The 144179-nt window shown below is 37.6% G+C and overlaps 8 protein-coding genes, 2 long non-coding RNA genes, 2 other non-coding genes and 3 pseudogenes across 18 annotated transcripts in view; 10 read left to right on the forward strand and 5 right to left on the reverse strand.

The window, feature by feature from the left end:
- Positions 1-11548: 11548 nt before the first annotated feature.
- LOC147491757 (uncharacterized) lies at positions 11549-29494 on the reverse strand. Of its 4 annotated transcripts, XM_086566068.1 has the most exons (14): positions 29377-29494; positions 29218-29298; positions 28959-29011; positions 28682-28794; positions 28495-28565; positions 28205-28316; positions 27325-27404; positions 21031-21134; positions 19738-19899; positions 19338-19631; positions 19149-19253; positions 18977-19051; positions 18651-18896; positions 11549-12052 (listed from the first exon to the last, which is right to left on the reverse strand). In XM_086566068.1, exons 9-13 carry the CDS (start codon positions 19798-19800, stop codon positions 18651-18653), a joined length of 783 nt encoding a protein of 260 aa, XP_086422194.1. In that variant the 5' UTR covers positions 19801-19899; positions 21031-21134; positions 27325-27404; positions 28205-28316; positions 28495-28565; positions 28682-28794; positions 28959-29011; positions 29218-29298; positions 29377-29494; the 3' UTR covers positions 11549-12052. The 4 variants fall into 4 exon arrangements, with proteins under 4 accessions (XP_086422194.1, XP_086422195.1, XP_086422196.1 ...); XM_086566069.1 differs by having other exon boundaries at positions 28205-28565; XM_086566070.1 differs by lacking the exons at positions 28959-29011; positions 29218-29298; positions 29377-29494 and having other exon boundaries at positions 28682-28909.
- Positions 29495-29789: 295 nt separating this feature from the next.
- LOC147491758 (uncharacterized) lies at positions 29790-31843 on the reverse strand. Its single transcript, XR_015200434.1, has 3 exons — positions 31725-31843; positions 31064-31212; positions 29790-30297 (listed from the first exon to the last, which is right to left on the reverse strand). It is a non-coding gene; the product is annotated as an uncharacterized LOC147491758 (long non-coding RNA).
- An 11300-nt stretch (positions 31844-43143) lies between these two features.
- LOC147491759 (uncharacterized) lies at positions 43144-51185 on the forward strand. Its single transcript, XM_086567323.1, has 6 exons — positions 43144-43252; positions 43409-43518; positions 43714-43959; positions 44832-45125; positions 50157-50728; positions 50951-51185. Exons 1-6 carry the CDS (start codon positions 43144-43146, stop codon positions 51183-51185), a joined length of 1566 nt encoding a protein of 521 aa, XP_086423449.1.
- A 17224-nt stretch (positions 51186-68409) lies between these two features.
- LOC147491760 (uncharacterized) lies at positions 68410-76146 on the forward strand. Of its 2 annotated transcripts, none has more exons than XR_015198860.1 (2): positions 68410-68689; positions 75750-76146. It is a non-coding gene; the product is annotated as an uncharacterized LOC147491760 (long non-coding RNA). The 2 variants fall into 2 exon arrangements; XR_015198861.1 differs by having other exon boundaries at positions 75946-76146.
- Positions 76147-77268: 1122 nt separating this feature from the next.
- LOC147491761 (F-box protein SKIP23-like) lies at positions 77269-80944 on the forward strand. The gene is made up of 2 exons (XM_086565669.1): positions 77269-78631; positions 80060-80944. Exon 1 carries the CDS (start codon positions 77447-77449, stop codon positions 78614-78616), a length of 1170 nt encoding a protein of 389 aa, XP_086421795.1. The 5' UTR covers positions 77269-77446; the 3' UTR covers positions 78617-78631; positions 80060-80944.
- PSAK (photosystem I subunit K) lies at positions 80124-82379 on the forward strand. The gene is made up of 3 exons (XM_086565670.1): positions 80124-81438; positions 81880-81960; positions 82057-82379. Exons 1-3 carry the CDS (start codon positions 81340-81342, stop codon positions 82282-82284), a joined length of 408 nt encoding a protein of 135 aa, XP_086421796.1. The 5' UTR covers positions 80124-81339; the 3' UTR covers positions 82285-82379.
- A 281-nt stretch (positions 82380-82660) lies between these two features.
- LOC147491763 (secreted RxLR effector protein 161-like) lies at positions 82661-83227 on the reverse strand. Its single transcript, XM_086567325.1, has one exon. It carries the CDS (start codon positions 83225-83227, stop codon positions 82661-82663), a length of 567 nt encoding a protein of 188 aa, XP_086423451.1.
- A 3906-nt stretch (positions 83228-87133) lies between these two features.
- Positions 87134-87963, reverse strand: LOC147491764 (uncharacterized; annotated as a pseudogene).
- A 1880-nt stretch (positions 87964-89843) lies between these two features.
- DPMS1 (Nucleotide-diphospho-sugar transferases superfamily protein) lies at positions 89844-95561 on the forward strand. Of its 2 annotated transcripts, XM_086565029.1 has the most exons (8): positions 89844-90000; positions 90113-90212; positions 90301-90334; positions 90436-90512; positions 90966-90991; positions 94572-94736; positions 94826-94940; positions 95357-95561. In XM_086565029.1, exons 1-8 carry the CDS (start codon positions 89891-89893, stop codon positions 95459-95461), a joined length of 732 nt encoding a protein of 243 aa, XP_086421155.1. In that variant the 5' UTR covers positions 89844-89890; the 3' UTR covers positions 95462-95561. The 2 variants fall into 2 exon arrangements, with proteins under 2 accessions (XP_086421155.1, XP_086421156.1); XM_086565030.1 differs by lacking the exon at positions 90966-90991 and having other exon boundaries at positions 90436-90524; positions 94558-94736.
- Positions 95562-96763: 1202 nt separating this feature from the next.
- LOC147491766 (acetylserotonin O-methyltransferase-like) lies at positions 96764-98188 on the forward strand (annotated as a pseudogene). The gene is made up of 2 exons (XR_015198058.1): positions 96764-97567; positions 97716-98188. The product of XR_015198058.1 is annotated as an acetylserotonin O-methyltransferase-like (transcript).
- A 327-nt stretch (positions 98189-98515) lies between these two features.
- LOC147491767 (U4 spliceosomal RNA) lies at positions 98516-98669 on the forward strand. The gene has a single exon (XR_015200585.1). It is a non-coding gene; the product is annotated as a U4 spliceosomal RNA (small nuclear RNA).
- A 3466-nt stretch (positions 98670-102135) lies between these two features.
- LOC147491768 (acetylserotonin O-methyltransferase-like) lies at positions 102136-106115 on the forward strand (annotated as a pseudogene).
- A 584-nt stretch (positions 106116-106699) lies between these two features.
- LOC147491769 (uncharacterized) lies at positions 106700-107275 on the reverse strand. The gene has a single exon (XM_086567326.1). It carries the CDS (start codon positions 107273-107275, stop codon positions 106700-106702), a length of 576 nt encoding a protein of 191 aa, XP_086423452.1.
- Positions 107276-138524: 31249 nt separating this feature from the next.
- Positions 138525-138678, forward strand: LOC147491770 (U4 spliceosomal RNA). The gene has a single exon (XR_015200586.1). It is a non-coding gene; the product is annotated as a U4 spliceosomal RNA (small nuclear RNA).
- Positions 138679-140618: 1940 nt separating this feature from the next.
- The window catches only part of LOC147491771 (uncharacterized), a 6616-nt gene continuing 3055 nt past the window's right edge, over positions 140619-144179 (forward strand). Inside the window, exons 1-7 of the mRNA XM_086567327.1 lie at positions 140619-140848; positions 140970-141048; positions 141150-141318; positions 141939-142222; positions 142393-142427; positions 142706-142760; positions 142854-142874. Of these exons, the coding sequence (XP_086423453.1) occupies positions 140658-140848; positions 140970-141048; positions 141150-141318; positions 141939-142222; positions 142393-142427; positions 142706-142760; positions 142854-142874 (834 nt within the window). The 5' untranslated portion in view covers positions 140619-140657. The remainder of the gene's footprint in view (positions 140849-140969; positions 141049-141149; positions 141319-141938; positions 142223-142392; positions 142428-142705; positions 142761-142853; positions 142875-144179) is intronic.

The raw sequence follows: 144179 nt of genomic DNA on the forward strand, positions 1-144179 counted from the left end.
AAGATAAATGGTGTAGACAATCGTCAAATGTAGATCCAAAAACAGAGAAGTCATCCATAAAGATTTCTATGAATTTTTCTACCATGTCGCTAAAAATACTCATCATACAATCACCGAAGGTAGCGGGTGCGCGTTATAAGCCAAAAGGCATACGCCTATAAGCAAATGTTCCAAAGGGACATGTAAATGTAGTCTTCTCTTGATCGTCAGGATGAATAGGGATTTGGTTATATCCCGAGTATCCATCTAAGAAATAGTAAAATGCTTGGCCGGCTAATCTTTCTAGCATTTGGTCTATGAAAGGTAAAGGAAAGTGATCCTTTCTAGTAACACTATTTAGCTTTCTATAGTCAATGCATACTCTCCATCCGGTTTGCACTCTAGTAGGCACTAACTCATTGTGATCTTTGGCTACAACCGTTATACCTGATTTCTTCAGTACTACTTGTACTGGACTAACCCACTTACTATCTAATATTGGGTATATAATGTCAGCATCTAGAAGTTTGATTATTTCTGCAAGTACCACTTCTTTCATGTTAGGATTTAGACGTCGTTGTGGTTGGCGAGAAGTTTTGGCATTTTCTTCTAGGTGAATTCTATGTTGGACAACTGAAGGACTTATCCCTTTTATGTCACCTATGGACCATCCTATAGCTTCTTTGTTTTCTCTTAGAGTTTCTAATAGTTTAGTTTCTTGTTTACTAGTTAAGTCTGAAGCTATCACAACGGGTAATTCCTTTGCCTCATCTAGGAACACATATTTTAAGTTTGCAGGTAAAGGTTTTAACTCACGCCTAGGTGGTTCAATTATATCCTGTGTCTTTTCTTTAAATTTATTAGATGCACCTGGAATGTTCTCATCTAGCAACGCATTAACCTGACATCTAACACTATCCTTTTCATAATCAGTAACTAATTGTGATAGGCACATTAACAGTGGATCTTCTGGATAGGTTTGTTCAAATGTTTCGGATGCTAATTCCTCAATCATACACATATCATCTACCCCTTCGGTATCATCAGGATGTTTCATAAGCTTAAAAACGTTTACTTCCACTTTTAGATTCCCAAATGTTATTGTCATGCTCCCATTCCTACAATTTATTAAAGCTTCTGCTGTAGAATGGTCTACCCAAGATGATAGGAATTTGGTTTCCATTTGTAGGTAAAGTGTCAAGAACTATAAAATCAACGGGGTAATAAAAATCAGAGACCTTGATAATCACATCCTCGATTACCCCTCGTGGAATCTTAACAGATCTATCAACTAACTGTAGTCTAACATTTGTTGGTTTCAAGTCTTTTAACCCTAGTCGTTTATAAACTGAGTAAGGTAACAAATTCACACTAGCACCTAAATCCAATAATGCTTGATCAGTGTAGTTCTCTCCTATTCTACACATAACTGTAGGACTACCGGGGTCCTTATGTTTTACTATGGCTTGGTTCTGTAGAAAGGATGAACAACCTTGTGCAAGGAAAACTTCTTTTGGGATATTTGTTTTCTTTTTTACTAGGTCTTTTATGAATTTGGCATAGGAAGGCATTTGTTTAATTGCGCTTAGAAAAGGAATATTGATATGTAGATTTTTAAAATATTCATGATCTCATTATATCGTGCTTCCTTTTTGTTATCTTTCAACCTATAGGGAATGGTGCGGGTGGAATTTTTTCAGTTACCGCTCTTTGGTTTTCTCGGTTTCAACCGGCTTTTCCTTATCTTTTGTTATAACAACTTCATCGAAATCGGGTATGTCAACTTTGTTATCTACTTTCTTTCCGGACCTAAGGGTAGATATCGAAGTTAACTCCCTCCTCGTGGATCTTGGATGAAGGAGTAGTTTCAACTTGATAAACATTTCTACCTTTTGGATTTTGTTCAGGTTGGCTTGGTAAGGTTCCTTTGGTCCGCATGCGCTAGACTAGCTAGTATCCGATTGAATTGTTGGCTCATCCGTTGAGTCATAACATCAAATTTTTGGTCAATCCTTTTGAATTCATTCTCGGTCTTGGTAGCTAAAGCTTTCATGGTTTCATCTATGGTATTGGGTTGGGTTTGGTAATTAGCCATAGGATCTATGGCTAATTCTCTATTCATGTTTGTTTGTTGTTGTTCTTTGTTGTGGTTGTGGATAATACCGGGGGGCCTCTATTATTCATGTATTGTTGCCTATTGTTCCCTTGATTACCTTGAAAACCATATTGGTTTTGTTGTGGAGGCATATTCTGTCTCCATGAATTGTTTGAGTTATTCCTAAGATCTGGGTTATAGTTGTTGTTGTTGTTAAAATTATTTTGATAACCCGGTCTTTTGAATGTATTAAAAGCACAAATCATCATCAAGCATTACCTTGAGCAACAAACATAGAGCAAACCGAAGTGTCATGATCTCAGTAAGGCAATTTTCACAAAATTGATTGACACTCATTGCTTGTTGAGGTTGATTATTCTTTGAAGGGTTTAAAGTGAATGAATCAAATTTCTTGTTTAAGCTTTCGATTCCTGTGGTTAAACTAGCAATGGCACATTCAAGTTTCTCATTAAGTTCATTTTTAACCTCATACATACCTGGTTTACTAAAACTTATCCCCCCATCTACCCGTGCCATGTCCTCATGATCACTACTACTGGCCCAATCCTTAGAACTCTCGAAAAGTTTTGCAAAAAGTGTAGGCTTCATCGAGTAAGACTAGTAAATCTTCCTCCATTCATTGATTCAATTAACGGACGGTTCATAGGTGAAAGACCTTTATAAAGTAATGTACTATATTAAGTATGTCAAAACCATGATGTGGGCAACGGACAAGTAAATCATTAAATCTATCCCATGTTGTATGAAACTCTTCATTAGGTTTTCCTTTGAAGGTTGAAATAGCCAATTGCATGGCTTCAGTTTTACGTAAAGGGTAATATTGTTTCATAAACTTTTGTGATAGTTGCTCCCAAGTAATTATAGAATTAGAGGGTAGGGATCTATACCAACGTAGTGCGGCATCTTCAAAAGTCAAGGGGAACAACCTTAATCTAGTCTCTTCAGGGGAAAGATGAGGTGCTTTAAAAGTACTTAATATGCTCAAGAACTTACTCAGATGATTATACGGTTCTTCATTTGTTTTTCCATAATATCTTGGCAACATATTAAGAATGGTGGGCTTAATCTCATAATTATTGTTATTGTCGGGCATCACTATGCAGTTTGGTGGTTGAACTGCGATAGGTTGAAACAAGGTGCTAAGATTTCTTTGATCAGCCATGGTGGCTAATGATACTCTCTCTGGTGTATCCTCTAAGTTTACTAGTGGTGTGTGTGTTTCAGAATCAGAATTAGATCCTGAGTTTGATGGTGTGGTCTCCTCCAAAACCAGAATTGGAAGATTGTTACAAGAATTAGTTCTTCTGATTAAGCGTTTACGAGGTGAATCACGAAACCAAGTTTTCATGCACTAGATAATAAAGCTATATAAATAATCTAATATGCACTTAATTAACTAAATTATATTATCAAACTATATGATGCTAACTATTAATGCTAATTATGAAACTGCTAACAGGGGATTCACGGTAGAAGAGAAGCACTTACTGTTACAGCAAGCAAAACAAGTCCAAAAATTTTGATATTTTTATAGAAGCTACCTGATACATCCAGAAAGTATCCTGTAAAATTTTAGAGCAATCGGAGCTTGGTAAGTCCCTCTTCTTTACTGTTCAATCCTGCAGAGTCCAGTGAGAAGTTTTCTGCACACATTGTAAACAATCGATTGAATAAATAAGTAAAAGAGCACTAAAAATCACAAAATTTTTACTGGAGTCTCCTGACGTGTCAGGGATGATCCTGTAAAAATTTTGGATTATTTAGAATTTTATAGATCCTTCTTCTCGACTGCTCTTCCAGAGACCTTGGTCCTGAAAAGCTGCAGAAACACACTGAAAACAAGCAACTAGTTAAGTGGTCAAAACAGGTCAAACAATACTCAAATTTTTACTGGAAGCTCCTGACTAATCGAGGTTCCTCCTGTAAAAAATTTAGAACTTTTGATAATGTGCAATTAGCTCTGCTTGACTATTTTTACAGATGCTTGCGTCCTGAAAACTGAAAACGGGGTACTGCAAAGATGATGTTAGTTACCCAAGTAAGACAAGTACTAAAAATTCGAAAAAAAAATTCCAATAAATTACCGATACTGTACATATCAACTCTGTAAAATTTTAGAATTTTTTTGAAATTTATAAATACGTTTTCTGTACTGTTCTTTTCTGTTTAAACAAACACTAAACTTTATGGAAATACTTTTTACTATGCAAATCTAATTGAATTATGCTAAATTAATCTAATTATGCTAAATATGCAATTTATACTATATGAATTCCTAAATTAAAGTAATCTAAATTAAATATTCTATCACCTAATCAATTTAGAGCGGGCAGCGGCGCCATTGAAAAAGCACGCAACACGTAATTATTTATATGTCGTTGTTTGTGTTACGTATCTTTTGCAAATCTTACTTAGCCTAATATATATTGATTAGTATAGTGGCTAGTAAGGTATCAATCCTACTCTAAGTAATTAGTTGATAGTAATAGAAATTTCTAATCTAAATTACTCTAATGGATGCAAGTAAAAGATGTGGCTAAGTAATAATTAATATATAGTTGATTTGATTTGAGATTTAAGCTATGCATAAAATAAACTAAATTAAATATATGAATATGAATCAAGCGAGAGAATATCTTGGGAGAGATGAATCCACCAAAATCATAGAATTAGTCTAACAGATCTACCTATCATGCTTAATATAAATCACCAATAGAAACTCACCATACCTACAAACCTTATGCTCATAACCATGATGATAATATGTGGCTTTCAATGTGCTTTCTATCTTTCCATCAAATACTTCTTCAATCTCCAATGATATCTTCTATCTAACCAAATTGTGCTTTAAGTGGCATTCAATATACAACTCTAGGTGCCATGGAAAATCCACATGTGGCATTAACCATACAACTAATTGAGGTGCCATAAAGAATCCAATCATCACACTAGAACACTAAAAACTAGAAGAAAAGAATCTAGGGTTTGTGGTATTTGGCTCTACACAATCTTGAATTACCCTAAGACCTCCTAACCTCCACAGGCTTAGATCAATGGATCGAATAAGAAGAAACTCAATGAGGGGTTTAAACTAAAACATGATAGAAGAAGAACTAAACTAAAACATACAAAAGGCTTCATCTCCCTCCCCCAAGAGAAGGGAGATTAGCCCCTCATACTATGCTATGAACACAATATGAAAAGGAATAATCTTTATAGCTATTAATGGTGAAAAGGTCTGAACTTTCTTCTCTTTAATTCTAGATCTAAGATGCAAAAACTAAATTTCCTAGATGATTGTAAACTGAGGTTTTTGTGCCTTATATATTGGCTTACATGCTCGTCTGGATAGAGATCCAAATCCTATGTTTATTTGGTGTCAAACTCTCTGTAATCTTTCTAGAAGCAATCCTGGAAAAGTTAAATTCGGTTGGACCAAAGTTGGACGTGGCCTACTTTGCCCTGCAGGCTATTTCCCAAGCTGCAGCTTCTGACAGCTTTCAGTTTCCTAATTCTTGTGAAACTCTGACTTCTTTTCCATGTTGATCTCATCTTCCTATGAAGTCGAAATTAAGGCTTTGAGATCATATTGAAGACTCTTCTAACTCAATTATTATCCTCTTTTAGAGTCCCATTAGGCTTGGCACTTATGGAGACAAATATGACATATTTGCCCTAGGCCTTTAGCTGTAATTCCCAGTGACTCCTTTTTGACTTGTTTGACTTCTTTTCCCTCCATATTTCATATTTAGGTTCTTTGACCTGCAAAAACTCAAATTGCATCATATTAGAATATCTAAATATAAAATGGAGACTAACATACACATAATTGGGATTATAAATCATTACTTTTGAGCACTTATCAACTAGTTGCATCGCTGAATTCTTACATTGGTTATTGGTCCCCATTCTGAAAATGTTATTAGCACCCAACGCCACATGCAGAACTTTGGCAGGCGTCAGGCTTCAACTTGATTAACATAATGCAATGGAATGTTAGTTCTTTGAGAGTCAAATTAAGTGTAATGGGTCTCTCATTCAATGAATTAAGAATTTCGAAAAAGTTTTTCGTTCTTGAGTTGTCGGTTAGTCGATATACGATCAGTAGATGATGACCCTTCAAGCAATGCAATTTTTGTGTTCTTGGAACTGAAAAATTGAAAGTTAAATTTCTATTAAGTTGAGTAATGTAAAGTATATGAATGTGTGAGAACTTTACTTGTTCATTAGATGTTTAAGTTCAGAAATTTCCAAGTTGTAATAAATTTTTGTCGCCCTTGTCGAATTTAGATAGTATACACCTGAAATATTTTAAAAATTAGTTCATTCCAAGTGAAGGAATAATATAGTAATATACAGTGATAATTATATTCATAATAATGAAGTTACCATTATAGACATCAACAGTCAACGATGTTACAACGACCACGGGCTAATCCACAGTAAAGTTAATAATATCTTTGGCAACCAAGTCCACTTCATTTTCCCATAATGTAATCCTCATTTTTTCCCACTGGGTGATAATGTTTTGTGAGTATATAGATACAGGTAAGAAGTTTTTTATATTCATTAAAAACCAAAATTATTGAAAGTTGACCTCTCAGTCCTCAAGTGAATATTTCTCAGTTGCTTCATTCATTTGCTAAATGTTATGGCTGACATTCCTTCAAGCACGCCATATACATCTGATAGAGATTATATATAGTTTTATATATATTCTCAACGTACCTGTTAGATTTGTGATTTGTTTGTAATGACTGCTGATGTTATCAAATTCAGCAAAAGCAAACTTGTACGGCGGAATTTCTAATTGAGTTTCACTTAGCAATCTAACAAATGTGTCCCATTTAAAAAGTATAACAAACTCATTTTCATCAGGTCGATAATTCGAGACTGTTTATACAATGAAATTTTCAGCAGCATACACGTAGCCTTCTCGAATAACTTTTGAGAATTTTTCTGTTTGCTTCTTTGGAACAATTGCATGCATTTGATTTCCCTGAAACCAAAATATACGAAGTAGTTAGTAATTGTTTGCAATAAAAATAATGGAAAATGAATTTGTGCAATTCAAATGAAATTGGCTAACTTTATCGTCTATCAAAACCATGTCAAATCTGTTAGTTTTTCCTTGCACTTCTTTTCCGATGCTCCATTTTCTAGAGACGTGGAACTTAATTTTGCATTGCTGATCGTGGTCATTTATGTCAGACAAAGGAAGATATCCCGGCGTTGTCATTTCAAAGGAAGCCTATAAAATTTTAAAGTCAAAGGAATATAGACCATGGAAGGACTGCTATTTCATTTAAAAAAACTACAGGACTATGAAAATAAAAAAAGATGATGAAACAATGCAGTAATGAGTCTAAGTGAGCTTCTATATTGCTCTAACATAGTCATAAGATTGGGCTAGTAGGTTCTATGTTATCGTATTTGATGGCGTTAATCATATAAGCTTGTGACTGAGATAGTAGTAAGTATTGATGACACGATGGAGTAAAAAAAAATGATGTACACTGTCATCAGTACATAATTACAAAGGTCCTTGCATTGCTAAATTACGCCAAAAACCGAGTTCATGGGCATAACACGCGGTGAAAACACAGTTGGTTGCACCAAGACCCACGTAAACCAATTTTGCAAAAAAAGAAAGTAGGGTAGCTAGGATAGCCAGCGATAGTGCATGACAAAGAATAGGACATAAGATTATTGATCAACTTCTTAATATTTGCCTCGAACTCTTGGAGATGCGCATTGGTTGAGAGGGCCATCAATGTGAAGAGTGATCATGGTTTTGTAGTCCATTCCCCCTAAATTAAGAGCAAGACCTAACAAAACTTAAGATACAACCTATACTTTTTGAAGAAGCATATGGTGTATTACTAAGTTTTCAAACTATCAAACCGTCAATAAACTGTACACAGGAACTGAACATTTGAAAGTAATTCGCTGATAAAAAATTACAGTTCACATGAGACATGAGAGTGCTTGAGTACACTAACTTATTGTACAGGAAATTGAAGCTCATTGATGTGTTTACTCTGTAGATATACAAAAGCCTCACAAAAATTATCATATGTTAAGCCTTCTTCACGAGCGAGTTAAGTGTTGGAGTTCAAACACGTGTAACATGTTGCTTATACACTTACTATTCCCCCAGGTTTGAGAATGTCAATTGGTGGGAAAGTAACCTCTTCTCATCACTCTCGTCGGCCTCTAGACCATCATCCTCTTCTTCATAATCAATCTCAGTGACGCTTTCCTTTCCATTGAGCTTAAGTGATTTTGAAAATCGTACTTGGGAATACTCACCTCCGATAGGAGGATTGTCAAACTTGATCTGCTACATTTCTGATTCTATTAACGGTTATATTCGTGCTCTCGCTCTGTCTCTTGGATAAGTGCAGTAGAGGAAGGAGTAGATGAAGCAACATATAGTCATTGGAATTGTTATTGATGTGTACAGAGCTTTGGCAAGTGATGCAGCATTCTCCCTATCTATTTCAATCTCAACAAGTTGGCTAGACTCTCGAGGAACAGGTTTATATCCATTACTGACAATTCCCTTTCTCAAACACAACAGGGTGAAGGACTTCCTTAGAGCAAGGAAAAGCAACATAACAAAACAATCGAGTTCTTTAGACATTCTATTGTTCAAGGAGGAAATAGTAAAGGCAAAGCTTGAAATATGGTCCATAATGTTGTCAAAGATAGTCCACAGACCAGAAGCCAAGTAAAAGGAAGCACATAATTCATTCAGATATATAACAATTGTAGCACTTACCTTCTCTAGTGGATAAGCTGTTTTACGACACATAGCACATTTCTTGTATATAGGATAATAGAATATGTATTCAGCGTTGTTGTTTGATAAGCACGTAAATGCTATATATTTACGCTCAATTTTATATTAGTTAGTCCAGTTATTTTATTTGTTTGATTTAATTAGTGTGTTTCTAGTGACTTTGCAGGAATTGGAGTTAACGTGGAAATATTAATGCATAACTACTATTGTTTTGTCAGCAGTACATTCCAGGGAGTAGGCGTTAATTGAGTTAGTACAATGGTTCTAGTTGGACTGGCATGGAACGTATATGGTGCGAGATCAGTCGAGGGCTTAATCTATGGGAACTGGCGGATATGGGGCCTTGAATATATTGGCTCAAGGATATTGAGTAGCACGTGAACAGTACAAGCTTGTGAGCTATGTGCCAACATCTAAAAGTCTAAACTCACATGACTAAAGGAGGTGATGAAGACCGGACCATGTGCACCCATGTACAACTAATTAGACCAACCCATAACTAAACATCAAAGCCCACACTTCCAAGCCCATACAAACATATAACCCACCAAGCCATATTCTAACTATGTTGCACCTTGGACCACCGAATCAAACAGTTTCCTTCTCCAAATTCAATTCGCACGAACAGAAGAAACCAGAAACCGATCCCTCTAATTTCGGTGATCCAAATCAGCACCCGAACCAATCAAAAATCCCAACCGACCGAGCCGCGCCTTCTAATCACCCATGGGCTTAAACAATTATTTCTAATTCCCCTTTTTGTAGAAAAACAGTATCCAATTCATAAGGAGAGACGTGAGCAGGTCGATCTTTTGGTTTCCAATTCGGTTTCGAAGTTCACGCAACTCGACCGAATTAGATACTTCTAAACGAAATCAAACACTGCCCTAACCTATCCATTATATATAGAAGAGAGAAACAGTAGAGGGGGGCTCCAGAATACGGAAAACAGAACACCAAATCTTTGGAGAGCAGCAGACGAAGTGGAGAAGAAGATATCAAAGCGGGATTACGGTTTTGTCGATGATTTATTCTTCTTATATTTTCGTATTGCAAATTATCATGTCTAGTTAAATTCCAAGCTAGGGCTTAGATGAAGCCCTAGACTTGCGTAGGTTTTCTAAGTTTAATTGGGTTATTGTTCTCTGACTTAAGTTTTACAGTAAATAATTAATTGAATTCTCTGATTTTTGTAGAAATTATATCATTGATTATATCCTGCATGTTTAATCCATGTCTAGACTAGTCAATTGTTGGATTAAGTTTCTATTGATATCGAAGCATCGGTTCTAAAGTTTATTTAAACCTGTGAGAAGTTGTACTGTAAAAAGACAATTTTTGCTAGGGGTTTATATCTGTTTGCTGAAATTCAATTAATACGATTTGTTAGAATTGTTTAAGAATTACACGCTCACATCTTCAAGCAAGCAAGGGTTGCCTTTCCCTCATGCTACTCGTATTAAAAAGAGAACTTTACAATTAATTAAACTAAGATAATCTACAACGGTCTAAGGTGGATTCGAATGCCTTAGTGTTTTCTTCGTTAATAGTTAATCAATTTAATTTATTGCTTTCATAGTAATTAGTTAATTTTAGTTGATAGTAATTCAAACTTCCATAAAAGAATATTTGTCGAATTAGGATAAATAATCAGTTAGTACTCAGTTGTTCTAAGTAGCAGTCCCTGTGGGATCGACCCGTTTGCCGCAACTATTTTCAACGATAGCTGTGCGCTTGCGGTTTAATTAGGGTTAGATTAGTCTATTAATTTAGACCGACTAATTTCCTATCATTGTTCTTTTGCAAAGACATCAGCCATGGTATGCGTTGACACCTAGATTCACACTGTGTAAGAGGCGGTTTGATCGCATTTGTGGCGTGATGGATATCAAGGATTTGCAAGTAAGGCAAAAACAAATGCAATCACCAAGAAACAGAGATGATATGACCAACTCTAAAAGCTCGGCTGGAAGGTCATTCCAACTCTCTTTTATAATTTCAGTTTTGTAGTTCCCCACCTTCGGGACTTCTTTCTTGACCTACAAAATATGTTGTCCGGGATTAGAACAATATCTTTTACATTAATCAGGCCATATAATCCAACTAAGAAAACATGGCATGTAGTTTAATGAAAAATAGACTATTATACATTGGTGCTGAACATTTTAGGTAGACCCCTTATAGGCTTATATTAGATCAGTATGCAATAAGAGTTAATGTCTCACTTGGTACACTATGTTAAAACAACTAATTTAGGATGGCTTATATCTGTCGAGATTGGTAAATCTCGACGGCTACTGACTGTCTCATAAGCCGTTGTTAAAAATGTCGTGGTATTGATTCTCGATGGTTAGTGGACGTCCATTATTTGAAATACAACGACAACTAGTAGCCGTCGAGAAATGAGTTTTGTTGACGGCTACTGGCCGTGGTTTAGGGTTTAAAACAACACCTTCGCACTGTCTAGAGCTGCATCCTACTCGATCAAAACACAAAACTATTCAGTTTCAATTCCTTATTGCAGACGGCTAATGACAGTAGAGTATTTGAAAATCTAATTTATCAAATCCACCTGCTGCTTTAATATGATTGCCTACCCAAATAATTTAAATTCAAACTGCACTATAATTAAGAAGCCATAATCAAACTTAAGTACCAAAACATCTTTATATTTATCATTCCATCCAAAATGTTTACATTGCAATACCATATACTATAAAACTTGAAGTCTGACAAAATACCAAAATATTTGAGCTCGATCTTGTTGCTCAAGTATTCAATAGCTAGCTAGAAACACTATCCAAAGACCAAAAACAACTATGTACTTGGATTTACAAGGCACACCAAAAGAAGATAAGTTTTTGTCGATTTAAAAGCTTCATGGATCAATGAAAAACCACGTAATGTTTTGGCCAAGTAATCACGTCACCAAGCACGATATCTCCAAGTCTTCCATCTCCTTCATACAACGGTGCAAAATCATCAAGTATCTCATCGATTTGGACATTATACGAACTTGGAGGTGTCGTTAAATAGGTGCAGACTTCTCCAAGTGCAACCACAGTCTTTGTTATGAAACTCTTCAAGTGACAAGTTGTAGATTGAGGTCGAATATTGCGGGAATCATCACGAACTGGTGATTGTTGTACTTCCTAAGAAAAAAACAATGAAATTAATGTAGCGTTAGAGACTTTAAATAGCTTACTGAACACAAGAACCAAAAGCACCCAAATTCTTAGAACAAATAAAATTGAACACATGTAGTAATAGGACCCGAACAAAAAAAAAATCAACATAGCAAATAGGACCTGGATAGAAAACCTAAAAGAACTGTCACACCCCGAATTTCGACAGAATTCGAAAAAACAATATTTGTTCCCGACTCTTCGATCTTCGAGGTGTGACGCACTCTCAACTCCCAAAAACCCATAAACAGTTTAAATATGCGGATAATTAAAAACCAATAAAAATTTTAACTTAAACAAAAGTCCTCTTCATTACAAAAATTTACAAATGAAAATGCAAATAACCTTATCTCAACTGAAAATCTATATCTCCTCAAAGGAAAACAATGCCTATCTTGAAATGCGACGCTAACGCAAACCACAAGCAGCAACCAATCTTCTTCAACACTAAACCTATCAAGACTTATCAACTATGTTCATTTAATGAACACACCCGATAAGCAAACATGCAAATCGGTCAAGATTATAAAAATGCTTTGGTGTGAGTAGCTCTAAAATACAACATATACTTATACCAAATATATACACAATCCATAACAATGCGCTTAGTTCCTCCACCGGAAGCCTTTAACTTTCCACGACTAATACAACATCCTTAAGTTCAACAACTAAGGCAGGTAGTTCCTCCAATGAGGCGCTTTAACTTCCCACTAACCACACAACAAACTATACTCATAATAAATAAGGCATGTAGTTCCTCCATCGAGGCGCCTTAGGTTCTAACTAAACAAATAACCAACCATGCATATTATATCCGTACCGCATTTCATGATCAATTACAGAGTGGGTCGTCTCTGCCCAAGTAATTAGTTTGACCCACACTTCTGCAAAACCATATACAATCATCTATCTAAAGATACATCATTAACCAGCATATTACCATAATTATATTATTTAAGGCTTTCTTGGTATGTCCCTAAAATTCACGTCGTATCTATGTCTTACCTAGTTTTCCTGGCTACCACAATCGCTTCCCAACGCCGAACATGTACATCCACATGCCTCCCTTTACATAATGAACCACTCCGTGCATAACTACCCTGAGCGGGATGCCGCACACCAGGTAACCCTCACACGAAAGTCATTATGTAAGTACTGCCACTATTCGGCATAAAATATCGCGCGTCTCGTTCTAATTTTGTGAACGGAATAACCCAGCCACTATACGGCTACGCTAGAAGGGCCATTCAGATTCACTGAAACGCCAAAAGGGCCAATCACATTACTTACGCCCGAAGGGCCATTCAGATTCACTGAAACGCCAGAAGGGCCAATCATATCACATACGCCCACACAGGGCAAATCACATGAGTTGTGGTAGTCAGGTTCTAAGATTTTCGTTACGTAATTTATTCAGGTGTCATACATTCATGACTCATAATAATTCCACTAGATCACGTGCAGGTCAAATACCTTATTGCACTAAGCCACAATATTTAGAAATATCTCAATTATATCTCATAACCACTTTCATTCTTTCACGTGCCAATATATTATTGCACTACGCCACACTCCCGTGGGAAATATCCACAATTACTCTACTAGCATCTCACAGATAAAATAATGGAGCGTTTATACATTTATTTCTCCAAAACTATTGCATTTAATATATATATCCCAACATATCATATAATGTCATAATTGCTTCAAACGTATCGCATAACATTTTTATAGCGTTTTCGGAATATTATATCTCCTAAAGTTTCTATCTCGTCACGTGTCAAAATATACACAATATCAACGTCAAATCTTTCCTAGATAATGACAGCCAAATTTATACAAGCTTCGACAATATTTTATTACTACATTTGTCCATATTCTTAAATATGTGAAAAACTGGAAAAAACAACATTCCACAGTCAACGGTCAACGGTCAAAGTCAAAGTCAACACATCATTGTCAAAGTCAACACATCATGGTCAAAGTCAAACTGTCATTTCCATGTTCAACAGGTTCAGGTTCATAGCCATGGTCCATGGCTAAGGTCAAGGTGCATGGCTCATGGGCTCATGACTAAGGTAATGGTTCGGACCCAACTAGCCAAGCCCAAACCTTAGAACCCAGCCCCAAAAGTTAAAATGTTGAAAGACCCAATTTGGATCTCTATTTTTAAGTCCTCTGGACTGGCCCCAAACAATCAAGCTAAACTGGCCCAACAACTTAAAACAAAACCGGGCCCAATCAAAACAAATGAAACTGGCCCATATAACTTAATCTAAAACTGGCCCAAAACTTTAATTGGGTCGGCCCAAAGAAATAAAAGAATATTGGCTCACAGACTAAACCCAACAGAGAAACTAGCCCAACACTAATAAATAGAATCGGCCCAAACCCAACTAACTTAACTCCGGCCCAACTAACAAACCTAAAGGCTTTGGCCTAAGGCCAAAAGCCCAAATCGGTCATCTTCTCCATCAGTTCTCTCCTCCACCACCAGCCACCAAATCGCGCCGGCCACCAACTCTCCTCTTCATCATATCGGTTTTAATCCCCATAAAAACCCAAACAACATTAATGAAAACAAAAAAACCCAAATCATTCAATCCCTATACTTCTTCAAAACTAGATCTATAAATTTTCGCCGCCATTAAAGTTTCTTCAAGCTTCAATCATACCTCTTTCCAGCACCCATTCAACCATCAATAACCCCAATCTTCAATCAATACAAAAAACACAACAATCACAGTTCCCATACTTTTACTGGCGATTCTCTGGCCGCCATTAACAAGTATTGGGAGCTTCCAACAGCCCATCCGCCAACCCCCAAACACTGGTCTACAGCCCATCATCAGTCAACAACTTATAACAAAACCACCCAACAGTTACATAAAATTGTATCGACGGTTTCTTGGTGCCGCCATTAATGTTTCTTCAGAGCTTGAATAGCTCATCCAAACCACAATAACCAACATCAAACCTATAACCCCCGACATCAATCAACAAATTCCAAGCCACATTCCAAGCCACAGTAAAGAAAAATGAGTTCAAACAGAGAAACAAAGAAAAATGACGATTTCTATAGATTGGGCTTTAACTGCCCTTAACCGGCCATAAAGCGTCGACAGCTAATTCCGAGTTTCGGATGTAACAATTTATCAATACAACAAGAGGAAAAATTAATGACAATAAGCGTACATAAAAAAAATACGTTTAATGGAAGCAAAACTCTGACAGCAGTAAAGCTTCGTCCCGTAGATTTGGTGAAATAGATAAAAAGTAGTTACTCACCTTAATAAAAATCTCCATGAATCCTTATCGTCCGATTCGTTGCGCTCCCACGCTTGAGCAAACGAGTTTCTATCTCTACCTCCATTTTTATTATTTTTTTATTCTCCAAGAACCCTATTCTCTAGAACAATGTGATTATATACTTGGGTTTGAAACCCAAGCCCAACACAGACTCAGGCCCAGAAACCAGGCCCACATATCCCAAATCCAATCCAGCAAATTTTAAATTAATTAATAATTACGTATTTTAAATACGGGCGTTACAAAAACACTAAATATGAATACTTGAATGTAGCTATGATAGTTACCATGAATTGTTTGAATGTATCCAGTGAATTAACTAGGCCAAAAAGAACTGTTGAAAAGAGTATAAGACAGCGTGTTCACAAAGTCCACAAACCAAAAAAAATGCCTTAATCTTCACTTAGAAATTATCCTGGCCATACTGAACGAAATATATGGCAATGTCTACAAGAAAGTACATGATCAACAAAGCATATTCAGTGACAATCCATAGTTGCCAGACAAGATAACAGGTGCTGGTAAAGACAAGGCAATCTAAGAATATTGTGTTTGGAAATATCTGACTTCCAATAAATTCATTCTAAGTCCCTACATTCCATGCACTTCTGTCCATATGTTATGTTGAGTGGTTAACAGACAAATGACACCAGTAGAGAAATAAAACTCAACCTGCAATTCCTTTAATTTCATATCGGGTAAAAATTTAAGAAACTGTCTTACTGATGGTATCTTGTCTCGTGTTAAATGGCGTCGACTCCATTTGGTTTCGAGGGTTTTCCTGCATGTATAAATCAACCCAACAATCAACTCTACCCACCAAGTCTTATGTTAAAAATTAACATTGTTATTGGGCACTATGTTTCGGAGTGCAAGCACCTGAAAATCGCATTGGACAAGGAGAAAACCAAAGTTCTACAAACAACAAAATTTAAGCGTTGCATCAATAAATTCTCCCCGGTTGGATATTGTTATTTATAGGAAGCAGAAATGAAAATAATATAGAAAGACTTAAAGGTTTGGATAAAGATAATGAATTGCATACAACACCTCTCTTCTTAGTCCGGAGTCTATCAGCTCCAACACACGAAAGCATGTTAATCCACAATAAAACAGGGAAAATGTGCACTTTAACTCTCAAATGAAAACATCTTTCCCAGCAAACTTAGTCATATACAATACCGTGACTTGGGGGTACATGGTACAAACAAAGTAAAGTTTGGTGCATGCAGAAAAGCAGTTCTTCATGTCAGAGCAGAAAGAAATCTCTATGCATTAAGAGATGGTATTGATTGAGTTCAAACAGCCAAGTTTCGGTGCGTTAAAGCTCAGTTTATTTTCTTAAGTTAGTCCTAAATCATAATAAACTATGTTCATCAGTCGTCCAGTAACAAGAACAAGTCCCTAGAACATTGTTCACCTCATTTTCTAACCCATGTTGTCCATTTTATAGTTCTATAGAAGAAAAGTTCACAAGATTTAACGATATTAATCTCCGAATTTCATTAAGAATATACCTGAAATTTTGACACTAATTGTATGACATTTGATAATATCACTAGTATCTCAATTTCCAAACCTCTAAAATGTCAGTCGCAATCCAAATTTTCAACTATAATAATCCCATGGAGGCCATACAGAACTACGCTGTAAGTTTCCTTCGAAAATGACCCTTCAAAACAAGATTAGAATCGTTGTCTCTGTAGTTGGAAATTTACCCATCTCGCCATAAAATGCTCGACTCCAGATCCACAAATTGGTTTGCTCCAAAAGCATAGAAGGGCATTTATTGTTGTAATGGCAAATGGAAATCCATTGTTTATAAATTGTTGTCTGTTAACCCAACCAATCATGATCTCTGACACCATATTCCAAAGTATGTTGCAGTCTGTTAGAAAAATGCCTCGTATAGCACCGAGTAAAGAGATCCACCACGGCACCACCCAACAAGGACCGACCCAACTAAACCAGAATTCTCATAAAATACGACCAAACTTGCCAAGAAAAGGGACAATACAACTATACAAGAGTAAATGATTAACTGACTCTAGAACTGTAGCACAGGGAAAAAAAATTGTAGTGCAGAAAAGACACTGATCCTAAGGTTTGACCTATGGATGATATTCAAGTTTTGCTCTTATTTTATTTTGCAATCTTCTTTTAGCTTCAATCCAACTTCTCTAGTAATTATTGAATCATCCGATTATTAAAAAATTATGGGGAACAAAAGGGTAAAGTTTTGATATCTACTTCCGGAAAACGCTGAGACAATGATATAACTTAAAAGAGTGTCTTACTTGTATCTTGACATCCACTTGTCCACACTATCTATTACTCCTGTGCCAGTTGTTTTGGCTACTGAGGCCTTTGTCAATGACTTGCTGTTTAGGTGGATATGCGCTTTTAGGGTGGCTCAAATGTGCAGTGCCGGACTAGTGAGGAATCTCGAAAGTCGTCTCATGCTAAGCAAAACAACTCTGAGAATTTCTGGTCCTCTATTAATCTCAATTTAGAATCAACTGAACTACCCTCGCCAAGTGTAAGTAAGAGTTTATTAAATTTCTGTACTGATTAACCCTGCTTAAAAGTCAAACGGGGAATTGATCTAAAATTCAAGTTTGTGATCATAAAATTCAATAAATAGCAGCACACACCTTGTTCCTTTTTAGGTTATTTTTCAAGTTATCATTGTTACCAAAAACAGCTTTAATACGTACTAGAAAAATGTACACGTATGTGCAAACTTAAATGAAATACTGGTTTTAGTTGTTGTCATTAGATCCAGAAACTAAAATAGAAAATAAGCAATTTGTTTCTTAGTTGGTATTTTTAATTAACAAAATGACTCATTTATTGTGCTCTTGTGCTAAAATATGTAATAACTTAATGACCAGTCAATTGAGATGTACCCCATTCTAAATTATGGAAGTCAGATGGCATTCGAGGTAAACCAAAGCCAGCAAGTTGTATAATGGAAGTCAGATGGCGTCCTCCTGATATTGGGTTTGTTAAGGCCAAAACAGATAAAGTGCCTAAGTAAAAATATCATGGCTCTTGGCATCCAAGAAGCTTGGCATTGACACCAGACACAATCCTGTTCTCTGCCTTCCATCTAACGTAATCAATGCGAGAGAACTTGGTGAAACCCCATCCATTTCCTCCTAACTTAATAAGGGTTTGGGAAGACAAGACAAGACAAGACATATGCTCTGTTCATATTCTTAGTCTAGACATAATTAAATTAACAAATTATTACCTAAGATGCATTTCCAAGCCCTGAAGATTGTCGCTTAAGGTCTACAACTTCATCCTCAAGTATCTTGCGAGCCTTGTCTGCTTCATCAAGTCTTGCCATGACCGTCTCATAACCTGACTCACTGCTTTCACGCGCTCTCTTCTCTCTTTGAGCAATCTCCTTATAAGGAGCTGAAGCATGGTAAACAGTCTTTGTGACACCACCACCTAGACCGCGAACACGTCCCCTTCTATCACGACCAATAACCTATTAAGCAAACAAATGTTTCGGTAGAACTTTGAACAAAACCTATTTGAAAAACCAAAACAAGATGAGAAGCATCACACCATTGCAACGGGGTCATTATCTAGATCCCTTTCCACTATGTCAGGCTCTACGCTAACAAGTCTGTTAATTTCCTCCTACAAAAGAAATCAAAGTCACCATTTCTTAAGTACATAATAGCTAGTCATACAAACATAAGCAATAGCTATACAAATATGTCTTGTTGTATCTTACAAGAGATTGCCTCGTTTCAGTGTTGATGAAACTCCCATCTCTCCTCGTATGGGTGGCCACATATCCCTGTGTCCTCGAAACCTCACCAGTAGGGCTATCCTTTTTCTGTAACATATTAAACAAGTACGTAGATAAAGACTAATAGTTTAGTGCATACGATAAATTTTTAAGCACTAAATAGATGTTTACCAACTGCTCAATAACTGGAGCTGCTCCCATTCTACCAGTTGTATGTGGGTTCTTCATGTTTTCCCTTGCCAACTTGCCATTGCATCGCTTGATTTTATCCTCTTCAATTGAGCACATGTCGACAAATGCCTCCCATTCTTCCTTTTTCACCTCTTTAGGACCATTTCTTTTTCGCTCTGCATCTATTAAATACATGTCATAAACCTTACGAAGTTCATACTTTTTTTGTTTCCAAGCTGTATTAAGCTTACGAAGAGTGCATTCTTTTCGGATGAGTGGAAGATCAATTTCTTCCTGTAAATTGGACATGTCAAAGTCATTAGTAAACAAGTTTGGATGCAAAACAAACTAAATTCAAATGTCTACTGAAATAAAATTAGGTGGAGTGATTTGCACTTACCAAGACATCCTTCCACAATTCATCCTTCATTAATAATGGAACTTCTGCCCAGTCCTTGTACATAGGTGGGCAGTGTGTCCTAGCCACCTGCCCGACTATTGTGGCATACTTTGCTCAATATTGTCCAGTAGCTTGTCCATCAGCAGTGAATGAATCTTGGACCTAAGTGAATGAATATACATAAACATATTACAACGCCAATAAGTAAAAGAAGGTAAGAATCTTGGACCTAAGTGAACACTGGGTGATAAGATGATTTAATCTGTTGTTATTGTTATACTTACCAAAGGTGTCCGCCTGTCCAGTTAGTCCAGTTCCAAAAAAAATATTAGACGAAGTATTTTTGGCATGTCAAGGATAATTCTATACTTGCTGCCCCAGAATTATCCAGATGGGTTACGAACAGGAGGATGGTTACAGTCAAAATATGAACTCTGGCCATGTCTGCCCAGTCCCCTTCTCCTTCTAAGATCATCATTAAGGACACATAGTTGCACAGAAATTCCCATATTGCGGGCGTGATCTTATCCACCACCAGTTTCATTAGCGGTGAAAAGTTGCAGACTATTATTCAATTGTGTATTTTAATTCATGCTCCAAAATTTTGTCATAATACCATCTTTCGTAATCAAGTTATTTCAAATGAGTCATTTAATGACACATCAAGTTACAAGTTCAGACCCCAAGTTATTTGCACACCCGCTTATGTTCACTTCCCTAGACCTATTGATCATTCTACTTATATTGTGTGCTAAGATAACTGGGTGGCAGAAATTTCATGCTTCAATGTTTCGCTACTAAAATCTGTCTAAATGACGTTCTCTACTTATGCTTAAGATCTGATATTATCCAGTGCACTAAATGAGACAAAGTATTCCTTAGTTCATCCTCGTTAGCTTACAGATAAGAGAAGGATAATAAAAATATCAACTTCTTTTCCTCATCAGTTTTCCCATATAAGAAATAAATACAGGTGTACCTATATTTATCACCGAATTCCTATTTAATACTGCAACTAACCACATACAAGTTAGAATAACAACCAACCAAGTTATTCAGTGTTAACACAATAACAAGAACCAAAATCTTCGGTGTAGTTCCCATATAAAACCACAGCGACATGACTCAACAACGGTAAATGAAGATCACAATCCCATGAAGCTAATGATATTTAATGTCAAGAGCAGCAAATAGGTGAGGTTTAAAGGTCACTAAGCGACTAAGAGCATAGAATACGAAAGGTTTACAATGCCAATTAAGTAACCAATAATCAAATCAAACTTATTACTTTACCTTTTGGTTTCGTCCTCGTCTCACTTGCTTCAGAGCCACTTGCTTCATATTCATTTGCCTCAAATCCACTTGCTTCAGATGCTTCTGACATGACTTCTTTTTACCTAAATATAGAGTTTAACAAAATGGCTCAAATCTAAGGTGACATAATTAAACATCTGCATCATACATTTAAGGTGACGGAATTAAACTCATCATACAATGCACGGAATTAAACTCATCATATATTGCACCATTCAAAGAAAAAAAAATTAGAAAAAAAAAAAAAAAAAAAAAAAAAAAAAAAACACTCTGTAACTCACCTGTACCATGCTGAGAATTTGAAATATGAAGAGAAACAAAAGATACTTAATTCAAAAAAGAGATTATTTCTTGATCCTAAATAGACCCCTTGTCTAGCATTTAAAGAAGAAGATAAAAAAAAAAACAGTTGAAAAATGACCAAGTCAATAATATATTGATAAGTTTCCTAACACGGAGGATTACACTTTTAACTTGATGTTTTAAGATTAAAATTAGTCTTCGGCAACTTCTAGAACGTCTTTAAGTAAAGTTGTTGACGAAGAATCATTAGCTCTTGTTCTAGCCTCAAAGACCAGTGGGCCTTCGTAAGCATCTATCTCTTGACTTAACCTCTTTGGAGCATCCAAGACAACATGCCAATTATCTCTACTCAAATCCCTGCAATAAAAACTTGTTTAGCTTCAAAAGCGAGAATAAAGAGCTCATCAACTTCACTTGTATTCCTCATGAACTTCCCAAGATTTACAAATACCAAGTTTGTATCCGGATCAACTATGCAACCATTTGTTTTATCCTCAATTCGCACCCAATCACAATAGAACACAATTGTTTTGAATTTTACATAATCAAGTTCAAGAATTCTTTTGACAACTCCATAGTAAGTGACTTCATCATCAACAAGATTCTTATCCTTGGCACTTGCCCTAAAACTAGTCACAGCCCTCATTGAGACCCCACTATTCTGTGTTGTTGTCGTTGATTCAGAATCTGATGTATAAAAAGCATACCCGTTCGCTGTGTATCTATTATATGACATCGCTGTAAAAGATGGACCATCAACAATCTTCTTGAAAACAAATTCTTCTTCGTTTTGTAGTTGTAGTCTTAACCAAGGAATGTAATCCAACTCTTTTGCTTGACTGCCCCTACAATTTTTACCCCTTGATTTATGACTTTGGAGGTATACTTGGTACTTCCTATGAAAATAATAAAAATTTAGGATAATTGACATGTAGAACTCAAGTATTGACTACCAAAACAGTGGTAAATGCATGACTTACTCTTCCCACTCAACATTTTTTGGAGAATGCGTCAAAACCCACTTGCGAACTTGTTGATACTCTACATTTGGAAGAACGTATTGCTTTCCCTTTTTATCCATAGGGTGTCCACTTTCGATAGCCTCATTCATGATCACCCTTCTCCCATTCTTATGGCTTCCCAAGTTGCCATCATGAATGTACTCCATGCAGTACATCATCGCCTCTTCCACAAGGTATTACTCTTGAATGCAACCCTCTACAAAAGTCTGATTGGTCACATACCTTTTATAAGTCTTCATCATCTTGTGCATGTGCCATTAATTAATACAAAATGACATACTAATCACAGAAAAAGAATATTGTGAACTTTACTCACCTCTCAAACGGATACATCCACCTATATCTAACAGGTCCGCAAATTTGTGCCTCTTCCGCTAAGTGCACAATAAGGTGTATCATTGAAACAAAAAATGAAGGCGGGAAGTATTTTTCAAAGACACACAAAGTTTCCACGATGCGTATTCTCATGGTTGAAAGCTTTGCACGACAAATAACTTTGGAGCATAGGACGTTAAAGAATAAAGACAATTGGCGAATAGCTTCACGCAATGGCTTGTGTTTTTTGAATAGATGCATCAATAACACAGGCAATAAATGTTGTAAAAGGATGTGATAGTTATGCGATTTTAAGTTCTTGAGTTAAAAGTCCTCCAAGTCCACATTATGTTTCCAATTTCTACTATATCCAACAGGAACCTTCAATTGGTGCAAAGTTCTACAAATCAAAATTTTCTCTTGCCGAGAAAGAGAAAAAGCACCTATTGGATAAGACCACTTGTCATTCTTCATTACCGGCCACAAGTGTTTCTTTATCTTCCTAGCCTTAAGGTCTAAACGGGCTTCGAGTCCATCCTTACTCTTAACTGTACCCATGATTGTTGCAAACAGAATTTCCGCAATATTTTTTTCCACGTGCATCACATCTAGATTGTGGCAAATAGGCAGATGCTGTAGGAACTAAATATATAAGTGAATATATGGATATGTATACATAAAGTTACATGATATACTACTACACAAATGTTAAAAATACCTCCCAATACGGCAATGTAAAGAAGATAGAATCATTTGAAAATGCTGAATTTTCTAGTTCTTTAGTTCTTTTTCTCTTCTTCTTCTTTCCTTCGGGTGTATCCGGTACCTTACCAAACTTGTTCTGAATTTGACTTATTTTAATTTTTACTTGAGAACCCTTTAAACGAATAGGGCGCTTACCATGTTCTACTTTGCCATTAAATTGTGCCTTCTGGACTCTAAAGGATGATTCGGGTCTATTAGGAACTTTCGATGACCCATATAAGCAAACTTTTTTCCATTCTTCATCCAAGTAGAATTTGTATCTTCACTACAAATAGGACATGCATACCTTCCCGCCGTTTTACGTCCAGAAAGATGGTGAAACGCAGGAAAATCGTGTATCGCCCACAAGCAAATTGCCTTCATAGTAAATGTCTCTTTAGCATGGGAGTCATATGATTCAACTCCAGCACCCCATAACTGTTGTAGCTCTTTGATTAAAGGCTGCAAGAAGACGTCGATATTATCCCCTGGGCTACTTGAACCAGGAATTAGAAGTGTCAACATAGTAAACTCTTTCCGCATACACAATGATGGAGGCAGATTGTATGGAGTAACCATAACAGGCCAGCAACTATAAGTGCTGCTTTTGTTCCCAAATGGATTAAATCCATCTGTTGCAATCCCCAATCTAACATTACGTGGCTCCGCAACAAACTCAAGCCATTTAAAATTAATTGAATTCCACATGGAAGAATCAACAGGATGACGCATATAGCGTTGGTCAGAAACTGCATTTGCATGCCATTTCATATTCTTTGCAATCCATGGTATGCTATACATCTTTTGCAATCTCTCGGTCAAAGGAAAATACCTTAGCTTCTTCCATGGTTTAATATTAGCCTTCAGTTTTAACGGGTTCACTGGTTGCCATCTGTTTTTACCACAAGTGGGACAACTAATCAAATCTTTATATTTGTCACCCCAATATATAATACAGTCATTTGGGCATGCATCAATAATTTCGCACTTCATGCGAAGAGGTTTGATCAAGTTCTTAGCAGCATAGGTCTTCTCAGGTAGTGTATTCTCTTCTGGTAGAGTTTTTTTAAGGAATTGCAGCAACTCTGTGAAGCTACTATTAGACCACTTGTGTCTAGCCTTCATGCTCAACAACTTAATCGTTGTCGATAATTTCAAATCTTCACCCTGACATGATGGATATATTGGTTTTAAAGCATCCTCCATCAACTTGTCATATTGAACATCCTGCGGTATAGCATTGGGTGAATCTCCATCATCATCTCTATCATCAACTTTGTTAAGACATGCATCTAAGTCAACAGGATGACTTCATCCAAATGTGTCATTGACCATCTTTTCCATCATTGGCAACATATTTTCAAGACCCCTAGTAGAAGAACTAGTAGGAGCTTCAACATAGTTACTACTTCTGGAAGATGGCTCTCTATGATGTATCCATGATGTATATGTCTCGTCTATACCATCATAGATAAGATGCTCAGCAATACCAGTCAAGTTCCTTTCCTAATTTCTCTTGTGTGAACTGGATGAATGATTTAACACCTTGAAGGTATTCAGTATACGAAGTCGGTGCTTTCATCCAGTTCTTGTTTGGAATCATTGAAGACATTTTCTTGATAAATACATCAACATATATAATATTAGTATGATTTCAGAAAGAGTATTCAACTTGAAACCTAGGAAAGGCCGGTATATATCATAGAAAGTGGTACTCAAATTCTTTTCTGCCTCCTAACACACTTAGCACTCGAACAACCCACCTACCAAGTCTAAATGGTTTGCTCAAGATTGGAACAATTACAGTAACAATGCAAACAATATATATATATATATATATATATATATATATATATATATATAGGACACTTGGTGATTTCATGTTAATAGCAACTTCTTTATTCTCTATGGCCAAGACCAATTAATGCCAAAAAGTCATATCATATACAAACAAGAAACTAGGTTACTTGAAAATATAAAGTTTGAAATAAACTAATCCAACTCAAACTAAAACCTGTAGATATATATTCTAAATTAGGCTAGTTGAGTCATGCAAAAACCGGTTCTTAGATAGAGAATTCTTGTTACTATTTTGAGCAAAGCATAAAGAAACTGAAATGCACATGGCTAGTGCAAGGCCCAACATTAGTATCGTTACACTATGCATATAACGCTTATGGTGTCGACACACCAATTTTCCAAGTTCCAAATATATGTGAGTTTTATTATAGTAATAAGACAGCCCCAATGCAACCACTAATGCCATGACATAAAGAGCCTTATCGAAAAAAATTATAAAAATTAATGATATAAAGAGGGCATCAGAAAACTCTTATATAACATAAACACTCGTGAAGGGAGAAACCATCACCATGCCACGCACTCAAAAACAACAGGACCAAGTAATAAACACAAAATCATTGTTATACATTATGAAATATCAAAATCCAGCTTGACAATGAACCATTAATTATCTCATCTCAATGGAGACAATATAAACAAATGAATACAGCAACAACCTAGACCAAATAATATATTCCAAGTTACATCTACTTCTATCATCACTTAATAACATTTTCTTCAAGTACCACATAAAAAAATAGCAACCTTTACCAAATCATCATCATCTATTATAAGTAAAGTATAAATAAAGTTAAACCGTTTACACCTTGCCTTGGCAAAGCAGTGAGAAAGATTCACCATTTCCTTGAAGAAAAATTCCAACGGGAGAAGAACCTATCAAATCAAAACATCTCCCAAACTTGTTAAACTGAAAAATAAGTTCTATAACAGTATCTAAACCACCAATTTGGATAGTTTGGGATTGGTCTTGCTAGCTATTGATTTGCTTGGACTGCATTTGACCAGTTTGTAAGATCATGGTTATATACCTATCCTTTTTAACCCCATTAGGCAAGTCTGCCCGACTGCTTGTATAGTGGATCTTAAATGAGCATTTCATGCATATTGGATATATGCCTATATCGTCGGTCTATTTTTTAGGGAAAATATGTGGTACAGAGTTCTCATTCAAGTCAGGATCTCAGGCAGACCAGCCAAAATAACATTAGAAGCTAAAACCGCCGGATCTGTGATGGTTATCGAGATGTGCATGCAATGAAACAAGGCATATGTTTCTCTAGAACCATCATAGATCTGACCGCGTCTATACATATTTTGTTACACCTACATTTTTTAATAATCCCATTCTTTAACTATGAAGCAAATTACCTAGAAAAAATTGTTTCATGGGTTAAGGTGCATTATTGTTCAAGTTTAGACAATTAGACTTGAGTTCTATATATATATATATATATATATATATATATATATATATATATATATATATATATATTCTATATTTCAACTAAGTATCAGCTTCTTTAGTTCTTTACCGGGGAAAAAAAAAAAGGTATCAGCTTTAGTTCGAAGGATATAATACAGTGTAATCAGGCCATTGAACAACATACGAATACTTTGCACAAAATGGAAACTCAACAAGTGAAGAACAAACTAGTAAAACCCGTAAGAAAATCACCTCGATTTAACTAAGAGTGTATTAAATTTCGTATACCCCTTCAACCCTAAACCTTTAATTCCTAGGTTTAGACAATTAGACTTGAGTTCTATGCATATATATATATATATATATATATATATATATATATATATATATATATATATATATATATATATATATATATATTCTATATTTCAACTAAGTATCAGCTTCTTTAGTTCTTTACCGGGAAAAAAAAAATAGGTATCAGCTTTAGTTCGGAGGATATAATACAGTGTAATCAGGCCATTGAACAACATACGAATACTTTGCACAAAATGGAAACTCAACAAGTGAAGAACAAACTAGTAAAACCCATAAGAAAATCACCTCGATTTAACTGAGAGTGTATTAAATTTTGTATACCCCTTCAACCCTAAACCTTTAATTCCTGGATTAAGCGACCCAATCTACAAAACGAATTTTCAGTATCAATTTCAGTGAACAGAAATAAATAAAAACCTAAGAGAGAGAAAGTACGTACCTTTGCAGAAACAAATAAGTGAGAAAAAAATAGTGTGATGAGATAATAGTATTTGGGTAAGCTATGAAATTTGAGGGGGAAACATAAAATTCGTCAATTTTTTTGGTGGGAAATGGTTTCTCAATTTTTTGGGTGGGAATAGTTTCAAGGTGCTCAAAGTAGAAGTCTCGACAATGTGTTAAAAGGAGGAAGTAGACAGACAAAGACCGACAAATATAAACCGATTGGTAACAGCTGTCTAATACAAGAAATTAGTCGTGGTTTATATTTAGACAGTTAGAAGCCATCCTATTGTGGGGCGTCATGCATGTCATAAATTCTCTCTTTTGACGTAGTGGTATTGCTTTAAAAAATGGTGGAGCTTTCCGCAATCCCAAAGACACAGCATATATTGATTGTACTTTCTTTGCTAGAAAATGGGGAGTATCCCATGGATTTCAAGTATATGATTGTGGCCATCTCCAAATCAAGCCTTAATTCAGTCTACAAATCAAAGGAGAAAAGGTAAATAAATAGCCTTTAATTTTGTGTCAAGCCGTGAATTCCAAGTTTGTAATTATGGGCGTCACATGCCTAAATTTCAAACTACAAATCAAAGGAAAAGTGTACATGACAAAGAACAACACCACAGACGACAGATATAATAGTGTGTAAAAGAAAATATAAAAGTAACTTATATTAGAAAGTAAGGAAAGATATTGAGTGATAGACTGATAGACAAATTACCTGTGGTTCGCAATTGGGCACCACCCAAAATGGTCCTTCCCAATAACCGAATTTTCTTCCACATGGTAAAGTAATTGTTATAGTTCCATCATCCATGTCAAATTTGAACAACCTTGTATAACCACTAAAAGTGAGAAAACAATCTAGCAGCCTTGGTAGGTGACCTTGTTTGAAACCCACACAACATATCAGCGCCGAAAATCTAAATGCAATGTGTGAATAAACCGAAGGACAGCTGATAAAAAATTCAAAGGAAATTCGATTGACGTGATCAAGAAGGTACACGTAACTGGAAGTTCCAATTGAAATTCGCAGAATCCTTAAAGAGCTGGGCAAAGTGAGGCTTGCAGTACAGAAATCCCTACATTAAGGAATAGTTGCTCAGGTGAAAAAAAGGAACCAAATTTTTAAGAGTTGGCTTCTTAGTATATCTCATAGTATGATGTAATAACTAACAATGGATGATAGATATCTTACCCCCTTAATTAACAGGATCTGTCTAGCAGCAGTAGGTTCAACTAAGCATAATACAGTTTGTTTGAGTGTTGTTTTTCCACTGCCTGTTCTGCCAACAATACCAGATTTCATGCCTACATGAAAAGCGCATGTGAGAACTTGCACGATAAGTGGGGCATATCACGGGGCATAGCGAACCTACAAAGATTTCCCACCATAGAACTTTATCAACATTCATCATATATTTTGCGTGTTAAGTTTTATTTTGAACTTCATAGTATGAGTTATTTTGAGTTACCCTTGATGAAACCCATCTGGCAAGGTATGATCTCCAAATCAATATTTGGCATTCTGCAGAAAAATCAGATCAGGGCCAATTTTTAAATAACTAGAGCATGTAAACACAAATAGCTTGAGAATAATAAAAGTTTATCTGTGCATGCAAGGTTAGATAAATGTATATATCTAATTTTAAATTTACCACAGGAACACCGCCTTTGGTGTTGCCTCTGCGACAAACATATAGAAGGTTGAATTAGCAAAATAAGTTGCATTACCTCTAGCACCCAGACCACCCCTCCAGTCAGTTGAGTGGGGAGATGTCACATCCATTCCTCGAGGTTGGAGCATGAAACTACCTACAAAATTTTGATGATTATCAATTTTCCTAACAGATATTCTTCCGGATGAATCTAATGCAGGTCGGAAGTTGAGACCTATCATTGATGGCCTTCCCACTACTTGTGGAGGCGACTTGTTAAGAGAAGCTTCAAGTTTTTCATCAGCACTTATGTTCTTTGTGGTGTCAAAAGAAAAGGACGCAGCAATGATCTGCACACAAATTCAATTTTGATGTTTAAAGAAAATAAGAAGACACGACTTTCTATACTTTCTTTTTATTTTTGCCAAAAATATTTTCTTCCCCTTTCAAAATGGAAGTGATGGCATGATGACAACCAAAAACACCTTTTAAAAAACACACTACCTGTACGGGCCAGCTGCAGTCAATGGCCCACCTACTCCACCTCCAACAACCTAGCCATCTATGCTAGAGAGACACACACTGAGGCACTGAACCCACCGGTTCTTGAGGATGCTCCTCCTACTTACTATGAAGGAAAGACCTAGACAACGAAAAGATTTCAAAGCATCCCTGAATCAAGAATATCCCTAATTACTGAACCCTTACTGATGATGTAATAACACACAATGAAATTTATTTAAAAAACAAAACAAAAAATATGACGCAGCAACGATCTCAGTTGCTTCATTCTTTGGATACCTATTAGATTTGTGATTTGTTTGTAACGACTGCTGATGTTGCCAAATTCAGCAAAAGCAAACTTGTACGGCTGAATTTCTGATTGAGTTTCACTTAGCAGTCTAACAAACGTATCCCATTTAAAAAGTATAACAAACGCATGTTGAACAGGCCGATAATCCGACACTGTCACACTTACACCTGGATCTAATCCATTAACATAAATCTACAATAAAAGAAAAATTTTAGTCACCAGATTACATAAGTAATCAATGGGCAAAACAGACGGGTATGAGTGTATGACTCACTGTTGTGATGATAGAGTTGCCATTGCACTGGATTGTTTGGGCAAAGCCTCCAGGTGATGCATATTCATCTACGATTATCGCGAAAAAGCTAATTTAAGAAACTTAAAAAAATTGTTTAATAAAGTGACAAAGTAAAAAAATAATGTTTATTTGCTTCCATTTACAAATGCATACAACTATTATGTAATTAATACATTCTAGTGGTTACCTACGTCATCAACCATCAAGGCATCACATGATTAATCAATAATCAGTAGATTGGAAGTAAGGAATGAAAGATTATCAAAACTTGTAATGCATCTCAATACAGTGTTCCAAGGTGTTTGAAGCCTGCATACAGGGTTCATTAAGAGCAGAGCTTCCAACCTATCTCTAGATATATTTTTCACAAAGTTTTACATTTTTCAACCTCCTATCCAACTCCTTCCTCCCCAAGTAACATATTTGCTTGTCACTGTTAGTGGCAGATCCTATAAAGGGGTCATCTAATTTATTTGGAATAAGCAGAAAAGGCAAGGATCCTCTAAAGTGAGAACCCTCTAAAATAGACGTAAACCAAAGTTCAACCGATGCAATGAAGATTAAAAATGAGATTTAAAAATGATAGAGTTGTCTATCCATCATTAATTGCTAATCAAAATTGCATAGTCAGAGAAGTATCAAAGTAGTCAGTACTCAGAGAAGTATCAAATGAGATTTGTTTATCATCAATTGATTCAGTTGTCACAGCTAGTAGGTGTAGTGCACCCCTTATATAATTAAACAGATGACAACAACCAAGAAAAATAGAAAATAAGACAAATAAGTGTGGGTAGTTTCAGGTTAGACCAATACCTTTCACATGTTCATTGACAATATGGATTGATGGATTTGCCTTTAATTTGTTGAGCATATGAGGCATTCTTTGTCGGTGTCTGCTTTCGCGTTAGTAACATTGATTTGAGCATTGTGTTGTTCCTTTGCATCCTTTGAACCATGACGAACTAAAGTAGAACAAAGATAAAATGAAAGGCAATTATATTTTATCTCAATTATGAACGACATACTAAGAAATTCACACACACACACACACACATATATATGTATATATTTCCCCGCATATATTGAAGGTGAGAAGGTCACATACAAAAACAGGTGAATAAGGTCGCATACAATCAATCTCATACAAAAGAAATATAGATGGGCTAAATGTCATACCAACAATGATTCCATTTAACCAAATTCAAAGCGAATAAATTTTCCATGACCTAACTAAAGCGTTTGAAAAGGAAAGAACGTAGTAATTTTTTAAAATAAAGAATGTAGTAAATTAGTAATGTCTTTTCATTCATTTTTTTTTCCTTTGAAGTCTTAAATTGGAATAAAAAGTTAACTGGAAAATTAATTAAAATGTGAAAAAAAAAATGGAGTGAAAAAGAAGACAACAATTCTGAACGAAAATAAAGTTTTACAAAAACAAACAATATTTAGATTCCCCAAATATTCTGAAGCATACCTGGCGGTGTTTATGTAATGAAGCACTCCTTCTACCAGCAGCAACTTGTGTTTGACAAAGTGAGACTAACCAATCCAAATAAAACGTAAATGTGAGGATGAAATTTATCTTGCATTTTCTCAAAAAATTAAAAGTGAACGGGACAAAAAGAAAAGGTAAGTAAACCTATTTCTAAGAAGATAAGTTTTTCTGCAATTGCCTACGAATTAAACGAATCAAAGAATAAACCCCCAAGGAGAATTTATTCGCCATGGAATTTAGATCGAAACTTGGAATGAGAGAGAAAAAGAGAGCATCATTTTTATTCGTGAAATTGGTACAGTTAGTTATTAGGGAAACTATCCAATCGGTGCGTTTTTCTATTAGGAACGGGTTTCCTATACCTTATTTTGGTGCTGCTAGCCATGGATTGTTTGTGAAGGCGGCTCTTGAAGCATTTTATAGAAGCAGTGGTCTACCATCCCATCCCAGTATCAAGGAATGTCATTCAAATTTGGATAGATATCAATGACAAACTCATTTTCTATAATTTCCAATCCCACACTGAAAACTTTAATCAATACTATTAACAGTTTCCCATTTTCAATCATTTGTAACTGCCCAAGTAACACAGAAGAGAATTTATTGGTTGGCAAGTATTATTAAGTTATGTTTGCTTCCTGCAGTTGTATCTTGGCATGGACCATACATGCCCGGCCAGATACAACCTCATCGTCTGAGTAAACTCAGTACTTGACTCAAGAAAAAACATTCAATGGCGCATGATATGTGCACTTGGGAATCCAAGCCTCTTGAATAAGATCATTAAAGCAAGCTATCTTAAGATCCACATCATATTGAACACCTTCAAGATCTTAATGTGACTCTTAGGATATTGTTTAATAATAACACCAATTAGAGTTCCTCACCCTCGATTCAGCACCAAATATGGTCCCAAAGTTGTTTGAACTGCTACGAAGAGGAAAATATCAGTTTGAAATCTTGAGAGAATGACCATAATTAAATTTAGCAATCAAATTTATTTACTATCAATGATATCTATGCACTGACCTTATCAACCTTCTCATATTTTTTTGGGAAAGTATCGAAACGGTTGGTTAGGGAAAAAAAATAACTGAAAACTTGGTATAAGAAAATAGGGCAACATATTAGAAGACCATACCTTTCCGTTTGAGGCGGGAAGTTGGGTAAAAAAGTCCTGAATGATAAAGGCACTATTCTGTGAATGGAACAAAAAAAAAAAAGAAAAGGAAAAAGTAAGAAATAGAACAATACGAAAATTGCAGACAAATTTGAAGAAATAAACAAAATCCCTACCTATGCGCTTTAGAGTAGGTTTCAATTCATCAATTCAATCAGTAGAGGAATGACGAATTTGTTTTTTTAGTGGAAAGAAGATTTTGGTGGAATGACGGAGTTAAATTCGGAGGGAGCGAACTTAATGGGCTTTTAATTGGGAATATCAGGAATGGAGAAGATGAACTAACGGTGTCTCTGTTTTCTTGTGATTATGTTCCGGATGTCCCAGATGCAGTGCCTGTTCATAGGGATTCAATTTCGGAGTTCGAGTGTTGATGTGTAGCGAAATCGGAATAGACTCAAATCCGGGATTCTCGGGGTGGGATGGCAATATTTCTGATCGATAGGTGGGATAAGAATAGGATGGATAGATTCGCCCCTTTTCACTTCCATTCTCTTGGGGCTGGGTTCCTATAAGGGTTTAATTTTAAATGTCTCATGGGCGAGAGTTTCAGAATGGAGAAGAAGAGGAACGGGTTTTAATTGGGATATATCTGCCAAACGGTGTCTGTTTTGCAAAGATTATATTTTAGAGTCTGAATGAGAAGAGTTGGGATGATGATGAAAAAGAGTTTAGAGAGTTTATGTGTCGTTTTGTTTTTGTTGTGATTTATGGTGCGATGGAAAGGTGCGTATGTTTGGGTTTTTTTCCCATTGTAAGTTAAGTGATGGAAAGGAGAAATGTATATACGATTTTACCCTTTCCGTGAAGAGCAAAAATAAAGTAGTTGTCTAACATTTCGGTACCCTTTGGATTAAAAATTTTGGTGTAAAACCAGGAATACGGAAACTAATTGAAAAATCGCTTATCCGTATGCTGAGATTGAAAACACCATCATGTCACTGATTTCACACAAGACCAAATATCAGTATCCAAACAAGGAAAATCTCAACCAACCTACCACAGTACCACCCTTCTCGTCATCTTTCATCTACATTCCAGCACACGAGTCCGCATGCCATGAAGTATACCATTAGCAGACCGTATGCCTTTATCAGTTTATTGTCTACCATGTAGGACCTTTTAATTTGTAACCCGAAAGTGAAATATAGTGAAAAAAGGGCTCTTATATACAACACCTTCAGGGTTAAAATAAAATAGTCCCAAAAATAAAATGTGAACCGCTCTAAAAGACCAAAAATTGTGAAGATGGTCCCCAAAAGCCAACACTCATGGTGTTTACAGTGTACTTTTATGATGAGGCCAACGCAAATTAAAAAGGTCCCACTAATTTGGTTGTGTTCCCTGTATTTGATCATATAGTCCACTCCAGGCCTGTAATCGATCACAAACTAAAAGCAACATGGAATTCACTAGTTTACACTTTAAGGTTGCATTGTCAACTCCATCTGAGTCCAACATAGAAAGGAACATAGGATTCAATACTTATCCAAACAATTTTGTCAACTCAAAAGGAACATAGGTGTTTGGTGATATTGAAGGAAAATGAACTAGGTTACACTTAAACTGAAGAGGTCGAGGGTGAAATATAAGTATTCTTGCATCTATTATGCACTAAACAAGACGCTTCCCAAATATGTGTAACTGACGTTAGGCAACCTTTTTTTTTCTTCTGATGAGAAAAAGACATTAGGCAACCAGCAACCTTCTTGTGAGTATTTATGTTTTATTGATGATGATTTGGTATAACATTGTATGCTCCAGAGACCAGAGTTAGATCTATAAATACATGCTCAAATTTATGCTAACAAGGGTGGTAGCACAACAAATAATTACCAAGAAAAAATGTTTGGTGGTGTACTTGTGGTCATGTGGAAACACGAGGGTTATATAAGGATGTCCAAAATAAAGCACTTATGAACCCTCAAAGATAAAAATAAAAATTAGGAAATAGATTGAATGTTCCTCAAAAATTCTCTTTGGCCGGGAAAAAGCTTTTTTTTTTTCTTTTCTTTTTTAGCTGTGAAATAAAAGAAAAAAAGCACGGTAGGATTTCGGCAATGCCGACCTAGGCTTCGAGTTAGGCCAAACCTTAGTACCCCTTCTAGTTCTAACTTCTAACAGCTAATTCAAAAGAATTCTTGATAGAAACTTTACTGATGGAGGCCTAAATAAGCACGTGGCTTCTTATTTTCAATTAGTTTTCTTGTTGATAAACCAAAATAATTCAGGGCGAAATGATAAATAATTAGTCCCTTTCTCGCAATCTTTGCAGAAACCCTAACCAGATACAAGCACTGAATTACATCAAATGAACTCCTAACATTATTGCAGTTTATAACAACTAACCAGGGTTTCCATATAATGCCTTCTAGGCTCTAGCTGTCTTAGCCAAAAAGGATGAATACAAAGCATGAAAAAGAAAATAAATTAACCCAGTTAGCAATGTTGCTAAGATCAAAACCATGTTTTCATAATTCCTTTGCATGACTATCAAACGAACACAAAAGAGACAGATCTAACATACCACATTTTACCTCTTACAACAGCATATAAGAAATGAGGCCGGACATAAGACACATAACTCTTTAGATCTTCGTCACATCACATGGATTTCACAAAGAGAAACTAACACAGCTAAGTTGGCAGTATGCCCACCTCCATATTGAAACAAGGTTTATTTAACAAGTGAGTTGAGTAGGAGGTGGACAGAATGCCAAAAAACTCTGTAAGAAACCCTTTGAGAAACTCAAGTGAATCTGCTTCTTTCTTGATCTCCTTTTGTTAAAGGACCACATAGAGAGATCGATGTTCAACTGAGTGAACTTTATATAAAAAGAGCAAGAAGAGACAGTTGGAGTTTCCATATAAGGAGAAGGGATGTAATGGGTACAGTAAATATGAGAGAGTGTGCACGCATGCAAGTGAGGATACAAGTAGAAAGAGGATAAAGGGAAACAGTAAGACAGTCTGTGTTGACTGTAAACGACAGATAATAAGAAATTAAGAGAAATAGATTGAATGTTCCTCTAATCCTCTCTTCCCTTAACACTAATGAGAAACAAGATCCTGTCATGCATTCAATGAGCAAATGTTCTGTATCAGATGGTCCCCTAAGCACTATTTGAATTTTTTTGACTCCCTTTATGGATTCCTCCAAACTAAATCACCTTATTTATACCATTATTCCATAACAAAATCCAGTGATATTAGACCGATATCACGTTATCTGCTGGTGCTTAGGTTATTAGCAGTTAGCACCTTAGATTTTGCCAATTTATCATGGCAGGGAAATGACCCTAACATTGATAATTTATTGAAGAACAAAAAATTCTGACCTCGCGACTATATGCACATTACAAGCAACAAAAATGCTAATCAGCAGACTCGAATGCCCATTATGAACACTTTTAATACGTATTGAGATATGTCCCTGCGTGTATGGCAACACAAGAATATGATCCCTCGAATGAGTCTGGATAGAATCAGCATCTATAGACAACTGATTCTTAAATATTTTTTTTGGATGAAAGTATAGACTAACCCCTCCCCTAGACCAACAAAAGTATTACAACGACCGATTCTAAATGTTGTTGATATATTGTTAGTCTGGATAGTTCCAACTGCAATGGCATAAGAAGAGAGAAATTGGATAGAGGAAATTATGAGTAAAAATTCCAGAAGTACTGATCAGCAAGTTTTTGATAAATTAGGGCTTATTGGCCTAGTTAGCAAACTTAATCTGATTTGGTGTGCACTAAATCAAAGAGATTTGTAGCCACTACGTACACAAATTTTATTTTGCAACATAATGAGTGCAGGTGGTGAGCGTTATTTCCCACAAACTGAGCGAATCGTCGATACAATCAATGAGGTATCCGTTATGATAAGATGCACTCTTTCATGCTTCTAATCATCTCTGCGTTCGTAAAATTTGCATGAAGCTGCACAAAAAAGTAACAAAAAAGTTTAACTGACAGTTGAGTGGTAAACAGACTTGCTGGTGTGACGCATGTTGAGAACACCAAAAAGCTTGGTCAACTCGCATGAACTTCATTAAAGCAATTTTTTTTACCTTTTTTTACTTCAACAAATTTGCAAGAACTCAAATGCAATCTTCAGTTGACATCAATGAAAAATTAGGTGGACAGAGGTGTTGAGTGTAGACTGTAGAGTTAAGCCCAAAATACATCAAAGCAGGGTATTTTGATCAGGTTTTGGGATAAATCTCCCTCGGCTTGACTAATCCACAAAATCTCCCTGTTTTTTGAAATAAGAAAATAAAACTAATAATGACCTGAATACCCCTGTCATCTCCACCAGTCCACCTTCTTCTATTCTCTATTTCAGATCCATAAATTTATCATTTTTGAATTAGTGTAGAAACATCTCGCTATTCATATGTGAAATATCAATTTCTTTGTCATAAAACACTACCAAAATCAAAACAACAAATTTGGTTTTTTTAAAAACATATCTAAGCCATAACCCATTGGAAAATTTCTGAATTTTTTGGGAAAACAATAATTTTTCAAACAAAAAAACACTATCCAAGAATCGTTCTTCGAAAAAAAAATGCATAGCTTGCATTTTTAATGCGAAAATAACTTTTCATTTTAGAATATTATGCAAAAATAAATATGTATAGTAGATCAGTTATACTATAATTTTGCATAGGTTATGATCTGTTTTTTCTATGAAAATTTAACTTTTCATAGATCAAGTTACTGTGTAAATTTAAATTTACATAGATCAATTCTGTCGGATATTAGTTGTAGTAATCTACTGTGTAAAAATACATTTTAACAGATTGTATAAAATTACATGAGTTCATTTTGTCAGATATTAGATTGGTCAATTTCAAAGAAATATTATGTGAAAACAATTTATCATGCATAGTTTCTTGTTTGTGTTGCATACTTGTAAACACACTATTCTAATTAAATTTAAATTTTCATAAATCAAGTTACTATGTAAATTTAAGTTTTCATAGCTCCAGTGACTGTAAATTTAAGTTTGCATAGTACAAATGTTTTTTCATTAGACATGTTTTGTTTCACAAATCTACTATGTAAACTTAAATTTTCATATGTAAATTCAAATTTTCTTATATCAAACTACTATGTAAATTCAAATTTTCATATATCAAACTACTCTGTAAAATTAAATTTTCATATGTCAAACTACTATGTAACTATGTAAATTTAAATTTCCACATGAAAATCAGAAGTCAAACTTGTTCCGATTTTAAAGCTGATATGGTGCCAATGGCTAGTTCATTCCTGGAATTGAAAACATATTGTGTTTTAGAAAGGGAAAGTCATAGATCATGTAATAATTGTTACTATGCATTATTATATTTTCTAAGTAGTCAATTAAAAAATTCATGATGTTAGAGTTTTGATAAGTCTTAATAGGTAGGTCTTTGAGTGTTTGTGTCTTTGAAGCTGTTATTATAGGAAGTTATTTAGAAAACAAATATGCAATTATGGGGATGTAAACATGCGGTGATGGTACATAGCAAGACTTAAGTCCAAATATTATTTTGGTTTGATTATTAAAGGTTGTCAGGTCCATATAGTAGTTTTATTCTGCAATCTTAAATTTTCATAGTAGTTTTACCATGCAATCTTAAAATTTACTATGCAATATTAAATTTTCATAGTAGTTTTACTCTGCAATCTTACATTTTCATAGTACTTTTACTTTACAATCTTAAATTTTACTATGCAATCTTAAATTTGCATGGTAGTTACTATATAAATATATATTTACATATATTTTGTCAAGGCATCAGACAATTTCAACTCTCCAATTTTGTCTCTGCATTTGCTTTGGTTTCTCCTTACCCATCACTTTTGAGTAGATTAAAGTGATCGTTCTCTCCCATGCAAGATCTCCTACTTCACTAACCTCTTCAGATCAAATAAACACCAACTTATTTCCTACAAACATTTCATCAAACAAATTCCACTCAATCTACTAATCTTTCATCAATCATCGAGTGCTAATAACGCCCTGGTTCAAACTCCCTAAAATGTCTCATTGGCTGATAAATATCATTATGAAGATGTATGTGGTAAAGAGTATTTTCACATAAGAATCAAATACCAATAGCTCTCTTCAATGGCGAAAGAAACAAAGTTAAAATCAGTGTTTTCGTTGGCTTCTTTGTTAGAACGAACTTAACAAAAAAAGAACATACGGTGGTTATTTATTGAGAAGGGCAAAAAAGGAAACAGATAAGTGTAGAGATAAAAATTAGACCGAGATTTGCGTCCATTATAGAAAGCAGAGAGGTTAATTGGTTGGATTTGAATAATAGGGAGGTTTTATGGGTACGTCCGTAAGTAGGGGGTTTACATATAACTGAACAAAATGAGGGGGCAGAGGCCCATTTCTTAGTATTTTGATACATGCATACAGGAATTTCGTGAAAAGCTCTAGAAAATACAGAAATTTCAAAAGAAGTTCTGCGTTTCTGACATTTTGTAATTTCGGTAAGATCAAAATTATTTTCTAACATTGCAAGTTTTAAATCATAATTTTCAGCTGTTTTTAATTGTTTTATACTGCAAATTTCACCTAAAATTTTATGCCCTTTTTTTAGCGAGGTTAGGAATTTTGAAAGAGGCTGATATTTTAGCATTATGATATTTACGATGTCAAGACTCAAGATCATCTTTGATTCTTTGCCAAATTTCAGGATCCATCTCGTTGTTTGACATCGTGCATTCATTCGAAATATGTGATATCTGTGGGCGTGGCCCGAGAAGGGATGATCAATGGTATAAAATCCTAACGTCAAGGTTTTTTTTTAAATGAATGGAAGTGGATTTCATAAGAAGTCTGCAGTTAAGTGTGCTCGGGTGAGAATAGTCTAAAGATGGATGAACTCTTAGAAAACTATTGTCCGGAGTCCGAAAATTTTACCCGGTCAAAATTCTGCAGTAACTAAGTGGAGATAGTATAAATATGGTAGGAATGTAACGGGTCATTATAAAATAAATGATATTTCATTTCATGTTTAAATAAGTTTCACTATAGGTTTCGAATTTGGGACGAGGAAATGAGGAAGGCATGACTCAAAATGAGTACTAGAGTACTAGTGGGAGTTTGGACCTGCTAACTTTTCCTCTCACTGCTTTATGCATGGGAACATTCACATTTTCATGATTGTTAAGTTCTTTTGCCTAAAACAGAATCCAATCTTTCGAAAGCTCATAAAGCTATTAATTAATTAACTAAAATAACCAAAAAGTAAGGTTGAATTCATGGCCTGAAACAAGGGATGATGAAAGCATATGACCAATATGCACGCTAGGGCAGCAGGCGTTGACAATCATCCCTACGAAAACATTTTTGCTACATGAAATATTATGAATTGAGATATGTTCGGTAAACACCTGGGACTGAAGTCACTGAACTAGTTTGTGCAATTGTGCAGACAGACGTTCAAATTAACTCAGAAAGATATAATAACTGATGGGCCAGAAATTAACTCAGAAAGATATAATAACTGATGGGCCTAGTCTGGCCCATATATAGTGGCATGGCGAAAATTGACCCTACGTAGCCAACATAGCAATCATTGAGAGAAACCATCAAGATCAATATGTTAGGAACCGCGCACACCCGCCCTCTGCGCTTATGCGCACATGAGATAATTAGTACTATTATTGTCCCCCACTTAACCATTCATTTTGGCTTGGGCACAACTTGACTATGGATATGGGATTTTATCCGAAAATGCCTCAATACTAGTTGGTGCGAATTTCACTTTATCAATCCATGATGAACTCCTTTCTTATTTCATGTGGGACTATTTCTCTTTTCGATCCACACACATTAACAATCTCAATTTTGGACCGAACTCCAAAGGACTCCATTCGTTCATCGTCGAGTACGATTCAATGCCAGAGCTCTGGTGTGTTTGGGCCTCTCCACCTTAAATATGTTAGGACCTGGGTGCACTCGCCAGGCCTAAGCCTATATACTTATGTGATAACTAGTACTTAAGTCATTTCAAATAAAACCCAACACACATGACCAAGTTGTGGCCCAAGCTCAATGGGTGGTTAAGTGGGGGACAATATCAAAATGAGGGGAGGCTGCTACTTTAGAAAATGTTTTTGAAATGAAAAATCATTCTCTCCCATAACAACAAATCAACAATAACACTAAATGGTAGTATGTATTTATGTTAACTAGTGATATATAGAGTATTTTTTTAAAAAAAAATAGAAAGTTAGGCGGAGGGGGCTATAACCCCTATTAGCCCTCTCATAGGTCCGCCCCTAATTCCATAGGTGCAGAAGCCCAAGCCTAGCGGGCGTGCCAGGTCCTAACACAATAAACCAGGGACGTACTCAGTGTATTGGCAGGGTATTCGATCACTTGAATACCCTCAAGTTTGCTGGAAGAAAAAAATAATGCTAGTCTTAAACTTTTAGTATAACTTGGTAGCTAGGGGTGGAATTTGAGCTAATCAAGTCGAGTTTCACTACGCTAGGCTCAGCTCGTTTATTTAAACAAGCTTTAATATAGGCTCAAACTTGGCTAATATATTATATAAACGAGTCCGAGCTGAGCTTAAATGAGCCGAGCCCGAGTAGCTCGTCTATTTTACACTGTGATGATGATATTTGAGCTTATCGAGCCGAGCTTCACTCTGCTCATTTATTAAGTGAGTTATAATATGGGTTCAACTCATTTAGTTAAATGAACTAGTTTGAGCCGAACTTAAATAAGCTGAGCTCGAGCTACTCGTCTCAAATTCCACCCCTATAATTAACTTGGTTCATTAATTAACAAATATTTTAACAGTTAGGATCATGAATTATGTAGCACATGCCAATGACTCCATAACCATTCCTCTTCATCTCTATCCAGTAGGTTCCCACTGTTGGAAATATGAAGGAATTTGTGTCCTCATGGGTTTGAACCCATGACCTTTTGTATCTACTACACTCTAATGTGGGGGGCTTTAGTCCCACATTGGTTACTAAACTTAAGACTCTTAAGTTTATATTAGTTGTGTCCTTATGGAGGGATAGTGTAGAGAGATATAAGGAGGTGCTCGCGTGCACAAAAGGCCTCCTTGGTTTGGGGGCTCTCGGGAGGTGGGAGCTCCAGAAAACCTTAGTGCACGTCGCACGCAGGGGGGGGGGGGGTGCAAATCCACCCAATTGGGCTTCGCGTGGGTGCGAGTACTGGGCTTGTTTTTGCGTTTTTTTTTGTCTTCTTTCCAAAACTGTAACAGTTACAAAATCTTTCCTTGATTCGAGTCAAACCATAAATCAGGCAATGAGGAGTCGTGACTCTAGGCTTGAGTTGCGTTTTTAAGATCTATAAAACTAAGGTCTCTCCTGTTTATCAAAAAAACGAAAACACAACATTATTTTCCTCTTATTAAAAACTTGTCCGAGTATCTTTGAGAGTTCCTGCAGAGTCGGTCATTGGTGGTGACACGCCATCCATTTGTTGTATCCCGGGGAGACGACGCTTGGGTGGCGGCAACCATACCGGCGGCGTTTTTCGTCTTAAGGAAATTGTGCCGAGCACAATCCTCAGTGATAAGTTTTACTTGCATTCTTATTACTGTTTTTCGATACTAGTTATAACAATCTTAAGACGAAAAACTTAAATTGTCTAGTATTGTGCTCGCTTGTTCTTTATACTGCTAAAATGGAAAAACCTAGTGGTAAGTCTGTCAAACCTGAGATTTTTATGGCAGAAATTTTAAGCACCGCAAATGAAAATCGCGGTTTTATCCGACTACTCGAAACCGGTTGAATGGATTTCGATTGAGAAACCCATTTACAATGAAAATGAAAATGAACCCGTCGCTCGGTGGTGTGGAGAGATGGGAAAAGAAGGATTATTTATGTCGAAATTATATACTTGATTGTCTTTCCCTTGATTTGTATGATGTTTATCTTTGTGTGTAATGCGACCGCTACTGATTGTGAAGTTTACTTGATAAGAAGTATGCTACCAAGATGCGTGTTCTAAGAAGTTTCTTGTAGGAAAGTTTCGAATTCAAGATGGAAGATGGGAAATCATTGTTTCTCAAGTGGAGGAGCCGCAAATAATCATTCATGAGATTTTGCAGAAGGTTATAAAATCTGCAAAGGTTTCCGTGTTGCTTCCATCATTGAGAAACTCCCTTCCTCGTGGAAGGAGTACAAAAAACATCTCAAACATAAGAAGAAAGAGATGACCTTAGAAGATCCGATCGTCAACCTTCGGATCGAGGAGGATAACAGGAAGGCTGAAATCAATGTGGAGACTTCAGAAAAGAAGGCTAAGGCTAACCTAGTTGAAGGTAACGCTACTAGTTCTTCTAAGTCTAAATCAACTAAATTCCCGTCAAAAAGAAACCATATCTGAACAAGAATAAATAGTCCCAACCTCACTTTAAAAAAACCTTACAATCTCGAAATTCATTGCTATGTGTAATGCGGATCACGAGGTCATATAGCCCCGGACTGTAAATTCAAAAAAGGTCCGAATGATGGGAAGAAAGATAAGGCACAAGCAAATGTAGTTCAGGATGGTAACTTTTCTGCTGTGGTTACTGAGGTTAACTTGGTGAGTAACATGACCGACTAGTGGCTAGACACCGGGCTACCAAACACATCCGTGGCACTAAAAGTGCATTTATGTCCTTCAACCCTCTCCGGAGAAGGAGAAAGTATGTTCATGGGTAACTCATCTGCTTCTAGAGTTGAAGGAAAAGGGACTGTTAATTTGAAGTTCACTTCTGAAAATGTTCTTAATTTGAAGGATGTTCTTTATGTTCCTGATATTAGGAAAAATCTGGTTTCTGGTTCCCTTTTAAGTAAGAAGGGGTTCAAACTTGTCTTTGAGTCAGACAAATTTGTTCTGACTAAGGGGGGAACCTTTGTGGGTAAAGGTTATTTAGATGAAGGCTTGTTTAAGCTCAATGTAACTGATTTTGAATTTAATAAAGCATCTACTTCTTCTTATATGGTTGAGTCATTTGATCTGTGGCATAGTAGACTTGGACACGTTAATAATGTTTCAATTAAAAAACTGATGCATCTAGGTAACATATCCAAGAATACTATTTCTGAAAACAAGAGATGTGAAGTATGTGTAGAATCTAAATATGCTAGGAAACCTTTCAAAAAGGTAGAAAGAAACACTGAGTTGTTGGCATTGATTCACACTGACTTATGTGATCTTAAAGGTTACATGACTAGAGGAGGTAATAAATATTTTGTTACATTCATTGATGATGCTTCATGTATCTAGGGTTATAGGCAGTCTCATGTATCTCATGTTTCTGTCATGTTTATCTGCTTAAGAGTAAGGATGATAGCTTAGCTAAATTTATTTCCTTTAAAACCTGAAGTTGAGAACCAGTTAGACAAAAAAATAAAAAATAGTTAGGTCCGATAGAGGAGGTGAATATTCGTCCTTTCAATAAATTTTGTGAAAATAATGGTATTGTACATGAGACCATCGCCCTTTATGCTCCCCAATCCAATGGGATAGCAGAGAGGGAAAAATAGGACTCTCAAAGATATGATCAATTCAATGATCAATAGCTCTGGGCTTCTATGAACCTATGGGGAGGCTTTGCTAACGGCCCTGTTATATTCTCAATAAGATACCTTTTAAAGACACAGATAAAAACTCCATATGAGATATGGAAAAATAGGACACCATCTTATAAATTCTTTAAAGTGTGGGGGTGTTTGGCTAAGGTGTCTATACCAACACCCAAGAGGACTAAACTTGGCCCTAAAACTGTAGATTGTGTGTTTATTGGGTATGCATGTAATAGCAAAGCCTACTGTGGTTTTAGTTTTCAAATCTAAAAATAAATTTGTTGATGATAATACCATTATTGAGTCTAGGGATGCTGTCTTTTTTAGGATAAATTCCCATTTATTGAGAGATCTGGAGGGACTCCGAGTTCTTCTAGACTTGCTCCTAGAGTTCGAGAAGATTCTTCTGCTGAAGATGAAATTGAACTTAGGAGGAGCAAGAGACCTAGGACTAACACCTCTTTTGGACCTGATTTCCTTACTTTCTTGGTAGAGGATGATCCTCAGACCTATTTAGAGGCAATGTCATCTTCGATGCCATTTTTTGGAAGGGCCATTCTAAGTGAATATGAGTCCATTATAACTAATAACACTTGGGAGCTGGTTGAGTTGCCCCCAGTTGTAAAACTATTGGGAATAAATGGTTATTTAGAAAAAAAAACTTAAGGCGATGGATCCATTGATAAATATAAAGCGAGATTAGTAGCAAAAGGCTATAAAAAGAGAGAGAAGGGTTTGATTTCTTTGATACTTACTCTCTGTGACAAGGATTACATCTATCGAGAATGTTAATAGCCTTTGCTTCTACTTTCGTAATCTCGTAATTCACCAAATGGACGTTAAAACGCATTTCTAAATGGGGAATTACAAGAGGAGATATATATGGATAAGCCGTAAGGGTTTGTTTTAGAAGGCCTTGAGAGAAAAGTTTGTAGGCTAAAGAAATCTCTTTACTGGTCTCAAACAAGCTCCTAAACAAATGGCATGAGAAATTTGATAGTGTGCTAATCTTTAATGGTTTTAATATTAATGAGGCGATAAATGCATTTATTGTAAATTTGAGAAACAATCTGGTGTAATTATCTGTTTATATGTGGATGACATGTTGATCATTGGAACCAGTGTAGAGACCGTCAATAAGACTAAATCTTTTTTGAGTAAGCATTTTGACATGAAAGATTTGGGTATTGCTAATGTCATTCTTGGCATTAAGATTGTGTATAATTTTGATGGAATTACTTTGTCTCAATCTCATTATGTAGAAAAATGCTTAAAAAGATTTAATCAATTTGATCAGATATACCGCCGAACACCATATGATCCTAGTATACATTTGACAAAAAATACTGGATTAGGTGTATCTCCTTTAGAGTTTTCTAGGGTTATAGGCAGTCTCATGTATCTTATGAACTGCACTAGACCCGACATAGCTTACGCCGTAAGCAAACTTAGTAGATACACCATAAATCCCAAAGAATGAGCATTGGGATGCTCTTATCGAGTATTGAGATATTTGAAATATACTTCAAATTATGGTGTTCATTATGGCGATATCCAAATTGCGGCTTGAGGGTACAATGATGCCAATTGGATTGCTTTGATTCTCGTGAATCTAAATCCACTAGTGGCTATGTGTTCACTATGGCGGGGGGTGCAGTGTCTTGGAAATCATCTAAGCAAACTTGCATTGCCCGCTCCACTATGGAATCTTAGTTTATAGCTTTAGACAAAGCTAGTGAGGAAGCAGAGTGGATCGAATTTTTGATGGATATCCCGCTTTGGCCTAAACCTGCTCCACTGTCTCTATTCACCGTGATAGCCAAGCCGCTTATCTTGAGGGCCAAAAATACTTCCTATAATGGGAAATCTCGACATATTCGTTTAATACATAACACTTGCGACGACAGTTGTTAAGAGATGGGATCATAGCTATTGACTTTGTGAGGTCAAAAGAAAATTTAGGCGATCCTTTAACTAAAGGCCCGGCTAGAGAGTCGGTTTTAGTACATCGAGGGGATGGGGCTAAAGTCTATTAAAGACTAATTGCCTATTTAATTAAATCACCGATAACTCGACACCCCTTTCGTGAATGGAGATCCCGGGATAAAGGTTCAATGGGGAAACAAGTTATCTGCGTGATTTGTGGGGGGTACTACACCTAGAGTGAAAACTCGTACCCATCCCTATGATGTAGTAGTACCTTCAGTATCATTTAAAGGATGAGTGAATACTCTTAATGCTTTCTATAGCTGGTTTTTCCATGGGGTGTAAAGATACTGATACACTCTCGATAGAGGCACCTATATGAGTGAGGAAGTAAAGTCGCTTCCTATGAGAACTTATAGGCTTGTTCTCTAGAGCACTCATGAAACCCAGGAAGCTCATGGCTATAATGAGCAACAACCGGAGGGAACTCTATGATGTTTTTTAAGTTATGTGTGTTACCTGTTGACTTGGCTTACATATATGTTGAATGGGCTCAAGGCTATGGTCACTAGTCAACTAGTAATCCCGACAAACAAACACCAAGCGAAGGTTCAAGTCGTGATGACACCTTCACCCCATTCATAACTTCTTCATACTCGGACATTCTTGTTTTTGTTTTTCTTTTCTTCGTTTCTTAATAATTCCATTCATGTGGGGATTGTTGGAAATGTGAAGGAATTTGTGTCCTCATGGGTTTGAACCCATGACCTTTGTATCTACTACACTCTAATGTGGGGGCTTTAGTCCCACATTGGTTACTAAACTTAAGACTCTTAAGTTTATATTGGTTGTGTCCTTATGGAGGGATAGTGTAGAGATATAAGGAGGTGCTCGCGCACACACAAGGCCTCCTTGGTTTTGGGGCTCTCGGGAGGTGGGAGCTCCGAAAACCTTAGTGCACGCCGCCGCCAGGGGGTGCAAATCCACCCAATTGGGCTTCGGGTGGAGTGCGAGTCTTGGGCTTGTTTTTTATGCGTTTTTGGGTCTTCTTTCCAAAACCGTAAATAGCTTACAAAATCTTTCCTTGATTCGAGTCAAACCATAAATCGTGCAATGAGGAGTCGTGACTCTGGGCTTGAGTTGCGCTTTTAAGATCTATAAAACTAAGGTCTCTCCCTGCTTATCAAAAAAAAAAAACACAACATTATTTTCCTCTTATTAAAAACTTGTCCGGAGTATCTTTGAGAGTTCCTCGCAGAGTGGTCATTGGTCATTATCGACACGCCATCCATCCATCGTTGTATCCTAGGAGACGCGACGCTGAAGGTCGGCAAAACCCATACCGCGTTTTTCGTCTTAAGGAAATTGTGTCGAGCACAATCCTCAGTGATAAGTTTTACTTGCATTCTTATTACTGTTTTTCGATACTAGTTATAACAATCTTAAGACGAAAAACTTAAATTGTCTAGTATTGTGCTCGCTTGTTCTTTATACTGCTAAAATGGAAAAACCTAGTGGTAAGTCTGTCAAACCCAGGATTTTTATGGCAGAAATTTTAAGCAACGGCAAATGAAAATGCGGTTTTATCCGACTACTCTGAACCGGTTGAATGGATTTCGATTGAGAAACCCATTTACAATGAAAATGAAAATGAACACAGTGGATTACGGTGGTGTGGAGAGATGGGAAAAGAAGGATTATTTATGTCGAAATTATATACTTGATTGTCTTTCCCTTGATTTGTATGATGTTTATCTTTGTGTGTAATGACCGCTACTGAATTGTGAAGTTTACTTGATAAGAAGTATGCTACCAAGATGCGGGTTTCTAAGAAGTTTCTTGTAGGAAAGTTTCGAATTCAAGATGGAAGATGGGAAATCTGTTGTTTCTCAAGTGGAGGAGCCGCAAATAATCATTCATGAGATTTTGCGGGAAGGTTATAAAATCTGCAAAGGTTTCGTGTTGCTTCCATCATTGAGAAACTCCCTTCCTCGTGGAAGGAGTACAAAAAAAACATCTCAAACATAAGAAGAAAGAGATGACCTTAGAAGATCGATCGTCAACCTTCGGATTGAGGAGGATAACAGGAAGGCTGAAATCAATGTGGAGACTTGAAAATGAAGGCTAAAAGGCTAACCTAGTCAAGTTGAAGTATAGTTGTTGCTAGTTCTTCTAAGTCTAAATCAACTAAATTCCCGTCAAAAGAAACCATATCACGAACAAGAATAAACAGTCCCAACCTCACTTTAAAATGAAACCTTACAATCCACGAAATTCATTACTATGTGTGCGGATCACGAGGTCATATAGCCCGGATGTAAATTCAAAAAGGTCCAATGATGGGAAGAAAGATAAGGCACAAGCAAATGCAGTTCGGGATGGTAACTTTTCTTCTGCGTGTTCTTGAGGTTAACTTGGTGAGTAACATGACCCGACTAGTGGCTAGACACTTTGGGGCTACCAAACACATCCGTGGCACTAAAAGTGCATTTTATCCCTTCAAAATCCGGGAGAAGGAGAAAGTCTGTTCATGGGTAACTCATCCGCTTCTAGAGTTGAAGGAAAAGGGATTGTTAATTTGAAGTTCACTTCTGAAATGTTCTTAATTTGAAGGATGTTCTTTATGTTCCCCGATATTAGGAAAAATCTGGTTTTGGTTCCCTTTTAAGTAAGAAGGGGTTCAAACTTGTCTTTGAGTCGACAAATTTGTTCGACTAAGGGGAACCTTTGTGGGTAAAGGTTATTTAGATGAAGGCTTGTTTAAGCTCAATGTAACTGATTTTGAATTTAATAAAGCATCTACTTCTTCTTATATGGTTGAGTCATTTGATCTGTGGTATAGTAGACTTGGACACGTTAATAATGTTTCAATTAAAAAACTGATGCATCTAGGTAACATATCCAAGAATACTATTTCTGAAAACCAGAGATGTGAAGTATGTGTAGAATCTAAATATGCTAGGAAACCTTTCAAAAATGTAGAAAGAAACACTGAGTTGTTGGCATTGATTCACACTGACTTATGTGATCTTAAAGGTTACATGACTAGAGGAGGTAATAAATATTTTGTTACATTCATTGATGATGCTTCATGTATCTAGGGTTATAGGCAGTCTCATGTATCTCATGTTTCTGTCATGTTTATCTGCTTAAGAGTAAGGATGATAGCTTAGCTAAATTTATTTCCTTTAAAACTGAAGTTGAGAACCAGTTAGACAAAAAAATAAAAATAGTTAGGTCTGATAGAGGAGGTGAATATTCTGGTCCTTTCAATAAATTTTGTGAAAATAATGGTATTGTACATGAGACCACTGCCCCTTATGCTCCCCAATCCAATGGGATAGCAGAGAGGAAAAATAGGACTCTCAAAGATATGATCAATTCAATGATCAATAGCTCTCGGGGCTTCTATGAACCTATGGGGAGGCTTTGCTAACGGCTGTTATATTCTAATAAGATACCTTTTAAAGACACAGATAAAACTCCATATGAGATGTGGAAAAATAGGACACCATCTTATAAATTCTTTAAAGTGTGGGGGTGTTTGGCTAAGGTGTCTATACCAACACCCAAGAGGACTAAACTTTTCCCTAAAACTGTAGATTGTGTCTTTTATTGGGTATGCCTGAGAATAGCAAATGCCTGTGTTTTTAGTTTTCAAATCTAAAAATAAATTTGTTGATGATAATACCATTATTGAGTCTAGGGATCTTTTTTTTTTTTGAGGATAAATTCCCATTTATTGAGAGATCTGGAGGGACTCCGAGTTCTTCTAGACTTGCTCCTAGAGTTCGAGAAGATTCTTCTGCTGAAGATGAAATTGAACTTAGGAGGAGCAAGAGACCTAGGACTAACACCTCTTTTGGACCTGATTTCCTTACTTTCTTGGTAGAGGATGATCCTCAGACCTATTTAGAGGCAATGTCATCTTCTGATGCCATTTTTTGGAGGGAGGCCATTCTAAGTGAATATGAGTCCATTATAACTAATAACACTTGGGAGCTGGTTGAGTTGCCCCCTGGTTGTAAAACTATTGGGAATAAATGGTTATTTAGAAAGAAACTTAAGGCAGATGGATCCATTGAAAAATATAAAGCGAGATTAGTAGCAAAAGGCTATAAAAAGAGAGAAGGGTTTGATTTCTTTGATACTTACTCTCCTGTGATAAGGATTACATCTATCAGAATGTTAATAGCCTTTGCTTCTACTCGTAATCTCGTAATTCACCAAATGGACGTTAAAACGGCATTTCTAAATGGGGAATTACAAGAGGAGATATATATGGATCAGCCAGAAGGGTTTGTTTTAGAAGGCCTTGAGAGAAAAGTTTGTAGGCTAAAGAAATCTCTTTACGGTCTCAAACAAGCTCCTAAACAGTGGCATGAGAAATTTGATAGTGTGCTAATCTCTAATGGTTTTAATATTAATGAGGCAGATAAATGCATTTATTGTAAATTTGAGAAACAATCTGGTGTAATTATCTGTTTATATGTGGATGACATGTTGATCATTGGAACCAGTTTAGAGACCGTCAATAAGACTAAATCTTTTTTGAGTAAGCATTTTGACATGAAAGATTTGGGTATTGCTGATGTCATTCTTGGCATTAAGATTGTGTATAATTTTGATGGAATTACTTTGTCTCAATCTCATTATGTAGAGAAAATGCTTAAAAGATTTAATCAATTTGATCAGATATACCCGCGAACACCATATGATCCTAGTATACATTTGACAAAAAATAATTTGGATTAGGTGTATCTCCTTTAGAGTTTTCTAGGGTTATAAAGGAGTCTCATGTATCTTATGAACTGCACTAGACTCGACATAGCTTACTTACCGTAAGCAAACTTAGTAGATACACCATAAATCCCAAAGAATGAGCATTGGGATGCTCTTATCGAGTATTGAGATATTTGAAATATACTTCAAATTATGGTGTTCATTATGGCGATATCCAAATTGCGGCTTGAGGGTACAAATGATGCCAATTGGATTGCCGATTCTCGGAATCTAAATCCACTAGTGGCTATGTGTTCACTATGGCGGGGGGTGCGTGTCTTTGAAATCATCTAAGCAAACTTGCATTGCCCGTTCCACTATGGAATCTGAGTTTATAGCTTTAGACAAAGCTAGTGAGGAAGCAGAGTGGATCGGGAATTTTTGATGGATATCCCGCTTTGGCCTAAACCTCGCTCCACCCTGTCTCTATTCAATCGTGATAGCCAAGCTGTTATCTTGAGGGCCAAAAATACTTCCTATAATGGGAAATCTCGACATATTAAAATCGAATACATAACACTTGTCGGCGACAGTTGTTAAGAGATGGGATCATAGCTATTGACTTTGTGAGGTCAAAAGAAAATTTAGCTGATCCTTTAACTAAAGGCCTGGCTAGAGAGTTGGTTTTTAGTACATCGAGGGGGATGGGGCTAAAGTCTATTAAAGACTAATTGCCTATTTAATTAAATCACCGATAACTCCACACCCAACCTTCGCGTGAATGGAGATCCCGGGATCAAGGTTCAATGGGGAAACAAGTTATCTGCAAGGATTTGTGGGGGTACTACACCTAGAGTGAAAACTCTGTACCCATCCCTATGATGTAGTAGTACCTTCTGTATCATTTAAAGGATGAGTGAATACTCTTAATGCTTTCTATAGCTGGTTTTTCCAGTGGGGTGTAAAGATACAGTACACTCCTGATAGAGGCACCTATATGAGTGAGGAAGTAAAGCCGCTTCCTATGAGAACTTATAGGCTTGTTCTCTAGAGCACTCATGAAACCTGGGAAGCTCATGGCTATACGAGCACAACTGAGGGAACTCTATGATGTTTTTTTAAGTTATGTGTGTTACCTGTTGACTTGGCTTACATATATGTTGAACAGTTCAAGACTATGGTCACTAGTCAACTAGTAATCCCGACAGACAAACACCAAGCGAAGGTTCAAGTCGTATGACACCTTCAGCCCATTCATAACTTCTTCATACTCCAGACATTCTTGTTTTTGTTTTTTCTTTTCTTCTGTTTCTTAATAATTCCATTCATGTGGGGGATTGTTGGAAATGTGAAGGAATTTGTGTCCTCATGGGTTTGAACCCATGACCTTTTGTATCTACTACACTCTAATGTGGGGGGGCTTTAGTCCCATTGGTTACTAAACTTAAGACTCTTAAGTTTATATTGGTTGTGTCCTTATGGAGGGATAGTGTAGAGATATAAGGAGGTGCTCAGCACACAAGGCCTCCTTGGTTTGGGGGCTCTCGGGAGGTGGGGGAGCTCCGAGAAAACCTTAGTGCACGCCGCGCCAGGGGTGCAAATCCACCCAATTGGGCTTCGCGTGGGTGCGAGTACTGGGCTTGTTTTTGCGTTTTTTTTGGTCTTCTTTCCAAAATTGTAACAGTTACAAAATCTTTCCTTGATTCGAGTCAAACCATAAATCAGGCAATGAGGAGTCATGACTCTAGGCTTGAGTTGCGTTTTTAAGATCTATAAAACTAAGGTCTCTCCTGTTTATCAAAAAAAACGAAAACACAACATTATTTTCCTCTTATTAAAAACTTGTTTGGAGTATGCTGAGAGTTCCTGCAGAGCTGGTCATTGGCTGGTGACACACTCATCCACTGTTGTATCCTGGGAGACGTACGCTTGAGGTCGGCAAAGAACCATACCGGGCGGCGTTTTTAGATTTAGGAAATTGTGCCGAGCACAATCCTCAGTGATAAGTTTTACTTGCATTCTTATTACTGTTTTTTGATACTAGTTATAACACCCACTTCTCAAACCATCTCGAGTTCTCGAGTCAAGTTAGCAATGAAGCAATAATACAACACTTTCAGAAGATGAAAAAACACCGATAGTTGTTCACCAATCGTGGTACTTTGGAAGACATTTTAGTTGTACTCATTTTCCTTTTATATTCATGAAGTTCACTTTTATTACTTTTTATTTTTTATTTTTTAACACTAAAAATAATAATAAAAAATAAATAAATATAAATAGGTTGTTAAATTTCAGACTTGAATACCCTCGCCGAAACTCCTGGGTTAGTCCTTGCAATAAACCCTACTCAATTACTTCTCTTACAATCTCTTATCACATTCTCTTGGTCTACCTAGACGGAAAAAGAAATTCCTAAGAGAAGTGTTAATTTTGATCCGAAAACAGCTTCGGCACCACATGAGGGATATTAGAAAAACCAAATAGCTGTACCGTCTGTCCATGATCCACATTTCTTTAAAAATTTGAAATCTCGGAAAGCAAGAAGTCTGGAATTTTGACACTAAATATAGACTGTGCAGCTTTCTACTACTACTGGCATCATGCACGTGGAAGAATCCTAACGGGATGAGCTTAGCAGTTTGTTTTTTTTTTTTTTTTTATAATTTGGCCCCTCAAAAAGACAAAAAAAAAAAACAAATGAAATTACCAAACTATCTCTGCATGTAGACCTTTATATTTTATTTTTTTTCAAAATTTACAATTTGGCCCCTCAAAAAGACAAAAAAAAAAAAAAAAAAATTACCAAACTATCTCTGTATCTAGACATTTATCTAGACACAAGGACCCATCTATAAGCTCACAATTGATAAAAGTTATATTTAAAAGATCGTAATTACCATTTTGCCTCTCAAAAAGACAAAAAATAAAATATAAAAATATAAAAAAAATTGCAAAATTATGAGTTTGCCCTTGTGATGTAAGTGAAAACACTATTTATCAACCCCAGGTTTTTCTAAAGGGTGTCAGTATTGAGAACACGAAATTAGATCGAGTGACCTCCAAAAAATGCAAACAACAAAGCCCAACTAAAGGCCCAAGACACCCCCACCAAATCGCCGAACCGAAAAAACCTCTTCAACCGGTCATCTCTATCGCGCAAAATCCTTCGCGAAACCCTAACAAAAAATACCCAAAATCAACTTCGTCAATTGAAACAATCTAATCCATAAACAATCGCGAAATTACAACCTCACAACATAAACAATCAAACAATCTATTGTTTATTATAAGAACTTGAGCAGGTTAGTTCGAAATTTGATGGATTGAAGAACTTGAGCAGGTTGGTTCTTCGCGATTGAACTGATTTAGTTCTTCTCACAACAACAATCTCTCGAAATTTGATGGATTGAAGCCCAGCAACAGGTTAGTTCTTCGCGAATGATCTTCAAAAATCAGCTATTTCAAATTGAAGCAAAACATAACACCCACCTATTATTTCAAATCACTTTTATCCTCACTCACAGCAATTTCAAAAAGTCACTCCAACTTCAACTTCAAAATCATCACCGATTGTTACTCTAACTTCAAACCGCGGCGTCGCCGGGGACTCGGGCATCAATCAATTGAGACAAATTTAGAAGTCATCAATCAATCGTGGAAAGATATAGGTAAGTTCCTTAACGATACTTTAAGTTTCTAATGTCACCAAAGTTCTTGTTAAAATATCGCATTATAATTGGTACACCATTCTATATTTCCAAGTTCGCCGCTCTCTCTCAACGAACGAAGCGAACTTCGGTCTATAATGAACATTCATTAAAGATGTCAAGCGTGTCGTCGTTAAGGTTCATTTTTGTCGTTGATTTTATTTTTAGGAAACTATAATTATTGAACTATAATCATTTTTGTCGTTGTAATTGAGATTGAACAGTTGTCTTTATTATTGTAATAATTCAACATTGTGTAGAGTAGATTGTTAGTTATTTTTTCCAAGTAGTGACAAAGTTTGACAACCAATGCCAAAGTTTGATGATCAAATTTCTTGCTAAATTTGCCTTTTGACCTGTTACCAGTGAGAACTCAAGTCAAGATCTCTTTATTGTTTTTATAAGATGCATTTTACTTGATTTGTTTATATTTATATTTAGTTTAGGTCAGTTATATGAAGAGACAGTACTAAGCTAGATTGGCCCGAGTAGACAAGTATTGTATGGGCTCTTCTTGTGCCATTGGCTCGACGGGAGGCTCAGGCACACTATCTAAAACTTATTGATTAACCGAGCTTGTACTGTTGTACATATTGAAGTTCAGTTGGCTCGAATCGAAGTCTTGACAGTTGATACTTGATACTAGCCTTAGTCTAGGTTGGGGCCAAAGGTTATTGCATCCGTCTGTTGGTCCATGATGAAAGAATAAAGTAGCTCAGTAGCTCCATTAGTTAAAAAAATCTCGGGACACATAATTCTTTATTTAACGATATATAAGATAAAGAAATCATATTGCACGCAGTCATGATAAAGAAAGCACCCAGTTGAATTTTTATGACGAGGAAGAGTAATGCTATTCTAACCTGTTAAGTTAACAGTAAGTAAGTTATACAAGCTAGTTTTCAAGACCCTAGGTTTTGAGTAGTGTTATTTGTATAGTGGTTATTTAACGATAGTTTGTTTTTTCGACCAATAGAAATGATATCGGTGTATATTATTATCTTTTTTATACATTTTGATGGTAATAAGTAATAACGATGATGGTATAGTAGAGTTTTTGTTTAGTTTAGCACCATTCACTGTTATGATGATAAATGGTATCATTAATTTCCTTTTAGTTCGTTTAATCGAAAATCATTTGTTTTACCAATTTAAAGAATTTCGTATTTGGGATTTGGTATAATGTATGAGGCGATTATGATAAGGATGACTATAGAGTAAGTAAGGATTAGGAGGTATATCAACTTGTTTATCAATTGGTTTGAGTGTCTCCCTCGCATCTTCAATAGTGTGAGTTTAAAAGGATTGAAGGAATTGTGAATATGTCGTAGTCTTGATTGCATTATTGAGTGGCGTTAGAATCCTTTAGAGTTGTAGGCGATAGCTCCTGCATACTTGATTTTATGCGAGGAGTTTCACCGGATAGCCATCCGACTTACATCTTCTCACAATCCAATCGTCTCACAATCCGGTATGGCGACTAGATATAACTGTTATTTTTCCTCTCACATTGCACTTTCGGCATGTCTTCTACTCACATTTTCTGTAATGTTTCTATTCTTGTCTTTGGGTTCATCAATTTTTTTGGTGTAGAAACTGAGAATCTCTTATTAGCTTCTACAAGATATTTTATTTGCTTTGAAAGATTAGTTTTTTATGTGTGAGTGGTAACGTGAAATTAAGAAATGGGTTGTTCACCATTTTTTTTTTTTTTGTAGTTTTATAAGTGTGTGTTTTTGACGAGGGATAGAAATTGTATTGTGGGTTGAATATTTTATAGGGTGTTATGTACATATGGTTGTTGGAAGGATGTCATTATTGATTTCCAGGTTATGACAGGTTTAAGTATACGAAATGTTGACTAAACAAAGGAAACTCTGCCCAAAATTCGATAGAATTTGGATAGTGTAACGCCTCGTATAAACTAAAGTTGTTTACAACCTATATTTTGTGAGATAAATTGATGGAACACGATGACGGTTCACAACCAATCGAAGATTTCTTGTATAAACTAACAAACGAGAAACCAAAATCATTTTCACTTGATGAACTTAAGAGATTTACGTCAAATCTCGAGAAGAATGTAGGTGCTGGTGGGTTTGGAGACGTCTACACAGGCGAATTCCCTAATGGTGTTAAAATAGCAGTGAAGGTACTAAAAGACAACAATAACACAAAGGAATTTTTACCAACCTAAGAATTTACAAGAATTGGAAAAGATTGTACAAGATGCTAATGATAAAAGTTTAAAATTCAGGCCGTGGGCTCGGGCTTTCGCCTAATGGGATTGGGTTTCTGAGAGGAATGGGATGGTTAATTTGGCTTTAATGGATAAGATATTGAATGTACTTGGAAAAAGGTTAACAAATAAATGACCGTTCAAAAACGATTCTGCTTTTGGGAAGCCTACCGAATACATAATAAAATGACGCATCGAAGTCCTTCTAAGTTAGAAACGTGAGTCGAAATTAAGCTATTTGAGTTTGTGGAATTTGAGTTTACCAAACATTTTCATTTTTCTTGCCTTGATTACCGGGATAAGAGTGATGCTAATGAGATGCATAGAAGTATGAGTCCGGCTACACAAGAACCGTTATCTTGGGATCAAATCCCAAAGAACCATTACAAGTTCTTTGTTGGTAAAAATTCCCATCATCTCATCTAAATGTGTACATCTAAAATCGACTGAATATGATGTTTAAGCACAATAATGTAACTCATATAGCTTATCTAGAACAACTGATCCACACTACGATACATAATCCTCAAAATCAGCACAATACAAGATCTGATCACGCTTTTTTTTTTTTTTATTGGTACAAAATCTGATCAGGTTGAGAGTTGAGACATAAATATCAACAACAGGCCAATAAGGTCTAACTTATAGGAAGCTTAAGGGTTCCATATATGGCCCTCTAGCATCATATACCAAGCACAAAAACTCTTGCATGGTTATCCCAAAGTCCTTATTTATCACTAAAATGTGTCCGCACACACCATGCAAAGAAATGTCTGCCCGGTCTTGAAAATTCCACTCAACTTCCTTTGAACAACTACGTGCAAGAAGAACTCCCGATTGCACTCTCATTACTCGGCTAGGACACATTTACAAAACTTTAACCTTAGGAGCATCCTCGTCCCCATCCCTAAAGCACTCTTTCTATGGCACCTTATCTAAGCGGGCTGTCGGGAACAAATATTCCTCTTTGGAGATTGTCTAGTCAATGAGTTAAGATTCAGGGGTAGAAAGTACAATGACATATTGACATGGACTACTGACTCGATTGTTGGATTTGACTTAAGGGTATCCTATACTCGATTCAACAATTCAATATTGCATGTTGATGTCATGAGCGAGAAATTGACAAAGAAGTTCACCTGCAATGGTCGGAAGCCCCTACCAAATATTGACCTTCGAAACATCTTGCAAATGAACGAAGAATTGAAAATGAAGAAATAGCTAACTCAATGTTCTTTTTTCTTTCAAAACGGTTGATTGATAAAAAATTCCTGCGTGACAAAAGTAACTCAAATGTGACATTTCAAGGATAAGTAGAATAACCAAAATACTCTGAATAACGTTAGAACAGCTGAGCCTACAAGATACCAAGATACATTCACCTTTTTCCTACACTATAAATATCTCTACCAGTTTGTATTTGGTGCTAATTTGGTAGTGTATCTCTACCAAGATAATCAATGTTTTTGTTAGTACTAGTTGAATGTCTTGTTATGCTTATTTGACGATTTATAGGTAGATGTTGGTTTTAAGAGAAAATATGAATGTGAATATATGGGTTTTGAGTTTGGACCTAAAAGTTTGAACAATCAGATTGTGTAGGAATTGATAGGTTTAAAAATTAATGGATAAAGGGAAACCGCGCTAATTAAGATCATTATATGTAATTTGTAACATGTTATTATGGATTGAACATTTTGTATTTTATTGATCCAAAAAGAAAGAATGACTATGATAAAATACCATGTATTTAGGAGTAGTGCTCATCTTTCATACCTAGTATTTTCCTTTAGGGCCTGATGTTATAAGAGAAGATACTTTTACCATTTTATGATTAGTGTTTCAGACATTCTTTTACTCACCTTTCATCTTCGCTTATGTTCTTGAGTCTTGACTAATGAGTAATGACCTTGATCACATGCGCCTTTTCACGAATACTTGCTTAAGGTCCGGATACAGGGGAACAAAACTAAAGCGGTAAAGCATTATAGGTGAGAAGCTTTCTTTGGTTTTCAAACTTACTGAATGTATGTTATCAAGGTGGTTTTTTTGGGTGGTTTCCCCTATGCTTGACGAGGGACAGAGTCAAGTTCATTTTGTTGTAGAGAGAGTCCAGTTATTTTGTTGTAATACTTGATGTACATAAATGGCCGGTTCATCTGAAAACAGATCTTGTATATATATACATTTTGCACTGTCGTGTAAAAGTTAGGTTATATGTACATATGGTTGTTGGAAGGATGTTATTATTGATTTCCAGGTTATGACAGGTTTAAGTATACGAAATGTTGACCAAACAAAGGAAACTCTGCCCAAAATTCGATAGAATTTGGATAAATAACACCCTCATTCTATTTCTTCATATATACTTGGAGTTATCATAGCAAGCTTATAAGTCTATTAGTTTTAATTGGGATGATCTCTTTTTCTAGTGGTTTTCTTTGTACATTGTTTATTTAAATATGGTTTACTAATACTTGTTTTATTTTTCTTTGTAGCGATGGGTCCTCGATCAAAGAATGTGAAGAATGTAGCGAAAACTACATTAAAGGGTGTTAAGAAATTGTTTGGTGGCGGTTCCTCTAGCGGTGATGCAGTTGGAAGAAAAAGACATAGAGGCGCGGGAAACGGCATGGCATCAAGTAGCGTAGAGGGACCATTTGGAAAAAGAGGTTCTTGAGGTTCCTGAGGTTGATTCGTTTAGTGAAGATAGTGTAGATAGTGTAGATAGTGATACTAATGTAGGTTTAGATGTAGGTTTAGACAAAGGGAAGAGTATAGTAGAAGAGGAGAGTGAGAGTGAGGAGGAGAGTGAGGAGGAGGATGAGCGGGATGATGATGTTGAAGAATATGTGGTAGAAGACGATCACCAGTGAAAGAGCACCTCCGGTATTGGATTTCGTAAGAAAATCCAATGATGATTTGGAGTTTCAAAGAGGTGTGTATGGGGAGGCCTGTATGAGTCGAGTTGTTGTATGACTATCGCGGTGCATGTCGCCGCGATGTTTGGGGAGAGAAGGGTAATATTTTGTTTTTCTTGTGTACTTTGATTTTCTTTTTATAAAATCTTTTGTTTTACTTCATATATATCTAATGCGTGCTTTCGGTTGTTTTGAGGAGGATCGCGGAGGTTGAAGTGTGTTTCACACTTAGCGAAGTTATCCCAATGGAATTTCAAAATGAATGTGAAAAGTCTCCAGATTTGCCGCGGCAAATGAGAAGGATCCGGGTTGTTTGATCTCGTGGAAGGTTATCACGAGCATATGGATCCACCATTGATCTCGGCGTTTGTGGAGAGATGGCATCCGAGACCAACACCTTCCATATGCCAGTTGGGGAGATGATCGTGACTTTGGGCGATGTTGTCCAAATCTGTGGAGTCACGATTAGAGGAAGAGCGGTCAAGGGACAATGAAAATTTGAACTTACAACAATCGATAAATCTCTTTACATCTTGGTGCAGGGCTCCCTATTGATTTGATTAGGGCGGAGATGGAAGCTAGCAAGTTCACTTCAAAAAGTAAGGCTAGAATTCATCCGGAAGCATTTTGCTAAACAAGATTCATGATAGCCCTATATGTGACGCTGGAATGTGGTAGAAAGGCCTCGAAGTTTCGGGATGTTCAACGGACCGTTAGAGCTTTTATTCTGTTTTCTTTGGATGTGCCGCTTTTTACCGACAAGTCCGGGACCGGAGTGCCTATATGTTATCTCGAGGCCGTTGTTGAAATTCAAATGAGATAGAAGAGTATGCATGGGGTGCGACAATTTTGGCATTTTTATATAGAGGTCTCGGGCCCACATGTGCGAAGGTGAAAGGAGTTACAGCTATATGACTCTTCTACGTAAAAACTTGAGTATTTTAGAGTTTATTTTTTTAATGTTAATTTTATTACTCTATCAATATGTTAACTATTTGTGTATATCTAGGCATGGATCTATGAGTATTTTCCCATTCGTGATGGATAGTCCCAAACTTCAACTATATCTCGTCTCCACCCAAGGTGCTCATAGACACATCCCAGTCGCTCCACACTATTACGACACAACGTATGCATTGCAGTTTTATCGAGCGATAATTGATGATTTGAATGAGTTCAATGTAAGTATTAAATTCAATGACAATTTGGTATTTAAGTTTCTTTATATTTATTTTTTAGTAATTGATCATTAGAGTTGTTAATGACACATTTGATTTTGTTTCAGTTTGTTTGGCATCCCTACAAAAATATCAGAGATACAAACCCGATCGATGACATTGCATTTTTTGAGGGATTGCTATGTTTTTTCAACATTGTCGAGCTTTACGCTGTCGCAAGGGGGGTGCGTCGGTTGGGTCCGCGTGCAACTTGTACCTAAAAGATCCTCCAATGCCAAATTGGAGAACAAGAACCGTGGCGGGACGCTGGTATGAGGTGAAGCCGGACCAATATTGGGCCACTTTATTGAGTCGTGGCGAATCACGTGATTCAACTCGCAACCGAGGACCTATTTCGCCTTATCCATGGGAGTGTCATCAAAACTACATGACTTGGTATGCGAGGAATTCTCATGTAGTTTTGGTGAACCCCGAAAACTTCTTCCGATTCATCCCTCCCCGGAGACAACGCCTAACCGTTTCACCCGATTGTAAGTATTGTGATTTTTAATTGAGTTTTCTCTAACTGTGATTTTTTGCATTCGATTGGTAACTTATCTTGATTTTTCTTTTTTCGACAGAACGACGTCATCGATGAAACCAGTCGTTTGCTAGAGAGAGGTCTGCAATTGGCTGGGAATGATATGCCAGAGGAAGCAAGGTCCTCCTTCGAACAGGCGTACAACTTGACTAGGTGCAAGTACATTGGTGGGCGCTATAGTTGATTTGTTTCAGTTTAGGGTTTGTAGAATGTGTTTGTAACTTTGTAGTTTAGTTTGATGGATGTAATTCATACATTGATGGATATGATGTTTGCATGAATGTTTGAATGGAATTTAATGTTTAGGGTTTAGGGTTTAATGTTTGAATGTAATTTGTTTCAGTTTAGGGTTTAATGTATGAATGGAATTTTATGTATGGATGAATGTTTGATATCTGATGAATATGGAATTTGATGTATGGAATTTGATGTATTGATGTATGGTTTAATGTTTGAATGTTTGATATCTGATGAAAAGTGGAATTTGATGAATATGAAAGTGTTGTAAAAACAAAACGAATTTTGAAATTTTTTTCTTCCAAACGACCCAGCCACATCGTTTGGCATAAAGGCCAAACGACCTCAGCAGATCGTTTTCCCTTTATACCAAACGACCACGGCAGATCGGTCGCTTTAAATCTCAAACGACCCATGCACATCGTTTGGTCTAAAGGCCAAACGACATGACCACATCGTTTGGTCTAAAGGCCAAACGACATGACCACATCGTTTTCCCTTTATACCAAACGATCTGGCTGGGTCGTTTTGTATTAAAGCCAAACGACTTCACCGTGTAGTTTCGGTCATTATTGACAACATACGAACGTTATTTCAAATCACTCGATTGCGGTCTGAATCAACTAGTCGATCACTCGATTGCCATCCGAATCAACTTAGTCGATCATTCGATTTCAAAATCACTCGATTGACGTCCGATCAACTTAGTCGATCGCTCTATTTCCAAATCACTTTCGATTGCCCGAATCAACTTAATCGATCACTTGATTTCCAAATCAAATCAAATAAAAGCCCTAACATTATTTCCAAATAACAATAAAATAAAATAAAATTACATTTGTTCCAAATTACATCAAAATATCAAATTACATCAATATATCACTTAGTCGATCGCTCGATTTCAAAATTTGCCGTCCGAATCAACTTAGTCGATTATTCGATTTCCAAATCAAATCAAATAAAAGCCCTAACATTGATAACATAAAAATCAAATCAAATTACACTTGTTCCAAATTACATCAAAATACAAATTACATCAAAATATCATATCGACAACATACAAACAACTTAGTCGATAACATGTACTGTTGGGTCTTCAACGAGCTCATTTTCCCATATTAAATTGGGAATGTTCAATGCCATAAATTGCAATTGCCTTACTGTCAAGGCCAAATTCCAACTTTCAAAGAATATCATATCGAGCTCTAAGCCATTGGCGATTCTTGGAGGAACCGGACAATCTTCAACAAGTTCAACATTGACAAAATGATTTCTACCAACATATCGCTTACCCAACACTTGGGTCTCTCTCGAGGATTTGCTTGGGTTCTCACCGCACGGTGATGAGAAGGAAGCACCGACGAGCTCCTAAATGCATAAGGTTAACATTAAATCTTGAAGCAAATAAGTATCCAAAGAAAAGGCATGCTCATCCACTTATTTAAGGGTGCGTAACTTTCTTCATGTAGGATTTCCTTCATCGAATAAAAACCTCACTTTGATTGTACAAAGTACAATAAAGGGGAGGTTGTCGATAAGCTCTTCGTGCAACTCCCTTCTCATCTGTGGCCATTCTTCTTGACTTCTTCCTAATGCAATGCGAAAGCTCTATAACCGCTGCCCATCGCCAACGTGGTCATGGACTCTAACAATGTATTTATGCATTTCTTCAGGAATATCCAACCCGTAATCCTTAGGACCCTTCGTCTTTCCAAAGTCTAAGTCATCTCTCACATTTCGTGGTGTGACTGTTTTTGGAGAAGGCTTATTTCGTGGTGTGGTTGTTTTGGTGTTTTTTGGGAGAAGGTTTATTTCTTGGTGTGGTTGTTTTGGTGTTTTGGAGAAGGCTTATTTGTTGGTGTGGTGGATGTTTTGGGTTGGTAGTTTTGGAGAAGACTTCTTTCTTGGTGTAGTGTGGATGTTTTGGGTGGGCGTAATGTTTGGTTGTGACGAGACCCACTCTTCATGGTCACGTTGAGAATGTTCAAAATGAGATGGATCTCGCTTTGAAGAGTTATCATCTCCAGTTTGAAGCTTTATGCTGCAGCTACCTTTCGGCCGACCTTTGGTTTTTGCTTCCTCACAAGGTGGTACTAGCCATGTACTTTCTGGTACGGCAATCTCCATAAGCTTCCTAATCATAACCCTCGCTTCTTCTTAAAACCATTGCAAACCTATTCATGAACAAGTCCATCGAAGGTGTAACATCGGGACCAACACCCACCGACACATTGGGAGAAGCGCACAATGTTTTCCAAAAGGGGTCGAGATAGCGGTCAAAGGGATGGACCGCTCTTTGCTCTTCAAACTCAATTAATTCATGAGCACATGGCGTCCATGGCTCGTGTATGCAAATAGCACCAACACCTTATCTCTCCATCTTTAACACGCTTTTACGCGGGTATCTATTTCTTCAAATAACAAGTCTAAACACTTCAAGTGAGACAAGGCCTCCGAGTTCACGCGAAACAAAGGAATCCGGTGGTGGTGCCGAAGTTACAATCATACTTCTCGAAGGTAGCTCTAATTTCGGACATCCGGATCTCTAGAATCGGGTGGATTAAGCTAAACATACTCAAAAATCATGACAGCTTTGCATTTCCTAGTACACGCTTCACCGAGCATGAGACCCTTCAACTCTATTGGTCGTTGTATTCCCCAAAGTGAATGTGTTGGTCAGTCCAACAACATACGAATCGATCCCCGTGAGGAAACCAAGTCTCGCAAATAACAAACAAAATTGGAGTACTCAACCCTGTAATATTTTTCCAAAGCATCCCATCTACGCTGGAAAATAACCTCTGTCTTCGATTTGACTACAGTGTTCCACGAGAACTGGGCCTTCTCTACAAGTTCTGTAGTTGGAAAAATATCGTAACATTTTGAAAGGACGCACGTAATGATATGCCATCTACATAGATGCTTGTGCGCGTTAGGAAAAACTCGTCAATGGCACTCATCGTATAAAGTCCCCGCCGTCGGACCGCGATCACAGATGGACTTATGTCACCAAGCAAGCCACTAAAATGATGCAGGGCCCACTCATAGTCGACTGTTGTTTCAGACTGAAGCAGCACCTGACACACGGTGAAAGATTTCCATGTTGAAGTCACCCCAACAAACTGTACGAAAGGCCACCGATACCTGTTAGTTTTGTAGGTAAATCTAACATGAAAACTGTTGGAAAAGTCCGAGCCAACTTAACACCTTCTGGATGGGCCCATAACAATCCCGTTATCTCCTCGGTATTCTCATCCTGTCTCAACTCCTCAAAATAATGTTCTTTTGCTAACAACTCACGCAATCTTCGAATTGTGTGAGACCGCTCATATCCATTTCCTCACCTTCGCCTTTGCGGTGTAGACTTAGGATATACTAGAGATGTTATCATGATACCTATTCTTGATGGAATCCAATATTTGTTTAGGTTTTATTCCACACTTACTCATCTCGACAAATACTTAACTCGAACGGTTAGTCGAAAGTAGCAAATGCATGTCCTTCAAGGGTCTTCGCCAATGGATGGTTGTGAACACCATTAAGATCGACAATTTTCCAACTATCGACAAGGTGCAAGGTTGAAAATACCTTTTAACTTAAATGGACATCCCGATTTCTTGGTTCCCGACCTTCTCTTATTAGCCTTCTCTTCGCCTTCCTTCTTGTGTGACCGATACACACCCGAGCACTCACAAGCCAAATTCAATCTTGCTACTCGGTTTCCTTTGGCACACTCCGACTTTTCAATGACCACAACAACATTAACTTGTCTTCCTCTAGCGGTTGCCCAATCGATTGCCTCGCTACGTGTATGAAAGACCTAAACACATAAAAAACAACAACTATTATTAATACACTAATAAAATTATATTTAGAAAATTTAAAAAAAAATGAAATCAATGCTTACTCAATCATACCTCTTCACGTAGTAAAAATTTTCACAGTATCACTTAAAATCGGTTGACAATCCACATCATTCGAGTTTGCGTAAGATCGGTTCCCCGGATAGCGGCAAAGAATTCTACATATAGAAGAATAAAACAAGAGTCTCAAACAATGCATTTAGTTTCAAACGACCCAGCCATGTAGTTTCATCAAGAGTCCAAACGACCCGGCCATGTAGTTCTATAGTGTAATGAAACGACCGCCATGTAGTTCTCAGTGTAATGAAACGACCCAGCCATGTCGTTCCAGTAGTGTTCTCAAACTACACCACCCATGTCGTTCCAGTAGTGTTCTCAAACTACACCGCCATGTCGTTCAGTAGTGTTCTCAAACCACAGGCCCATGTCGTTTGATAGTGTTACCAAACCGACCCGACCATGTCGTTTGGGCTCGGGTTTTGCATTCATTCATTTTGCATCCATTCATTCATTCATTCAATCAATCAAGTGTTTTGTATTCATTTTAATCAAGTGTTACCTCATTATTTAGGTTTTGCATTTTGTCGTCGACGATTTCTCGAATTTCATTTGCTTTCGACTTGTCGCGATCTTCAAATTCTTCACCTTGACCTTCAACATTTTGTTCCACTTCTTCACTTTCAACATATCTTCTATTTTTTCCTTTCTCTAATTTGTTGTTCTTCTCTAATTTGTTGTTGTACATCAAACATTACCTCAAATACTTCTTCTTCATCTTCATGTTCCATTTAGAGAAACTTGAGTGTGTAGAAAACTTGAGTATGTAGAAAACTTGAGTATTCTATGTAAAACCCTAAACTCTAAACCGAAAGTGAATGAGTATTCTATATATATTTGAAATTTTGATATATTTCGAATAATTGAGTGAAATATATTTGTAAACCCCCAAACTAGTTTATTATTTACAATTGAATAAAAAAATGGAAAATAACAAGTTTAGATATAAAACAGATTATTATTTTAGATTTGGATAATTTAGTGAAATATGTTTGAAATTAAATTTTTTTTGTTTTTATGCATTTAAATTTGTAAACCCTAAACCCTAAAACCCAAACCCCAAACCCCAAACTAGATTATGATTCAAAATTTGAAAAGAAAATAAAAAATAATAAGTTTATAAATAAAACAAATTATTATTTTGAATAATTAAGTAAAATTTGTTAGCACCTAAATTTGTAAATAACTCTAAACCCTAAACCCTAAATCTCAACCTAGTTTTATGATTCACAATTTTAAAAATAAAATAAAAAATAACAAGTTTAGATATAAAACAAATTATTATTTCAAATAATTAAGTGAAATATGTTGGTACGAAATTTCTAAACCTTGAACTCTGAACTCTAAACCCCAAACTAGTTTATGATTCACAATTGAAAAAATAATAATAATAACAAGTTTAGATATAAAACAAATTATTATTTTAGATTTTATAGCATGTTTGATTACATGTTTTAACTTGGTTATAAAGATACTATGTCATAACAGATAAAGAGTGTAGAGTGCATGTAGTTTTATTGATGTAATTGTGTTGTTTCTAACCCAATTTTTAAATCGGTTTCAATTTTTCTAATTCAATTGAAATCGCTTTGAGTGCATTTGGAATCGTTTGAGTGCGTGTCCATCGCCGTTTGAGTGTACACTCAAACACGCGACCAAGTCGTTGAGTGTAAACTCAAATTACATGTCCAAGTCGTTTGAGTGTACACTCGCATCTACATGACCATGTCGCTTGAGTGTTACTTTGAGTTTGAGTTACACTCAAACTAGATGGCCAAGTCGTTTGAGTGTATATTCAAACGATATGGACAAGTCGTTTGAGTGTTACTCACACTAACACCGAAACTACGCGGCCATGTAGTTTGAGTGTACACTCAAACGACATGGCCGCCAGAAGTTTGAGTGTTAGTGTGAGTAACACCAAAACTACTGGCCGCCATGTAGTTTGAGTGTACACTCAAAACGACTTGGTCATGTAGTTTGAGTGCACACTCAAAACGACATGGCCAAACGTGCGTAGTTTCATGTACACACTCAAACTACATGGTCGCCAGTAGTTTCATTGTATAATCAAAACTACATGGGCCAGAAGTTTCAAGTGTTAGTGTGAGTAACACTCAAACGACTTGGTCATGTCGTCCCGAAAGTATACACTCAAACGACTTGGAGAAGTCGTTTTCGTTTTCACTTAAACGACATGGTCATATGCGTTTCGTTTACACTCAAACGACCACCCACCATGTCGTTTGAGTGTAAACAAACGACTTCGCCAAGTCGTTTGAGTGTACACTCGCACGACATGGTCGGTGGTCGGGGGTTCGCTTTTGGCAATACCGTTGAATTGGTTCTTTGGGCTTGGGCTTTATGGCAAATTTGTAATATGGCAAATTTGTAAAATTTCTTTTTTTTTGAGGGGTTGCCCAATCCAATTTGATGAGTGCCCAATGGAATCACCTTTTCTAAATAGTAAAGATATGCCAAATTCTAGAGTACGCAAGTTGTACATGTGCTATTACATTTGGACCCTCCATCAAGCAAAAGGTGAAGGTGTATTGCATGGCAGAGTCTATAATCAAGAGTGTATTGTACCAGCGCACCCATAAGAGGGTGTACTCTAGAACTGGTATATAGTAAAGATTTGTTGGGTTTAAGGGTGTTTACACGAATAGGCGGGATCGCTCGACTTGGGATCGGCTTCATAAGCTTCACTGTCATAGATGTTTCAGACCTTCTATTAATTTTGGCTCTCAAGGTTTGTGCTTCTGTACAGAGGTTTACATCTTTTCTTCAAATAAGAACATTATATTCATAGATCAACTCCATTTTATGTGTTGCTAGATCCAAAAGTTGGTGTGAATTAGTTATTCTAAGGTTTCATTTACATAATAGCGTGGATATATAGACTTAATCTAGCTCATTTTTCGTTATTTTTTATTTTTTGGTAAAGTTCGTTATTTCTTATTTTCTTCACGTATTTTAGCATACAAGTGTAGTTTGAAGGAGAACTAAATATACGGCTGATGGCATGTAATAACCCAAATAGGTGGTTCTCTTATAATCTGGAAAGCATATTGTAAGTTTGTAACCAGCCAATGGCTTGAGACAGCCATATATTCTCTAAGTTGTAGATTCTGGCCTAGCTACATCTTTTGGTTCTGGCTTCTGCCATACCTCTATCGTTATCTTTGAAGCAGTTATCAGTAGAAAAAAATGCAATTCCCCTAAATTCCATTAAAAATAACCGAAGCCAAAAGAGATAATGAGTGATTTATTTAAAAACTATAAAAGTGAAGAACAGCTCTATAAAAGATCATTCAAACACTTCATTTTGTGTGCCTAACCAAACAGTGGAGGAAGTCTTTTCTGGGATTTTCTCTAGTTGATTTCTCAGATGTCTTAAGACGTAAAGCTAAGGTTTCATATATAAAGAGGGCAACTTTTGGAGGGGGAGTGCTTAAAGTGGGGGCATTTTGATTTTGTGCAAGAGATGTCATAGATAAATCTCGCAAATACTCAAAAATGAAGTTGCTAAAACGAGCTCATGCCGGAGATTCTGTGGTAAGTGCGGTAAGTGCTAACTGCTGACAATTGTATAAAAAAACGGATGGAGGTGGGGTTTTGTTATGTTTAACATTCATTTAGGAGTCTACTCGCAACAAATTCCCACCAGTAAGTGGTTGTAGCATTCACACCATTAGTAGAAAGTCACTTCTTCTTCCAAAATTCTGTACAAGTACTTAAAATCTTGAACCAGATTCATCTGAAAGACTGGCGGCAAATCTATACTAACAAATGTCAAGCCTAACTGATCATTTGATCCAAGAGACAATACTAGAATCGATGCCTGAGAAATCAAGGTTACATATATAAGAAGAGTAGAGTAAAAAGGAGGCAACAGTCTCAAGGTATCTCAGGGATTTAAACTTGAGGCATTAGCCTTGGCCGGTCTTCTGAGCTACAACCCTCGCTACAAAATTGAAATTGAGCCTCCAGACTAGATTGCATAGCCTTGAGACTAGTCTTCACCGATTTTTTCTATGGTTGGTAAGGTCGGATTGCATAACTAGGTATAAGATTCCCTAGAATGTGAGGTACATGATGGTTCCTGTCGAATTCAATGCTATGAAATAGATACATTTACAATGTTTTGTTCCTGTGTATCATGCATTAAGAAACTATAATACTGTAAATGTTCTAAGAACCCTGCTAGCAAAAAATAGGCAGTAGGATTAAAAATGAAGTAGCTAGCACGACAAGTGTTTCTTTTGCCCTGTTTAGTTCCATTACCTTGTTACAGATTAACAGCAGCAAATCCAACAAGTTAGAATTGAAATACAGAAAAATTACAAATAATAGCTAGTCAGTACATGCCATACCATCTACCAAGGGAAAATTGTTACCCAGATCTGTGGTTGTGTAATAGACCGTGAATCACAACTGTAACCACAAAACTTCTCAACACTTTCATCTTCTAAATTGAAGATACTGTTGTGTTGTGGAACCGTCGAGCTTTGCTCCGGTGTCCGACTATGCCGCTTTCACGATTTTCTGTTTGGAGAAGAAGGCGCACCCTGTGCTCCACTTGGTCTTGTCCAAGGTGCATCCCGCGCTCATGCTGTGAGAAAATTACTGGAAGTTGGCAGCAAAGGGGGCGCACCCTGCACTCGACCATGCCTTGGTTAAGGCGCACCCCGCACTCATGCCTTGTGAAAGTTACTGGAAGTCAGCAAATAAGGGGGCGCGACTTGCGCTCGCCCATGCCTTGGTCAGGGCGCACTCTGCGCTCATGCCTACCAAAATTTTGACAGTGTTTCGATATTTTGGCCCAAAGCCCATTTTCTCACATTTTTCTATGTGTACCTATATAAAGGAAATAAAATAGGGTTTTGAGACAACTTTGAGAGATTCATTTCTTAGGTATTGTGGAAGCTCTATTGAGCTAGGGTTTGAGTGAGGCCTCTTGTTCTTGATTCTTGTTACCTCTTGTAAACTCTGCAATCTTTGCTATAAAGGAAACTCGGCTCTTATATGGATGTAGGTAACATTTACCGAACCACTTTAAATCTTTTTGTCTCTTTGCATAATTTACTTCTATATTTATTGTTTGCTATGATTGTGATGATAAATTAGTGGTTTTGCATGTTAAGTTTATTGTGATAACTACCAAAGTCTTGGGTGGGTGATTTTCTTGGTGTGAGCTCCAAGTTGAAATCATTTGGGATAGAAAATAACTAGATTGAGGTATGACTTTCTAGTGAAATCTCCCAACAAGTAGTATCAGAGCTTGATTTCTGAATCAGTGTATACAGGGTGTGTGAGGAAAAGACTTCACCTTTACCATTAGAAGCTAGGTGTTTGTAGAAATTCCTCTGAAAGGGTCTTCACCATTGTTTGGTTCATTGGAAGTCATGACGACCGACAAAGAAAGTCACAAGATAGAGAAGTTTGATGGTACAAACTTCGGCTATTGAAAGATGCAAATTGACGACTACCTTTACCAAAAAGATTTGTATGAACCTTTGATGGGAGAGAAGCCAACGAGTTACAAGCAAAGTGAATGGGATTTGCTAGATAAAAAAGTATTGGCGACAATTCGATTGAGTCTCTCAAAGTCGGTGGCCTTCAATATTAAAAATGAGAAGACGGCGAAGTCTCTCATGAAGGCACTCACGTGCATGTATGAGCAACCTTTGGCCGCGAACAAGGTCTATTTGATTACCAAGCTCTTCTCTATGAGAATGTCGGAGAATGATTCCTTCAAGGATCACTTAAATGAATTCAACCAAACGAAAGACCAATTGGAGTCGGTTGAGATTACATTTAGTGATGAAGTGAGAGCGTTGGCGATAATAGGACAAATGCCTCCAAGTTGGAAGGCTACGGTTGCGGCTATTAGTGGCTTGACGGGAATGAATAAGTTGAAATTCGACGATGTTGTTAGTATGATACTAGCGGATGAAATTCGAAGGAGTTCGGATAGGGCCTTGACATCGGGTTCGGCTTTGAGTACCGAGAGCGAAGGGATGCACATGCACAAGGGTTGTGGTAGACCGAAAAATAGAAGGGGGAGAATAAACTCTCATGCCCCTAGTGATGAGCCTAGAGATGATAATATCATTATATGTTACAATTGTGGTTTGCCTGGCCACTATAGTAACCGATGCCAAGCACCAAGGAATGACAACTACAAGAAGAATCAAAAAGCTAATATAGTTTAAGTGGAAGATAATGCTTTGATATGTTCGATGAAGAACAATAAGGAGTATTGGGTTTTAGATTCCGGCGCATCATTCCATGTGACCTCAAATCGAGAGTTCTTTGAGAACTACACCAAAGGTGACCATGGAAAGGTCTTTCTTGGTGATGACCAATCTTGTGCCATTGTTGGCAAAGGTGATGTCCGTGTCAAGTTGAAAGATAGGACATGGTTATTGAGGGATGTTCGACACGTTCCGGATTTGAGGAAGAATTTGATTTCGGTGGGTCAATTGGCTAGTGAAGGATTTGTTACAATCTTCACGAGGGATACTTGGAAAGTCTTTAAGGGTTCTCTAATAGTCGCTAAAGGCGACAAGGATGGTACTCTCTATATGATCGCACACGGGTGTGGGTCGAATGTCGTGGCAAATGGCAAAGAGGATCCAAATATTTGGCACTGCAGACTTGGTCACATGAGTGGGAAAGGAATGCAAATACTTCACTCCACTGGTAAACTCCCATTATAGTCGACAGACTTTGACTTCTGCGAGAATGCATCTTTGAAAAGCAGAGAAGGGTGAGTTTTCAGGAGATGGGTCGAACTCTGAAAGTTAAGAAGCTTGAGTTGATTCATACAGATGTCTGGGGGCCAGCTAATGTCTCTTCACTTGGCGGAAAGTTATATTGTGTGACTTTCATTTATGACCATACTAGGAAGGTATGGGTCTATTTCTTGAGACACAAGTCTGAGGTATTGGAAGTGTTCAAGACGTGGAAGACCATGGTTGAGAATGAGACATGCTTCAAGGTGAAGAAACTGAGATCCGATAATTGTGGAGAGTATGTTGACTCAGGTCTTAAGAAGTATTGTGCTAACAGTGGCATCAAGATGGAAAAGACTTTGCGAGGGACATTTCAGGAGAATGGGGTCACAAAGCGGATGATTAGAACACTGACAGATAGGGCTAGGTGTATGCGTACACTAGCAGGCCTGCCTGAGCAATTTTGGGCAGAGAGTGTTAGCACAGCAACTTACCTGATCAACCGAGGACCATCAGTACCTTTGGATTTCAGGATTCCAGAGGAAGTGTGGAGCAGGAAGGATGTGAACCTTTCCCATTTGAGAGTGTTTGGGTGTGAGTCCTATGTGCACACTAGTGACCAAGCTAGGAGTAAGCTTGATGTCAAGTGTACCTTCATTGGATATGGCAATGATGATCTTGGTTATCATTTTTGGGATGACCAAAACCGGAAAATTATTCGAAGCAGAGATGCCTTGTTCAGTGAGACGGTTTTGTACAGGACGTAAAAGAAACACGAGCCCATGGAGCCTTCTGAGATAGTGACACCGGTATGTTGTTGAGTTGGAAGGCTCTGATATGAGTCGTGGTGTTGTGGAAGTTCCACAGTCAGATGATGATAGTAGTGACTCAGGTGAAAAGACTACGCCACCAAGTCCATCTCCACCTCGTGCACTAAGGAGGTTATCCAGGCAAACTGTACCGAACATGAAGTATCCTCCCTCCACCTATTTATTCATTGATGATGGTGGACCTCATTGCTATGATGCGGCATTGGAGGTTGGTGATGCTAGCAAGTGGGAGCTTGTTATGCATGATGAGACGAAGTCCCTCGTCTTTAGTGTCACTTGGGAGTTGGCCAAAGTACCCAAGGACATGACTTTACATAGCAAATGGGTGTATCGAGTCAAGAAGGAACATAATGGTTCCAAGAGATACATGGCAATGATATTCTCCCCAAACACTTTTCAGTCAGTGTTTAGTATTGTTATAGCAGAAGGTTTAAACCTTAAGCAGTTAGATGTGAAAATTGCTCACCTCCATTGTGACCATGTTGAGGAGATTTACACGCAACAACTGTTGGGTTTCCTACAGAAGGATAAAGAGATTATGGTGCGCAAGCTGAGAAAGAGCTTGCGTGGTTTCCAACAAGCCCCTAGGCGATGGTACATGGTCTGCACGCACCCGAATATATCCCATGCAGTGGGAGTTGCTTGGAGGTTTATGGCTAACATTGGCAAACATCATTGGGAAGCAGTGAAACGGATATTGTGTTATTCATGGAGTACCATGGAGACATGTCTATGTCATGGTAGGGGTGTTGTGAAGATGAAGTTGAAGTGTTCAACTTCGGTGGGTCTTCTTGCTTGAAGACCATGATGGATGAGCCGAGTGTTTCATTAGTAAATTGGATTTGGATTGAGTTGTTACAATTGAGATGTGATGTGCATGTAGAATCTCGAAAGTTCCAAGTGGGAGATTGTTGGGTTGTGGAACCGTCGAGCTTTGCTCCGGTGTCCGACTATGCCGCTTTCACGATTTTCTGTTTGGAGAATAAGGCGCACCCTGCGCTCCACTTGGTCTTGTCCAAGGCGCACCCCGTGCTCATGCTGTGAGAAAGTTACTAGAAGTTGGCAACGAAGGGGGCGCGCTACGCGCTCGACCATGCCTTGGTCGAGGCGCACCCCGCGCTCATGCCTTGCGAAAGTTATTGGAAGTTAGCAAAAAAGAAAGACCCACCACCCATGCCTTGGTCGTATGACACCTAGCTCATGCCTATTGAAATTTAGACAGTGTTTCGATATTTCGGCCCAAAGCCCATTTTCTCACCTTTTTCTATGTGTACCTATATAAAGGAAATAGAATAGGGTTTTAAGACAACTTTGAGAGATTCATTTCTTGGGTATTGTGGGAGCTCTATTGAGCTAGGGTTTGAGTGAGGCCTCTTGTTCTTGATTCTTGTTACCTCTTGTAAACTCTTCAATCTTTGCTATAAAGGAAACTCGGCTCTTATGTGGATGTAGGTAACATTTACCGAACCACCTTAAATCTTTGTGTCTCTTTGCATCATTTACTTCCATATTTATTGTTTGCTGTGATTGTGATGATAAATTAGTGGTTTTGCATGTTGAGTTTGTTGTGATAACTACCAAAGTCTTGGGTGAGTGATTTCCTTAGTGTGAGCTCCAAGTTGAAATCATTTGGGATAGAAAGTAACTAGATTGAAGTGTGACTTTCTAGTGAAATCTTCTAACAGATACCTACAGGTCCGGTCCTGAGCAGGTGCAATGTGGGCGACCGCATAGGGCCCCAATATACAAGGCCCAAAAAAATAATATTAGTAGAAAAGGCCTATTTGGCAAATCACACACCTAAAAAACTAGAAATTTCACAAATCACAATAAGCAACAGAAATATCCCTTCATATTCTCTTTCCCCATTAATTATTTTCGTAAAAATAGGAAATAAGATATATAATAAATGAGTATTATCGAAAAAATAGATCTTCTCAACGACTAGATACCTCATTAATTATTTGCCTCAATTACTCTAATACAAAAGAAAGAGTACAAAAAAAATCATTCACCATTTCACTTTCTGATCATCTAATATCCTCTCATTCTCAAAATTTCTTTTTACAATTGTGGATTTGTATTAGTTTTCACTTTGATTATTCACCTAACTTTTGATTCTTCTTCAAGTAAGTTAGAGATTAAAATCAATTTTCCCTTTCTTAAATATTATTTTAATAACTCAATTTAATTCCAAAGTAATCTAGTCTAATTTAGTGTTGTATATATATTTTAATTGCAGACATTACAAATTGTCATGTGAATTGTGAAGTGTGCAGTGACTTCATCAAGCAGACGCATACCACTATCGTTCATCTTCATTTAAGTATTAAGCATATCAGGAGACTTTTAAGTATACAAGAAAGACTAAATGGGCTAGCATTAATATCTATTGAAAATGAATTTTTAAAGAAAATTAACTTTGAAAGCTTTTGCAGCCAAAAATGTGAGAAGGGAATATTTCGATAATCCATTTTGTGTTGATGGAAGAGTACTGGAAGAGGGCCACATTTCGATGTTTGCACGGGCTATTGAAAACTCAAGAACGGCCCTGGATACCTACATCATGAGGTTGTGAATTCCTTCCAATTGTAAGATTTGAAGTTGTTATAATTGAAATAAATACAGTTCCCTTTAAATCCAGAATCTTCATAAACTAAAAGAGATGTCAGAGTTTTTATAATCCAAGAAAATCGCATGATTCTGTAATGTTCTAACCTCTGCCCAAGTTTTGCTAATCGGATCTAATTGAAGAACTTCGAAATCCACATTAGATATTTTCCTAACCAGCAATAGCTCCCCAGCTGATTCCACCAAAGAATAATCACAAGTGGAATAGGAATTAGCTTTTGTTCTGATTTCAGTAATCACTGGCGAAGGACCACTAACATCACAATCCAAAACGCGTCCATCATTATCAACTGCATAGAATTTCCCCTTGAAATACACAATATCTTCATAACGTTTTGAATATTCCGGAGGGACTACGTGAGCCCAATCAGTATTTTTTTTTTTTTGTTTGGTAAGCGTTTTGAATATTTTGATCTTTGATTCGAACCCTACGTGAGCCCAATCAGTATTACCCATATGATAAAACCCTAAAGAACCATCACGAAAAATACTCATAACTAACACTCATTATCAATCAAACTAGTAGGACAGGAAGATAAAACCGCTTTTTTTATGTACTTTTCTTGAATCTCCGGTGAATATAGCCACTTGACCCTATGTACTCGCCGCTCAAAACTTTGTATTTGGCTTCCGGTAATTGGACTCAAGGAGTAAACCATCGGAAAAGGGTTTACTATAGACAAGGATCCAAAAGTTTTTCCATAAACAGAAAGACAGTAAGTTTTGTTATCTTGAAGGTTTAGATATCGACATTGAGTATCGACCTTCTTGTCGAAAGGAAGCAAAAGCCAAAGTTGTGGAGGTAGGTTTTGTGGGTTTTTACTGAAACAAGTTTCCAGGACTTGCATACACATCGGAATCGAATTAAATCCACGAAGTTGTTCACCAATCTTTCTGTGACCGTTCTAATAAAAAGTTGGGAGGATTTGACCAATCAGTCATCTTATACTCTAAACTAGAAAAAATTGGTAAAGGAAAAAGACGAAGATTCCTTACCTCTTTGCTCTCCAAAATTCTACTTGGTCTTCAAGCAAACTCAATTACGTTCTTCGGGTGACTTAAAAGGGCCATGGGCTGTACGTATTGGCCAATGAAGCCCAACCAATTGGACGCAAAAAAAGCTCTGCGCTTAAAAATGTACCTGTAGTCCTGTACGGACAGCGGACAACAAGTAATGGACAATCTTGCACCAACAAGGCAAGCAAGACGAACCACTTCTCTTTCTTGTGTCCCTGTCGTCAAACTCTTCTGTATTATCCAAACCAACTTCCTTTTTTTCCATTTCTTAATCTTGTTTCTCTCAAACAAATGGCTGCACCTATGTCCCAACTTCCACCTGAATTACTTTTATCCATTGCTTCAAAACTTAAAATCTACAAAGACTACATTCGATTCCGTTCCACATGCGTAAACTTTCATTCTAATCTTCCATCTCGTCCACGCCACCTACCTTGTCAATTCCCTTGGCTTTTACTTCCATTAGGCCAAAATCGCGGTAGAATTCGCACATCCTTTAGTCTTTCAGACAACAAATTTTATCGCTTAGAGTTACCAGAAACGCGCCAAAGGCGGTGTTGTGGATCATCTAATGGATGGTTAGTATTACTAGACCAAACACCAAGTATTTATTTATTGAATATACTTACAAAAGAGCAATTTCAGCTTCCAGTTATAAGTACATTTCCGAATGTATTGGATTATGATGTTTATAAATTGGGTAAGGAGTACATTATTGAGAGAAGGCCAGGTGGGGGTAGATATACGCGAAACTTGAAAGATATGCGCAATTTGTTTATTAGGAAAATTGTGTTATCTACTAGCCCACTTAATGAGAAATGTATCGCTGTTGCAATTTTGAACGAAAGTGATGAATTGGCATTCTGTAAAGAGGAGAGTGATAGTTGGAGTATGATTGATGATGCGCGATTATATTCTGAGGATGTTGTGTATCACAATGGTATGTTTTATGCTGTTAGTAAGAAAGGGGGTGTTGCGGTTTTTGATCTTGGTGGAAATAAACCTGTAGTGAGTTTTATTTTTCCACCTGTAAAATGTGATGGTGATATACTTTATTTGGTGGTTTCGGATACTGGGGGGATTTTTCTGGTTACTAGGTATCTAAATTTTGTAAGTGATGTTGAGCCTGATTTAATCTATTCAACAGTTGGGTTTGATGTTTTTGAATTAGTTGCTAGTGACATGAATTGGGTTCCTGTGAAAAGCTTAGGCGATCGTATGTTTTTCTTGGGTGGGAATTCTTCTTTGTGTTTGTTGGCTTCTGATTTTCCAGGATGTAATGGGAATAGAATCTATTTCACTGATGAATACACTGAAGCTAATGATGGTGGTGCGCGGGCTGATCATGATGTAGGTGTGTTCATGTTAGAAGATGGTAGCCTCAAAATGTTTCCATGTTGGTCTAGCCATTCACGATCAATTCGCCCTCCACACATTTGGGTTACACCTAGTCCATGGTGACATCAGACCTTGATAGTAAGTGTAGTATCTGAGAATTTTGGATAATTATATAGTTGTTTAACATGTTGTAACTACTTCATTGTGACTGTTGGATGCAATTTCTTGTCTATATGTTTCTTTACATTTGCCTCATTGTATAATAGTAATTCGTATTTCACTGACTTGTTTTTCTTGGGGACATCGAGGAACACGTTATGAACCTTAGATTAGATCATTGAGTGACTTTTGGATAATAACACATGCATGTGTTATCTCATATGAGTGAAAACTATTTATAGAAGTATAAGTATAAGGATATCTTGTTCTAATGTGGTCCTACTAGTTAAAACATTAGTAATTCTGTTAAAAGAGCCCAATCAATAAATCAGAGTTTTAGGAGTTGAATTATGTAGTCATCTTGTTCAATTTATTCTTGTATGGATTGCTTTGTAAACATCTGCTAGCAGAACCCTCTCATAAGAAGCTTGGCAAGTGGCCAATGCAAATTATTGTTTTGTCTTATAATTTCAAGTTTTTTAGTGCATGTGCTGTGTACATAATGTATTTGAAAATGTTTCTGCAACTACCATTGTAACATAAGTAGAAAATTTAAACATCAGCATGTAACTAGTTCTGAAGTCACTTCTCAAAGCCAATGTTCATTCCCACTTAATAGTTGAGAAAAACCATAGTGTCATGTGTGTTTTTATGAAGACATTTTGGAAAATTTTCTTCCTGTCACAATCTTTGACCTGTATTTGTAGACTTCTAGTGGTCTTCATAAAAACTTAAGATATCTTGATTGTGCTCCGATTTAAATTTCTAAACTTAAGATATAGTTAGGATAAGGCCTTCCTTGTTCCTGCACCCAATTTTGTGTCAGCTCCCCAAAACATCTTCTAGTACTACTCGTGGGGGTTTGTCCTGACTGTCATAATATAATGGAGAATGATAAAGTAAAGATTAACTACAAAATAAAAGTAATGTGGTTCTCGTTATAGACTAATAGCAAGTCTTGGATGCTAATAACTCCTCTGGTTCTATAAGTTCTTGATTATATAATCTGTGAAACTGATATACGCACTTTTGTATCCATAGTAGTCCAATGTGAATGACGCGCACATTTATTATCACCGAAGAACAAGGTTGGACTGACTACTAGCCTGTTTAGCGGAAACCCTTGTTGAAAGATTTTGCGTTGTTTGAAGGCCTTAGACAAAACAGTTTATGAATGTGGTCACTAATACCTTCAAAACCAATAACGCTTCTCCTCAAAAGCAAAAACGCTTCTCCTCACCTGGTAGTTCCTCCCTATTCTCCTGTCTCTCTTTCTTGAGGCCTTCATAATGCTGGAGTATTGTTATTTTTGAACTGTTGGTAGTGCGTTCGGTAAAGAAAAATAACTTTGCATGCTTGACTATATGATCATATTATCTAATGGACTCTGTTTGAAACATGCTATAGGAGGTAAAGCCTAGTGCCCCAGTGACTGGGAAAAGCTATCTGTTTGCAACTGAAGAAGCGTAGAACAGAGGATAGTCTCTGATGGTCACGATAGGAGATGCTAAATCTATCAATTATATTTGGAGTAAACCCTACTCTGTGTTTCTCGTGTACATAGTTATACGTTCTTGGTGTAAATTATCATGTTCATTCACTTCATGGAGCAAGTGAAAAGACCTCTCTGCAATCAGCCTGCTCTGATAAATTGTAAATTTCTCAAATGTACATGTTGCTCGAAAGATGCAGAGCGGATGGTGAAGAATATTTGCACTGCCAATGTGTTTTCTCTGGAAATAATTGAGGCATGTACTTAAGTTTTATTGTCTGGATTGATTGGTCTTTTGCTCGTAGAATGTAGTGTTTAGGAGGGACTCTAACTAGTGATTGCATTATTCATTTATTGATGTACTGGATTCCACCTATGGGTCGAACAATGGAGATCATGCAGAGAATGATGGACGAGAGAGTATGTTTGGGGAGAAGTAAAGCGTGAGAGGAGAATCTGATTTCAGAAAGTTAAGTGTTACTGTAGGAAGGAGAAGCTGGTAATTTCTCGTACTGGGTGCTCATTTATTCCAACATTTTGGAGTTGGCCTGAGTGGCTTGGGTTTACTTGTTATAAACAGGGCACGTCCAGTATTTGGTGAACACTGAACAGGCATGTTTTTGTTTCCTTTGCTCTGTAAAAGTTTGGTAATCTTACGTTGGATTCATTTCTCCTCCATGGTCTCCAAACTTGAATTCTCATCAGGTGTTGTGAATTCATTTTAGCAGATGTATTTTACTGCAGCATGTAAATTTACAAAGTTTGGTTCAAGTAGTGTGAAAGAGCAATTTTTATTTGAAGCCCAAGCAATTTTGTTGTTTCCTAACAGAGAATTATCCATCAATAATTAAGAATGCTATGGGAAATTATTTTGTGCATGTTTGCGAAAGTTTTACCGCATATATATGCTCCAACAACAAAATTTCATTCCAGTTGACCATAACAGATCAAAGACTAAATTCTACACACCCAAACCTTATCCAATATATAAGCTGATACCAAATCAAAGGGCTCCATGTCAGCACCGGAATCTGCATATCCAACTTCTACTTTGATTGGAGATTTGGAGCCACAACTCTCCTATGTGGCTGTAGGTAGTGCACTTATAAACAACAGAGAGGTTATATCGTACTGCAAAAAATATACAAAAAGGGAATTGCAATTGCAGGGAAGACAATCTGATTGTTGATTAGAAATGGCAGCTCAACTCGCTTCTCAAGCCACAGTGATGACTTCTCTTCCCCAGTTCACTGGACTACGCGCGCGAGCATCAAATGCCCCTGTGGGTAGCCTGGTAAGCATCCGCCCATCTTTTATGTTTGACTAGGCTAGAAAGTAGAAACTTGTTATATAACAGAAATTTTCTCAGTTTACTTCTCATAGTCATAATATACTACTGATCTTACCTTGAGGCTTTAGTGAACTCGTAAATCTAAAATCTTATTATTCCATCATGTGTCGTGCCATACAACCCTAGTCCTGTCACTGACAACATGAATCCTATGTACCTCGCCTAACGAGAACTAAGGGGTAGTGACTTGAACCCAGGTGCAGAGTCTGATACGAAATGATGATACAATTAGTTATACCATATCCTCGCGTAGGACTTCATTAACTTGCAGATATTGGGTACAAACATCTTTAGACAATGGTAAAAGAATTGGAAAATTCGGTTACATTGTCCTTCCCATTGCTTCAGCAAGGTCGAATAATTTACGTACTTGTTAACGTGTAGGCAACAGTTCAACCTCTTAGGAGAAAGGGAAAGGGTGCTTTGGGCGTCCGTTGCAGCTTCATTGGCTCGTCAACAAACTTGGTATGGATTCAATCAGATTCTTATATTTCTTTCAATATGCTAATTAATGTTATGGATAGAGGAGAAGTTTAAGGAATGCTTCTGACTGATGAACAGATTATGATTACAACCACTTCCCTCATGTTATTTGCTGGAAGGTTTGGATTAGCTCCTTCAGCTAACAGGAAGGCTACAGCAGGTTTAAAGCTTGAGGTGAGGGATTCTGGCTTGCAGACTGGAGACCCAGCAGGTTTCACCCTTGCAGATACATTGGCATGTGGAACTGTAGGCCACATTATTGGTGTCGGGGTTGTCTTAGGCCTTAAGAACATTGGTGCAATATAAACATGTAAATCCCATGTTTAGTTCTCATTTGCCAACACAATTGTTTTCTGCCTCTACTTCATTCCCTTTGCCAATCTATCTATTTCTTCTTACTAGAGTGTTGTGCAATCTCTAACATCTACATTGCAATTATGAATTATAACTAGAATTAAGAGTAGATGGAAAAGATTGAATATATATTCAGTGATAGTTAGTTGTTACATTCAGAAAAGCTAATGTTTAAATAGGAGTGGCTGAGTACATAAATATGGAAAGATAGGTAAGAGAATTATACCTAAATCCTAGAGATAATATCTTACCATAATAACCTATATCTAGACTATGCCGATACATTCCCATAGTATTCAACACTCCCCCTTAAGGTGGAGCGTATATATCATATATGCCCAACTTGACAAGGGAATCGGCAAATGCTGTGTTCGAGAGAGCTTTTGTTAACATTACGGCAAGCTTGACCTTTAGTATTAACAAATGGCACTGTAATTTCCTTGTTCTCCAACTTCTCATAGATAAAGTTCCAGTCTATTTCCACATGCTTTGTTTGATCATGTTGTACTGGGTTTTCTGCAATCTCAATTGCAGACTGGTTATCACAAAACAACTTCATAGGCTCTCCAGAAGAGAAACCCAACTCCCCCATAAGCCTTTTTAACCAGAGTAATTCACAAATGCCTTTCACCATTGCTCGATACTCGGCCTCTGCATTGGACAAAGAAACAACCTTTTGTTTCTTGCTCTTCCAAGTAACAAGATTACCTCCAACAAAGGTAAAATAACCCGATGTTGATCTTCTATCTCCTTTGCCAGCCCAATCTGAGTCTGAGTACCCAAAAATATCTGTATTGCCATGTTTTAAAAACAAAAGACCCTGTCCTGGTGCTGACTTCAAATACCTCAAGATCCGAACAACTGCATCCATATGTTGCTTACCCGGATTGTGCATGAATCTGCTTACCACACTTACGGCATATGCAATATCAAGTCTACTATGGGACAAATAAATCAAGCGTCCAACTAACCTCTGGTATCGCCCTTTGTTAGCTGGAGTTTGGTCAGGACATTCCTCCAACCCGTGATTCTACTCCATAGGGGACTTGATTGGCTCACAGCCAAGCATTCCTGTCTCTTCTAGTAAGTCGAGCACATATTTACGTTGTGACAGAAAGATACCTTGGTTGGAACGGTTAACCTCAATACCTAAGAAGTACTTTAATCCACCCAAATCCTTCATGTCCAACTCAGAAGACAGACAAGCCTTCAATTTACTCATCTTTGTGAGATCATTCCCTGTCACTATCATATCATCCACATATATAATAAGAGCTGTAATTTTATCACCCACTTTCTTCAAAAACAAAGTGTGATATGCATCGCTCTGCAAGTACCTATACTTTTTCATAGCAAATCGAAATATACCAAACCAGGCTCGCGGAGACTGCTTCAAACCATATAAGGCTTTCTTCAATCTACACGCCATACTACCAAAATTATGAAGAGCATCATATCCTGGTGGTAATGACATATATACCTCTTCTTTTAGATCTCCATGAAGAAAAGCATTCTTTACATCATATTGCTGTAAATGACACTCAAGATTGGCAGCCAATGATAACAGAACTCGTATAGTATTGATTTTCGCCACAGGAGCAAAGGTTTCCGCATAATCAACATTATACGTTTGAGTAAACACTTGAGCTACAAGTCTTGCTTTGTACCTATCGATTGAACCATCTGGCTTTTGCTTTATGGTGTACACCCACCTACAACCAACAATTTTCTTCCCTTCTGGTAGTGATACTAGTTCCCATGTCTTATTCTTCTTCCATAGCTGCAGCCCATTTCGCATCCAACAATGCCTCACTTACTTTACTGGGAATATGCATTGTAGACATATTGTTGACAAAGACTTTAGAAGACTCTAATAGTCCATAATGAGCAATCGGATAGGTGGATTTGTTTACATGTTTCTGTATAGGTTCCAGTGAAAATTTCTCCACTGGTACTCCACGATTACTCCGTGGTGGTAGTTGATATCTGTCATCATCAATAGACTCAAAAATATTGTTAGTATTAATCATAGATTCTCTACTTACCTCAGAAATATCAGTTTGAGGAGGATTGGATATGGGAATGGTTGGTGATGAGAGAGAGGGTTCGTCAACAACATCAGTAACATCAACATCACTATTCCGGTTCGGCTCCACAATTTGTATTGATTCATATGCTATTGGAAGTATTTCCACTACCACGTTATCTGGAAACAATTTAATCCAATTCACTTCTTCAACACTGTTACTCTCCCCTGGAAGATGTGAATTTGATATGGAGGGAGCATAAAATAGCTCTTGTTTAGAAAATGTAACATCCATGGAAACATAAAATTTACGTGTAGTAGGATGATAACAACGGTATCCTTTCTGAAAAGGATGATAACCCATAAAGACACACTTCAAGGCATAGGGATCAAACTTAGTACGCAAATGTTTTTGTAAGTTTACAAATGCTACACATCCAAAAACACGAGGAGGAATAGTAAGATGAGAGGGAATAACCACATACGCTGCAAGTTTATCTAAAGGTGTTTGAAATTTCAGAACACTTGCAAGCACACGGTTGAGGAGATAAATAGCAGTAGTAATGGCTTTTTCCCACCAATGTGGCGTCATACTTGCACCTATCAGACTGGCACGCGTAATCTCAAGCAACTGTCTATTTTTCCTTTCGGCCACACCGTTTTGTTGTGGAGTATCAACACAAGTAGTCTCATGGAGAATGTCATGCTCCTTAAAATACCCCTGCAAATATTTGTTAACAAATTCTCCGCCATTATCAGACCGAAAGACTTGTAAGGAAGCCGAAAATTGTGTATTAATCATATTGTGAAAATTGAGAAAATGGTCATCTACGTCACTCTTATGTTTCATTAAATAAGGCCAAGTCATGCAGGTGCAATCATCAACAAATATAATAAACCATCGAAAACCCGAAGTAGTTGCAATTGGGGCTGGTCCCAAACATCTGAATGAACCAATGAGAAAGGGACAAATTTTTTACTATAACTAGGCGGATAATGAATACGGTGACTTTTTGCCAAAATGCAAGTTTCACATTGAAAATCTGAGGGTTTACATTTGGAAAATAAAGCTGGAAACAAATGTGCTAAATAGCCGAAAGAGACATGACCCAACCGTTGATGCCACAACCAAACTTGATCTTGTCCAACACTAGACGCACCTCTTGCAGATAGAGAACGACTTGCACCAACATCATCAACAGAGTACAAACCCTCTCTCTTAGTACCACGCCCAATTATCTCTCCGCTGCTGATATCCTGAAGAAGACAGAAGTTAGGGTAGATTAATACTAAACAATTTAATTGTGAAGTTAGTTGCGGTGCAGATAATAAATTACTAAAGAGGGCAGGAATCAACAAAGTGTGTTCCAATGATAAAGATGGAGTCAGATCAACTCGTCCCGCTCCAGTTACGGGATATGAAACACCATTAGCATTGGCAATAGAGGAACATTTAGGCAGGCAGTGATCACGTAAAATGGATGCATCTGTAGGAACCGTTATTTCATAATGACTATTTCTACAAACCGCGAACACCATGCGCACCGGAATTAATGGGTGTCCACGATTTGTGATTGGAAAACATACCTTTGAATACGATTTAGATAACTCTGAGAATCCAAGCTTTATCAAATCCGAAATCAACCCCTTGATCTTCTATTGTATTCCTTTAAAATAGATTGGACGTTGTGTGGACAACGATCTACCAACCCCCTTCTTTCTCTCAAGATCATAAATGAATTCAGATCTACTTTTCTTGCCTCTTTTTCAAAACCAGTGAATAGTTAATATGTTAATTTCGGCCAGAGAGAAAGAGTATTCTATTTATAGGCTACAACAGGGACCATAAGGAGAAATTAGGGTTGGGCCTCCTGACGGGATTGAGCTTCCCATATTCGCCCCGAACACACGGCCCAAGTCCGTCAACAAATAATTTATTTCACTAAAGGCCATTGTTGCACTACCGTCTTAATCCCAAATTACGTATCAGCGTTTATGGGCTCCATATTATATGCTCGTTGATCTCTTCGTGTTTAAGATATCGAATGTTCGTTGATTAAGTCAAGTTACTGACAACTACATTAATCAATTTCTTATGTCCTTGAGTAGTACCACTCAACCTCATTGTCATGTCGGAATAAATCCACCTGCAGGGTTTACATGACAATCTTTTTGAGCTCCTCAAGGGGACATCATCAACCCGACTTATTACGGGACACGGATTCCTTCTATAATCAACATCACACCTTACATACAATGTCATTACCCAATCCATCGAGTTTGATGATTCACAAATGAATCTCACTCATTGATGATTTAAAGCAATATACAATGTATGTAAGTGCCCGTTATTATATCCGGATTAGGAGGACAAACATCCATAATAACAGAGGCGTTTGTTCTCTTATATAGTCGGTATAAGGAGAAACAACCTCACTTGGCCCTGTTCAATACACACAAAGTGTACTAGTGTAATCTTATAGTCAAGATAGACTAATACTAGATTATACTACAACCGTACTAATGGTTTGCCCAAATCCATCTAGGTTGTGAACGATTATTTATACTTTATAAGGTACTGATGATATGATCTTTTGTGTGTTCACACCATATCATCTACAACATAAAATATTAGACACATGCATATAACTAATAATATATATAATATGCATAACATTTGCCCATATGATTCTCATTCAAAATATAAAGAATTGGAGTTAATATAAAAGTAATATTTTTAGTATATAATCCTATCAGCATCGAAAGTCATATGATTTATGGCACGGAATCAAGAATCCAGCCATGATCTCTTGTTGAATTAGTAGCAATTAATGGTTTACCGATATTACTTGACTGTTGTAGAAGAGTAGAGTCTACCACATAGTGAGAAGGTGCTATTCGGTCTGGCATCAAAATAGAGGCTGGTATCGAAGTGCACACAGCTGCTTTGCCTTTGCTTCTTGCCTTTAATCGTTCTTTATTATCATACCACCATTCCGGATACCCATTTTTCTTGAAACATGATTCCTCAAGGTGTTTGTCACTTCCGCAATGAGAACACCGTCCACCAATTGTCTTTGTAGGACTATGTTGAGAAAAAGAAGATGGAAAAAATTTCTTAGCCGCCATAGCAACTTGGGATATATCTCCTTGATTCAACATAGTATTCTGACGTTGCTCTTCATGTCGCACGATTGAGAAAGCGATTTTGGTACTAGGAAGTGGATCAATGCGAGAACTTCCTCTCAAATGGAATCATATATATCATCTAGATGAGCAAGAAACAAATAAACTCGTTCTTCTTCGATCTCTGCTGTCCGTACATTGATAACATCTATTTGCGTAAAAGGGATAGGTTTATGATGATCAAGTTCTTGCCAAATAAACTTCATATCTGAAAAATATGTTGATATCGGGCTCCCCGCCTGTTTTGTTGCCATAGCTTTACGAGATAAATCATAAAGTGTTGATTTATCAACACCTTCATAGAAAGTGCGAGAAACAGCATCCCAAACATATTTTGCAGTAGGTAGACGAATGAATAATAACATTACCTCCGCTTCCATAGAATTGATAAGCCATCCTTTCACAATAACATCATCCATAACCCATTTATCGTAAGTGGCAGCACCTATATCAGGTTTCGGAGTGGTACCGGTAAGATATCCCTTCTTGCCTCTGCCAACAATGAACATAGTCACAAATTGCGACCAGACATCAAAGTTAGGTTGGGCCTTTCAACTTGATCCCACCAGGAATTGACATCGGTTATGATGCCACCAACACATTCATCGTCGGCGGGACAACAAGAGCATCAAATGTTGTAGAGTTCACCATTGTATGAGATATGAAACAATAGGTTTCGTAGTATTGGTTTAGAGAGTAGAGCAGTAGGCTCTTAGGGTTTTGTGGAAAACCTTGCTTCTGATACCAACTAGAATTAAGAGTAGATGGAAAAGATTGAATATATATTCAGTGATAGTTAGTTGTTACATTCAGAAAAACTAATGTTTAAATAGGAGTGGCTAAGTACATAAATATAAAAAGATAGGTCAGAGAATTATATCTAAATCCTAGAGATAATATCTTACCATAATAATCTATATCTAGACTATGCCGATACATTCCCATAATATTCAACATTATATACAATCAAAGAATAGATAATAAGCAAGCACAAGATCATTTCACCCGTACATCGGATCCCGTCAGTAATTCCGCAATTAAATATAATCGAGTGAGCGGAGCGAACGATCTTGGCAGAAGGGGGGGCTATGCGGACAAAAACCAACTTGGTTGGTTTCTGTCTGTTTGTCCTCACCTTCTCTCTCATTTTTTCTTCGCCCCCAATACCCTTTCTCCTTCACCCATCTCTCTCTCGCCCGTATCACCCAACTCTCTCTCCCCCCGCAGTTCCGCTCACTCTCCACTGCCACGCAGTATAATAGTCTAGAAGAGGCTGCGCGTTTAAAAAGCTTAAATAAAGCCTCTCATTCCATACCTACAGTCATTGAAAAACTGTCCGACGTTAAGGAAAACTAGCAATTGCGCATGTGCTTCGCCCCGTGAACCTCAATTTTTATTTAATACTAGCATGATGCATGTGCTCTGCACATGATGTTTAGTAGTTGATATCTGGTGTGGAAAAAGTGTGTTGAGTCTAAATGACATAATTGTCTTTATTATTATTACAAATTTACTTTAATATTTTGATAGAATATTTTGTAATTTAATCAAATGGATATGGGCAGTTCCGTCCAAATAAAATGGTTGAAGAGACCAAGAGTTATCTAAAAAAATATTAAAGTACTGTTGTGGGACTGTAGATAACAGCCTCGTTCTTTAAAGTATTTTAGATGTGGTTAGGTCCTAATTTGTTGTTTTATATAGATAAATTTTATAGTGGGACTACTGAAAAAAGACCAAATAGTAGAACCGATGGAAAGCTCCAAAATTTTATCAGGTATAAAAAAATGATGAATTGTTAGAACAGAGTGTCAGCTCAAACGGCTAGCTCGCCTACGCCCCTTATAACTAGTAGAGATAGAGATGGTCCTTAGTACTGTGCTTTTCTTATTATTGTGGTTACACATTACCATGTTTTCCTATATGTAAGTGTGAAGTAATTGGAGCCATGGGGACATCAAAGAAAATTGAAAAAAAAAATGTAATGGATATCGAACTAAGTCAATCGTTCAATTGTACATTGATCCCAATGTTAGTCCTCAACTCTAGTTGTGCCTAAAGTTGTGACAAACGCTAACAAAGGTTTTGATTAGCTCTATAGTAGTCTATATTTCTCCGAAGCTTGTAAGGATGGCTGAAATTTTCCCATATCAAGAGGAGTCCCAGCATAGAACATAGCCTAGATTGAAATAATCTCAATGCCGTTAAAATTGGTGTTGCAAAATGAGGTGAGCACAAGAAGAAGTAAAGTAACCGAAACATATGAACAAAGTTTTGGGCCCAAAGTCATGCCCAGGCCCGTGTTGAACGCTTTTAAATGACGGGGCAGGAGAAAAACAAAGGTTGATGAAGAGAGAAATGGAGCAGGAGAAGAATAAATACAGTATAATCGTACCAACCTATAACGAGCGTCTCAACATTGCTTTACTCGTCTACCTCGTCTTCAAACATCTCAAGTGTTCCTTCTCTCTCTCTTTCTTGAATATTATTATATAATAAAGTTTTTATGATAGTTATATGAGTACATGTTGAAATATTGATCAGAAACGATTTTATTATTTGTTATAGGGACATTGACTTTGAGATAATTGTTGTTGATGATGGTAGTCCTGATGGGACTCAACAAGTCGTAAGACAGTTGCAGCAACTGTACGGGGAAGATCGAATTGTAAGTGTTCTAAGAATTGAGATGCAGACATTTCAATTATTTCTTCCACTATTCAGATTCCTAATATATGCTTATCTTAATTTTGCAGCTTTTGAGGGCCAGGCCAAGGAAACTCGGTCTAGGTATGTGTATCTTAGCTTGTACTTCATATATATATATATACGATGTAATATTTATCATGCCGTACACTAATAGCTACATGTTGACAATAAATTAATTTCAGGAACTGCTTATGTTCACGGACTAAAGCATGCATCTGGAAATTTTGTTGTGATCATGGATGCTGATTTATCTCACCATGTAAGTTTCATTGTTATTACAATTTTCTGGTGCTGTTGGAAACTGTTTTGATTTTTGGAATATATTAGTTTTTGGGTTTGTGATACTACCATGCCAGAAAATGACGATCTATCAACCTTCTGTTAGTAGATGTGAAATTATGTTGCAGATGGGATATTCTATGTGATAGTTTTTATGTTTCTGGTTGGAACTTACCAAGTCAATAAGTTAGTTTCTGTTGTTTATGGTTGGTAAGGATGTGTCATGTGATCGAGTTTTTTTGGTCAACTAGGAGTTGAATTGTGATGGTGCTTATCCTGCTTGTATACTTCATGTGATGGTGTTTATCTGTGATGGGCAGACGTTCCCCTCCCCCTCCCACACACACACACACAAATGTTACTGGGGTTTTCTTAAGTTTGCTTCCTACTCGAATGTTTATTTATTTTGATTTAACTTTTTTTTTTCCTACAGCCGAAGTATTTGCCAAGCTTTATTAGGTAAGGATTTCTTACTGTTCCTTGATTTTTATATATTGGATCATGTAATAGTACATAGGAAACAAACTAAGTAACATGAACACTTCATATTCTTGAAATAATTCTTCTCGGATACACAACCACATGGACACTCGTGTTCATCACACGGACGCATTGTGCATATCATGTCAAACTAGGGTTTCTTCTATACCCTAAGAGACTAAGAAAATAATCCATGATATGCTGCGTTCATAGTTATTTACTTGTAATGAGGTGTTTTATAAGGTCTTGAGCCCGAGAATTAGTTGTGTAATTAAAGAATTGTAATAGTTTCTTTTTAATTAGATGTATCCTACTTCATTTAGCAACGTTAGACACTCCGTATCCGTGTTGGACACCGACACACTTATCCATGTCAATTTGACTTAGGAAACACATGATTCATGTGCTTACCTCATCTATTTTAGTGAAAAGCAAGCTTATGAAAAGGTTCCCAAAACTAAGAAACTATACGGTTTCTCTCAAGTCGTAATGCCAAATTTAGGGTCTGCTTGATAAAAATTCCCACTTGCTAGGCAAATATATAGTAGGAAAATAATTTCCTACTTAAAAATTTGCCTGGAATATATCTAGTAGGAAAATTTTCTTTTGCCGCTACTTGTTTGAACAATTTGCATCAACTGGCAAATGACATTTGTCAGTTTTGCCGGTGCTTGATAACACAAAATTTTCCATCGGCAAATAATTTTTAAAATATTTTATTTTAATTTGTAATTAAAAAAATAATTCACATATATCAACCAATGCATATCTCTTTAAATTACATGAAGAAGAATAATTAGTACACATGTGAGAAGGTTGCATGACAATTTGGGGGGTTGCATAGAATCCAATTGGAGTAGAATCCTGTACTGGCAAAGGAGCAAAGGAGGTGGTATACTACTGTTGTTTTACATGTTACGTCAAACTAAAACCATCATGAATGAGATGCAAGTGTACGTATAGCCTAGGTAGCAATTCTTGGAGAATAACTAGTAACGTGCCAAACATGCTAATTAAAACCCCTACACCACCAACACACTACACCACACCTATACCACCAGCACACAGCACACTACCATAGTACCACCTAGTGGATCGACAAGATACCTCCTACAACACCTGCACACACCACGCTTACACCACCCACAAACTACACCATACATATACCACCAGCACACACCTACCCTACACCACCAACACAACCACCTATGAGACACACCACACCAACACACCTCATACATCCCACCACCTACACCACACACCACACACCACATCACCAAAGTACATAATAATTTAATTTAAACATTCATACCATACTATGCATGTATAACAACATTCAAGCATAAATAAGCGTAAATAACTTCACTTGGCAGGATGATCGATGCTCACAAGGAAATGGTATCTAAAATAGGCATTTCAAATTTATTCTAAGCTTGGCACCCCAAATAACACGACGGTACATAGTCGATTTTGTCTTAGGGTGCCAACAAGTGGTAAATAAAATGGAATTGGATCCCGATGGATTCGAACCATCAACCTCTCAATTATTTGAGCGCTCTGCCATTTTGAGCTTATGGATCCTTTGGATCTCATTTACACATTAACAAATTACTAGAGGAAACAATGAATACCTGAGTTCTTGTTTGACAACAACAACAACAACAAAACAACAAAATTCGAAAGAAACATGTGCTGACCTGCACCACTCACCAGCACCTGGCAGCACAGCAGCAGTAGCAACACTTGCCAGCAGCAGCAGCACTTGTCAGCAGCAACAACAACAACACTTGTCAGCAGCAGCAGCAACACTTGTCAGCAGCAGCAGCACCCACATACCTGCACAGCCCACACACCACCACACCACACCACACCACACACACACACACACACACACACACACACACACCAGCGAAATGTAACATACCCACATTACCAAAGAAGGTAAAGGAAGACATCCGAATCACCAAAACGTCAAGAAACCACCAATAACTTTACAAAAAACATATCTTAGCAAATCCCATTGCATGAAAACACTTGATCTCCGAAACCCAAACCTTAAAACAGCAAATTCAACATACCCATTGCGCCAAAATGAAAGTCAAGCAAGCTACTAGAGCCTCACTGTATCTCTACTCTTCAACACACCAGTTGCACTTAAACGACAAGATTTGAAGCTCTAGTAATCTTTGCAGAACAAATAACAAGATGAGTAGAGAGAGAAAGGAGTTGAACAAAGAACATGCATCCTAGAATTAATTAAAACTTAATTCTTAAAACTACATAGAGAAAATACCTACAGCAAGACGAAAGCTCTACATAGCGAACAAGTCAAATTAGTAAAGAGAGCAACAAAAAAATTTAAAAGGAAACATGATTCACACAACACAGAGATTCAAACAATCATTAGACAGAAAAAGCCTTTCCAGGTCTACATCCTAGATAAGTGGAAACACAAATAAATCATAAGCTACTCAACTATTAGATATGACAAGGATCGTTTACATTTTTCAACCCCGGGGTATAGAAATCGTCACCATTCCTATATAAGACAAAGAACTTGTGCACTAACACTAGATACTTACTACTGGAAATAGTAGTACACACACACACACATTAGCATAATAATTTGGAATATGATTTGTAAAGGGAATATAAAACAAGTAGGTGAGCGATGAAAGCCCTTATAGTGTGGCCAATTAAGAGCACTCCCTCAAAACCATTGCGATTTGCAATTATTCAGGACATAACAACCAATGCTTAATCATGAAAACATGAGAATGTCACCAACATAAGTGAACATATATGAAATTAAAACCTATATAAAGTAATGCATTTGCTCCCAGACCTCAAAAGCACTAGCACCAAGTACCAAACATTCTATAACAAATTCTCTCTTCTTCAACATCCAACATATTCGACAAAAGCAATACACAATTAAATAACCTAGACCCAAAACACCTCATTCTTCAACAAAATCAAACAAATACAGGATTCATCCTACCATTAATCATCATAAAGTCGAAATCAAGCAATCAATGATAACTCACCTTGATTAGAACGAATAAAGAGACGAACGAAATCCCAAAATCTAGTTTCAAATACAAAATCCAAGTTAATCCATTGAAATCAATTTTTTTTTTTAATTAAACTGAAAAAAAATTAGGTTGAATTGCTCACTTGCGTTGCTGGAGAGAGAGACAGAGAGAGTGAGCTAACACTTGTGGCGCTTGAGTGAGAGAGGGAAAGAGAATAGAGAAGTACCAATCGATTTGCCAAATTAGGGTTGAAGTGGGAAAATCATGGTCGATTTTCTTCTGGCAAAATATATCCAAGTTGGATATATTTTTCCCGCATCAAGTGGGAAAACTAGGTCATGTGCTAAGTTTGCCAAGATGGAAAATGCTACCAAGCAGCGGCAAATGGGTTTTTAAGTCAGAAAATATTGTTTTGCTAGCGGGAAAATCGGTTATCAGGCAGGCCCTTAGACTTTCTATCAAGAACTTTGTCTTTTATGTTGTTTCGTATTATCGATTAATAAACTGTAGGACATGTTCATTAGGAAACAGAGAGAGACTGGTGCAAGTATAGTCACTGGCACCCGATATGTTAGAGGTGGTGGTGTACATGGGTGGAACCTTATGCGTAAACTGACAAGTAGAGGAGCTAATGTACTTGCTCAAACACTTCTATGGCCTGGTGTATCAGACCTGACTGGATCTTTTAGGTATAATCCATTCCGAACATATTTTGAATTTATTGGTATCAATGAACAATTAGGTGATAGAAATCCAGCACATCTTTGTAATGTTACAGGCTCTACCGGAAATCTGTCCTTCAAGATGTCATCAACTCCTGTGTAAGCAAGGGATATGTTTTTCAGATGGAAATGATTGTTCGAGCTTCCAGAAAAGGTTATCATATAGAAGAGGTATAATATTCTTAGGCCTTTATAATCATGCAATCAATGTTGGCGGATAAAGTACTTCTAAAATCAAGCAATTCTTTTTGGAGGATAAAATATCTTTCAGCCGGTCAGCTACAGAGCTTGTGACTCAAGCACATGTCATAACTAGTATCTGGGGATTGCTCTTGCAAGTGTAAAGGGCATCAAGTGTTAACTGCAAATACAGAAAATAGATATTTTGTTATGCGCCTTAGTAATACAGCTCCATGTTCCGTAGTTGATGGGTGCTAGACTTTATCATATTTACTAGCAAGTCATGTTTGTTTGGATACTTGGTTTGTGGTATTTTGTCTAAAAGGAGGAACATATTTATGCAGAGATGCTTTTTCTCCTTCCACAAAATATTGTTAAATCCTTAACTGCTGTATATTTCTCCACAGGTTCCTATAACCTTTGTTGATAGAGTATACGGGAGTTCAAAGCTTGGAGGATCTGAAATAGTTGAATATCTGAAGGGACTTGCCTATTTGTTGGTTACAACATAAATTTGTATGAACATGACTCATAGAGATTACATTGTTTTTGGAAAACTACTTTTAACAGGAGTAAATTGTTATTCAATTTTGTGAGGAAGGTTCATCTATCTACTCTCGCCTTTTCTTTTTCTTTTTTCTTTTCTTTGTGTTTCGTCAGCTTATTATGTTTGTACATCTCGTTTCATTTGTTTTGCAAAAAGAACGCAGGTTTACTTAGTTTAGTTACTTGATTATGATTATCAAAATAACGTACATATCTATCCAATGCAATTTGTTAGTTTAACAACGTACAATAATCAAGTTTTGAAAATGTAAATTCGTGATCCGTGAATTTGGTATGCTTACTTTTTGGTTTGGGATCAAACATGGTTAGCCACTTAACCAGACAGTTTAGAGTTTAAATTGATTAGCACAGCGCCACAGCAGCAATAAAGGTTGGCAAACGCAACAGCATTTGAGCAAATGACACTGCCATTTCTGTGAAATACACAGCAGGAACAACTGACAGTTCGACTCACGGTGTTAACTGTTAAATGACTGAGGTCCATTTCTATCTTTTGAAAATGGCGACCCCAATCATTTGTTAATATAATTTTGAGCCATACATGTCCTACTAGTTACTGAGATTTTAATATATGTATGATATAATATGTCTTCTGCAGTTCTGCTGAGTACCGAACTACCGATACAGAATTAAGTTTTTCTAGACTGAAATTATAATCAATTGAAGCTTTTAATGGATTGCTTATGTAGGACACTTCTATTTCAGCACAGAAACGTTCTTCATCAGTGCTCTGCTAGCTACATGCCTACATGGTTTCATAACTTTCATTGTCCGAGGTAGAGACCAAAACTTTATAAGTAAATTTACTTGTTGGGTTTCTTTTGTAAAACCAAAAGGTTTTGCGTTGCTAGGACCACGGCTTAACTTTGAATCTCTGACAATGATATGCACCTAGTTTATTAAACAAAGACACCAGAGGGATATTAGCAGATATCTAAAATAATGGGAACACACTGCAGAATATGTACTTAATTTTAGAGCACTTTATATGGACTTCGCCAAGAATATAACAAACTCACCGTCGATCATGAATAAGTGGATTGCAAGTGTATTTATATATATTAAGTCAAAGTGTAGTCCACAGCTACCAAATCAGACAAATTATTGTAAACGGTGTCCATTTTTGGTGAGAAACATGCTGATTCTGTAAACCTTATCCAATTCAATTATTTATCGATAGATGGTGGTATGGTTGGTGCAATAATGTCGACTATGAATGCCATTAACTCATAAATTTTACATAACAGATGCATTTGTCCGCATACAATGAAATTGAAGCTTTATTTTCTTGAAAAAAGAGAGAACTAGAGTTGTCGTAAAATGGGCGAATTGGGAGGAAAGGAGGTGATAAGAGTAGAGGAAGATGCAGAAGCTGAAGTCCGCATATGGAAGTATGTCTTTGGATTTGTCGAAATGGCTGTGGTCAAGTGCGCCATTGAGCTCAAAATAGCTGATGTCATTGAAGCCCATGGGCAACCAATAACACTGTCGGAGCTATCGACTGCACTTGGTTGTTCATCTTATTTGCTCCACCGCATTATGCGGTTCCTAGTGTGCCAAAAAATCTTCCAAGAGAAGTGCACGAGCAATGGTACTAAGGGCTATGCTCCTACTTCCATTTCACGCCTGCTTATGAGGCATGGGGAACGTAGTATGGCCGCTTTAGTGCTATTGGAGAGCAGTCCTGTGATGCTTGCACCATGGCACTATTTAAGTGCCTGCGTACGACAGAATGATCGTCCAGCTTTTGAAGCTGCTCATGGAAAAGATATATGGAGCTATGCAGCAGAACACCCTGCGCATAGTGAGCTCATTAATGATGCAATGGCATGTGATGCTAGGGCGTCAGTGCCTGCCATTGTACAGTTGTGGATGTAGGTGGGGGTGATGGGACTACATTGAGAGCATTAGTGAAGGTCTTCCCTTGGATCAGAGGCATCAACTTCGACCTTCCACATGTCGTGTCGGTAGCCCCGGAAAGCAATGGGGTTAAGCACGTTGGAGGGGACATGTTTGCGGCTGTACCAAAGGCTAATACAGCCTTTCTCAAGGTCCATATTTCCATCTGACTCTCTTGTTCGTTAAAGTATTTTAGAACTTAATATGAGAAGATTTATATGATTTGACATGGCTCAATAGGTTGTTGGATATGATAATCTGTCTATTCAATTCTAAACTGAGACTATATTATGGTTGCAGTGGGTTCTACATGATTGGGGTGACGAAGAACGTATCCAGATTTTGAGAAATTGAAGAGAGGCCATTCTGGATGAGGATCAAGGGAAGGTGCTCATAGCAGAAGTGGTGATCAAGGAAGATGAGGATCATAAATTCAAAGATGTGGGATTGATGCTAGACATGGTGATGTTGGCACACACAGCCAATGGACAGGAGAGGACTAAAGAGGAATGGGGATCTATTCTTACTAAGGCGGGCTTCAGTCGATTCACTGTGAAGCCTATTGATGCAGCAGTGCAATCCGTTATCATCGCTTATCCTTAAGTAAATATCACATCCCAATTTGGAATTGCAACTTTGTGATTGTGTTGCGTCATGTTTGATTGATCCTTATTGCTTTTGAACAATCAGCAGTTTTTAATAAGTGGTCATATCATACTAAAATATATGTTATTTGCTTCCTAGTCTAAAAGTTTATGTATTGCTTAAACCAATTATGTGCTCAAGTAGGTGTAGGATTTTGTGCTCTCTCTCTCTCTCGTGTTCCTTGACTTGTGGAGCTTAATTATGAACTTGTACATCTAGGCTCACCCTAGATGGACATTCACATACCCTTATCATCTCTACCAGACTACCAAGCTGATTTCGCTAATGAGGAACACGAAATGTAGATTTAGTTTCCTTGATAACAAGCCCATGGATGAAACCATATATGGCTCTGGAAATAGCAGACAAAAAAGAAATAGTCCCACATTGGCTGGCCAACCAAGAAGCATAAGTAAATCTGAATATAAAATCGGAGTTGGGTAACGGCTGTAAGTATCTTTGCGCTTGGGGCAATGACGCAGCTAGTGAGGTCTAACCGAGGCGCGTCAATTGCTGGTTGAAAACTATTTCCAAACCCCCTCTTCGGCCTTGGTTCGCCTGGGCCGTTGAGAATTTCTGGAAGGGCTCCCTCTAAACTAGGGTTAAGCCCCATAATACGAATTACAAATTTTGGTTTTAACAGAATAGATAGCTTTATTTGCCAATTCTGCGTCCATTGCTCAACAGCTGAATTATGTGCAACAGTGCAAGACATTCAACATGAAATTCTTTGTTTAATAGTTGCAAGAATTGAGACTTGCTACAGACACGAAGAACGCATTGCAGCTAGAGGAACTCTCAGCCATTAGTGGTTCTCTCTATGCAATATTCTTGCTATTCACAATGGAATTAAAAGACTCTGAAATTGTGGTTAACTATTTGATTAATAGGCCAGCAGCAGTGTTTGCAAAAAGGGTGTTTGTGTTTCCCTGGTTCTAGTGCACAATCGCACATTCACCTAGACATCATACAACAAATAATGCGTGTGAGCTGTGGTAGTTTAGGTAGGTATAAAATATAAAGATCGTGGCCCTAAACTTTTAATTGTACCAGCATTCTATACGAAAACCTGTACATTGAGGCCGATCCTGCAAATCTTCAACAAATTATCCTAAATCTATAACTTCTAGGTAGATCCATGAGTCAAGTATCCATGTTATATGGACTAGCCGTAGAGTACATCATCTTGGTCTCTCCACCCCTGTTGAATTTGTATGCCATTACTTAGTATGAAGTTAAAAAAAAAAGGTAGATGAATCAAAATAATGTAGGTAAATAGAGCTGAGGTTCAATGAAAACGAAGGTAAATCGACGGATAGAGAGAGGAAGAAGTTTAGTTTCTTTGTTTGGGGGATATAAATTGCAATCCTAAAAGTAAGTGGACATAAATTGCAATCCCATTAGAACCTTTTGTTGAACTTGTATGCCATTACTTAGCATGAAGTAAAAAAAGCAGAGGTAGATAAATCAAAATAAAGTAGGTAAGTAGAGGTTCAGTGAAAACGAATCAGTAGGTAAATCGACTGATAGAGAGAGGACGAAGCTTAGTTTCTTTGATTGAGATTTCTAACTGCTAAACCAAGCATGCCTCCAAAAGGAGTGTAAAGAAGACAATATAGGAATAAAGATTTTAAGTGTAGAGCTAGAAAAGAGTCTGATTTTTCCTAGAGAAAGAATTAATAGTGATTCATTTTTAGTGGAGACTCTCCAAAAATGCTTACGATTCTTTGTCCCCTTATTTGGTATCTTTCCTATTTTCTCTATTATTTTTTTTGAAAAGTGATTTTTCGAAATTAGCCATGTGACGTGGACACTCTAAAATCGCTCCAAAAAATAAAGCCAAAAGGGTATAGCCATAATATATATTTAAGAACAATGCCTCTTTTAACGATAAATCAGGAAATAAAATAGGAATACTACTCAGTAATCAATTTTTAATTTTGGGAAGTTTTACTTTAGCCATCCTATATTTTTCCTAACTTGCAATAGTGTTTTGAAAACTTTGGAAACTGTTATGAATATTTCTTTTTTTTTTCTCCTAAATTATAGTGAGTAAAAAAAATGACGTGGACACTCTTAGATAGCTCCAAAAGGAATTGCTATTATATATATTCTTTCAGATGAATTAGAGAAATATTTTGATTATGATCTCATTTATATTTACAATGACGAGTTATTTAATATATTGGATTATGGAAAGACTTATGTCGGGACTTCGCAATTGCACGTGATATAATGTGTGTTCATGTGTCTGTAGTTCTTTCAGTCTATCTATTTTTAAAACATGTGAAAAAGAATTATGTCCGAGGAGATATAGGTGATAATTACTTCCAAATTCATTAGAAGTTTTAGTTTGTTTGAAGGATTGGTGGATAGTCGTACAAGAAATAAAATGTAGATGTATATATTTCAAGTAGGGTTTCTTATTGTGTCTTTTGTTTTTTTTTTTTTTTGTTTTTTCATTTCTATCGGGTTTTATCATACACGAAACCCGAATCCAAGGCCGATGGATACCCAAAATATTGGAGTAGGATAGTGTTTGGTAATACTTCTCAACAAAATACCTGACTCCGAACTGGTTACCCGATGAAAACTAGTTCGGGCCCAGGTTACCCAATACCCGTTTGGACATCCTTAGACCACAACTACCTTTTTTTTTTTTTTTTTTTTTTATGGCTAGACCACAGCTACCAAATCAGACAGATTATTGTAAAGTTGAGGTGTCCATTTTTGGTGAGAAACATCTTGATTTTGGAAACCTTATTTAATTCAATTATTTATCAATAGATGGTGGTATGGTGGGTGCAACTAGGAATGCCACGGGTTAACTCATATAAATTTTATATATAGATGCATTTGTGCCGCATACAATGAAATTGAAGTTTTATCCTACCTACATTAATATCCGTTCTCAGTTTGGGTGCCGCATAAGTCCAAAATATGCATTTGTAACTCATATAATTACTTATCATATTTTGTTACATTCTTTGTGTTAATTCAATAGTTTATTAATATTTGATTTCATATTTCAGAACTTCTTGGTTTCTTTTTGAACTAGATAGTTTGGGGAAAGCAAAACAGATGATATAAGAAAGAACAAAAATTTGCAATTTTACCGAAATGTAGGGAGATAGCTAGATTTCCTTGAGAAAGTTTGTTTTTCTTATGCCCTTGTGTCGTGTTTACATAGAAAAAATGCGTACTTGTAAAGGGGCAACCCATAAGCTATGTCTATAAAATAGAGTCATCTTATTTGTTTGATTTATCTTGCTGTTCAAAATAGTGGAGGGTTTGCACTCTTATTTCAGACTCTATGGAAGTTCTATTGAATGTAATTTTCCTCATACTCTTTTGACTGGTATATTCTTTTTTTGGTGGTCTATATGCATTCGACTGGTATATTGGTAAATTAAATTTTAGATTCTCTTAACGTGATATCGTTTTTTATTGCACTAATTGAAAACCATGCAATATAATGTATCTTGAGTAGTAATGTATTTCAATTAGTTATTAAAAAAAATTCTCTACTCTTGCCTTATAATTCCAATCAATATACATATTGATTTGAATTGAATTAGTTGGTGATAAACTTCAATTGTAGCAAGCCTACTAATACTAATACTTTGGAATTTCATCTTATTGATAGTTTTTAGAGGTGGAGGCAAGCAAGTATTGAAGCGCTACCTTGATGGGACAAAGGCACAACGCAGATGATGCAGTCCCTAACAGAGATTATACATGTTAGAAAATATATTGGCGGCATTTACTAATTTTCTTAATTAGAGTTGCTGCAAGTACTGTAGTTGGCGAATAACATTCTAGATTTGTTTTGTCTAACTTCTAAGCTTTATCAAGTTAAAATAATCTAGCTTACATCTATGTATTTCTATAGTTGTATACGAACAATACTACTAATGTCCATGGGATGCACTTTTGAGTTGTCAACCCTCCCCAAAAGATTGATGATATCTCCTTGGTTGATAAGAATTTCCTTCACCTTTACTTTTTTGTTTGTTTGTTTGGTTTGTTACATTAGGTTGGAAACAAATCATATAGAGAATGTGCAGGTGAAAGGATGCCATCCATATCCAGTGAGTGTGTTGGATCAAGGAAACTTATTTCAATTGTAAAAGAGATTAGGTATGTTTCTTTCCATTCCTTTCAGTTCATATATTTCTTCATATTTTACACATTATTTCAAGTGTGATGTATTTCGTTCATGTTGTTAATGGGCATGTATAAAGTCATGAAAATGCAAGATTGAAACATGAATGACATTATTTCTTTATTTCTAACCATTAGTTGTAATGGTGCTAAGTTGAAGTTAGTGAAAATGCAAGATTTCTTGGGATATTTTTCGGTGTCATGGACGTTTTTTTTCCCCAAACATGTTAGAATATTTCATTAACACGTGTCCGTCAGACGAACGAAGAGTGTTATATGTAGAGACTTGCATTTGATTATAATCAAAGGTTAAAAGCTAAAATATTGTCAGTAATGTTATAATCATAGTAGAGTGAAGTGGCTGAGACATACTGAAAATTTACATACACATTAAGAATGTTGTTTAATAAAGGGCACTATCTTGAAGAATACTTTTTATGTTTGATCGAAACTTTGCAAACTCTTATTTCAAGTTGCAAAATGGTATAAGTTCAGTTTTTCTGCTGGTTCAAATTCATTGAAGGTTGTACTAATGCCAACCCATCTAGCTTCAAATTCAATTGATTTTTCTTTGTTCTGATTTAGTTGTATGCCTTTTTGTTTATACATCCAAATGTACCTGGCTAATGATGTGATGTTCCAGATTTGAGGTGCAAGTGACTCTTGCAAAGAGTTTTGTGAAGGATTATATGGATTTGGTGTTCAAAATCCTCAATGGACTTCCTATTGTACTGATGAAAATAACAATCAGAAATCAAAAGGTAAGTATGTTGGGTTGTGTTTCCAGGTAACTACGTATATTATTTGTCACTGATGCTTACAGTTTGCTCCCAGATTTCTTCTCATGGTTTCATGATTTCATTATTTTTTTGGGTGAAAAGGTTTCATTTTTTCCATTCACGTACTCTTGCAGCGAAGAGGGTGTACCAGCCAAGATCTTTACTCCAGTTCTAGGTGATTTGCTGGGATTTTTATGTTGGTGTTAGTGGATTGACTTTGTGATGAGTGATATTGTGATGTTATTAGTTTTGAATTTTTAGGGTTGCAGGTCATAGCTTAAGTAGATTATATTTGACAAAGACTTTGCACAATAACTGACTTAGAGCAGTAAGTTCATGCGTTAAATGATGCAGCCTATTTTTGTTGAATATTTGTTTGATGAAGTGGCCCATTAATATAGAAAGTTAAGACATGGTGAAATTTCACCAATATTTTATTCATGGTCAATATAGATATATTTTTAATTTGAAAATTTCCAACATAGTTATATGGGCAATCTTTTACTTTTACATTTCTTTTTTCCTTGAGTCAAGTAGTCAACACATTTGGAAACATGGATGCAAAGCAATGATCCCGTTGTCCCTAACATAATGACGTCCAGGCTATGAAGATAAAGTTGCTAACTAAATTTAACAAGCCTGGCCATAGGACATGCTGATAAGAGCCAAAAACTGTAGTTTTAACTCCTTAATAATATTATATTTAGACCAATTATATTTATAATAAATAAGAGTTAGTACTGTTTACGTACTTTTGTGTATTTCAAGTATTCAAGTCAAATATGTGAAGAAATATGCCACTTTTGCAAGAGAAATGAGCAAAGGTTGGTAGCTAAGAAGTTCTAAGAAGTTCTATAATTAAAACCCAAGTTTCAAGGAGAAAAAGTCTTTTTAAAGCCCAGTCAAAGTTGAAAAGTCAAAGTCAACGTGGGCAGAAATAGAGCATAAAAGTTAACAGAACTTCCGCAGGCTGTATTTTTGGACTCAGACCTCAGAATTGGGCCTATTATATGTCAAAACGACCGGCTCAGAAAGAGATTTGTAATGGTCTAGGCCTTGATTCAATCAGAGGAGTAAAAGTGGACGAAAAAGCTATTGCAATAATTTCCAATAGAGAAACCCTTTTTGGACTTAAGTAATTAGGTTTTGGGTTTGATTTAGTGGCCCAAAACATAACTCCAAAACCTATGCATGAAATTGTAAACTTAGCCCTCTCCTATATAAAGAGGACTAAGGCAAAACTCTAGCTCTCCCTCCCCATTACTTAGAATATAACCCCTTAGTTAATTAAGCTTTCTATCATTAGTTTTCTTTAGTTTTAAACCCTAGTTATTGTTTTATTAGCCTAGTCGCCATTAATTCAATTCAAGTTATTCTTAGTAAAGTAGTTCTTAATTATGTCTTATTCTTTTAATTATGATAGTCTAATAAATCATAGCTAAATCTCCATTAGAGGGGTTTGATTGAAACTTTGATGAAGACTTGATGTGTTAGTATAGAATAAGTTGTAGTAAAATATTCCACTCTATAAAGTAGTTAATTCACCATGAGAATGGATTTAAATTGTCTCACATGCTAATTATTAGTTGGTAGAGATGCCATGAATAATTAGGGATTAAAAAGACCTAATCTTTATGTGAAAACATAAAGATTAGGATTACAACAAATCTATGCTAGCATATTAAGAATTAATCAAAGTGGAATCAAATCTCCATAATACTCTTCTTCTCATTCACATCTTTTCATTAAATTGTCATAGTATAGTCTTGAACATCTTAATTAGTTATTTCCACATATTAGTTTTATTAAACCATTGCTCTCATTGATATTATATAATTATTTAAGTTAGGGATAATTATTACGTCTAAGCAACTAAGAGTGGAACGAATTCTGACTCCACGTTATTGCATGTTAATCGATAGTAGAACTTTGATAAACAACTAGAGTAAATTCATGCTTTTACTTATTCCTAGCATAATTAGTTAATATTAGGTAAAACTCTACTTTTATCACATGCTGATTAGATAGTTGATGTCATTGAAGTCCATGGGAAACCAATAACACTGTCGGAGCTATCGACTGCACTTGGTTGTTCATCTTATTTGCTTCACCACATTATGCGGTTCCTAGTTTGCCAAAAGATCTTCCAAAAGAAGTGCACGAGCAATGGTACTAAGGGCTATGCTCCTACTTCCACTTCACTCCTGCTTATGAGGCATGGGGAACATAGTATGGCCACTTTAGTGCTATTGGAGAGCAGTCCTGTGATGCTTGCACCATGGCACTATTTAAGTGCCTGCGTTCGACAGAATGATCCTCTAACTTTTGAAGCTGCTCATGGAAAAGATATATGGAGCTATGCAGCAGAACACCCTGCGCATAGTGATCTCATTAATGATGCAATGGCATGTGATGCTAGGGCGTCAGTGCCTACCATTGTCGAGGGTTGTGCTGAATTATTTGTTGGGGTCAACACAGTTGTGGATGTAGGTGGGGGTGATAGGACTACATTGAGAGCATTAGTGAAGGCATTCCCTTGGATCAGAGGCATCAACTTCGACCTTCCACATGTCGTGTCGGTAGCCCTAGAAAGCAATGGGGTTAAGCACGTTGGAGGGGACATGTTTGCGGCTGTACCAAAGGCTAATACAGCCTTTCTCAAGGTCCATATTTCCATCTAACTCTCTTGTTCGTTAAAGTATTTTAGAACTTAATATAAGAAGATTTATATGATTCGACATGGCTTAATAGGTTGTTGGATATGATAATCTGTCTATTCAATTCTAAATTGAGACTATATTATGGTTGCAGTGGGTTCTACATGATTGGGGGTGACGAAGAATGTATCCAGATTTTGAGAAATTGTAGAGAGACCATTCTGGATGAAGATCAAGGGAAGGTGCTCATAGCAGAAGTGGTGATCAAGGAAGATGAGGAACATAGATTTAAAGTTATGGGATTGATGCTAGACATGGTGATGATGGCACACACAACCAATGGACAGGAGAGGACTATAGAGGAATGGGGATCTATTCTTTCTAAGGTAGGCTTCAATCGGTTCACTGTGAAGCCTAATGATGCTGTGCAATCCGTTATCATCGCTTATCCTTAAGTAAATATCACATCCCGGCCAATTTGTGTGAATTGTAACTTTGTGATTGTGTTGCGTCATGTTTGATTCTTATTGGTTTTGAACAATCAGTAGTTCTAGTAAATCATAATCATATCTGTCACACCCGAATTTCAACAAAATCGGATAACAATATTTGTTTCCGACTCTTTGATTTTTGAAGTGTAAAAAACACAACTAACTTTTAAAAACACCATCGTTTACTTATACTAAACATTTTAAAACCAATTAATTTTTTACATTTAAAACAAACTCCTCTTCATTACAAAATTTATAAATAGGATTAATATACAAACTTTCTCAAATAGCTCTTCAACTATAATTATTTATAATAATTACAATAAAAATACAACTTTTGCCTCAACTAAAAATTTATTTCACTTCAAAGAGAAAACAAACATATATTATTTAATGAAATGCTAACACAAATCACATGCAACAATCAACCTTCTTCAATATCAATCATGCCAAGACTTATCGACTACATTCTTTTTGCATGCAAGTAGGATATTTTATTAATAGATAATAAAGAATACAACTCTGACAAAATGGATTTACAACAGACTCTAAGTATCAAATCTGTAGTAAGTCCGGTGAGGACATTCTAAGGACTTAATGTAAGGGGGTCTATTGGGACTCCAATAGAGCTCTCCTTTACTCAAAGTTGATCCATGTTTTGCTGCCACATCTGCCCCAAAGTTTGCTTCTCTGAGTGTATGTGAAATTTTCCAGTCAATAAGCTTTGATGCTCTATACCACCTTGCTCTCAGCCACCATATAACTTCTCCTCCTTTGAATGCAAGGACTACTGCCATAGAGTCACTCTCTATCCAAAGTTTTTGCCAGCCTTTTTCCACAGCAGTTTCGGCTGCCAAAACCACTGCCAAACTTTCTGCCTCATAATTTGCAGTAACCCCTAGGCCTTGTACCAAGATACCCAGAATTTCTACCGTATTGTTCCTGAAAATGATTCCCGCACCCCCATTGCCTAGATTTCCGAAGGCTGAACCATCTGTGTTGGCCTTAACTACTCTTATATCAGGAGGAATCCAGGACACTTCTCTGATTTTACTCGCTGGCCTCACTCTTCTTTTGATTTTCAGTTGGTTTAGAATCTGAAAATCTATGGTAGAGTTACTCATTGTTCCAGTTAGCAGGAGACCAGCGATACTTACCCCTTTAAGAACTTCACATCTTATTCTCAGTGGATTTAGCTTCACATCTTCGAAGAAAATACTATTTCGAACTTTCCATATTTGAACCATGAGATGGATAGCCGCAACATTCCAAAGTTCCTTTCGTATCTGGCTTGTGCCCTCTTCCTGCCTCCATGATCAATTTTAAGTTGATGTTTAAGGGCTTTACTCCAAAATAGTTCGAATCCCATTGCCACAGTGCTGTGGCCTCCTCACACTCCCAAAGGATATGCTTCGCACTTTCTGATTCCTTCCTACATAGCCTACATCGCGAAGCAAGGTGAACTCTTTTCCTTTGCACTCTATCATCTGTTGGGACCACTCGGTGGATCAGTTTCCAAGCTAGTCCAGCTTGTCTAGGATGGATATGACGAGTCCACACCCACTTATACCAGCTTATCTTATATTCTTTTTTCCTAATCACCTCGAACCCTTGTTTCACTGAGAAAACCCCATCATGAGAGGGTTTCCAGATTCTAGTATCCTGCTATTCTCCTGTTGGTGGGTTTAGGTGATTGACATTGATGTCCGCTTTCAACAGCACTTCTTGAATAGGTGCTGCAATATTCCTTTTGTTATTGATGATAAGGTCTGAAACCTTGGCCAAGAATTCCCTCCAGTTTATACCCTGAACCACATCTGCCACTGCTGATCCTGCCCAAGGTTCCTGCCATACATTGATGCTTCTTCCTTGTCCCACAATCCACCCTAGGAAAGGCTTCATTTCTTTTAAGGCCCATTTCAATCCCTGCCATACTGATGAATGCTTGTGGTAGGTTAAGTAATTGCCATCTCTCATTGTGCATTTTTGCTTCATGAATCTGCTCCACTCAGTCTCCCCATTTGGAAAGTTCCAAGCTAACTTCATAAGAAGTGCAAGGTTCAGCTCCTTGAGCCTTTTAATACCGAGTCCTCCTTCATCGAGTGGCTTACAGACCTTTTCCCATTGTAGAGTGACTGCCTTTCTCACCGTTGGATCCCCATACCAGATGAAATTTCTGATGGCGAGTTCACATTCCCTTATGCATATTGTTGGCCATTTATACACCGACATGTTGTATAATGGAAGGCTGCTTAAGATGAACTGTGCCAGAACCACTCGACCTTGGAAAGACAGCATCCTACCAGCCCATCCACTAGCTCTCCTCCTGATTTTGTCCACCAAGACTTGTATTCTTGCTCTAGTTACTCTGCCTTGGAATATGGGTGCTCTAAGGTACCTCTCCGGCAGTTAGCCAAGCTGGAATTCAAACAGGGAGGCAACTCGATGCTTCTTGGTGTCAGGCATGGCTCCCAAGTGGAGTTTGCTCTTTGGGGATTAAAAAACTACCCTGCTGAAAATTGGTAAAGATAGAGCATCTCTTTAAGAAGTTTGAGTCCACGAATGTCTCCGTTCGCAAAGATGAATATATCATCAGCAAAGAGGATGTGTGTAGGGCTAGGATAATTCCCGGCTGCCGTCATATGCTTAATTTTCCCCATATGGAAGAGCCAGTTTATACCTCTACTTAGAACATTTTCAGCTATGTTAAAAAGGATAGAAGAGAGTGGATCACTGATAAGAGCCCAAAACTGTAGTTTTAACCCTGTAACAGTCATACTTTTAGACCAATTATGTGAGTAATAATTAAGAGTTAACACCGACATTTGTTTTATGCATTTCAGGCTTCAAAGTCCATTATGTGCAGAAATGCGCCACTTTAGCGAGATAAAGGAGCAAATGTCAGTTACTAAGGAGTTCCGTGACTAAAGGCTAAGATTCAAGAAGACAAAACCTTTCTAAAGCCCGGTCAAAAGCTGAAAAGTCGACGCGGGCAGAAACAGCACACAAGTCAGCAGAACTTCCGAAGGCCGTATCTTTGGACTCAGACCTCGGAATGGGGCCTACCTTATGTCAAAACGACCGGCTCGGAAAGAGATTTCCAATGGTCTAAGTCTTAATCTAATCAGAGGAGCATAAGTGGACGAAAAGTCTGTTGAAGACAACTGCAGCTGAAGAGGCCTTTTTGGACTGAAAGAATTGGGTTTTGGGCCTGATTCTCTGGCCCAAAACATGGCTCCAAGCCCATGCACGATTTTTGGATCTGAAAGTATAAAAACCAAAGCTTAACTCTTTGTTAATGGTAGCTAGTTAGACCTAAAACTATAGATAATTATAGATCTAGTTTTCATGCAATAAAATTAAGTTTAGTTTAAATTCAATTCTTGTTTTAGATTAAACTCGTAGCATCATTATTCTTAATTAGTTTGATTAATAAAATAGCTAGTTTGTCAATTTCGATTCTTGTCATTTACAATTGTATAGATCTAATTTCCCTTATTACGTAGATAGCTAGACTTAGATTAGTTATATTATTAATTTAGTATTTGAATCATTGTTTTATTATTCATTAGATTAATAAAATAGTGTTCTCCATAAGTTAGTTTCATTTCCATTAATTGTTTAGTTTCAATTCGTAGATTCAATTAATTGTCATTATTAGTTTAATTCAATTATTGCATTAGTAGTTTTGAATTAAGTTTAAACAAGCAAAGTTTCAATCTTTATATCATGTCTTGTTTGAATTCCTTTGGGAATGATAGCGTGATGATTCTCGGCTAAACCCCCATTAGAGGGAGTTGAGAAGCCTTGATGAAAGCTTGATTCCGATTATCGTAGAGTCGTCGTAATTTCCTTTCCACTCTAGAAATGATTAGTTCACCATGAGAATGGGTGTAATCGTTCACATGCTAGTTATGAATTGGTAGAAATATCATATGTAATTAGGGATTAGGAGTAACCAGATTGTTCTGCGAAGCAGTTCAATTTGGATTACGACGATTCATCGTTAGTAGGATTAAGTCGAGTTAAGGTGGAATCAACCCCCCTCTAACTCCTTATCATAGAATCGACGTAGCATTCCCATAGTTGTTCTAATAGTCGACTAGTTGCATCTTGTGGGTAGTTGCATCGTAGTCTAGTTGCCTTTTCGTAAATCTCTCATTAGACTTTAGTTAAGAGTAATTATACGTAGAGAGCACAGCATGCGGAAGGACTAGGAGTGGAACGAATCATCTACTCCACTATATTTCATAGGATTGAGAGTAGAAATCTTTGATAAAATATAGGCACATAAAATAGTTTAGTTTACTTACGTTTTGAGTTTCATCGTTCATTTCGTAGGTAAACTTTTATCATTTTACCTTTTATCAAATGGTGCCGCTGCCATCTTAGTTTCACTTTCGCATTGTTTTCGTAGTATAACAATTCTTCTTAAAGTCCCATTTCACCCACCCACCCTTGTTTGATTCATACTATGGTTGTCCGCTTCAAAGATTGAAAAAAAAAAAAAATTGAAAAAAAAAAAAAAAAAAAATTGCACGAGCCGAATTTGCTTGCCCAAGTGGAGGAACCTGCTTCTAAGTTATCGAAGCCGAAGACCACCCAAGCTAAAAGCGCGCCACACACCCAAACACTGTAACTTGAACTTACACTGAGCGCGACCCGCACCCAAAGTGAGCGCACCCGCACCCTGAGCTGACTTTTGCCGGATTTCCACAGGTTTGATTCGAACTTTGATTTTTCAAGTTTTTCAGTGTTCTAACTAGTTATATACACTGAACACACGTAAACAAGACGCTATTCATAAGCGAAGCAAGGACGCAATCAGGTATTCCATTCTTCCACACCTCGCATCTCCTGTTAGAGGTTTATACTAGTATATCAGGATTATTTGGAGTGTTGACGTAATTAGCTAAGTTTGGTCTTAGCCTTGTATGAGATTAAGGTCTGGTCGAACAAAAACACCGAGCATAATTACACAGCAACATCAACAAGCACGCCTATATAGTATACCACTCATTGCACCTCTAGCTACTATTCCACATACTCTACCGACCAATGCCCGACGAAGGAGAGACCTCTCTCGGACTTTTATAAAGCCTTGAAATTTATAGCCCCAAATCTTGCATCGTTCTAGCGGACCCGATTGGGGATTTCGAATCCCCAAATATTTTAATTTGTTACCCATTTTTCACGGTTTAGACCATGAAAAACCTTATCAACACATGTGGATTTGAACAAGTCCTAACAACATTCCACCATCCTACTGGTTGGTGCGGAACAAATTAAACTCGTGGTATTCCCTTTCACCTTAGCCGATAAAGGCGACGCCTTGGTTAACTCCCAAACGCCTAATTCGTGGACTCGTGGGCTAAACTTGTTCAAATATTTTATGGAACATTTTTACCCACCCCTAAAGATGGATGAGATGCTTTCCAAGATTCATTTCTTTCGACAAAATCGTCATGAATCATTTTCGTAGGCTTGGAATCGCTTTCACCGATCTTCTTATAGAGTGTCCACATCATAACTTAGCGAAAGACACGTTAGTTCGTGCCTTTTTCAAGGACTTCTACACCACCATAAAGAAGTCCTATAATGAATGGGGGTAGTTTCTTAAGCAAAGGAGCCTCGAGGCTTATAAATTTTAGAGAATCAAACTAAGCGAAATAACAACTGGGGTAGTGATGATATCCATCGCTCGCTTAGTTCATCAAATACAGCTTAAAGGCGGTATGTTTGAAATTAAACACGATCCCGAGCTTAAAACTCTAATCGAATCACTCACTAAAAAGGTAGAGGCCATTTCGCTTTCAACAAAAGCCTATCCCCGTCATGAATGTAAATTCAAATCCATGTAGTTTATGTTGGAGCCCCGAAAGCATCCCGACTTCCACGTCCCTATAGCCTATGAACAGGCTTGTTCCATTAATAGTGAACCTAACCCCTTGGAGACAAAATCCCAACTTCGGTTAGAGAAATAACCAACACGCCACACCTCCGTGGTACAATAATCAATATGTTAGGCCAACACACGGTTTTAACCAAGTTCCACCACGACAAGGACGGTCGTCGGTAATTTTAATAATTATAACAACCAAGTGCAACCTCGACAAGGTTAAGCACAAGGTCAAGGTAGTTATAATAATTATAATGCTAATAGAGGTATCGTTCCTAAAATAATAATTATCAAAATCCACCCATAAATAATTCACGCGAAATAGTTCCAAATCCACACCACCCGCGACTACTACACCCACACAACCGGATCGTCTTGACACCTTCATACAAGTGAGCCAAAACTTTTCCAAACCATGGCTCAATCTAACCAACAGCTTTCTCGAACTGTTAATAATTTAAGCCAACAGTTGGCCCAAGATAAAGCCCAACCCAAAGGTGTGTTTCCAGTGTCACGCAATACCTAATCCTAAAACAACAAACACAGCCTTTGAGGTAACCGATAATACTAGTAATGAATATGAAAATGTAGGTGAGCTAAAGGCCATCACCACTCCGTTCTCGATTCTGGAGTGGTTGATAACAAAGTAACTATGCCTATAGTTACCCCACCAAGAGTCTCCCTACACCTCGCTATTTTACTAGATACCTAAATAGAAACTGAAGAGCCTACCACCGTCGTAGAGGTACCGGTTACAACACAACCTAAGAAACGTAAAAGCCACGGTAATACATCCAGTGATACCATTGCTAAATATAGATAGAAACCACCGTTTCCACAAAAATTAGCCGTGTTAACTAGGGATACTAATTATGAGGAGATTAGGGATGTTTTCAAGAATCTAACTATAAACCTTCCCTTCCTCGGTTATTAAAAGCTACCACACCATGCTAAGTTTCTTAAGGAGTTGTGTACTACTAGGCGTAAGACCAATATACCAAAAGACGCCTTTTAACAAAACAATTCCCAACTCTATCCTCAACATAATGGAATTGTTAAGTACAAGGACCCCTCGGTCGATCCATCGCATAATGCACCTTAGGAGATTCTTATACGACGACCCAGCGTTATTAGACACGGGGCTAGTGTTAACTTACTCCCGTTTTATTTGTATAGACAAATAGGTCTAGACGAGATGCAACCCACTAAAATGACGTTGCAATTAGCTGATCGGTCTATTAAGTATCCTAAGGGTGTGGTCGAAAATGTGTTGGTAAAAGTTCAGGATTTTTACTATCCGGCTGATTTTGTCATCCTCGATACAGAAGTCGCTAAGGACTCTGTCCCGATCATCTTAGGGCGTCCTTTCTTGGCAACTGCCAATGCGCTCATTAATTGCCGCGATGGTTCGATGTCCATGTCTTTTGGCCATCTTGCTGTTGAAGTAAATGTTTTTAAAACAAAGACACATTTACCAGATTCGTCTATGGATGGAGAGGTTAGCATGATCGAGAGCTTTGCTCGAGATTATTTCAACAACACGTTCCCTGATAATCATATGCCCAAATTTCTTTCCTTTGGAAGTTCAGACTCCAACATTTTCATCCCTACACTAGTCGATACACATATTACGGATGAGGATGAGATAGATGACTTTCTCAAAGATATAGAGGACTATCATAGTAACGTGGATATGACCAATCTAGATGAGGAATTCGATGAGTTTCTTAGAGCAGGTGATGATTCACCCTATCAAGAACTACTTTGCACAACATCCACCTCGACTCCCCTCCTTCCACCCTTTCAAAGGAATCTCGAGTTTGCACTCAATCCTTTTGTTTCTTCTGTGATTCATAATTTTTTAAATCCACCTAGTAAACAAATACTTCAGAAGAACCAAGCATTTGACACCTTCATTTTCAGACTTGAAACAGTCCCTACCTACACCATGAATGAGTTTTGTGCTAAACCCACATCCTCATTGTTTACATTCTTTCCTTCTACAACTTATCCGTATCCACTATATCTTCCACAACCATTCACTTTTCCACACTTATTCACTAGGACACCCTCTCGCTCAAAGATGAAAAAGAAGGTGCATGCTAGCTTACGTTATAGGTTTATCCAACTTCGCTGTCAGTTCACTAGGTTGCGTCATAGGAAATCTTGGTGCTTGATTGTGTTTGGATATGTTTTCTGTGATATTTATTTATGGAATGATCCACAACTATTTCGGTTGTTGATATATGATAAACTGCATGTTCAGACATATGTTTAGATAAAGTCTCGTATCTGACTATAAACGACTCAACTTTTGTGTTTGGTGCATTTCCTTTCATTTCCATATATTGGTGAGTGCACCATTAAGGTAACCGGGCCCTCCCTATGGAGTGTGTGGCTGTAAGTACCAGATCCTAAATCCACGTTTAACATAATTCACGTTTTCCACTCTTGCATGTTTTCTCGGATTTTTGAGTCATGTTTCTCTATGGGGTGAATTATGTCCTTATTGCTTATTGTTTTTCTATATATTAATCCGTATTTATAAAAATAAAAATTAATAAAAATAAAATAAAATAATAATAATATGTATACATATTAAATAATAAATATATTAATCTAGGAAGTCTTAGGAATCTGACTTTAAAAGACCCACTTAAAAAAAAAAAAAAAAAAAAAAAACTCTATTGTAAAAAAATTTGTTTGGGGGTGGGGTGTTCGTGTTTCCGTCCTAGAATGTTTTATATCCTATTAGTGTTGTTTAGGCCGTTTAATTGTAATTCGATTCGGATTGACATATTCTATGAATTTATAGTTCATTCGTTCGCATAACGTATGTCATGCATGCACTTCGAGGCGTTTTCCACTATCTTATATGTCATCTACGGTCGGAATAGAGTGTTTTATGGATCATTGGATTGGAAATTCTCTCCTGATCATTTCCATATCTCATTCGTAAAAATCGGACCGGTAACGAAGCGGCAATTTTAGTTTGAAGTTGTGCGAAAAATAAAAAAATTCGAAAATTTCGAATTGGGCTTGGGCCCAACCACAAGACCGGCCAAGAAATAAGACTACCTTTGCACCTTTGCACCAACAGTCGGCGTTCACTTCCAAGCCGCTAATCCACCACCAAAGCTTCAAAACCTAAAAAAATAATAATAATAAGAAACCTAAACTAACCCACGCCAACCATCAAAAATCTACTTCAAATCTTCTCTAAATCCTTCCACCACCACCTCAACCAAGTTAAAAAACCAAAAACCACCGAAAATTTCAAATTGTGAACTGTTGCGCCACCACCGCGCCACCACCACTGGTTGTGTCATTTGGTCGACTCAAATTCCAACACCATATCCCATTTACACCCCCACAAAATTCCTAACACTCCAATGGCTCAACAACGTCGAATCTTGCCGGAGCAAGCATTTACTGGCGACCACTTCGCGCCGTTTTACGGTGACGAAATGATCGATGAAGAGATCGAATAGCTTGTGGTACTTTCGACCAAGCCTTTTACCACGAAGACTTAGTCCGACGGGTTTTACAACACACGAAGGAGGTGGATGGGACTAGAATTTTTGTTATGGTGGCGAAGAGGAGGAAGGAAGTAACTACATGGTTGTTGGCGAGATTTCTAGGCATTCCGCCTAGAATCCATCCGATGTCACGCTACAGAGTCCCAATATAATGGGGTAGAGCTGTTGATGAACGCGGATAGCTATCGAAAAGAACTACAATGCGAGATCGCGATTGTGTTCGCCAGCATCCTCATAACCAACCAAATTGGCCGCAGCTCGATGGATTGGTCGAACGCCCCTGGGGAAGGAGGAGGTCACGACATTGGTCCGAATCGCCTCCACATTTTATGGATACTCCGTGAGCGAAGTACGAAGTTCTCAGATCTTGGAGTTTTTGCTTAGCATGATTAGGGGAGTAGGAAGTCTGTTGCACCTCTCCCGTGGTTGATAACCAAGATCATGCTAAAGTTGAGAGCAGACTCCAGCGTCCCGATAGGTCTTACATCACCCTACACCGAAATCCTCGCATCTATAAGGATTGTGTCCAACGAGTTTGGAGGTTGCCTGAGGATAGGGTAGAGGACGAGGAGGATGGTGGAAATGAGAATGCCTCGGAGGATGAGGAGGACTTGACTTGTTTTGATGCGGATGCCTTGGAGAGGTGTTGGTCAGATGCAGAACGCATGGCTGTGATTCATCGTGGCATGCGTTCACTCAACACTATTTGCGAAGACCTCCGGACTCGACAGGCAACTATCCACCATAACTTCGAGATCCGTACCCAGAGGGAGGACGAGCGGTGGGAACAGATGAGGACCGAGCTAGAAGCTCAGCGCCAGTTTTGGGCCGACATGCTTGCACGATTCCCACCTCACGAGGATTCTCCTTCTGAGGACACACCATCATCGAGGCACGAAGCGTCGTCGCCGCCGAAAAGACGAATGGTGCTGGCCCATCGAGCTTCGGGAGCCATCTCCGAAGCAGTGCCCTCCACTACCAATCATCAAGTGGTTAGGGATAGTATCGTTTGATGTTTTTTTATTTATTTGTAGTTTCATTATTGTTATTTATTTTAATGTAAGTTTAATTCCGTAATTTGAATTTTTGTAGTGAAATGTACTTGAATGAAAATTTTAATATAATCTTGGTTATTTTCATTGTGCGTGGTTGTTTCATATTGATCCCACCTTCCCAAATTGTTTGGGGTGGTGTTATATCCAAAGATGATTTTTATATGACCCTCGCTTTAGAATTTATTATGAGTCAAAGTGAAAATATAGCCGATTAGGCATATCTATGAATAAGTATCATGGTAGAATGAAATCTCGATAAAATAGGTAGATTCTATCCTAAATTCAACCTAAAAGATACTAGGTTTGTTTTAGAATCAAGAATATGAGTTGTTTCCGCTTTTGGGGTTTGAAATTTTAGTATTTCCTAAACCGCCGTAAAAACTTTTTGCAAACTTCCCCGATCCGTTTTAGCAACTTAAAACCTATATAAACTTCATTCATTCTACACTCACAACCCACACTACACCTAACTTCCATCACTCACCTTTCAATCCCACGCTTCCCACGTTTTAGCTCATTTTTCGCTTCTTGACTTCCTCGCGGCCTCTGCAGGAGGCGCCGCGCCCCCCCTACACTTTTGTCGAATTTTTGCACAGAGCGACTTTCAGCCAAAGGTGAGCGACTCACGCCAAACACCTGGAATTCCAAAATCTTCGAGCACACTCGCTTCAAGTAGAGCGCGACTCGGCATACGACTTCCGTGGACCAGAAAAATTCCAGTTTTCTGCGGGTTGCTCCTAGATCATTCGCAACTATTTGAGAGTGTAATTTTAAGATGACATCTCCTACATTGATTCCGGAACAGTCTTTCGAAGATTTGTTCCAAAACACTACTTATGGTGCTTGGTTTCGCGAGGCGATCACATACGTTGGCTGGGAACCGCTTATGGTAAGACCTGATGCACTTTATTCTCCAACACTAGAATCTTATTTTTATGATAACTATATTTTCTTTGAGAGACCAGATGGAGAACAAGTGTTCTCCATCAACATTGATAATGAACCAATGGAAATTACCAGGTTCTTGCTAGCATTTGTTCTTGGACTTGCTATGCCCGCTGAAATACAAGACCCATGGTGTTATTGGGTAGATAATATGTATGTCTACACTTATGAGTTTTTGCATGAGTCCTATGGGGCAGGCATTTTCCGTATCGAGGACCAAGGGGAATATAACGTCGCCTTTGGTAGCCTGTCCATGAACATAGGAACTGTTATCTTTTGGATCATGCTAAACATTTTAGGGGAATGACGTTTTTCTTCTGTGAATGATGCCACTTGCAGCGTCTTCCTTGCTTTAGCCACGGGACGTATGTGTCATGACCTTCCCCGAACCTTGATGTCTAGTTTAGCTCGATCCCATAGCATGAGGCATAAGTACTTTCTTATGCCTGTTCTAATTTCCCGTATTATGCTATGTTTCTTTCCTGTTTTTTGTACACGTTTCACGGATTGGATTACGGCCGACCATTAATCGCATCGACCCACCAATAGTATTATTTGATCTTTCCGTGCAATGACTTGGCAAGGGTGGAGGATACAACCTCATCAGGTTGCACCCTACACCCCGTCAGACTAAGTGGCTCTTAATAGGTTAGCAATAATAGATGATAAATGGCGGGAAGCCTGACAAATTATCATGGCATGGCAGGACGCGAAGGAACCTCACTTCTTTATAGAAGAAGAGGATGAGGAAGATGATGAGTAAAGCGGGAGATAAGGTAAGTTTTAATTCTAGTTAGTGTCTGCTTATGTCCCAAGCAATTTCATTCTTGTTAACCCCATAATGGGTAGAACTCGTATAGAGTTGCGTCAGTTTTTATTTCCTATATTAGTACGTTCTAACTTTGTTTTGCAGATGTTCCTGAATTTCACGCGTTTCAATGGTATATTTCCTACCCTCTTTATTTAAAATACTTTGAGGACAAAACATGCTTCTTGTTTGGGGGGGGGGCATAGAAATACGTGTAATTAAGGCATCTGTTAGGATATAAATATGTATAATATGCAATTGTTTTCTAGTCAAAATTTCAAAAATTCAAAAATATAAATAAATAAGTTCATGCTATACACTTAGGAATATTGGTATTGTTTTCCTTCTCTATGCTCTTAATAATCTAGAAGTCTCACGTAGATTTTGCATTAGAATAATTTTTAGAAACTTAGGTTAATATGTAGGTAATAATATTTGTATCTATCTATAAATATATTACATGAGTATCGATGATTGTTAGCAGTAAGTTTCTGAAATCTAGGCTAGAGTACTTATTCTACAAATCCTGTGAGAATATAGCCTAAATCCTTATATGAGTGAAACATTTGAGAAATGACACAAGGGAGAAGTAAAATCCGGATAGAGATATCACACGTCCACTTGCTTGATCACTAAACCATATCCTAAGCGAGAATTTAGGCCCTCTTTGGATCGATATAGCCAAAATTCAAACCTATGAATTATTTTCCGCTAGTCGCCCCTCTGAGCCTTTCTTTAGCCTTCCATAAACCACAAATCCTTTACCCTGTTACAAAACAAAACAAAATAAAAAAAAAAATTCAACCTACCTAATTTAGATAAGTTTGAGAATAGAATGAGGAAGAAAGAAGAAGAGAAAAACCTGTGTAAACAAAAGTTAGTTAATTGCTTCAGAAAATAAAGAAAAAAAGTTTCCATCCAAAGAAAAGAAAAATAAAAATCGAAATAAAATAAAAACTCCAAAAAAATAGAATAAAAGGAGTCAAAAGCCAAAGAAAAAAAAAATGGCTAAGGATGGAAACAAAGTGTAGAAGCAAAAGTAAATAACAAGGTTTTCTCTAGTTACATAGTATGAAGACTCTATTATCTCAGACTTGTCCCTTTGGAATATCCATTTCCTTCCTTCTTAAACCATCTCCTAATCCCCGCAACACCTAATAAAAGACCTCTAGCTCAATTAGGAATATATTAGTGTGATAGTAAGTGGCAGATGTGTTTGATCGACTCAGGCTTCCTTGTTGTCATTGAGATTGTAAGGTAAAGTGTGGCCACTGCATACTGGAGTAGCGAAACTTGAGTGGAAAAATCAGAGTGTTGTATCTTGACTATTATTGTGAGAACCTACTTAAGGACGCTATTCCGAGTTTCAGAAACGAACCTGCTAGGCATTTCATAGTATTACTCATTGTATATATATTTATTGTAGATGGTTGATTATTATGCATATATTAGCTTAGGTTTCGACTTGATTACTCTATATGCATTGCTAGTGAGAGGTATAGTTAATTTAGAGCATGAATAAGGAAACAATAGTTTTATTTCTTAGTCGTTGTAGTATAGATGAAGTTTGTGAGTACCTTCACTGGAAAACTCTCACGAGGCTATAACTCGTTCACTAAGGAATTCCTAGTGGTTTAAGGCCTTGTTGCATATGGTCAATGCAATCGTACTCAGCGAAACGAGAGTAGATAAAACTCCATTTTTGGTCACTTATTCTAATTTCTCATCTTTGCTTAAGGACAAGCAAAATGCTGTTTGGGGGGTGGTTTGATAAGAGCCCAAAACTGTAGTTTTAACCCTCATAATCCATACTTTTAGACCAATTATGTGAGTAATAATTAAGAGTTAACACTAATTACGTGTTTTTATGCATTTCAGGCTTCAAAGTCCATTATGTGCAGAAATGTGCCACTTTAGCGAGATAAAGGAGCAAAGGTTGGTTACTAAGGAGTTCCGTGATTAAAGGCCAAGATTCAAGAAGACAAAGCCTTTCTAAAGCCCGGTCAAAAGCTGAAAAGTCGACGCGGGCAGAAACAATACACAAGTCAGCAGAACTTCCAAAGGCCGTATCTTTGGACTCAGACCTCAGAATGGGGCCTACCTTATGTCAAAACGACCGGCTCGGAAAGAGCTTTCCAATGGTCTAAGCCTTGATCCAATCAGAGGAGTAAAAGTGGACGAAAAGTCTGTTGAAGCCAATTGCAGCTAAAGAGGCCTTTTTGGACTGAAAGAATTGGGTTTTGGGCCTGATTCTCTGGCCCAAAATATGGCTCCAAGCCCATGCACGATTTTTGGATCTGAAAGTATAAAAACCAAAGCTTAACTCTTTGTTAATGGTAGCTAGTTAGACCTAAAACTATATATAATTATAGATCTAGTTTTCATGTAATAAAATTAAGTTTAGTTTAAATTCAATTCTTGTTTTAGATTAAACTCTTAGAATCATTATTCTTAATTAGTTTGATTAATAAAATAGCTAGTTTGTCAATTTCGATTCTTGTCATTTACAATTGTGTAGATCTAATTTCCCTTATTACGTAGATAGCTAGACTTAGATTAGTTAGATTATTAATTTAGTATTTGAATCATTGTTTTATTATTCATTAGATTAATAAAATAGTGTTTTCCATAAGTTAGTTTCATTTCCATTAATTGTTTAGTTTCAATTCGTAGATTCAATTAATTGTCATTATTAGTTTAATTCAATTATTGCATTAGTAGTTTTGAATTGAGTTTAAACAAGCAAAGTTTCAATCTTTATATCATGTCTTGTTTGAATTCCTTTGGGAATGATAGCTGATGATTCTCGGCTAAACCCCCATTAGAGGGAGTTGAGAAGCCTTGATGAAAGCTTGATTCCGATTATTGTAGAGTCATCATAATTTCCTTTCCTCTCTAGAAATGATTAGTTCACCATGAGAATGGGTGTAATCGTTCACATGCTAGTTATGAATTGGTAGAAATGCCATGTGTAATTAGGGATTAGGAGTAACCAGATTATTCTGTGAAGCAGTTCAATTCGGATTACGACGATTCATTGTTAGTAGGATTAAGTCGAGTTAAGGTGGAATCAACCCCCCTCTAACTCCTTATCATAGAATCAACGTAGCATTCCCATAGTTGTTCTAATAGTCGACTAGTTGCATCTTGTGGGTAGTTGCATCGTAGTCTAGTTGCCTTTTTGTAAATCTCTCATTAGACTTTAGTTAAGAGTAATTATACGTAGAGAGCACAGCATGCGGAAGGACTAGGAGTGGAACGAATCATCTACTCCACTATATCTCATAGGATTGAGAGTAGAAATCTTTGATAAAATATAGGCACATAAAATAGTTTAGTTTACTTACGTTTTGAGTTTCATCGTTCATTTCGTAGGTAAACTTTTATCATTTTATTTTTTATCAATCACCTTGCCGCAATCCTCTACCAGCTCCAAAAAAGCCACAAGGACCCCTATTGATCATAACCGAGATATGAGCACTTTTTAGCAGAGTAGAGATCCATGAGCACCAAGTATCATTGAACCCAAATCTTGAGAGTACTTTAAGAAGGAACTCCCAACTGAGTGAGTCAAACGCTTGGGTAATATCTAGTTTCATTGCCAAATTGCCACCCCTTTTCTTTAGATCCAGCTCATTCATCATTTCCAAGGCTAAAGCAATTCCTGTTGTACCTGTTCTTCCTTTAATGAAGGCTAATTGCTCTCCACTTATAATGTTGTTTAGGATATGCTTGATTCTCAAAGAGAGAATTTTAGTGATAATCTTGAAGAGAAAGTTGCTTAAGCATATAGGCCTGAAATGGTTAACTGCCATGGAGTTGTCTATTTTTGGCACTAGGACGAGGAAACTAGAATTCATACCTTGAGGGAGAGTGTTATCCCTAAAGAATAAAATGATAGCTTTGCTGACATCATCCCCAATAATACTCCAGAAAGAGTGATAAAAACATCCCTAGAATCCATCTGGACCTGGGGCATTGTTAGCATCCATGGCGAACACAGCATCTTTGACCTCTTCCATGGTGGGGATGGCGGTGAGAGAAGCATTTTCCTCATCTGTAACAAGCTTATGGATGAGATTTAACAGGAATGGGCTTATGTTGACTTCTGAGTATTTATATTTTTCCTCGTAGGCCTCCACAATGAATTTCTTAATCTCTGCCTGTTGTGTCATCTTGTTTCCCTGGTCATCTTGTATCTCCACAATTTGAGATTTAGCCAATCTCATCTTTGTTGTGGCGTGGAAATACTTTGAGTTTTTCTCCCTTTCTAGAGCTTCAGTAACTCTAGCTTTCTATCTCAGAGTCAGAATTTCCACATCTTTAACAGCTTGAATCTTCGTAGCCTTTTCCACTTCTTGGTTATGTAACTCAGAGTTAAAAGGATTCTGTTCCTGCTCTTTGAGTATGTTCTCAAGCTCGTCCTCCAGTGCTTTGAGATGATGTTTCGTATTGCCATAGACCCTCCAACTCCATTCCTTAAGAACAATTTTGAGTCGTTTCAACTTTTTTACCACTTTTCTTATGGGCGCATCATGCAAAGGCTCCTTCCAACTCCTTTCTACCACTTCTCTCAGGTTTTCATGTTGAACCCATGCTTGCTTAAATCTGAAGGGGATGCTCGAAGGCTTTGGTATTTTGGTGTTCCAACCCACAATCGGGCAATGATCAGAGTGTCTTCTTTTCAGAATCCTGCTTCTCCAATCAGCATTGACATCAATCCACCCTTGGTTTACTAGCATTCTATTAATCTTTTGGTACATTCTTCTATGCCCCATTCTTTTATTGCACCAAGAGTATTTGAATCCCATAGTGGTGGAGTCGATCAGAGCATTTGAGTGAATAAAAGAGTTGAAATATGACATGGCTGCTAAACAAGGAGTTCCTCCTCCTTTGCGCTCACTTATTTCAGAAACTATATTAAAATCCCCCACCACCGCCCATGGCTCAACAACCAATCCTAGCTATGAAAGCTCCGACCATAGTGCTCTTCTGATGCCATATGCACTATTTGCGTGAATAAAGGACAAAAAAAGATTTCCAGATTTCACTATGATATGCTGTTGTGAGAGGGCATACAGTGTCACCACATTTCTCTCCCTCCAACAAACCCAAATATTTCCCACTTTACTAGGAGTATCATTATGCAAAAACATAGAGTCAAAACCCAATCTGCTAAGCTCCAGAGGTAACTGAGCAGGCGGTCTTATTAGCGGCTCCGCAATACACACAAATTCTGGTTTATATTCCTTAACAATATCCTCAAGATACATCCAAGGATTTTGTCTTCTTTTTCCTCTCATATTCCAGAATAGTGTATTCATGATATATTGTTATTTTGAGATTCTGGCCCTAGTAGAAGGTGGGGTTAGGACCTGCACCTGCCGTATAGGCTTATACCCTTTCTTGTTCTTAACTTGCTCCTCTTCCTTTTCCATCTGTTCCGCCCAGTTGCCTGACTCCAAGATCTTTTTTGCTTTTTCCAGTGCATGGAATCTGTTACCTTGTGGTCTTGTAATGCGCTTAATTTGCAGGTGAGTTATGTTGGCTCATGCCATCTACTTCACTCTGTTCTTCTTCTGCATTCCCATCCATTTCCATATTGTGTCTCTCATTTCCATCCTCTATATTTTGGTTCTTATTCAAATCCTTTTGTATTTCGAGTATTTCAGGACTGTGTACTTGTGGTTCAAACCTCTCCAAAAGCTCAGGATTGGTCTCTATGGCTTCCCCCACAGCTGTTCCTTCTTGATTCGCGGTTCGGGGTTCGGCTTTGATCGTGTAATGCACTTACTCCCGCCAGCTTTCGAAACCTCCTGGCTTTGTCGGTCAGCCTCTACTACTGCATCATCAGTTTCACTTATGTTTCCCTCTGCTCCTTCAGCTTCTTGCTGCCTTGGCACATGTTCTTCCACAATCAATGGTTGAGTTTCAGAGTTAGGAACTTCCTCGTTCGTTGTTAAGTTCTTTTTTCGCCATTTCTTTTTTTGGTTCCTCGTCATGGATTTCTCCCTCATCCCTTGCCCTTGGGATGCGTTGACCACCGTAGTTTCACCCAACGTCTGAGCTACCACTGTTTTCCCTGTTTGAGCCAGGTCCTTTTTCAGAAATCGACAGGAGCTGACCGTGTGACCGACTCCTTTGCAATGGGTGCAATAATCCAGAAGTTTTCCCAATCGAACTTCTTGCCAGAAGGCAACTCCATGCTTTTTTGATTCCACCTAGATTTTGTCAGGGATTTTTTTTGAGAGATCGATGTCAACCAAGACACTCGCAAAATACCCAAGCTTTCTCATTGCTGTGGTTTCATCCACATGCATTGGATGACCTAGAGTTTTGCCCATTACCAGTAGGTTCTTAACTTCCCAATATTCCAGACTCAGCCCCGGAAATCTAACCCAGACCATCTCATGTGACTGGGTTTCCTTCTCTGTGGAGAAATTTGGGGTCCATTTGCTCAATCGAAGAACTTGAGAATCAAACAGCCAAGATCCTTGCTCCCAGAACTTTGTGTAATCCTCTTCCTTATCAAATTTAAACATCAAGTACCCCTTTCCCAGGGGAGTTACTAAGCATTCTCCTGACAGAGCCCATTTTTCGACCACCAAAGCTTTCACCTTGCTCAAGTCCATTTTGACTAAATTGAGCCTTCCAACCAGCGATCCACTTCCTCTTCTACCAGACATATTGTTGGGTACTCCCCTTGCATTCCTGGAGTTGGAAGCGAAGAGGCATCAATACTCCGACCATACTTCGGTTTTGCTGCAGCTGCTGCATACGACTTCCTTGTTGGTTCCTCCCTGTGACTAGGAGAAGTCCCAAGACGTCCTTGTCCTGTTCCCACCTCCATGGGTGCATTAATGTTTCCTTTTTGTGCTGAAGCTACAACACTACTCCCATTGATAGGTGAATGATTCAGTTGTGGTTGCGTCTCACTATTTGATATTCTTGGATTCTCAAATTCGTATAGATCCATGGTTGTTTTTTTTCCTTTACAGAACTATCATTGTAAGCCAGTGTAGGATTTTACCTGAACAGGAAATGTATCTCCTCAAGCTTCAGAACTCCCACCGTATGTCAGTGGAGGATTTCACCTGAAGGGAGAGAAAAAATTGGACCAACCTTTCTGGAACTCTCACTGTTGATCAATGGAGGATTTTACCCGAAATAGGAGGAAGAAAGAAGATTCAGAGGATAAGAATATCGCACCAAATTTTTTTAACTAAAAACGGCAAAAAATTTGGAGTACAGGATCATTTAAGCTACTTATGTTATATCACACCCAGTCTCCCAATACATGGTCCCCATGAAAGAAAAAAAAGCCATATAAGAACATACCCGATAAGCAAACATGCAAATCGGGTCAGTAACCCAGGCTGGTGTGAGTACCTCTGAAATCAACCCAGACCTATACATAATTATTAAGGCAGTTAGTTCCTTTATTGAGGCACCTTAACCTCAAACCAATAATAATACAACATCTACACGCACAATAATTAAGGCAAGTAGTTTCTCCACTAAGGCGCTTTAGATTCCAATTCAATAATAGTAAGACATTTAGTTTTCTTTCGGAGGGGAATAATAAACATCAATGAGTTGTGGTAGTTTTAATCTAATCAGACTCATCAAACACTTTTCATTTGTATTCATTTTGACCTTATCCACTTAACAAAATTTCAAGTAACTGGCAATAATACGATATTTAAAGCAAATCTCAACATATAATAATCAAGCTTAAGAGCGTGTATTCTAAAAAAATCTCATTATTTCATGAATATGAATTTAAGCCACAATTTAAAATAATAATCCAAAGGGCAATACTCATCAATCAGTCAAACATATATGTAATCAAAGAATAAATCACAGTTAGCCACATTAATTGTACTGAAACAATCCTAACTTTCTCTATATAAGTAGGATTGGCACAATTCCAAATGGTTCAGAAAATAAACTTCAAGCTCTATAACGTTTGTTCACACCCAAAAATCCGACTCCAGCTCAGAAATTCACTAAACCAGATTGTAACCCGAGGGTTGTCAGGAAAAATCAATCACCTGATTGACATTCCTCCACTAAAACTGCTGTAACTTCCTTTGTATACCTTGGATTAGCACAAGGTAAATTGGGTTTGAAACATCATTAAATTTTCTATAACAAACTATTAGACCATGAAAGCAGGTTCTTAACAAAAAATTCACAGACCGCCACCAATTATAGACCAAATATAGAACTTGGTTAGAAAAATCCTGACGGACCTCTCTGTACTAAAATAGGGTTAACTTACTGTGTAGACATCGAAACGAGGTGAATCCAACAATATTGGAAAGCAGACTCGTAGATCTAAAAGTTTTATTCATACCCTGAAGCCTAATTCTCAAACATGATGTTACCAGACTCTTTTGAAGCGACCGCAGAAACAAAACTAAGAAAAACTACTCACGTACCATATTATCGATTCATCTTTCTAGACAATTATGACGAGTATGAAAAGATCATAGTTAAAATTAAATCTAACACATTGTTACCATAAACAAAATAACTAAGTACTCACTAATACAATTTCAATCATTTTTATATTATCTCTTTTACGTTATTCAACGTTAATAATTACTATGCAATATTAAATATATAGATTCATGCGAATAAATGCGAAATCATATTGAAATAAACCATTTCATCACTATTATATATACATACACTAGTAATATTTAGCATTCCAAGCACCAATATAAAAGACACACAATATATATTTCATTGTTTTTCTAATTAATTTAACGTAATTGGAATCAACAACCAAATAATTGAAAATAACGTATTAGTGATCGAGGTCTACTCACATTTTGTTTATGCGAAATAAAGTAATAGAAAAGAACAGAGCTAGCTCCATGTAGAATCCAATTAAGAAAAACCCCAAGTGACAACTTTTAAGAAATTAATTAACACCAAACATTGAAAACCATGTTCTTATTGTTTCTTCCTTCCGGCGACTTTTTTCCTCTTTTTCTTTAATAAGTTTCACTATTACATTTTGTTAGTTGTTTTTTCATTCTCCATTTTTTTTTCATTCCCATTCTAAGATCCAAAAATAAAATCAAAGAACTAACTATAGAAATAAATTTTTTAATTAAACAACCTTCTATTCACCTTCCCTTCCCTTGAATGGTGCAACTTAATTTCCATCTTTACAAATTCTCTATTATTAACTTCCCTTTATAAAAATGAAATATTCCTTATGTTTTAAAATCTATTTTTCCCCAATAAAGAAGTTTCTAATTAATTTAGTAAAATCTTCCCTATTTCTTTCCTTTGACATAGAAACAATTTAAATATCCCATACAATCATTCCCCCAACTAAAAAACTTTCCATTTTAATTAAATCTCTACACCAATCCATTAAGCACATAAAATCATTCATTTTACATCCTTTACAAAATAATCCAATTTTTCCCTCTGTCTTGTTTTTGTAAAAAAATATTACATACAAAATTTCGCTCCAAAATAATAATTAATTTAAGACAATTAATAATCTATTAAATTTTGCAAAATAAATAATTTTGAACATTATTAAAAATAAGGGTGTTACAATATCAATACTCAAATATATGTTATTTGCTTCCTTAGTCTAAAATTTATGTATTGCTCAAACTAATTATGTGCTCAAGTAGGTGTAGGATTTTGTGATCGAGTATCTCTCTTTCTCATGTTCCTGGACTCGTGGAGCTTAATTATGAACTTGTACATCTAGGCTCACCCTAGATGGACATTCACATAACCCCTTAGATCCTTACCATCTGTAAGTACCCTTCGTTCTACATTTCATGTCACTACAGCTCACATGTCCACAACCCAGGTCGTATCTTCATCAGCTCGTACCATATTGCCAAGATTACATCGTAAACTTCGGTTCGAGGTCATCCCAAATCTCGATTCTGACCATATATGGAAGCAAATCATCCAGCGCAATCCTGGAGCTCAGTCAATGCACCAATCAAGGAGACAGTAACTTTGTAATATCAGGAGTAATGACGAATCATCAAGATAGCACACAATGTGGATCTACACTTGACAAATGGCCTGGAGCAAATATGGAAGGTCAGCTCAAATATCTATAAGTAGATAGAGATGAACTACGTAAGGCTTGATTCAAGTTTACCCCTAGAAACTTGATACGTAGGCAACCCTTGTCCCAAGAAGAGTGCAGCCATTCCCTATCAAATAGAACATCAGGTCGTTCACCCCAAAACACCAAACCCCTACATTGGCGCCGTCTACCGGTTCGTTTTCTTAAGAAAAGAACACACACTCTTTTCTCAAGCCCACGAAGCTGGTCAGAAAAACCACCATGGACACATCACTTCAAATGTTAGCAGACCAGATGAAGACGCTCCAGGAGGCCTTCATCACCCTACAACAAGAAAACCAAACGATGTGCAAATAGGCCACCTCCAACGCCAACAACGGCACTCCAGACGCATTGGAGAACAACGCCGTCACAACCCTCACCACCACCACCAATCAAAGACTAGAAGACTTCGCCCAAAGGTTGGAGAAGTCAAACGGCAAAGCCAGTGCGATCCAGATCACTCAGGAGATACTCCAGACGTACAAGGCGTCACCATTCACCACTGAAATTAGGGACAAGTAGCCTCCCTCAGAATTCATCCAACCAAAGTTTGCGCTATACGACGATAGCTCGTGTTCAGGCCAGCACGTAGCTCATTTCACCCAGATCCTCACACTATACAGCGCTCCAGAGTACGACTACCTGAAGTGCAAACTCTTTCCAACCAGCCTGAAGGATGGAGCCTTAGAATGGTACATGCTCACTCCTGATTCAATCAGCAACTTCAACAAGCTAGCTGAGACGTTCGCAGCAGAGTTCGTCCATAATAGGAAGAAACAAGCCGACCTGGACTCCTTATTTCAACTCAAGCAAGCACATGACAAAACAATCTGCGCTTTCCTAGGACGTTTCAAGAAGGAACTCCTATCAATGGAGCCAGGCCTAAATGATAGTTTTGCCACTTCTGCATTCACCAATGCCCTCCTGGACGACTCCGACCTAGCAGGGTCTCTAATGCGCAACAAACTAGAATGCTTAGACGGCCTGTACCACAGAATTGACAAGTACATCAAGTACGAAGAATGGTTGGTCCAGCCCAAGGGCAAAGAAGTCCTCGCAGTAAGCGACAAGCGAGGACCCAAAGAAAACAATCACTACTCAGGCAACAACACCACCACCAACAACAACAATAAGGGCTCCAGCTCCCACAAGCCCTCCTACACAAAACGGAAACTCTCCAACTTCTCCAGGACACCAAGCCAGATCCTGAAGAAGATTTATACAGTACCATACTTTAAGCCCAACATCAATAAAGTAATAGCAATCCAAGGACGTCCATACTGCCACTTCCACAAACTCCAACACCATGACACATATGAGTGTTGGAGCCTCAAGCACTACCTCTAAGACTTAGTCGAAGAGGGAAAACTAAAAGAGCTCCTGCCAGAAAGCGACCTCAGGCATAAGCTGAATGCCAATCGCCACAGAAGTAGGAGCCGAAGCCATGAACAACCTGTTAACAACAGGAGTAGGAGCAGAACAGCCCGACGATCTAAATCTCCAGGTTGGTCGAGGCACAACAGGAGACAACACTCCTCCAACCACGACGAGGAAAAGGTAATCAACATGATTACAGATACCTCCAACGACGAAATCTCAAGTCGAGAAAAGCGAAGACATGTAGGCGCGTTGCAAGAAATCTACACCTTTCCCACAAAGTTGAAGTTATCACTCCTACTAGCTCTCAATCAACGACCTCCATAGCATTCACGAAGGACGATCTAGACAAGGTGTGACTACCCCATAATGATGCCCTGGTAGTGCACGTCAAAATCAATGGGCAGACAGTCAAAAGAGTCCTCATCGATCCAGGTAGCTCCTGCAACATCATTTTCTATCAAACATACAAAAACATTCATCTTCCAGACTCGGTTATGATAGAATCAAATGCACCACTCTATGGGTTTAACAGAGACCGCACAGATGCCATTGGAGACGTCATCTTACCAATCTCCATTGGCAAAAAAGAAGACATGGTCAAAACCTTAACACGTTTTAGTGTGATTGATGTCAAGTCATCCTACACTGCCATCCTAGGGTGCAGGTGGATCCACAAGATCCAAGCAGTTCCATCCACCTTGCACCAAGTGTTGCAGTTCCCCGGACCACGAGGCATCATAGAGCTCAGAAGCAACCAACTAGAGGCTCATAGATGCAATCAAATCATCACAACAACCACGACCAAACCTCAGGTTGTCCAAGTAAAAGAAAGCCCAAAGCTGCAAGATCCTCAAGCTTCCAGCCCTCCAACATCAGAAGCAGACAAGCTCAAGGGGAAGCAAGCACAAATAGAACCAGGAGAAAAAGTTAATTTGGGCACAAATGATGACCCAAAGTTTGTTTATGTAGGGGCTGATCTAGACCCCAAGCTCAAGGAGCAACTTGTCAAATTTATATCTCTCAATAAAGATGTTTTTGCTTGGTCGTATATCGATATGCCTGAAATCGACCCACAGGTCGCTTGCCACAAATTAAATGTCAATCCAAATGTAAAGCCTATCAAACAACAACGACCTCGTAAATTGGCACTCAAATTTCAGAAAGCCATCAATAAAGAGATAGAAAAGCTAAAAAATGTGGGATTCATCAAAGAAGTTGAGTACCCGACCTGGCTAGCTAACATTGTAGTCGTTCCTAAAAAGAACGGCCAGGTACGATCTGCATAGACTTCATAAACGTCAACAAACCTTGCCCCAAGGACAACTTCCCCCTACCAAGAATTGACATACTGGTAGATCAAACTTACGGATACGAACTCCTATCGTTCATGGACACATATAGTGGGTACAATCAAATACCACTTGCAGAGGAAGACCAGGAAAAGACGTCCTTCATAACCGAACAAGGAACGTTCTGCTACAACGTCCTACCATTCGGCTTGAAGAACGCAAGTGCAACCTACCAAATACTTGTCACAAAGATGTTCAAAGACTTGCTGGGCGACACTACAGAAGTCTACATAGATGACATGGTAATCAAAAGCGAAAAGGCTAAAGATCACATTTCCCACCTACAAGAAGCCTTTGAAAGATTACGCCAAAACAAAAAAAAAACTCAACCCAGCAAAATATGTATTTGGGGTAGCTTCAGGGAAATTGCTAGGATACCTCGTTTCACAAAGGCACATTGAAGCCAACCCAGAACAGATACGAGCTCTCCTTGAAATGCCAGAACTAACTTCCAAACAACAAATCTACAAGTTATCTGGTATGGTTTCAGCCCTCAACAGATTCATCTCAAGTGCATCTGACAAGTACAGACCATTCCTACAAATACTAAAAAAGGGTGCAACATTTACATGGACAAACGAATGCCACAAAGCTTTCAACAACCTGAAAGCTTACCTATCAACTCCGCCCATCCTGTCCAAACCAACTGAAGGAGAGACATTGGGGCTTTACCTTGCAACTACCGACTTTGCCATCAGCTCGGTCCTCTTTCGCAAAAGCGAGAGAATCGAAAAACCAGTCTACTTCACCAGCAAGACATTGGCAGATGTAGAAAAACATTACTCAGCATTAGAGAAAACAATGATGTCTTTGCTGTACTCTGCTCAAAAATTCCGACCATACTTCTAGGCTCACAGCATCAAGGTCATCACAGATGTACCCATCAAACATGTCTTGAGTTCTAGCAACAAAACAGACCGCATAGCCAAATGGGCTAAAGAACTAGGAGAACATCACATCGACTTCATTCCCAGAACGTCTCGCAAAGGTAAGGTCGTTGCTAATATCTTGGAAGACTTCCTTGTCGAAGATCTCAATTGGGAACCCGAGCCAATTACTTCAATCATTTCATCAACCACTAACCCCAGACACATGGCACCTCTACATAGATGGAGTATGCAACAATAGTGGTAGTGGACTAGGGGCTGTGTTAACTTCACCAGAAGGAACACAGCTACAGAAGTCAATCAAGATCGATTTCGCAATGTCAAATAATAAAGCAGAATATGAAGCATTGATCACAGGCTTCCGCATGTCACAACAGCTATAAGTTAAGAAGCTAAAAGCTCACAGTGACTCATAACTAATCGTCAAGCAGATCACCAAAGAGTATGTAACAAACGGAGCAAACCTGGCCAAGTACGCTTAGGTTGTCAATGACATCATCAGCTCATTCAAAACATTCTCCTTGGAACACATTCCCCGAGAAGAGAACATACATGCAGACAGTTTTGCTTTCTTAGCCTCGAAAACCCAAGAGGCATGTCCCAGCACAGTCTACATTGGCATCCTGGAAAGGCCCGCATACCAGCAAGAAAGTGTCAACAACCTCACAGACTTTCAGCCCTTATCCGAAGAAGAGATCACTCAATCTTGAATAGGCCAATTTCTGAAATTTATCCTACATGGGGAACTCCCAGCATAAACAAAGAACGCTCGGGCCATATAATCAACAGATGACTGTTCTGTAAATCTGCTGGAGGACCCCACCTAAGGTACCTAACTCCACGCGAATGCCAACTCATCTTTGACAAAATTCACAAAGGTGAATGTGGAAACCACGCATGAGCACGATCTCTGGCTCATAAAGTAATCGCCCAAGGGTATTATTGGCCAGGTATGCACATCGAGGCAAAGAAGTACGTTCTCAGATGCCACCAATGTCAAATATTTGGACACAACCATTTAAGTCCGGCACGGGAATTGATCACCATAGCCAGCCCATGGCCTTTTCATATGTGGGGGCTAGACATCATGGGACCATTCATTCCACAAAAGAAAACAGGACTCAAATACATCCTAGTAGCCACAGATTACTTCACCAAATGGGTTGAAGTAATCCCACTAGTTCAAGTCAAAGAAGTCCACATCATCAACTTCATATGGACCAATATCATTACAAGATTTGGTCTACCCCACACCCTTGTCATGGACAACGGAACCCAATTTGCTGGTTCACAAGTCAAGGCATTTCTACAAAAATGGCGTATCATTCAATCATTTTCTACACCTAGATATGCACAAAGCAATGGTCAGGCAGATGCTACCAACAAATCAATCAAAGAAAATCTCCAAAAGAAGTTGGAGAGCAAGAAAAGCCAATGGCCAGAATAACTTGAGAACATTCTATGGGCATACAAGACAACAACCAGAGCCAGTACCAATGAGTCTCCTTTCATACTTTGATTCGAAACAGAAGCAGTCATACCATCAGAGCTCACAATCACAATCATATGATCTGACATTGTCGAATCAGGAGACAATGACAACATCCTGGCAAAAGAAGTCGATCTCCTAGACGAGTGAAGGAAAATAGCTGCAATATCCCTAGCTCCGACCAAACAATCCAACGATCTTACAACAAGAAGGTTGTCCCAAGATCTTACAAAGTTGGTGACCTAGTCCTCAAAAAGACATTAGCTCCAGCCAAGCTTGACCCAACATGGGAATGCCCCTACATTGTTGACAAAGTCGTTGGAAATAGAGCATACTGGATCAAAACTCAGCTCGGTGATATGCTTCCCTGACCTTTGAACATAGCTCTCCTCAAGCGATTTTATCAATAATCTTTCTCCAGATGTATCAGTCAATATGAATAAAATTTCATCAGCATTTCGCGTACAAATGTCATCTTTGCATTATATGAGTACCATTCATCTTGCACTAAGCTACCCGATCTGGGACATCACAATGTCGTCAGATACCACAACCGGAGTTAAAAACGACTCAACTACAATTACCACGCAGTGGTTAATTATCAATCAAATCCAACCCAAGGTCTCCCAAAAGGACCCTAAATCAACTTAACACCAACGCCAAGATTAAGCATGATTCAACAGTAATTGCCACGCAATTATCAGTCAAATACAAACATAAGGGACCCCTAAAAGGACCCAAAGCCAACTTAAGGCCTTGGAAAAGGGTTAAGTTCGGCTAAACTATAACTAACATTCAAAGGCAAGTTATCAGTCAATAAGAAGTTCCCCCAAAAGAAACGACCCAATCAACACACACGAGGAGACCTAGGTGATAGCTACGCTCATCTAATCAAGTCGTGAACCAAACAATTATGACCTTCCAACATTAGACGATCTACCACAGTTCAATAGGTCATCAAAATCTGCTACTATGCAGCACAGAGCGTTAAACAATAAGTCAAAACACAGGAAAAACAATCACACGCATGGAAATTCGAAGATAATATCAATGCAGAACAAGTAAGTAGTTTAAATATTTTACTTCTCACAAAATTTGGTCATATACTAGAGGCCCTCAGGTTATCCCAGGAAAACAACCTCAGCATCCCCATAAAAAAAATAGAAGTATCAGTATCAATCACAAAAGAGAATATTGTTTAAACACTTCATCCACCAAAAACAAACTTACAAGAAGAACAAGATCTGTTAACACAATAAAGATTCTCCATATTCAAGGGTTCCAGTTGGCAGCCCTCATCACCAATAGCTAGCCGGATCACCACTTGCGTTCAGCACTTCGGTGGCAACATCTTCAATGGGTTGAGCAGCAGGAGCAATACCAAGGTCGGATGGTAGATTGTCTACTAGCATCTACAACAACACTATCCACAGCTACTGTTGCAGCCCCACTTTCGATCGACCTCTTGAGGGTTTTGTATTTACGTTATAGTTCCATGAAGTCCTCCACTAGAACATAAACATCCCCACTCTCTACCAAATCGACCAGGTAGTTGTATTCTTTTTTAGCTCTTTTAGCAACATCCTATGCTCACTTGGTCTCATTAACCCAATGCTGAGCCTCTACCCTAGAAGCATCAAGTGTTGGTTGCAGCAAAGCCACCTTCCCAGCCAGGCCCCTGACCTGAGACCTCAGTCCCGTCACTTCAGCCCTCTCCACCTCTTGAACCGCCACCAACTTGTCATAAGCCTCCTTGGCTGCATCCATCTCCTTCTTGTACAGGTTAGAGATAGTGGCCATCTCCCTCAGCTTCCTGTATATGGCCAGAACCTGATAAACCAACAAAATAAGTTAGATCGGAAAGATACCAACAGAGCACAAACAAAGATTAGATGGACACTTACAAAGTACAATGAGCGATCCATATCTCTCAGGTTCACCCCCAGATCCTTCCCAGTCTCTAGCTGGAGCCTGTCCCCATCCAGGGCAACACTCTCCAACAGCCCTCCAGCAACTAATAAAGATTTGAAACTATAATCCAAGTTCTTCACTAGCTTGATCAACCCACTCACCGGGTCGTAGTAGCTGACCACCCAGTCAAGGACGACATCACCACTCTTGTCACTTGGGGCCGCACTCCCCGACTCCTTGCACTTCTGGGCAGCTAGCTCAGTCTCATTAGCCTTCTTCTTGCCCCGGGCATTAGCTACCCCCACATCAACCACCAGCTCCTTCAGGTTCATCTTCTTCAAGGGAGCCCGACCTGAAGATGTACGACCTTCCCCAGCACTAGGTCGTTCCTCAGACTCAGTTCGGGACCTCTTCGCCCCCTCAGACTCATCTACCTCAGAGCGCCTCTTCAGCTAAGGCCTCCGAAAAGGAGCAGGAGCATCATCAGCTCCCCCAACACTTCCACCTGCACCATGACCAAATCGTTCACCATCACCCCCCCTCAGCACGTCTAGGAGCAGAACAACTATTAGCATCTCCTCAAGCCGTTCTCACTCCAAAAACAGGTGCCCTCCTTTCGCTCTCCCTCTCCATCTCATCGTCTAAGCTAGAATCAGAGATGTCAAAAACGAGCTTACGAGCCCTCTTCTTTTGCTCTACCTTCTTCCGGTTGATCTTCTCCCCTCCACTCTTCTTAAAGTAGTGGGTAACCTCCCCCAAGACAACTCGTTTATCTTCCCAACTCAAACAAGTAAACTTTTCTATAACGTCAAGCTGAGGACGACCTCGAATGGAAACCTCTACACAAAAGGAAACAAAAATATCAGAACATACAACATATCAAATACAATACTTACATACGACCTACAAAATAACTACCTACCATCCCACTATACAGAACAGGTATTCAGCTCACACCCAGAGGGGGTGTAATTACCCAAAACCAACAACGGCCTAAGCCCCCATTCCTCTTTACTCACCCCCACAATCACATCAGACTTCCCCCTTACGACCTGCAAACTAAAGTTCATTGCAGACGATCTCTTCACAGAAAAATGCTCCAACACATCCCTTAAGTGGATGTTATAACCTCTCTCATTCAACAAATCTAATACATGGAAAACCTTCCAACTAATCCCTACGAACTGATTGCACAAAAGGAAACAAAAATATCAGAACATACAACATATCAAATACAATACTTACATACGACCTACAAAATAACTACCTATCATCCCACTTTACAGAACGGGTATTCAGCTCACACCCAGAAGGGGTGTAATTACCCAAAACCAACAACGGCCTATACCCCCATTCCTCCTTACTCACCCCCACAATCATATCAGACTTCCCCCTTACGACCTGCAAACTAAAGTTCATTGCAGATGATCTCTTCACAGAAAAATGCTCCAACACATCCCCTAAGCGGATGTTATAACCTCTCTCATTCAACAAATCTAACACATGAAAAACCTTCCAACTAATCCCTACGAACTGACAAGGGGTTTTTCCACAAAAATTCAAAACCTCAATAGTAAGACGGGAAAACGACAACCTCATCCCAGCCTTCAAGTGCCCATAACAAACCACCACTCCCCCATCCCGAGGAACATAATCATTATTATATAATCTCCTCTTCTCACTCAGGTCATACACCTCCAGGTCGGACTCTACCCAACCAAACTCCCTCAAATTAGCATAACAACCTACCGACCTAGACTCCACCTCCTCAGCCATCGTCTCCAATGGAGAAGATGATGACCCCCCAACTCCACTACGAACCCTAACTTCAACATCTTCTTCACTTACAATTCTCTCTCTCCACTGATCAATCTCCACTTCACCACTCAAACTATCATTGGTCATAGACATTGTGAAAACAAGAGAAGCAGAAAGATCAAATTTTTAAGTTTGAAAGCACGCACCTGATAACAAAGGATAGAAAAGTTTTTTTTTCTTTTCTTTATTTCTTTCGCTCTGCATTTTCCTTGGTTGATGAGAATGAAGAGGTGAAAACCTTTCGCACACCAAAACCCCTGAGCTGCCCAAACCTCGAGAAGAGACAAACGTTTCGTATTCCCAAAACACAATCATAACTCGGCCACAAACCGCCGCAATTTTGGGCCTATGAGTCAGATCCAATTGTTCCCGCACATTTTTCCAAAATACAAAAAAATCCATCAGACGAACACGTGTTAAAAAGCTTTGTTTGAACTTTTAGTTTCACACCTCAGCTATCCAAACAATAAGTAAAACAAAGGGGACTGTGTAAATACTCTCCGTTCTATATTTCATGTCACTACAGCTCACGTGTCCACAACCCATGTCGTATCTCCATCAACTCGTACCACATTGCCAGTACGTCGTAACAACTCAGACTCAGGTCATTTCAAATCTCAGTTACAGCCATATATGGAAGCAAATCATCTAGAGCAATCTGGAGCTCAGTCAATGCACCAATCAAGGAGACATTAACTTTGTAACATCAGGTATAATGTCGAATCATCAAGATAGCACACAATGTGGATCTATACTTGACAAACGGTCTGGAGCAAATGGAAGGTTAGCTCAAATATCTATAAGTAGAGAGAGATGAACTACGTAAGGCTTGATTCAAGTTTATTTCTAGAAATTTGATATGTAGGCAACTCTTGTCCCAAGAAGAGTGCAGTCATTCCTTATCAAACAGAACATCAGGTCGTTCACCCCAAAACACCAAACCCCTACACCATCTCTACCAGAGTACCAGAGTACCAGACTACCAAATTGATTTCGCTAATGAGGAACACGAAATGTAGATTTAGTTTCCTTGATAACAAGCCCATGGATGAAACCATATATGGCTCTGGAAGTAGCAGACAAAAAAGAAATAGTCCCACATTGGTTGGCCAATGAAGAAGCATAAGTAAAGGTGAATATAAAATGAGAAGTTGTGCAACAGTTACCAGTATCTTTGCGCTTGGGGCAATGACGCAGCTAATGAGGTCTAACCGAGGCGCGTCATTTGCTGGTTGAAAACTATTTCCAAACCCCCTCTTCGGCCTTGGTTCGCTTGGGCCGTCGAGAATTTTTGGAAGGGCTCCCTCTAAACAAGGGTAAAGCCCTATAATTCCAATTACAAATTTTGTTTTGCGTCCGTACCAGCTAAATTATGCGATAATTCAATTTTGTTGGGGACTGTACCTCAACAGCTGAATTATGTAATAATTCGATTTTGTTGGGGATTGTATGGTTTTGTAAGGGCTTCAAAGTTCTAGCTGAATCGGTTTCGATCTTCACATTTCAATATTTCATAAATCTATGATTCAAAGTTTTTGTAGAGTAAGGATTGAGACTTGACACGAAGAACGCAGTTCAGCTAGAGGAGCTCTCAATTATTAAGTGGTTCTCTCTATGTAATATTCTTGCTCATCACAATGGAATTAAAAGACTCTGAAATTGTGGGTAACTATTTGATAAATAGGCCAGCAACAGTGTTCTACACATATAGCGGTGTTTGAAAAAGGGTGTTTGTGTTTCCCTAGTTCTAGTGCACAATCTCACATTCACCTAGTCACCTAGACTATAGTACAAAATATCTTGATATATCGCAATATTTGGGGATATCTATCCAGATTTCAGATAAAGATATATAAATATCATGATATATTCAGAGATATATACGACTGCAAATATCGGTGATATTTAGATGATATTTGTGATATTTATGATATTTGGGGATATTTTGTGTATATAACAATTTTATTTAATATTTACTATTATATTTCAAATAAGTATAAATAATGTATCATGATATATCAAGAAATATCCATAATATCTACGATATTTGTCGATATTTTGGATATATCCATAATATTTGCATGTGAAACAATATCAAATATCCCCAAAGAGAGAAATATATCCACGATACATATCCAGAAATTGAATATCGATAAATACCCATATCCTGATATTTTGTACTATGACCTAGACATCATACTACAAATAGTGCGTGTGAGCTGTGGCAGTTTAGGTAGGTATAAAATATAAAGATCGTGGCCCTAAACTTTTAATTGTACCAGCATTCTATACGAAAACTTGTACATTGAGGCCGATTCTGCAAGTCTTCAACAAATTATCCTAAATCTATAACTTCTAGATAGATCCATGAGTCAAGTATCCATGTTATATGGACTAGCCGTAGAGTACATCATCTTGGTCTCTCCACCCCTGGCCTATTTGGCACACAAATTTAATTTGCAATGTCACCGGCAGCTAAAACTTTTGCTACACCGTGGGCTGAGGAGGCTTGGGCATAGAGTAGTACAATATTGAATCGAAGTTACGATCTTCTTAAATTAGACAGGAGTTACAGATGAGTTAGTGATGGTACAACACTACAACGTAACGTACAAGAGGTACAACAAATGATGCGCAAAGGCGCAACTGATGACTCGGTGCAAGCTGAATAATAAAACTAGTGGATGCCATGTCCTCTGGCCCAGACCATTTCAAGCGTTGATAATTACTTAATTAGAGCTTCCGTATAATTTGGAATTCCACCATTGAACTCCCCCACATTGGAAACTTTGGAATTTTCACCTTTCATTATTTTCATTATCCAGTTTAATTGTCATTTGGATTTCATTGAAATTTCAACCTTTTCGACATAATTCGTATACAAGTCATCCAACCCGTCCATCACATAACATTTGAATTTTGGAGATTGAATAGGACAAGACTATATATCACATACAGCTAAAAAACCTTGTAGCACAATATACCCCCACGGCCCCACCAATTCCATTACCAATATTTTCCCTTCAAAAGTTGCGGCTGTTGCATTGTACAATAGCTGATACATTTTGACACTTGGACACACCTTATTAGTCAAAAACAGCCCATTTCCACAAAACCGTTAGAATTTGTTCTTTGGGTAAACCCAATATTGAATAATTACCTTCCACGTGTCCCAATCCTTTTTAAGGCTTTACACTCCCACATTCCTGACACCTTTCTGGGTTGTGTATTTGTTCTTTCTTTGCTATCAAGTTTTCAGTTTTCACCATTTTTTCGAGACTTTTGGAAGCTTGTCTCTCAAGAATGGGAGAAAGGGCTGCTGAGAAAATGACTTTCAAGAAGAAAATGACTTTTACTGAAATGCTACTTGAAGATGATGTGGAGGTTGAGCTTTTTCCTGCTCCCTTAGCTTCACATGAAGCTGTTATTAAAGACCCAACTCTTTTTAGACATACCCTTGAAAGCTTTCATACTGAAATGGGTACTCAAATCAAGTAAATAACTTTTTCTTATTATTCTATCTATTAGTGTACGTTTTTACACTTGAGATGTAATTTATTAATTAATGCATGGCTGGGTTTTGATTCAGATGTTTCTTTTGTTGTTGTTGAAAAGGACTCCTGTGATTGAAGGGATAGATGTGGATTTGCATTTGTTCTATACTGAAGTTACCAAGCGGGGTGGTTTTGACAAGGTAAAACATTATATAGTATTGCCAACAAAGTTATTTGTTTCTCATCAATTGGACTCTATTAAATGAATCTTATTCTATGACGTTGATCCTAATTGATGTAGGTGGCTGAGGACAAAAAGTGGACTGAATTAAGCAGAGTTTTCAACTTTCCTGCAAACGCAACAAATGGTTCATATGGGCTGAGGAAATATTACAAGGACCTTCTTTACCATTATGAGCATGTGTATTTCCATAGGCCAGATAGTCCACCTCTAAGTAAAACTCCAACAGGTATACAGTTACAAACTCTCTGTTTGATTTGTATCTTTCCATATCTTTTAGGCTTGTAGTTGTATATATAATTATATATATTGGTATTTTTGGTTTCTTTTGAGTTTTAATCCAGTGTCTCTTATTTGCAGTAGTACTTCCTGATTTGAACATATCTCTTTATGACCAGGAATTTGATCCTGATGGTAATTTTTTATGTTCACATTTACCTGTACTTTGCTCGATCATTATTTTCAGTTGATTCATTAGTTATAACTCCGTTTCATATTATGGTCTCTCCATGTAAGAGTGATTGAGTACGATTTATAGTGATGACCTCACACTTAGACTCGAGAAAAAAGAGAGAAAGAAACAGCAGTATGAATTATATCCATCAGGTATCATTAGACATTGATATCAATAAGCAACGGATGAATTTAGCCATTAATTATTATATTTGTAAATGCATGCTATGTAATGCATCTCAATACTCAATCCAGAGGTATGCATAAGGCTGCCACCTTAAGATTCTGGATTAACTACGTAATATGATCTTATACTTTGCTAATACAATTTTGTCCTGTTTGCTTAACCCTGTTTCCTCAATATTGACATGTCTCAATTATCATATTGTCCTTCAGAATCGGAAATTATGAACGTGATAGGGAAAGTTGATGGCATATTGTATGATGGAGACTATTTAGGGAATGCGAACGTTGGTTCCAAAAACCCTATGGGAGTACCATACCACCCTACAGAAGTGGCTGCTTCTACTGCTCCTGAGAATTTAGCTACACCTAACCATCCTACAGCTTTTTCTATGCTGCAAAACACGCGGACTTCACACTGCACCCAGGAGAAACTAATGTCAGCAAAGTTAACATACTCATACAATGATTCATCCACAAACATGGGCCAAAATACGGCAAAATAAACTATAAATGTGGAATGTACAGATGGATTTGCATCTACCAAATAGATACGATTAGTGACATTTTGCATAGGTGTCTAGGTGATATGCGCTGATAATTTATGGTTATATAAGAATGTTTCTTTCCTTATTATAGTTGACAAATTAATATATGTTTGCTGTAGGTTTATCAAAAAATGCAGGCTAAGGACATTGAAAGGTATCAGAAAGAAAGGAAAGAGTATCGAGACAAGATAAATCTTTTGTAGATAGATCCATGGGAAAAAGGGCGTAAAAGATACATATAGGCCTTTTGAAGTTATCTAAGAAATCATGAAAGCTGAACGAAAATGGGGACTAAGATACCAGAGATAGACACAAGCTTTATACTTCTTGGAATTTCATAGATTTTATTTAGAATTGTTGTCTGAAATTCAGTTAGAGACGTATATGTTTTGCTGATACTTATATTTCTTCTTGAACCTTGCTTTATGCCAGGGCACCTTTGCTTCCATTTAAGTGTTGCATTGGGATCTTTTGTGCTCATTCATTCGTGATTCCTCACTACCTTCTGATCAAAGAGTTCTATCTTGATTGCATAGTGAATTCGCTTGCCTTTTGTTATTACTAATTGTCTAATTTGCAGGATAAACTTTGTATAACCGAGGTGAGCCAATTGCCGGTTGAAAACATTTTCCAAACCCGTCCTCAGCCTTGGTTCTGCCTTTGCCATTGATAATTTCTGGAAGGGCTTCCTCTGAAAACGGGTAGTACCAGTGGATGCACTGGTTCTCCATTTCTCCATGATGTAGTAAGGCACTTGTGATTACTGAATGATAAGTTGTGATTGTTGACGGGAGAGGAGCCTTGTCGAAAACCTTAGGTGCGTGCGGTCATGAATAACATCTTTATTCAGACATAAAACTAACATGTATCCGAATCAAACATTCTCCCTTTATTATTCTGAGCAATCAAACTAGGCCTTAATCTTTCACCTCCCGGTTGGTTCTTATAGTCGTCCAAATTATGCACTTAAAAATATTGAAGTTCGATAATGTCCTCCCCTGCTTTCTTGAGCCAAAGTGGATTACGTACTGTGTCATCTCATATCATGAGGTGCATTTTTTTTTTGGAATTTCAGAGTATTGATTGAGCTAGGTTTAAAAATTCAACGCCTATGTTCATTGAATGCCTGAATTAATAGGTACAATCCTAACCATTAATGAAACAGATAACAGACGAGGAATAAGCTTTGGTATAATGGTATTGCAATGATAGGTTCCATAAGAAAAATGACTTGTAGTTGAGTTGGTCTACAAATAGACCCAGTTCTTCAGTTCGGGACTTCAATTATATGATGTTAAGATTGTTAACAATATCTGATTCTCGGTTTAAGTTAATACGCCACACAATATTTTTCATGAGAAGATTTGTTATGCCCGTGTAAGTCGTATAGTATCAAATACTAAATTAAGAATTTGAAGTGTCTTAGAGTACTAAATTAACAAGTTTTGTTAATATGAGCATTCGAGACAAGTCAGACAACCCTGGTTGTTATATGGGTACCATGGGCATGACTATATGACACCATCTGGTGAAGTTAAAGTCTTTGGTGCCACCGTGGCACAAATCAGAAATTCCACCCGCGCGACCACCATTTTGTTAGGTTGCTCAAACACCTCTACTGATATGCAAGATTGGAAATTCGGAGACATGCATGGACTGATGGACTATTATTATTGATTCATATGCGAGCATACAAGTATGTAATATCTGTCCATCACCCACACATCACTTTCACAATCCTCATCACTAATTAAACATCTCTATTCATGTGGAAATTTAGCCAAAAGAGTGAAAAGACCATTTGGAAATTTGAATATATAGTGAAAAATAGTACATAACTGCTGTCACATTGCACAAAATCTGATTGTACATAACTGCTAAGCAAAATACCTCCATCCTTCCCATT

This window comes from Coptis chinensis, chromosome 6 (assembly GCF_015680905.1).
Source record: "Coptis chinensis isolate HL-2020 chromosome 6, ASM1568090v1, whole genome shotgun sequence".
Lineage (NCBI taxonomy): Eukaryota > Viridiplantae > Streptophyta > Magnoliopsida > Ranunculales > Ranunculaceae > Coptis > Coptis chinensis.

Bases quoted from the DNA above. Each gene is read 5' to 3' on its own strand.
- LOC147491757 (XM_086566068.1), bottom strand. From the start codon at position 19,800: ATGTACAAGGACTGGGCAGAAGTTCCATTATTAATGAAGGATGAATTG. The intron at 19,254-19,337 runs GTAAACATCTAT...AATATGTTACAG, and splicing joins CTCCAGTTATTGAGCAGTTG to AAAAAGGATAGCCCTACTGG. The intron at 19,052-19,148 runs GTAAGATACAAC...TTTCTTTTGTAG, and splicing joins CTGAAACGAGGCAATCTCTT to GAGGAAATTAACAGACTTGT.
- LOC147491759 (XM_086567323.1), top strand. From the start codon at position 43,144: ATGACCTTAGAAGATCCGATCGTCAACCTTCGGATCGAGGAGGATAAC. The intron at 43,253-43,408 runs GTAACGCTACTA...GAGGTCATATAG, and splicing joins TAAGGCTAACCTAGTTGAAG to CCCCGGACTGTAAATTCAAA. The intron at 45,126-50,156 runs GTAAAACTATTG...TTTTTTTTTGAG, and splicing joins TGGTTGAGTTGCCCCCAGTT to GATAAATTCCCATTTATTGA.
- LOC147491761 (XM_086565669.1), top strand. From the start codon at position 77,447: ATGGCTGCACCTATGTCCCAACTTCCACCTGAATTACTTTTATCCATT.
- PSAK (XM_086565670.1), top strand. From the start codon at position 81,340: ATGGCAGCTCAACTCGCTTCTCAAGCCACAGTGATGACTTCTCTTCCC. The intron at 81,439-81,879 runs GTAAGCATCCGC...GTTAACGTGTAG, and splicing joins ATGCCCCTGTGGGTAGCCTG to GCAACAGTTCAACCTCTTAG. The intron at 81,961-82,056 runs GTATGGATTCAA...ACTGATGAACAG, and splicing joins TTGGCTCGTCAACAAACTTG to ATTATGATTACAACCACTTC.
- LOC147491763 (XM_086567325.1), bottom strand. From the start codon at position 83,227: ATGCACAATCCGGGTAAGCAACATATGGATGCAGTTGTTCGGATCTTG.
- DPMS1 (XM_086565030.1), top strand. From the start codon at position 89,891: ATGAAGAGAGAAATGGAGCAGGAGAAGAATAAATACAGTATAATCGTA. The intron at 90,001-90,112 runs GTGTTCCTTCTC...TATTTGTTATAG, and splicing joins CTCGTCTTCAAACATCTCAA to GGACATTGACTTTGAGATAA. The intron at 90,213-90,300 runs GTAAGTGTTCTA...TTAATTTTGCAG, and splicing joins TGTACGGGGAAGATCGAATT to CTTTTGAGGGCCAGGCCAAG.
- LOC147491769 (XM_086567326.1), bottom strand. From the start codon at position 107,275: ATGAGTAACTCTACCATAGATTTTCAGATTCTAAACCAACTGAAAATC.